Source organism: Nyctibius grandis, chromosome 5 (assembly GCF_013368605.1).
Source record: "Nyctibius grandis isolate bNycGra1 chromosome 5, bNycGra1.pri, whole genome shotgun sequence".
Lineage (NCBI taxonomy): Eukaryota > Metazoa > Chordata > Aves > Nyctibiiformes > Nyctibiidae > Nyctibius > Nyctibius grandis.
The window spans coordinates 45,517,343-45,660,185 of NC_090662.1; the positions used below are offsets into that span (position 1 = coordinate 45,517,343).

The following is a 142,843-nucleotide window of genomic DNA, read 5'->3' on the forward strand; positions in this document are numbered from 1 at the left end:
TAGGTTTAATTGCAATATTTAGTTGCAAAGGTAAACATTGTTTAATTGCACTTTTAGTTGTTTTAAGTGGTAACACCATAATACAAAACTATTCTAAGACATGTATGTTAAATGTTGTTTATTTCACTGTCACATTTCACAGTTCAGTGGAAGATAGGAACTAAAATAGCTGCACAGTCATCCCCGGTACTGAACTGTGTGTATGGATGTGTATTCTAGAAATATGCCTTGTCTCTGACAAAGGTGTTTTTTTCTTCATTAAAAAAGGTAAAATTCATGCTGCAGAATAGAGTATCATAAGACTTCGTGCTACTTACTTCCCAGTTAAGCTGTATTTTGGCTTACTTGAAAATTAAAAGGTGTCTAGGCCTTGTGTCCTTTTTCAGTGATTAATATAAAGTAAAACAAAGGGAAGAAAATCTGTTTGTGGTATTGTATTCCTTGAGTCTGACTAGAATCTAAAATAATTTTCCAGTGCATGCTGCATGTAGCCAGTATTATAGACCTGACCCTGTTGCATGCCTAGCAAGTAGCACTGGATAAAACCTCTTTGGTCAATATGGAAAACACATCACACATCAGGTGTTGACCATCCAATGCAACCACGCAGAAGAGCCTTTTCTGCTGATCAACAATAATTCCTGGCATTTACAAGGCATCTTTAATCTGAAAGCCTTAAATTACTCTGCAACAATAATAAATTCTGAGAGTCCCCTCTGAATTAGGTGACATAGTATTTGATTTACAAATGAGGAAAGTAGAACATAGAGGCGTCAGGTAATTGTTCAAGGTCAGATAGTGAATTTTTTGGCAGAGTCCAGAAAAACATCCAACCTTACAGACTTTTAGATTGTGAAAAATAAATAGGTACAAACTTTGTTACCAAAGCAGATTATTAGGTTTGTATCTGGTATTCACTTTGCACAGATGTTAACTTGTCTGTAATGACAATGTAAGACAGGGAAGAACCATGTTTTCAAGAAATCATGTTACAGGTTAGGAGAGGACAAGGAATGCCTGTGGAAGTGTGGAAAACTTTTCTAACTTCTGAGTCACCGCTAGCTTTTGAATGAAGAGCTCTAGTGCAGAGACACCTTAGCATGTTCCCATGTTCTAGTTCTGCTCTTACTTGGTGGCAAAAGGGACGCTCGGTTCTGAAGGAGGATATAATGGGCTGCACGTGAACTACGTACACGGACGAGGCCTCAAGCTTAATGGCAAAAATTCTCTGTACAGATGTCTCTGAGAACAGAAGTGGTTTCAAAATGTGTAGACCTGTGACAAACATGGTATAAATACCTGGACAGATGTCAGGGTATGCATTTACAATCCAGTTCAGAGCCACGGGATGAAGCATAGCTTCTTTAGACTTGCCAGGAAAAATAACCTGTATAGTAAAAATACTATAAAGATTGTTGGTTATCTTATCACCTTTACTTTTATTATAAACATGAGTGAAGAACTGTCGTGACTGACAGCATTTCTATTTCTGCAGTTTGCAGGGGGTTGAAAACCCTCTTCTTCAGGCAAATCAGATTGCAAATTATATCTAAGCCCTGGTACATTTAATAACAAACAAACACAGCTAAAAAAAGATCCTCTCCTGTATACTCTGTGTCTTGTTCTGCTCTTTTAGCACTTCAGTACCTTATGGTTTCAAGTCTGTGCTTTTAGACCGGTTTCACACCCCCGGTTTCTAAATCCTATGTCATTCTTCTTCTTGAAAATTTTAAATTTAAATATATTTATACAGCAAAAAGATATTTATGGTTTAACATTTTAATAATGCTGTAGTCACGATTTTATTAGTGTTTCTCCGTAACATTTTGTATGAGATAGGAAAGAGAAATGAAGAGAATATCATTGTGGGTTTTTAGGCTTATGAGCTTAATGTATTATGATACAACAAAATGTATTGTCTAAAGGTCCCTTTCTCACAAAGGCAAATGGCAGCATCACAGATATGACCATATAAAGCAGCAGTCAAACCAGCGATAACATTCTGTAATTGGAAAAGCATTTTTTAATAAAAATGTAATTTATAAAAAAACTTGGAAATAAAGAGCTTTAGGATTCCTAATCTTGGCTGTATGCATATTACACAGCTTATAAGAACAGACATGACAAACTAAACAGAACCAAACCTACTTTCCCGCATGATGTGATTTGACCCCCGAATCTGCAGCAGGTAGCTTGGCCATCTGGATAGTGCATGTGACAGGATGTAAGAAACCAGCAGTTCAGTTGGGTACAAGTGGCTGGAAGGAATCCTTTCCAGACGTCCTCAGAACTGTTGGGTTCAAACGTTCTTCTCACACTGTGTGCAAAAACCTTGTAAAAACTCTCGATTTCTTCTCATGCTCTCTTTGCTACCTAGTAGGCGTGAAGATAAATTCCAATGAAAACTGGACAGACGTTGCTTAGTCTGGAACCATGTCAACATTAAATGTACAAGGGAGCTCTCCTTTTGCTCTCATTCCAAATTATAATGAACTTAATTAAACTCAAGTTTATCTCCGAAAACATAAATTATACTAAATATTATTTTCTGAAGCACTGATACAGGTATCTCCAAAAAGTAACATGTTTCTGCAGACAACAAAGTTGCTAGCAAAAAATTTGCTTTCTCTTCGGCTGGCGGCTGCCTGCCTCAGAGCAGCCGTCCTGGGGCCCGAGGGTCCTGCAGGTCCCAGCCTGAGGGGACGGGGCCCCGCACGGCCGGGCTCCCCGGTAGAGCAGGCACCGTCCGGCTGTGGGAAGGCGGGTGGGCAAATGGTCAGGGAATCAGAGAGCTCTGCCCTGGAGACCTGGCAAAACAGCCCTGAGCCGCACGGGCAGAGGAGGGCGGCCGCTCTCCGCCAGCTGCGGCCCTCTGCCTTCAAACCCGCCCGCAGACCCATCCCCAGGCCGCTGCCGGGGCTCGGAGGCCCGTTAGCGCCCGTTGCGCCGCCGCCCGGCGCCCCCAGCGCAGGCGGCTCGCCGGCACCGCCCTTGCCGAAAGCCGTCGGGGAGCGCCCGGGCTCCGGCAGCGGCCGGGGGCGCTGGCGGAGCGGCGGGACCGGGCAGCCCCCAGCTCCCCTCAGCTGAGCCGGAGCCGCCCGGCGGCTGCGCTCCCTGCCCCCGCCCGGGGCGCCAGGGGGCGGTGCGCGCGCGCGAGCGCGGGGCGTGAGGAGGGGAGGGGGCGCGGCGGGCGCGCGCGCGCGCTACCCGGCATGCAGCGGGCGGCGGGCTGGCACCAAGATGGCGGCGCCTCTGGAGGAGTACGAGAAAGAAGCGGGCTGCGTCCCCATCCTGCACCCGGAGGTGAGGGCACCCCGGTGGGCGGCGGCTGCGTGCGGGCTCGGGGCGCGGCCGGGACGGCTCCCCGCCGCGGGAGGGGAAGTGGGGGCGAGGCGAGCGGGCGGGGTGAGCGGAGGGCGGGAGGTGCGCCTCCGCCCCCCGCTGCCGGTCTGGGTGTGCGCGGCGCCGGCGGGCTGGGTCGGGTCGGACCGCGGCAGGGAGGGGGCCGGGCGGGGAGATGCGGTGCCGGTGGTGAGGAGGCAGGCAGGCTCTGTGGAGCCCTTCCCGGCGGCGGCGGTCCCGCCCGGCACCGGGCCGGGGGGTGAGGCAGACGGCGGGGGCCCGCCTGCCCCCAGCCCGCCGTGACCCAGCCGCTCCTCCGCGGGCAGAGTCGCCCCGAGGAGGTACCGCGGCACCGGCGTCCCTGAGCAGCAGCGCTCGCTGCCTGGCCGGGCTCCGCGCCCGCCCCCGCCGCCCCAAGGGGGCTGCGGCCCGGCTGCCCAGGGGGCGGAGGAGGAGGAGGAGGAATAAATGTTCCCTCTTGTGTTTTGGTGGCACTGGTCTGCGACTCGCCCGCAGTGGGGCCTGGTCCCATCTGCCCCGCGCTCCCTGGGTGGCGTGGGGTTTATTTGGAAAGCAAACGGTCTGTCTTTCCCAGTGTGCTGGCCAGGCGGTGGGAGGAATGTTTACAGGTAACATGTAGAGGTCGTTTCGTGCCATAGTTTTACCCTTTTTTTGTGCCGCCCACCTTTGTCAACAGCATGCGTGCATTCTTGAGGACTAGTCAGATTGTTTTGAAATGTATTTTAAACAGTGTAGAAAACCTTTTACGTGTGTACTTGTCAGCTGATGCATAACGGATTGTAAGAATTGATTTTTCAGTCTACAAAAAAGCTTAGTGCATATGCCAGGCTCCAGTTTTTGCTAAACAGATGGTACTCCTTTTCCTTAAGCAACATCTTAATGACACTTTTAGTTTTCTTGATGACTGAAGAGGCTCTATAGGCCTCTATATGTGATTGTGTATCTTATCCACTCTACCTCTCCAAACTGTGCTCACTTACGGTTCTGAAGGTTAAGTAACAAAGTGATGCACCCCAAATAAGTGTCTTGATTTTTTTCTTGTTGTTTTTTTTGTTTTGTTTTGTTTTGTTTTTAAGTGATGTCGAAGATTGATGCTACATGTTTCTTCAGACTAACTGGAGAAGTGTCTGCTGTTTTTTCAGAAGTTACAGAAGTTTTCAGTAACAATCGAGACTGTTGGATGTTGGCGTTCTTTGAAAGAAAATGTTCTTAACTTGTGGAAACTTTAGATGGGAAGTCTAAAGCTATAAAATAGAATAAAAAGCATCTATAGGCTGTTAGAAAATTATTGTGTTTCAAAGATGGAAGATTAGTATTTATTAAACTAACTTTGAGTAATTACTATATAGTGAACAAAAATGTTTCTATTGAAATTGGTGATTTTCACTAGTTAAGCAATCTGGTAGAATTTTATACTGTTCCTTTGGTGTATAAAGTTTGTGTGTACAAAGGAGGGGGAAGGAAGTTAATATATATTGTGTGGTGTAACACCAACCTGAATCTTTTAATATGAAATAAATATAACTTGTCTAACTAGTCTTAAGGGGTTTTATTTTATTTTTCTGGAAATACTGAGTATCTGACTATTTCTTACTCACAGGGTAGTATTTGCATGGATTTCAGTGGGTGTTACCTTAGTCCTTAAAATCCCTTTGTGCAGATAAACTTTAAAAGAGAAGGATGTTTTTAATGTTTGTGGTGAGAGTATCTGTTAAAAGAGCATTTCTGGAGTGTCTGTTAAAAGCTTGAGGATTCTGTACTGTAGCAGAGCTGTATTGTCACAGACCTGCCCCCTGAACAATGTAGTGCATCTGTGTTCAGTCATTTTTGAAGGTCAGGGGCCTTAATACTCAGTGATTTCCACTTTTTAAGAAAATAGCACCATGTCCTTATGTAAGTAGTGACGTTGGAGCATATAATCAGTTCTTACATTTGTATACATATAAAACTGATGCTTTTTATAGAACTGTCAAAATCATTCCCAGTTTCTTATGTTTCATGCTACTGTCATCTGTCGTGTATCTTTTTCAGATTTTTTTTTCTGTGCTTTTTTTTTTAAATGCAACTTACTTCTTACTGTCTTTTTGTTTTGACCAGTTTGGATTACTTTCAAAAGTTTAAGGGGTTTTTTTTGGAAGGGAAATGTTTGTTTTTATATGGCTTCTATGGCTTTGCATTTTGCCATGAGATGATGTTAATGTTGAGGAGTAGTCAACATGGATTCACCAAGGGGAAATCATGCTTGACCAATCTGATGACCTTCTATGATGGCATGGCTGGGTAGATGAGGGGAGAGCAGTGGATGTTGTCTCCTTGACTTCAGCAAGACTTTTGACACTGTCTCCCATAACATCCTCATAGGAAAGCTCAGGAAGTGTGGGTTAGATGAGTGGACAGTGAGGTGGATTGAGAACTGCCTGAAGGCAGAGCTCAGAGGGTTGTGATCAGCAGCGCAGAGTCTAGTTAGAGGCCTGTAGCTAGTGGTGTTCCCCAGGGGTCATTATTGGGTCCAGTCTTATTCAGCTTATTCATCTATGACCTGCATGAAGGGATGGTGTGTACCCTCAGCAAGATTGCTGATGACACAAAACGGGGAGGAGTGGCCGATACACCAGAAGGCTGTGCTGCCATTCAGCAAGACCTGGACAGGCTGGAGAGCTGGGCAGAGAGGAGCCCAATGAAGTTCAACAAAGGCAAGTGCAGGGTCCTGCACCTAGGGAGGAATAACCCCATGCACCAGTACAGGTTGGGGGTTGACCTGCTGGAAAGCAGCTCTGCGGAGAAGGACCTGGGAGTTCTGGTGGACAAGAAGTTCACCATGAGCCAATAATGTGCCCTTGTGGCCAAGAAGGCCAATGGTATCCTGGGGTGCATTAGGAAGAGTGTGGTGAGCAGGTCAAGGGGGCTTATCCTTCCTCTCTATACTGCCCTAGTGAGGCCACACCTGGAGTACTGTGTCGAGTTCTGGGCTCCCCAGTTCAAGAAAGACAAGGAACTCCTGGAGAGAATCCAGTGGAGGGCTATGAAGATGCTTAGGGGACTGGACCATCTCTCCTACGAGGAGAGGCTGAGAGAGCTGGATGTGTTTAGCCTGGAGAAGAGAAGACTGAGAGGGGATCTTATCAATGCTTACAAATACCTTAAGGGTGGGTGTGGAGAGGATGGGGCCAGACTTTTCTCATGGTGCCCAGCGACAGGACAAGGGGCAGAGGGCACAAACTGAAACATGGGAAGTTCCATCTGAAAATGAGGAAAAACTTCTTTACTTTGAGGGTGACAGAGCACTGGAACAGGCTGCCCAGGGAGGTTGTGGAGTCTCCTTCCCTGGAGATACTCAAAACCTGCCTGGACGTGACCCTGTGCAATGTGCTCTAGGGGAACCTGCTTTGGCAGGGGGTTGGACTAGATGATCTCCAGCGGTCCCTTCCAACCCTAACCATTCTGTGACTGTTGTAGGAAAGATGATCTTGGGAATAGTGAAAAATTACTTAAACACTGGAGTGCTGGGAGCTTATTTATTTATTTGTGAAAGGCTCAACTTAAAGCGATTCAAGTGATTTTGGTAAGAAGAGATAGAAACAGTGCTGAAAATATGAATGCTTTAGGAAATGGATGATGAGACTGCTTTTGGAGTGTGTTGTGTGTTATCTTGCTGAGTTTGTGGGCCTCCCTCCCTTCCACATGAACGCAAGCTGAACTTATATAATAGACTCTTGTTTCAAAGGATATTTATTCTTTCTTCTTATTGCAAGTTCCGTTTAGTGTGACAGTGTAGATCCCACTGTTTTCTACTAGCATTGTTGTAAGATTACTAGTGGAACAGCAAAGCATTTAATATCATTTTAGTGGTGAAGTACAACAACTAATATATACTGCTTGTATAATACTCATAGAATGATCTTATAGTGTAAGATAAATGCATGGAGAACTGCTGGCCAACCAATATATCTCAGAAATAGTTGCTAGAGAGAATTATTCCTGAATGTCATTGTTCCTGAAAGTCTTAGAGGAGTTAATCTGCTAGACTCAGACTTTTTTCATGAATGATTTGAAAGTAATAATAAAATTGTCATTAATAAAACTTGCAGATGAACAAGATGGATAGGTACTAAGCAGGGAGAAGAGAGCAACTGTGCAAAACCATCTAGAATTCTTGTGAAATTATGCTAGTAAAACAAAGTGCACATTAGTGCAGCCATATTTGAAGTAATGCATTGAAGATGGGAACATAGGCATGGGATTGTATCCTGAAACTTATTGACTGGTAGGATATAAATATGAACAAGCAGTTCTGCAGAAGCTCCCAGTATAATGCTTTGATTAAAAAATATGTAATATATTCCTTGATTTTTTTTTTAAAGGTGCTTTACTGATCAAGAACAAGAAGATGATTTTTGGCTGAGCATGTGGTAATACTAGTGATGAAGTTTTGTCTTTAAAAGTCACTGTTAAACAATGAAGAGTGTGGAAAAGAATTAAGACTTATTTTAATAATGCCTTATGGTGAAAGGCTTGAAAAAACCCTGTTCACATTATCAGAAGTAGTGAGAAGCACCTTTTTTGTCCCTTGTAGATACTTTCTTACTTGCGATATAGTGCTTTATTCAGTTTATACTTAACAAGATCCAGTGGCTGGAAAGTGAAGCTGAATGGGATCAAATTGAAAGGCACAAGTGGTAAACTGTGAGGGTGGGTAATCCTTGTATTGAAGAAAGGAGGGCAGTGATGGATTATCGAGCTTTTGATGTTTTCAGATTGAATTTGGATGTCTTTCTAGAGACCAAATGCAAGCTTTTGAATTCTGCACATGGATATCTGGGTGGTGTTTCAAATCTGTGAATACAGAGGAGTGTAGACTGTTGGGGTGACTCCGATTCCGAGTGATGTACCACCTCTTTCATACACAGGAATTCTTCATCAGGATTGTGAAGTGCATGGATGGCCAAAGAGAGGGAGCACCGTGGATGTAGATCTCAGGATGGACGTGGCATTGGCTGCTCTACAGTGTGATATTGTAGCTCCATTATAAGAGATGCAGAGCACCTTAGGGTGGCTTGGTAAGGCTGGTCTGAGTAGTCCCTGCTAGTTTGTTTCCTTCTCCCAATGTTCAGGTTTCTGGTGACAGTTACAATGGCAAGCTCTCCTTGCATTTATACATTGTAGCCCTAGTATGGGAATGCTACTCATGCTGTTTGTACTTGTTATCCTTCGACCTTTATACTGGAAAATATTCTTGGTGTGTGGCCTAATAAAACCTGAACTGCCAAAGGCTTTTCAGCTGTTCAGGGCTGCATCTCTTCCTAAATGGTAACAACTATTACTGGAGAGGAAGATCTGTTTTGTTACTGCGATGTAGTGCGTTCACCAGTGTTGTTAGGTTGTGTGGGATATGTTTGAGAGAGATGGAATTTATTGGTTATTACAGATCTCTTTTGGCATTAGAAAAGTCTTGGCTGTGAAAATTGAGGGGGTTTTTTTTTTTTTTTTTTTTTTTTTGCTTACTCTGAAGTCAGAGAAAAATCTTCCTGCAAAGTTGGAAGAAAATCTTAAGAGTTATGGGCTCTGGCAGGAATTATCCCAGCTGGAAGCCTTCATTTTTGTCTTTGTTTCTCTCGCTGTGGTTCAATTTGTAACGACCTGGGAAGTTAGAAGCATGGTACCTCCTTGTATTCCTTGGTGGTGGTGTGAAGAAAATAGGTAAACTTATTGTAGATAGTTTTAGCTCTAATGTCTTCTGTTTAAACTGTTAGTGAAAGGCCTGATTTTACAGTCTGACTGTTGCCTGTGGAATTCTGTTAATATTGCTGGGGCTGTAGTGGGGTGCATATTGTTCTCAATTGTCCTGTAAAGGTACAGAATTTGCCCTGTAGTTTAGTCAGGATCACTGCATTTGTGAGTTCATTCAAATATAGGTTATTGTTCATTGTATTACTTAAAAAGGAGGACAGAACCATGAGGTCTTGGACAAATTAGCATGCTTAATATTGAAAGTTGAGTCTTGCTTCGTGTATCGTGCTTATCTTCATAGTTTGAGGCCGGAGGGGACTGCAGATCTGATCCAACCTTCTAATGCAGGCATTGAGGGGTTTTTAATGAACTAATTCTTTTTATAGACAGCATATTACTTGTAAAGTAAAAAAGAAAATAAGGAAAATCCTACAGTAACAGATAATATTGTATAGCTGGGCAAGTTGCCCCGAAACTTAATTAGTCTATTTAGGACTTAAGCCTGTTTCTAGTCTGAATTTAATTTGTTTCTGTTCATTACATCTTGAGTGATGCCTATCCAAATATAGATCTGTCTGCATATGCGGATGATTATCAGATCCCTACACTGGTGTTATGGTCTGCAGCCCTACAGACCCTTTGGAGTCTCTCATTAAGAGGTGTTCTTTCATTCTCTCAGTGTTTTCATGGCATTGCTCTGAGTGCAGTAGCTGTTGTAGTAGTGAGCTTGAGAACAGAGCACTATTCTAATAGTCACACCAGGGCCAGTTGCAGTAGTAAAGTAACTTTGACATTCTTACTTACCGTTCTCCATTTGTATAGACCACTGTACTGGTCTTGGGAACTACATCACACTGGAAGCTTGTGCCAGATGATTATCCATCTCCAGGTCTCTTCAGTGCTTTCTGGGTAGTTTCCTGGATGGGTCTTTATTTTAGATATGACTTTGCTTTTGTTGGTATGTAAAAAAAACTTTATTCTGGCTTGTCCCAGCCTTCCCCAAGTAATATAAGCTACGTTGTATCAGAAAGAGAGTATTATTTATCCCCCTTTTCCCCCTCGCTAGAAAACTTCCTCTAACTGTTGTTTACTCCTAGGTTGCAGACAACTGTGGAATAGGGTGGGGTCAAAATACAAGCTCTGTAGGATGCTTAGTGTCCTCTCAATAGTATTTTCATATTAATGCTCCCCTGAGGTTTTAAAAATGTGAGCTACTGAAAAAAGCAAGAGCCTTTTTTTGGCCAGCATAGTCCTTAACTAAGACAGTATGTATAATAATCACAAAATCATAAGAATAAAGCGTGTACATCTCTAGTTTTTAATACATGCAAGATAGATCACATTAACTTTCTTTATATTCTAATTTCTTAATCAAAATGTCGGACAATACTAAATCAAATACTTTGGACATTAACTGTGTTTGACCATTAGTTCTTCTTTATCAATGGAAAGTGCTGGATTTATTTTTCTGCGAGGCCATGGTACTCGAGCATTACTAGTCTTTGCTTTTTTGTTAATTCTATATCAAACCTAGAAAAGCCAGCAATAACTTAAAAAAAAAAAAAAGGTTACCATTTATAACCCATGTTATCTTTTATCCAGATTGCTGGAGTTTCTTCAGGCTTAATGAAAAACAGTATTTATATCTTTTGGACTGTATGTTTGACCTAAACAACCTGTACTTTAAAGAAGTTTAATAATATTTGTTGTTACATTAGGAAGCATTTTATCATGGCAACAGGATGTGATTTAAATTTTCTGTCTTTTTCCTTGGCTGTTTTTGTTCTGTACTTCTTGAACATTTTCAAATTTTGTGGTTTTGTGTTTTTATTGACAGTTCTATCATTCTTATGTTGTAATCTTGACAACTTTTGTCCATTTGTTATGTTGTTAGGATGCTACTTGCCCTTCTAGGGATAGGGATGTCTTGTATCCCTTTGCTTGCCTTTCAGTTTTCTGTATTTTTCTAATTTGTCACGCTCATTGTCACTGCTTCTCTTGCCATTTTTACAAGGTATTTTTTTTTTTACGGTTGTTCTCACTTCCCTTGTAAGCTATGCAGTTTTTCACCACTCTGGGCTTTTTCTCAGCGGTAACATTGTGGCTTCTCAGGCATCTAGGAAACACTTAAAAATAATTTCAACTATTTACAGTTTTTCTTCTACATATTTTCTTCTGATTTGGGCAGTAATTGATTTTTAACTTTCTGGAACAGACCTTAAAGCATCAGTGATAAATGTCTGGTTTGACCTAAATTTGTGTTGACTCAGTTTGCCTTTCCTTGTTAAGCACAGACTTTATTTCTCTCAGATTTCACAGAGTTTTAGTCGTTGAACAGCGTTTGTTTCACTATGTTTACCTGTTTGCTCAGGAAAGTAATGAGACATTATAAATGTGGAAGAGGGTTACATTTTAATTTTGCAGAATCCAGTTTGCTGAATTAAAGAGAAAAATGTTTGTTTGCTTTTTGCTTGAAAACTAGATAATGTCATTGATACTGACATGTTTAGATGGGAACAGCCTCAGTAGTTGATATTTCAGCATGCACGCTGTCCTCTGCTGCTTTTCAAAGACAGTATGAGATAAAGATTTGACTTTCATAGCATCTCTGTAGTTGAGAGAAACATTGGGGTCTGTTACAAATGAGACTGTAGAACAAAGTCAAAAGCTTTTTCTGAAGTCGGAGTCTGGCTGAATTGAACCCTCAGGCCTGTCATGCCCAGTACATGGTGTAACATTGGACTACAATTTGTCTTGTGTGATTTTGAAATCTAGTAATTTCTTCCTACGCTTGTAGGATGCCCTGAGGTCTTTAGAAGTGTTTCCTTGATTGTCTCTGTAAGGGGGGAGGTATCAAAAATGGAGGGTAGTGGGAATGCTGTGGTCAGAGCTTGGAAGGCTGCTCACGACCAGGGGAAGATGAAGGTGACTCTAGTAAGGAGGGAATGCAGTAGCAAGAGATGGAGGACATCAGTGTGTGCTTTGAAAACACTTGTGTTGCTGGCTTTGAAGGATGTGGCTTTGCAACTGAGTTTAAGCTCATCTAAAGCCACAGTGAAATGCAGACTTAGTCCCCTACCCTTCCTGGAGTTAGCTCTTGCAATTGTGTGGCCAGTGGGTGAGCTGGGATGCTTCCTGCTTTGTGAGGCTGGGACCTGATCTCACTGAAACCGTTACTGCGCTGTTGTGAGAACTGGTAAGAGGTAACGGAGAATGTGCAGCCAGGGCCATGAGTGTGACCCATCCCTTCTGATGGCAGGGTAGTTTCAGCTTGGCTTAAGCTGATTGTGAACCTACCTTTAAACACTTCCAGCTGCCTGCATCTGCCAGTGATGCTTGTCTGGTCCCAGGATGAGCCAGTTCAGGGGAGTGAATCAGTAGAAAATTCATCCCATGCAAAAAAAAATGTGAATAACTCTGCCAGGTCACTAAACCTACTCATTGTAGGATCAAGTACACTACAGTACTGACAGAAGGTAGAGGGTGAGCTGGTGTGACCAGCTTGGAAGGTTAGGAGTTGGATGGAGTGGGACTGTTCTTAACTGTCAGACCACAGATTTACTAAGCTGTCTCTCGTATGCTGCAGAAAATTGACTATCAGCATGACTTGGAGCACCTTTCTTGTACCTCCTAGTTGTGGCAGATGAACCAGCCTATGTTTATTGTAAGTGGGAATGAGAGTTTGCCTAGTTGGCTATTGATTTGAAGCTCCATTTGCTGGTTCAAGGTTGTGGTGGGAATGGTGAATTGAAGTTTTCCACGAGGACTGAATGCAACTTATACTAACTTTCTTTTTTTCTGTATGTGCCGAGGAGAAAAGAGGATCCATAGCTAGAGTAACTGCTCATTCTGTTATGTGCACTTCCCAGTGCTCTAATTCTTGATTTAATTTTTTCACTGTTACTCAGAGATGAGTTAGCTATAAACTCAGAGAACAGCATAATTTACATTTGAGTGTGGCTTTGGCAAATACTTGCTGCATAAAGCAGAACCTTCAGTATACTTTTTTTTTGAATAGGTGATGTTACCAGGCTTGAAAATTGAATGAAGAATCTTGATCTCTGAAAAATAATTTTCAGAATATCCTTTCCTAGGAATTCTAAAAAGAGGGTTGTTTTTTCTCCAAGTAGTTGAGGATCAAGATAGAGTTAGATACATACTTAAGTGCATTTTTGATCTTCAGCACTTTAAGAATGAAATGCGTAAGTGGTTTTAAGTTACTGTCATGATGACTACTAACTATAGGTCTCTCAGGGGTTTGGTTATTTTTTTCTGTTGAGAGATATGCAAGGTCATATACTCTGAGGCCCAGACCTGTTTAAATCACTGGGAAAAAATACAGTTTTATTTCTGTTGAAATCCTGAGATTTTGGATGAGAACACAATCACAGAATCACAGAATCACAGAATGCCAGGGACTGGAAGGGACCTCGAAAGATCATCTAGTCCAATCCCCCTGCCGGGGCAGGATTGCCTAGACCATATCACACAGGAACGCGTCCAGGCGGGTTTTGAATGTCTCCAGAGAAGGAGACTCCACAACCTCTCTGGGCAGCCTGTTCCAGTGTTCAGTCACCCTCACCGTAAAGAAGTTTTTCCTCATATTTAAGTGGAACCTCCTGTGTTCCAGCTTGCACCCATTGCCCCTTGTCCTGTCAAGGGATGTCACTGAGAAGAGCCTGGCTCCATCCTCTTGACACTTGCCCGTTACATATTTATAAACATTAATGAGGTCACCCCTCAGTCTCCTCTTCTCTAAGCTAAAGAGACCCAGCTCCCTCAGCCTCTCCTCATAAGGGAGATGTTCCACTCCCTTAATCATCTTCGTGGCTCTGCGCTGGACTCTCTCTAGCAGTTCCCTGTCCTTCTTGAACTGAGGGGCCCAGAACTGGACACAATACTCCAGATGCGGCCTCACCAGGGCAGAGTAGAGGGGGAGGAGAACCTCTCTCGACCTGCTGACCACACCCCTTCTAATACACCCCAGGATGCCATTGGCCTTCTTGGCCACAAGGGCACACTGCTGGCTCATGGTCATCCTGTTGTCCACTAGGACCCCCAGGTCCCTTTCCCCTACGCTGCTCTCCAACAGGTCTGCCCCCAACTTGTACTGGTACATGGGGTTGTTCTTGCCCAGATGCAGGACTCTACACTTGCCCTTGTTATATTTCATTAAGTTTCTCCCCGCCCAACTCTCCAGCCTGTCCAGGTCTCTCTGAATGGCTGCGCAGCCTTCCGGTGTGTCAGCCACTCCTCCCAGTTTTGTGTCATCAGCGAACTGGCTGACAGCGCACTCTAATCCCTCATCCAAGTCATTAATGAATATATTGAATAGAACTGGTCCCAGAACCGATCCTTGAGGGACTCCGCTAGACACAGACCTCCAACTGGACTCTGTCCCATTGACCACCACTCTCTGGCTTCTTTCCTTCAGCCAGTTCACAATCCACCTCACTACCCGATCATCCAGACCACACTTCCTCAGTTTAGCTGCGAGGATGCTGTGGGAGACTGTGTCAAACGCTTTACTGAAATCGAGATAGACCACATCCACAGCTTTACCATCATCTATCCACCGGGTAACATCCTCATAAAAGGCTATCAAGTTGGTTGAGCAAGACTTCCCGTTGGTGAAGCCATGCTGAGTGCCCCTAATGATCCCCCTATCCTTGATGTGCCTAGAAACAGCACCAAGAACAAGTTGTTCCATCACCTTTCCGGGGATGAAGGTGAGGCTGACCGGTCTATAGTTACCCGGGTCCTCCTTCTTGCCCTTTTTGAAGACTGGAGTGACATTTGCTTTCCTCCAGTCCTCAGGCACCTCTCCCGTTGCCCACGACTTAGCAAAGATGATGGAGAGTGGCCTAGCAATGACTTCCGCCAGCTCCCTCAGCACCCGCGGGTGCATCCCATCAGGGCCCATGGATTTATGGACGTCCAGGTTGCTTAATTGGTCCCTGACCCAGCCCTCATCAACCAAGACAGATTCCTCCTCTATCCTGACTTCTTCTGGGGCCACAGGGGTCCGGGGCTCCTCAGGACAGCCTCCAACAGTATAGACAGAGGCAAAGAAGGCATTCAGTAACTCCGCCTTCTTTTTATCCTCTGTCTCCAGGGCCCCCACCTCATTCATCAGTGGGCCTACATTGCCTCTAGTGTTGGTTTTACCTGCAATGTATTTGAAGAAGCCCTTTCTGTTGTCCTTGACCTCTCTTGCAAGGTTTAATTCCAAGGAGGCCTTAGCTTTCCTAGTTGCCTCCCTACATCCTCTGACAACAGACTTATATTCCTCCCAAGTGGCCAGCCCCTCCTTCCATGATCTGTACACCCTCTTCTTCCACTTGAGTTTGCCCAGCAGTTCCCTGTTTAACCATGCAGGTCTCCTGGTACCCTTCCTTGACTTCCTACCTGCTGGGATGCTCTGATCTTGAGCTCGGAAGAAGCAGTCCTTGAATGCTAACCAACTATCTTGGGCCCCCTTACCTTCTAGTACCCTGTCCCATGGGATTTCCCCTAGCAATTGCTTGAAAAGGCCAAAGTTGGCCCTCCTGAAGTTCAGGGTTGTGATTCTGCTAGCTGTTCTGTTCCTGCCACATGAGATCCTGAACTCTACCATCTCATGGTCACTACAACCAAGGCTGCCCTCAACCTTCACCCCTTCAACCAGACCCTCCTTGTTAGTGAGGATCAGATCCAGCAGCGCTCCTCTCCTAGTTGGCTCATCCACCATTTGCATCAGAAAGTTATCATCAACGCACTGGAGGAACCTCCTGGACTGGGGATGGCTGACTGAGTAGGCCTCCCAGCAAATATCAGGGTAGTTGAAATCCCCCATGACAACCAGGCCCTGTAATTGTGAGACTGCTCTCAGCTGCCTGTAGAAGGCCTCATCACCGTCCTCATCCTGATCCAGTGGCCTGTAATAGACACCCACAACAGTATCACCCCTGCCAGCCTGCCCCTTAATTCGCACCCACAAACTCTCAACTCGCTCCTGATCCGCCTCTGGACAGAACTCAATACATTCTAGCTGCTCACTCACATAAAGAGCAACTCCACCACCTCTCCTTAGTGGCCTGTCTTTCCTGAACAGGACATAGCCATCCATGACCACATTCCAGTCATGCGAGGCGTCCCACCAAGTCTCTGTAATTGCCACTAGATCATAGCCCCCCGACCGAACACGGATTTCTAACTCCTCCTGCTTATTCCCCATGCTGCGTGCAACACTCCTTGAAAAGAAAGCCAAAAAAGATGTATGTACATGTTAATGTAAGTTGCTGACTAAAACAAAACTTTAAAGTAAACTTTAAACCATAGTATTTTAAGCTTTTAATTTTTTTAACCTTTACAAATGCTAGTACATGCAGCTGTTTTAAATAACACTTGCTGCTGGTGATGCTATGTGTACAAATACAAGGCCTTCTGAAAAAACTGCTTGTGAAGCTGTTGCTTCCTAAAGTGTAACACTGTTCAGTTTAGGAACATCTGTAAGTAAATGACTAGAAAGCAGTCAGTTGGTTATGGATGCTTGCTTTGAAGAAACAAAAGTTACTTGTTACCAGCTGTGCCTTAAATCATGTGATCTCTGACCTCTGCGTAGAGTGGTTGGATTAAGGGCTCCAGTTGAGCATCTCTAACTCATTGTTAGGTAAAAAATTAGATCTATGTTGGAGAGTATGCGGGATTATTCTCTGTGTGATGGCTGACTGTTGCTTGTGGGTGGAACTCTATATCAGCAAAAGGACGACTTTATCGTGTTTGAGATGAGGCTTTTCTTAATCTATTTCGCCACTTTTTAAGGAAAGCATTGTCAACTTAAACTGTAACATGCTTTCAAAAAAAATCAAGAGTATTAGATACAGATTTTTTTTCCATTGTATATGCATTCTGTAATCAGCTTCTCCAGGGATTTTCACAAATGCATCTTTTCTGTTGGTGTTATTAAGAGACCGTGCAAATAGGCCAAAAATTTAGGAGGGAAAACAAACAGATGTCACAGGATGCTGTCAAATGTGAAAAATAATGGAAAATGATGACAGAATTGGCATTGAATGAAAGGGGGTTTTGTATCATGTCGTTCTCATTTTGTGTAATTTAATGCTATAATAGGGGGCAGGGAGAATCCCAGTATAAATTGCAGGAGTCAAAGTAAGGTGAGTCTGGTAGTATATATTTGCAAGCCAAACAATGAACTGTTTTATTGATATATAATATGACCAGTTAAGATTTAAAAAAAAAAAAAAAGTGGTATTGCACACTTTTTTTCATGGAGAATGTAATCTGGTTTAGATGAACGCTTTCTAGCATATGTTAGCTAAACTGGAGGTGTATACGCATCACCCCAGTTCAGACGATCTAACAGCTCATAGCTGCTGAAGGCTCTGGCTCCTTACACTGATGGACCTATATAGCCCTGCAGAATTCTTCTTTTTTTTTTCTGACTAGGACTTCGTGCGAATTTGGGAAGGATCAGGCTGCTCCCACTTGATGACAGTCAACAGTTAGTCAGATCAGCTGTTAGTGGTTTCACCCTAAATTTTACTGCTGTTTCTGGAGAAGAAAAAGCTACTGTTCTTATGCCTGTGAAGAATTAAATGGGATTCTCTCTAATGTTAAAACATGATTGATTTGGCCTCTGTTTCTGTGACTTCCTGTGTTGCAGAATTAGGTGGAAGGGGTAGGGGCAGGAAAGTTATAAACTTTAGAAGAGGAACTTCCATTAAAAGTGTTAAAATAAATACCAGCAGTGTCTTTTTTAGGAATGCAATGAACTGATCTGCTTGTACTTATTTTGTGAGCATTTTTCTATTAATGCTAGTGCATGAGTGGCTAGTATTTACGTGTATATAAACTAATGTGGGTGTTTGTAATATGCAAATTACTATAAATTTGTCTGTATAGATTCTTGCACTTTTTTTAAAGTAGGAGGAAAACTGGGAAAGGGTACTAAAAAGCACTATATTCTAGCAAATGAAGAACAGGGAAATTGAACACACAAATATGGGGGAAGGAATTCTTTAATATTAACCTCCCATAGTCCCTGTTAAATATAACAGACATACATAAGGATTATTTTATTATTTAGCTTCCCTGAAATAGTATGCTTAGTTGCAGTCATTTCCAATTTTACCATGATTCTTTCGACTTCAGCCAGATATGGAAATAGTATAGTCATCAGTAAAAAAGGATATGATTTCTTCTGTTTTTGTTAAGAAACAAAGACAACAGTGTGCAATATTTTATGCTTTTATTTCTACATTTTTGTTTTAGAACTTGTTAGTCTTTTCTCTTTAAGTTTCAATTATCGTGGTCACAATTCAGAATTCGAGTGTCTGACTCTGATCACGGTATTGCTTCCTTGCAGCAATATTGCATAATGTTAAAGGAAAAGCGGTCCTAGCCATCTGTTAATGCCTACCAGAGCCATGTGTAGCAGCTGTAAGCGGCAGTATTTTCCTCCCTTCCTTATGTCCAAGCAGGCATATTGACCTATTCATATCCTCCTGCTATATATAATTACATATTACGCAATTGCTATCTCAGAATAATTCAGTCTTGGTCATCTTATTCTTTCATGTGTAACTTCTTAATTTTTTTTTCTATGAATACTGTTCTCAGAATTCTCATTAAGCTTATTTCATTTTGGCTTTTTTATTGGAAAAGATTAAAAGATTTGAATACTGAGGGGAAATGAGCATAACTTTACTTGTACATTTGGTTGTGAGGAGAACTGATTGGGAATGCTGGGATTGTTAGTGCTCATTCCTGGGAGCTGTGCTTACATTTTTTCCCTCTCCCCTGCACTTCTTCCTTTTTCCTTTGGAGTTATTTTTCATATTTTGCTTTATCTTCTGTTTCCCAATCTTACTGGTCCTGTTTTCCAGAGGAGGTTCCCTTTTCTCCTCTACCATGTTTCTTCTTTTCCAAAACACTTTTTTTATAGCCTTATTCTCACTCTTCTGAGTGTTTTCCTGCCCTGCATTACTTACGCATCTGTGGAAGCAATCTGCACGCTTTGTGACTAATGAGTAATGACAAACTAGTCGCAGATGCGTATGAGTGATTAGGGTACTGTCAAAGGACAGTTACTGAAGTGGGAAGCTCATCTAGAAAGAGTGACCCTTGGCAGTAATTTGGGAACCAAATTTGATTTTTATAAATAAGTAGAATCCGTCTCTCTCGCAACCTTCTAAGTCAACCAACTCTACCAGTTGCTAGAAGTAGCATCATTTTCTTTGTCCAGTCAGCGTGACTTCCTTGAATATTTAAAAGCTGGAGTGTGTTCCATGATTTCATGTCAAATTAACAATTGGCAGCTGCCAAAATGTTCCTGCTGCTATCTCTTTACTTGCTTTCCTTCTACCAGTGGCTCTGGAGCCTGTCTTGTCACGGGAGAAAGAAATTCAACTTGCTGTCCTAGTAAAAGAATTGGGTTTGTCTGTTTCTTGTTTAAATTTTTCCCCTCTAATGAATTGGGTGGGCTCACTGACCACAGCTCTGAGTACCAAAGCTAGCTTCAGTTAGGCAGGAGGAACATGGAGCCAAGAGCAGTGGGGGAGAGTGGGCAGAGAAATGACCTTTCTCTTTTAGCAATGGTAAACTGCTAATTTGGCTCAAGTCACACTTGGAAATGACTCCTTGAAACAGGATGAAGTAAGTAGAGATTTAGTGTTTGCAACCTGCTTATTGTAAATCAGTGAAATCAGGTCTCTGGTCTACTACCTTCTAGTTAGTTTTCCTGACTTTCACCTGGGGGGGAGCCATTGTCAGTAGAGATCAAAATAGCAACAAATAAATGTGTTTGGATTTCAGTTAGTTATTCATCTTTGAATTAGCTGTTAGTGGTTTTTAACAGTGGATCAACATTGTAAAATTAAATTTTCTTGGAATAAATATTTTCATCATAAAAGGAAAAATATTTTAACACTTAATATTGTTGAAGCCATTTGTGAATGTGGTGTATGTTCTAGGTTCAAAATGTTACATTGTTACTTTGATTTTTTTTAAACATATGACAGATGGATAATAAAGTAGTTTCAAAAATTTTGACTGTTTTCCTAAATTTTGTGTGAGGGCATATGAATTTAGAGGAGATTCATTCTTCCTGTTTTAGGTGAGAACATAAATGCCAAATGGTGACAGTGAAACTGACTATATACCAAGTTCTATGAAAGGCATGATGTAAACATGATATAAATCATAATTTTTAACTTTTTAAATGCTTATTCCTGTTCCTTTAATAATGGTGGGCAAGTAATCTAGATCAATATAGGATTTTTAAGCAGAGCTTTCTTTTCTGTCCAACAGGTTGGAGGAAGTAATCTGTATTTTGTGTTTTTTAATCTGCCATTAAACTCCAAAAATAGATGCTATCTGAATGTTGTACTTATGATTTCTTTCTGGCTTAGCTGCTGACGCAGAATGACTTAACGCTGGGCAAACTCACCCTGGATGTAACACCGCTGTAGTCTGTCCTACCAGGGCTGAACAGGAGGTACGATGCCTGGGCAGAGGCAGCTTTGTTCAGGTAGCCGGCCGCTGACTTAGAGCCATGCCTGCCCGTATTACGGCAGCATTTGGTGGTTGTGGCTGCGTTGAAGCTGTTATATTTGGTAGCAATGCTTATAGAGAGATTGTGTTTAATATCCACACAATTTAAATTGCTGTGCTAAATATTTAAAAATATAATACTTGCCAAAGAAGGCGGTGGAAAGGTTAAGTGCTTGCTTGTTCCTAAACTTTGACATGGAGCTAAGGAACATAATCTCTCACTTTTTTGGATTTACATGGTTAATAGTTAAGATTTTGCTGTATTCCCATAAACCTTTTTTTGAAAGCATTAGTATCATAAGGCTGTGGTTTCATGGTCACTTTAGGCTGACATAAATTTATACTGCTTGTAAATGGGCAGCTCTCTTGACTGGCTAATGCAGGCTCAAGGGAACAGAACCCTGGTTTATGTGCTTGAAGTAGTCAGGAAAATGCAGCTTAAGAGAGATAGTGTTGCCTGGTAAATTAACATCTGCCTAAAAAATAACCCAAGTTTCTCAGTTGGCTTTTCATAATTGTTAGATAACAAGAAGAGAGAATTTTTCCCCTTCCAGCAGTTGTGGAAGGCTAAGAAATACATTGCATTACTATCTTCTCATCACGGTGCTCCAGGACAGTGAATTTCTTTTGTTCTGGCCTCTGCCTACTTGACTTATCCTTTAATTTGTCAGGGTCTGAGCATTACAATTTGATATGTAAAATCCTGCTGCAATTGTGTGGTGAACAGACATGGTATAAATCCTGCTTTTTTCTAATATGATGGAAAAGAGAAAATCACGCGGGACAAAGTAATGAATTTAGCCTTCTCTTATATTTTACTTTTTTTAAAAATTGTAATGTCTTCTGGTATCTTTTTCAGCATCTTTACTCCAGATAGCACTCTCGCTTATCCGGTAGCTGGGAAAAAAAAGTTTTGGTTAAGCTGTGGCCTTCAAAGACAAAGTGAAGCTGTGTTTCTGGGTAGTAGGATAATTGGTTGTAACATGTGATTTGGATGGCAGCAGATGCCCTGTTATACTTTTAGGTTGTCTCTTCTGTAGAGATGGCAACAAAGCAACCTTCCCGCTGGGCTGGCAATGCTTGATTGGTTAATCTAGTTGGTTTTTCAGGGATAGAAAGAAACACTGAATGCCACAAAATAACGTTGTGGTCAAGAACAGATGTGCTCTGCTGATCATTTAGGTACTTCATGAAATTGAAAAATTTATTTTTCTGAAGAAAAGTCTATGCATAAGAATAAATCTATTTTGAAAATTACTTTCGCTGCACTGGTTCTCAGTGTTACTATGTTCTGGTTTTAAAGCTCAAAACACTTGAATTTCTTGAAAGATTTTTTTTTAATGTTTAAAATGTCATAGAAGTTCTAACTATATAAATGACTATTTATATGGTGCAATTTAGTACTACAAAATGTACTTCATGCATTAGAATTTATCTTCATTTGATTTTTTTCCCCTGTGTGAAATAGGTATGTTGTATGTCACAAATACAAACATGCTCAGCTGAAGTTACTCAGTTTTGAAATTAATACTGAGTGTTTTGGGATTTGCAACTAGACTACCTTCTTGATAGTTTACTCCAAGTTTATAACTGTTATAAGCTTTTAGACTTCTGCTTAAGTGGCACTTTAGTGTGTTGAAATCTGGAAATAGATATTTAAAATGGAGTTTTCAGACTTAAATCTTCTTTTTTTTACCTCTCTGAAAGAAATAGATAATGCATGTAATGATTTTAGGGTAGAAATACCTTTAAAATAACTTTAATGAGAAAAATTTGTAATAACTGATTTGATTACCAGCATCCAGTTATTGGGAAGGTATTGTGTTTACACAGCTGAGACGAGTAAGCTTCAGACGAAGGTAGTCAGAGGGCAGTTTACTTGTCTGCATGCAAACTCAGTATTTAAACTCCTGTTGCAGTCAACAGAGAGCTGGTTAATGTTGTTGCAGGAAGCTAGAAAACACTTCGTCTTACTGGCCGCAACTGGGCACAGTGAGAAGTTACTAGTGGAGCAATGTATGCTTCTTGTGAGGGAAGGTGGTGGGGATTTGTGACTGCGAATCCTTGTTAAGGTTAGGTGTGTTATGTCATGATTGTCTTGACTTAGGATATCTTTAGTTCAAAAAAATAAAAATCTGTCTAGTATAGTAATGAAAAAGTTGATCACTCATTTTAACTAAGTGGAAGTTAGAATCTTAATTAAACACCTTTCATAAGGTGTTTAAATGTGTTTCCAGGTATACATTAAAGAAACAAAATTTCTGCTCATGGGACTATATGTTGGGGAAAACTGAGTAAAAGTAAATAACACACTGTAATAAAATGAAATGCTTTTTTAGAACTTTCAGAGAGCTTCCTTCTTCCTTTGCTCCACTGTTGCAGTTTTCACACTTTTATGTAGCTATGCTGAATTGCACGGTTGGTACAGAGGCAATCAGCTATGGTATTTGTAACAAATGGAAAATTGTCTAGAAGCTGTATAAAATTCATTGTTCAGTTTCAATTTGCTGAGCTGACTTTTACATGCATGCAGTTTGTAAAGAAAAATGGTATGTTGCTGCCCTAGTGATCTGTCAATACAATGTTTTAATATGAATTCCACCAAGGGGAGCATTAAGGGTTGGAGTGTTGCCCTTCATCAAAAGAATTAATTTTGTAGGCAGCTCTATCTGGTGAAGAACATGTTATGGTCATGCCATTTATTTCTGAAATCCATAGGTTAAACATACATAGATCACCTCTGGAGCTGGGACTGGAGCTGAAGAATCAATAAAGTATCAGGAGGTTCTAGTTGTTGGTATTAATCATTCCCAATTATTCATTTTCTAGAAGGCATTTGACTATGCTATTTGAAGTATAACATTTATTTATAGTAGCAGAGTGAGGACTGTGTCGGTTTATGGCCAATAGCTTTTTCTAGTTATGCTATGTGTGTCTGTAAAACCAAAAAAATAACCACCCCAAAACAAACGAACAAGAACAACTCCACACAAAAAAAACACCAACAAAACAAAATAAAAGCTGTTAACTTTTGTTAACATTCTATAAAAATACCCCAGGGTAGGATTTGGCAGAACTCTGCTATTATGAGTGGTGTTTTCTGGAAGGTGTTTGAAATCTATGCTAGAGAATACAGTGGCCTGCTTTGCAAAATATAGAAATGTGGCCAGTCAGCTTTCCACCATCAGATTTAGGTAGCTTTATAGTATATTGAACTGGATACTGGTTTTAGTTTTGCTTATGAATTGTTTTTCTGAGAAACTTTAATAATGCTGATTTTGGTGTTCTAATAGTAAGTTTGTCTTTTTTAGGAAATAAAGTCTCAAAGCCATTACAACCATGGATATAGTGAATCTCTTGGACGGAAAAGCCACATTGATGATTACAGCACTTGGGACATTGTCAAAGCCACACAGTAAGTTTATTTTTGAGTGTTAGATTTGTCTGTGTCTGTATTAGTTAAAAAAACAGTAAAATGGATCTTTTTATTTCCATAAAGTGGAAGGTGAACTGTATTTGTAGATACAGTAGTAGATGATTTCAGAAGTGAACTCTACAAGATTACTGTTCAGACAAATTTATGAGCATTGTATGAAAATATATAGGAGGAATTATGGTAAATTGTAAATATAGGTGGTTGCTGGACAGATTGTTGGAAGAGAACATATGTTTTCTTCCTGTTGGTACTGATGTTTATTTTTTGTAGGTGATGATTAAGAGGTAAGCGGGCAACACTGATATGCAGACATGAGGATTTCCTTGATTTGTTGACATCATTTATAGATTAGAAGGAATGTGTCTCTGTGTAACTTCCTTCATTGTCTCTGATTCTGCAGCTTCAGTGAGTTTAATTAAATAAACTGAGTTTATTGCTGAGAAAGGATTGTGGGTTTAAACTGTGTGGAAATTTGATAATTGTGTTCTTAATGCAGATGAATTAGACAAATTTGTCGTCTTCACAGTCCTGTAGTACATACTAACTCACAAGACTTTCTGAAGAATTGTCATGACACTACTTTTTAGCTTGCTACTGTTTACCATTCAGAAACTACCACCACTGTCCCTTTTCTTCAGTGAGCTGAGATTATGGGGTTTTGTAAGAGTTTTATTTTTCTTGCATTGTTAATTTCAATGCTTAAACTATTGTATATCTTGCTGAGCTATTTGTGTTTTTCTTCTTAAGAGAAAACGTTTCTTTCCTTTTTTTCCTAAAAGACATTTCCTCCAATTGAAAGCAGCTTCACAGCTCTGCACGTGACACAGGCCGCATTTAGGTTTAGGAAGTATGTACTCTGCTTCACTTTTGTTTTCAGTTGTGAGGAGTTTAACTTCCTTAAATAGATGTTGACTGACTTTGCAATTGTTGCTCTAAATACTTTACTAGTAATACTACAACCTATAATCCTCGTGTTAGGGGAATTTTAGAAATAAAAATATTGGCATAGCGTCAAACTAGCTGCTTCTTAAAAACATGGAAATATGACAGCAGAAGTGGTTTTACAAGTTACCTGCTTCCATTCTTGTATGATCATTGCATGTTTGAAACCCTAAAACACATTTGTCCTCATTAGCCCTTAAATTTAGGCTGATCTGTGCTTTCAGCTGAGTTGTTATAATTCTTTTATGGTCTCCTCAGACAAGAATCAACAGGGCTGTGAGTTATCTGTTATGTTCCTTCCCAGTCATGGTGAGATGTGATTTACAGAGAGGATGACATCTCACAAAAGAGGACTGTGGTTTCATATCGTAGCCCTAAGGGTTAATATCACAGGGAAGGAGGACTGTCAGCATGGGTATGTGATCAAGTTGTCGTATCCAGACAGCACTTCCCTGACTGGAGGGAGAGCTCACCTTTATTTTCATTATTTACTAGGATTTGAAGGCCGTGTTATATAAAACAACTGTCTTAAAGGGAAAGATCTCTGAAATTTAAGGCAGAAAATAAATCCACCCAATATCATAAGACTTGCAATAAAATAAATAATGCTGCTAATATATTAATTCAGTGTTATTAAAAAGATATGCGGTTTCTATTAAAATGATGTAGCTATTCACTAATAGAAATATAACCTTTCTTTTATATATATGAAAAATAGATGATCTTACCCTCAACCACTTGTCCTCAGAAATTAATACTCACTTAGATTAAAATGTCTGCTGACTTTGTTTACTTTTTAGTTCAGTGCTAACGTAAGTAAGATGCCACAAAAAGTTTTGTGAAAAAGGACCACTAATCTGTCTCCCAGAACTCCCCTCCCCAAGCAGTTCAGTAAGGTCAAGCAAAATGTAGCAAAATAGAATAAGAATTATTTCCAGTCTCTTAGTTTGGGTGGGTTTTTTCCCAAGTCCAGACATGTAGCATTCAGCATGGGATTGGCAGCACAGTTTTGTGGTTTTTTTTCAGAACACTTCAAAACTTCCCCAAGAGAATATAACAGGGTTTTTTTTTGTGTGATACAGTCAAATGGTAGCTGGGTGCTTACCATTAGTTAAATGAAATTCTGTTGGTCTCGAAAATGGTCTGATAGCTAATTATAATAGTAGAGTTGTGTGTCTTCCTCTGTTTTAAAAAAAAAAAAAAAAAAAAAAAGACGAACTGATCTGTCATCCACAATGATTTGGCATTTCATGTAAGACTACTTCAATTGCAGGCTTCTTGACAGGTAGAAAGTGCATTTTGCCATAGTATAGAACTGTTTGCTATCAAATTTGTGATGATCCAAGCAGGAAGCAGTTAGTCATGTGATATTGTTGTTCTTCTAGTATTCAATGTGCTACATTAAGTTTCTCCCATGAAAGTAACTAGTTATGTTATTGTTGCAACATATGTGAAAATGGGGAACATAGTTCCTTAAACTTTAAAGATTATAATGAAAAATGGGATGAAAACGTTTAAAACTCATCTATACCTCATATATGCTGTTTGACTGTGGAATTCTGTTTTGAGATGTTGAGTTTATTGGCACTTGATTACAGAGAAATAAAACGGTGGTAGTAAAATAATGGGAAAATAATAGCTTGCAAGCTCCACACGTATTTCCAGAAGTATTTGTTCGTTGTTTCATGTCTTGTTGAATTGTTTGTGTACTTTATCTTCTTAGTCTGTAGATTGGACACTTATTAAATTAACATGCTCATACACTATGAGCTACAAATCTAATAACCTTTTACAATCAAATTAAGACTTTGTATAGAAAAGAGCAGTTCAGCTGATGTTCTCATTGTGAAGAGTTTATCAGTATTTGTATTTTTTTCCGATTGTGTTCCTGACAAATTATCCCGCAGATGTGGGGGCCTAGGCATGCTTTATACCCAAAATAGTGTCTCTCTGTGGTTTTTTTTTTTCAGAAACTTGTACTAGAGTAAAAATCATAGTGTTTGATTTTAATATCTATTGATATAAAGGACACTTTTCACTGGCTTTGTTATAAACATGTCCAAGGGCATCTAGGTAGTGTTAAAAAGTAGTAGTGTCTTAGCCCTTTGTCTTGCAGATGTTACAATATGTGTGTGATCTCTTGGCATCTTGTATTCAGTTACAGCAAAATTGTTTGGTTCATATGAAGCTTCCACTGTGTTTCTGAAAGCAGAAGCAGGCCACTCATGTATTTGAAAACCTGTTTTCAAAGCAGTAGTAAAAAAATAATCTATTCTTGCCTTTGCTATTGAAAAGGCAGAACATTGCATACGAATACTTAAAAAGTACTTCACTTGTCACTGCACAGAAAGTCTTTGAATTTCTTTTGCCTCTAGAAAATCAGAGGGTGGGCTGTTTTTGTTCTGCTGGGATATCATTCAGTGTTCTCACTGGAGCTGCAAGGGAATGGAGTCTTGTAAAAAAAAAAAAAGTCATAAGTGATTTAGAAGTGAAATTTAATGGAGATATGTTGGATATGTTTATTTCTGTCTCTTCTGGCACCAGTAGCCCTGTGTCGTCCAAGGCTGGAGTCCTGACTTTGAATATGATATCTTGGCAAAGGTACTGTGTTAGCATAATAACTTAAAATGCTGCCTTTGTTTTGTTTTAAATCTTTTAAGTCATGAAACTGAGGAGAAGTAGCTAATGTTCACAAGTAGAGAAGTATGTGATGGGTTATGACTAGGAGAACAAAATCTGAGAAACATTAATCCTTGCATTGTGATTTTTAGTTCTGTTAGGAGCGAATAGGCACCTTCTGCTTGTAGTGAACTTGAGCAAATTCCGTCTATGCTGAAAGTATGTTAAATAACCATTATGAACATGGGTATTAAACATTAATGATATTACCAAGTGCTTTTGTGACTTCTGGAAGATTGATTCCTTGTGCTCAAGCATTATGATTTCATTATGCCAAGATTAACTTTTCGTTCAAAATGAAGTTTTGTGCATTGTGAGATAGTGCAGCATAAAATATGAACTATGCTGAATCTTGTTCAGGAAAAAAAATGTTGGATACATTTGAGAACATGCTCTTTTCGTCACTATTTGTCATCATTCGTAAGGTAACTGATAAGAAAAGAATTGGATACATACGGAATAATGCAAATTGGTGAGGGTTGGTCAAAGTGACAATTACTCCTGGCTTTTTTCAGCTATTCTCAGGAGAGGATGGGCAGACGGTGACACCGGGTACACATTGTTTATGCTTGGTCATTTGTGCCCATGGAGTTTGATTATATTGCTGAAAGTGAAATATACCTGAAGTTCACATGGAAGGGTGGGTTTTTTTTTTAACCACACTAGTAATATAGCCACAACTGTCTAGACAATTTGAGGCTTTGGAACATACGCGGGAGCTGAATTTCCCTTGTCTCTCAACATCACTGTTAACAGTTCATTAAGCAGCTCTTGAGTTATCCCTTTGCTGTTGAAAACAAAACTGTCTTACTGTTTAACACAAAACCCATGAGAACGTGTGAAAGGCTTTGTTAGTATTTAACCACCATAATTCGTGGGAATGAGACTTCAAAAGATAAAAGATAATTTTCCTACTAACTGCATTTCCAGTTAAAACAGCTTTGCTTGAACTTGCAATGACAGCAAGGGGGGGGGAGTGAACTCCTGGCTTACCTAGTGTTTGTTGGCATGGTGATGTGCTCACTGAAGAGAGATTCCTTCCTAGTATTGTGGCCAAATTTTATGTTAATCATGCAGCAAAGCTGGCAGTGTCTATTTCCAAGAGTTTTAGGTATTTATTTCATATAGGGAGCAGTATTGCAATCTACAGAATCAGTCAGGTTGGAAGAGACCTCTGGGATCATCAAGTCCAACCATTGCCCTGACACCACCATGTCAACTAGACCATGGCACTAAGTGCCATGTCCAGTCTTTTCTTAAACACTTCCAGAGATGGTGACTCCACCACCTCCCTGGGCAGCCCGTTCCAATGTCTAATGACCCTTCCTGAAAAGAAATTCTTCCTAATGTCCAACCTGAACCTCCCCTGGCGAAGCTTGAGGCTATGTCCTCTTGTCCTATCGCTAGTTGCCTGGGAGAAGAGGCCGACTCCCACTCCACTACAACCACCTTTCAAGTAGTTGTAGACTGCAATAAGTTGATGTGCTTGCAGACAAAAGATTAAAAAATGGATTAGATATTTAAAATGCCAAAGGCTTCTAGGATACTATTTTTGAAAGTATTAAATTCAGAATATCTTTAACCTTTGATGACAAATAAAATGTTACAGGTTAGTTACCAACATGGCTTAGAGACTGACAGTGAAATGAGTTTGCACAATGGTATTTTTTTCCCGGCACGACCTAGTCCCATTTCTTTCAGAACAAGGCAAGCTCAATAGTATGCTTTAATTATACTCCATATTGATGTTTACAGCATCACCCTCTAGAATTTGCCCAGATGCTGAAAATTTGTTAGGTTAATGCATCTGTTTCTTGTGAGGATTTGAATCTTTTCCTCCATTCCTCTTTCTTGAAGGGCATAGAGCCCTTTGTAACAACATTATAAGCACGATTGTGCTGAGTGTCTGAAATAGATGTCTTTCTCATTTTGTAATCTAACAGTGCATCAAGAACCTTTGGAGATGGCAAGGTGAAGTCAGCTGCAGCAAATTGATGGAAGAAGACTGTAGGTAGTATGTGAGAGAAGAATGCTGCATTTCTAGGACAGAGCTCAAGAACCCATGACTGCATCAGATTCAGTGTTTTATTTAATTGCAGACAGCCTGCTCTTTCCAGGAAGAGACGCATTGTTGTAGGTTAAGAATTGTTGTAAATTCTTAACCTTTTTTTGTCAGGCAGATTTTGTCTGTCTAGATCCTTAAGTCCTCTTGTGACAATTCAATAAATTGAAGAGTTATTAAATTATACCTTGTGTGTTACATCTTTTGTAAGCAGTTATGACTGAGTTCAAGATACGAAAATAAATTGCTAGGAACAGACAAACTGATGGTGACTTAAATAAAAAATAGCTGTATACCTCATTCTCAGTGTAACTTCTGGAAAGCATGTAGTTTTCCTGGGAAGGCACTTCTGATGTGTTGCAGAACTTCATGATCTGTTTTGTGGCCAAGCAGTAGGAATTACCTGTGACTTGCAGTTTGCCTTCCAGTGGGGAGGAGGGGAAGTCTATGATGCTAAGCCCACAGAAGGAATCCATTCCTACTACTCCTTGTTGTATCTGAACTCATGCAGTTGTCTTTGCCCAGGGCCTCACAGCAGTGTATGGGTGAGTTACAGAGGATGGTATTTGTAAACATCAGTGGAGCATAATTAGAGTATCCTGTCAGGGCTTCTGCAGGGGCATTGGCGACAGTATTCTGCATCAATAGGCTGTAGAGTTGATTCATATGCTTGCCACAGCTCTCTTTCGTTTTCATGTCCCTTGAGAAAGTTCTTCAGAAAGCAGCGTCAGATTTTCTGTAAGACTAGAGATTTGCTTTAAATAAAAAAAAAACCACAAAACACAAAACCCCAAAGAAGCAGCACCCTCCTGCCCCGAGACTGTGACAGTGCTGCTTGGTTATACCTATCTTGGTAGCATGGTCTAACAAAAACTTTACTATGTACCAGAGGTTACTTTCAGTGAGGTTCATTTTGTCTTGTGTAGTTAACTTGATAGCACACTCATCTAGCTCATTTGTATGGTTTGTTGTAGCTAACTAATAGTAATGTCATGGTTTAACCCCGTTCAGCAGCTGAGCCCCACACAGCCACTCACTCCCCTGCTGTGGGATGGGGAAACGAATCAGAAGGGTAAAAGTGAGAACTCATGGTTTGAGATAAAGACAGTTTAATAGATAAAGCAAAAGCTGCCTGTGCAAGCAAAGCAAAACAAGGAATTCATTCACTACTTCCCATGGGCAGGCAGGTGTTGATCCATCCCCAGGAAAAGACGGCTGCATCACACCTAACAGTTACTTGTGAAGAGAAACACTGTAACTCTAAATGTCCCTTTCATCCTCCTTCCCTCAGCCTTTATTGCTGAGCACAATTTCATGTGAATGGGATAACTCTTTGGTCAGTTGGGGTCAGCTGTCCCAGCTCTGTCCCCTCCCAGCCTTCTCACTGGTGGGGCAGTGTGAGAAACAGACAAGGCCTTGATGTGGTGTAAGCATTTCTCAGCAATAGCTAAAATATTGATGTGTTATCAACGCTATTTTGCTCACAAATCCAAAACATAGCCTTACAGGAGCTACTATGGAGAAAAGGAACTTGATCCCAAGTAAGGAAAATCCTAATCCATTCCATGAAAGGTGTGCATGATTGCCTCTTATACTTTATAGGAGTTAACATTATCACTCCAGTCTTCAAAAAGGGCCAGAAGGAGGACCCAGGAAACTACAGGCCAGTCAGCTTCACCTCCATTGCTGGAAAGGTGGTGGAACAGCTCATTCTGGAAGCCATCTCTAAGCATGTGGAAGAAAAGGTTATCGGGAGTAGTCAACATGGATTCACCAAGGGGAAATCATGCTTGACCAATCTGATGGCTTTCTATGATGGGTAGATGAGGGGAGAGCAGTGGATGTTGTCTCCTTGACTTCAGCAAGACTTTTGACACTGTCTCCCATAACATCCTCATAGGAAAGCTCAGGAAGTGTGGGTTAGATGAGTGGACAGTGAGGTGGATTGAGAACTGCCTGAAGGCAGAGCTCAGAGGGTTGTGATCAGCAGCGCAGAGTCTAGTTAGAGGCCTGTAGCTAGTGGTGTTCCCCAGGGGTCAGTACTGGGTCCAGTCTTATTCAGCTTATTCATCAATGACCTGCATGAAGGGATAGAGTGTACACTCAGCAAGTTTGCTGATGACACAAAACGGGGAGGAGTGGCCGATACACCAGAAGGCTGTGCTGCCATTCAGCGAGACCAGGACAGGCTGGAGAGTTGGGCAGAGAGGAACCTCATGAAATTCAACAAAGGCAAGTGCAGGGTCCTGCACCTAGGGAGGAATAACCCCATGCACCAGTACAGGTTGGGGGTTGACCTGCTGGAAAGCAGCTCTGCGGAGAAGGACCTGGGAGTTCTGGTGGACAAGAAGTTCACCATGAGCCAATAATGTGCCCTTGTGGCCAAGAAGGCCAATGGTATCCTGGGGTGCATTAGGAAGAGTGTGGTGAGCAGGTCAGGGGGGCTTATACTTCCTCTCTACACTGCCCTAGTGAGGCCACACCTGGAGTATTGTGTTGAGTTCTGGGCTCCCCAGTTCAAGAAAGACAAGGAACTCCTGGAGAGAATCCAGTGGAGGGCTGCAAAGATGCTTAGGGGACTGGACCATCTCTCCTACGAGGAGAGGCTGAGGGAGGTGGGTCTGTTTAGCCTGGAGAAGACTGAGAGGGGATCTTATCAATGCTTACAAATACCTTAGGGGCAGGTGTCAAGAGGATGGAGCCAGACTTTTCTCATGGTGCCCAGCGACAGGACAAGGGGCAGAGGGCACAAACTGAAACATGGGAAGTTCCATCTGAAAATGAGGAAAAACTTCTTTACTTTGAGGGTGACAGACCACTGGAACAGGCTGCCCAGGGAGGTTGTGGAGTCTCCTTCCCTGGAGATATTCAAAACCTGCCTGGACGCGACCCTGTGCAACGTGCTCTAGGGGAACCTGCTTTGGCAGGGGGTTGGACTAGATGATCTCCAGCGGTCCCTTCCAACCATTACTGTTCTGTGATTATTGTGTTCTTTTGTTCTTTGTATCTTTCTAATAACTTAGACTATTTTATTGATATAATTCCTGCTTGTTGTATAGTACTGCTTGTTTAAGTAGCATGAGAGTCAGCTAAACTCAGCCTTAGGCAGTACAGTTTTTTTGGATGGTGACTGTTAAACCTAATAGCAGGGCTGTAGGTCAATCATTTCTTACCTTATGGCTTCAGTTGGTTGTTTAAAAGAAGGCAGCAGGCTTGTCTACAGTAGGAAGGGTTCTCATAACAGCTGACTGGAGTAGAACAGCTTGTCAACAAAAGGATGTTTTGCTGTTCTATATGAATCACTTTCCAGGTTACCTTCAGATGTTGTAATATGCTAGTGTGATACTGTACTGCAGTAAGATCAGAATTTGCTGTCTTGCTTTCAGAAGTCCTTCTTTCCTCCATCTCTTCTACTGTCTCTTCTCACTCCTTCTTCTTGGCTGACCTGCCTTTATTAGTTGTAACCTGTTTCAGTGGCCCTTTCAGTTGTGCGGGGGAGAGTCAGGAACGGCGTGTGTTAAGCTACTTGAACAAGCATTCGTCAGGCCACACTGCTGATCTAGACTGGGACTTGGGAGATAGTGTGCCTCAAGACTGGCCAGACTTAGTGCCTTATCAGTTTTCCTGGCAGTTATGTGTGTCTGAGTATGTGTATCTTGTCTAGCTGGTTGCATATTTTTAAGTCTTCGTAAACCAAACCTCTTCACTCCCCTCCCACCCCCAACTCACTAAAAACAAAGCTTTATCATCAAAATTGTGACTGCTGCTTTTTTACTGAGTCTGAGGGACAAAATTTTACAGGCTTGTTGCCAATTGGTATGTACGGCACGCAGTAGTCTTTGTTCTGATCTTTTGTAATGTTTGGAAAGATTATAGGTATGAAAGCAATTTCTAGCATTTTTTATAATTTTTAGTGCAATTTTCCTAAGAAATTGAAAACAACATGATCTAAGTAGGCTGTTACATCTAGTACTTTTTTAAGTGTCTAACTAATATGCTTCAAACCTGTGATAGGCTTGGAAAGCATTCCTGAGGTTTGTTCACTTGAGTCATTTGAGGCTTCATTATAGGAGCGCTGTCCAGATTGAGGATCCATTCAAATACATGAAAGAAAAAGTAAGATAACTACCCTGAAAAAAAGGTCTCTGCGTCAGTTACGCAAGCTGATCAAGTGGAGCAAAAGGGCCTTAAGTTGTCTAAGGCTGTCTCTTCTGCAGAAAGTAGAACATAGAAGCAGCATAAAGAAAACTTACTTAAATTCCAACGTTGAGAGGCTGTTAAAATTCTGCTCTAGCAGAAATCAGATGTCACAAGGCCTTGATCTTGATTTCAAGGTGTGCCCATACATCAGCCTCCTCCTTACTTGAGAAATCCCTATGGCTTGTACAGATGTTGAAATGTAATCTTTACTTGCCTTTCTGCATTGCTTTTATTGCCACGAAAAATAGGTGGTAAAACAGCGTAAGCATCAAGACAAACGTTATTTAATGTTGGAGTTAGTCCTACATTAGATGCCTAAGTGATATTTATGCTTCCTGATTTGTTTCAACTTTCAAAATGTATGCAGAATTTTTTTTCAAATGAAGGTAGCTCACATTTCATAGTCTTCTTTAATGAAAGAATTAATTGCATATTACAGTATAGAATTTTGAAGCGGTATAAAGAAAACGGTATTAACTTACATCAGGAAGTTTGCTATTTGTTACCTGAGAAGAAAAATGGGAAGCATTTGAGCTCTGTTAGTGTTTGTAATTGACTTGATGATCTTGTAATCTCCTGAATTTTAGGAAGATACTGTCAAATCAGTTGGCTAAGCTCTTTTGGTCTTCAAGAGATGGAAAGGAAGGAGAAGAGAGGTGGGAGAAACAAATGTAGTGGAGTTCCTGGGAAGAGAAGAGTTTTATTTATAGTTGGTATACTACTGATCGATAGTTCGCCTTGCTCTGCTGTGTGGTTTCCTGTGGAGATGAGTTTACTGTAAAACCTTGAATTGATTAATATAACTTCTGCCAGTGGAAGCTACTTGTTGCAAGAGATCTGTAATGACAGATAAACAGAAAGTAAAGTTGCTTCTTCATTTCTCTTCTGTCGAAGCTTTTGTGTTGTGACCATAAGTATGTTATTTGCCAAATGCATTTTTATCTAAGGTAACAGCTTTGGGAAATCTTGTTTTCTTCTTCAAGGTATGGAATATACGAACGATGTAGAGAGTTGGTGGAAGCAGGTTATGATGTACGACAACCAGACAAAGAAAATGTAACGCTTCTCCACTGGGCTGCAATCAACAACAGGATAGATCTGGTGAAGTATGTATTACCCTTTAACTTAAACATAAACTAATCATGTCCTTAAAAATGTTGATTTCTTTTTTTAAGATGTTAAATAATTTTAAGTCTCTTAAAATCTCAATTTTTGGTCTTGAAATTGGGGGAGGGCAGGAGACGTTAGAAGACCTAATTTGCATTTTGGCAGCAATATTTTGCTGACAGTTAACAGAAACAAAACCTGTTATGTGTCCAGAAGTCAAGCTCAGACTCTTCTCAGATGAGATACACCTGTGCAACAGCTGTTCAGCTGCATGTGCAGTTTCTTATTACTATGCTATACTGGTTGAAATACCAAATTTCTTTTTTGAGGAGGGCAAGTTTGATGCTACATGATAGTGAATGTTTTTGAATAAGAAAAATTAATATGATGCAAGGGGCAATTCCTACTTCATTCAGCATTTCAAGAAGTTCTAACTTCAATAATTTCTTTGCATTTTGAAAACATAGCTGTTACAAAAGGTAACATTGCAGCACCTCTCCTCAATGAATAACAAAATCTTTAATAGTGGGAGCTGTGGGATTTGGGGTATTTTTTTTGCTTTTCAGTTTATAAAATATGAAACATAATATTTGAGGCTATGTTTTAAAACCTATTATTATCTTTCAGAACATGGAGAGCTTAAATCCTGAAGGGATAATTCTTAGTACTTGCTGGTCTACAAATCATGAGTGTGTATAGAACGTTTTTTTTTTTTTCTTCTACCAATGAATTAAGTACATGCAATTAAATCTAAATACACAAAATACTATTGAATCAGCAGGTTTCTAGAATGTTTGACATAAACTGCACATCTTCAATCATTCCACTTTTCCAAACAGTTCTTATTAATGAATTACTAATGTACTTACACATAAAAACAAATGCACAACATCTTAATTTAAGCATGTTCTCCCCATGTATGTCCATCACCAGCACCTTCGTCAGACCAGATTTTGTGTTTCTAGAAGATCTCAGGTTCATATTTCTCATGTTGTTTTGAAAGGACTTTCTGTGTCTGATGCAGTTCAATTAAAAGAAGGTTAAATAGATAAAGATAGGTAAATAGATAAAGATTTAGATCTGATGAGAAGGACCTTGGGGTCCTGTTGGACAGGAAGCTGACTGTGAACCAGCAATGCAGCCTTGCAGCAGAAAAGGTTCAATGGTATACTGGGCCTCATTAAGAAGAACATTGCCAGCATGTTAAGGATCACAGAATCACAGAATGTTAGGGATTGGAAGGGACCTCGAAAGATCATCTAGTCCAATCCCCCTGCCGGAGCAGGATTGCCTAGACCGTATCACACAGGAACGCGTCCAGGCGGGTTTTGAATGTCTCCAGAGAAGGAGACTCCACAACCTCTCTGGGCAGCCTGTTCCAGTGTTCGGTCACCCTCACCGTAAAGAAGTTTTTCCTCATATTTAAGTGGAACCTCCTGTGTTCCAGCTTGCACCCATTGCCCCTTGTCCTGTCAAGGGATGTCACTGAGAAGAGCCTGGCTCCATCTTCATGACACTTGCCCGTTACATATTTATAAAAATTAATGAGGTCACCCCTCAGTCTCCTCTTCTCCAAGCTAAAGAGACCCAGCTCCCTCAGCCTCTCCTCATAAGGGAGATGTTCCACTCCCTTAATCATCTTCGTGGCTCTGCGCTGGACTCTCTCTAGCAGTTCCCTGTCCTTCTTGAACTGAGGGGCCCAGAACTGGACACAATATTCCAGATGCGGCCTCAGCAGGGCAGAGTAGAGGGGGAGGAGAACCTCTCTTGACCTGCTGACCACACCCCTTCTAATCCACCCCAGGATGCCATTGGCCTTCTTGGCCACAAGGGCACACTGCTGGCTCATGGTCATCCTGCTGTCCACTAGGACCCCCAGGTCCCTTTCCCCTACGCTGCTCTCCAACAGGTCTGCCCCCAACTTGTACTGGTACATGGGGTTGTTCTTGCCCAGATGCAGGACTCTACACTTGCCCTTGTTATAGTTCATTAAATTTCTCCCCGCCCAACTCTCCAGCCTGTCCAGGTCTCTCTGAATGGCTGCGCAGCCTTCCGGTGTGTCAGCCACTCCTCCCAGTTTTGTGTCATCAGCGAACTTGCTGACAGTGCACTCTATTCCCTTATCCAAGTCATTAATGAATATATTGAATAGTATTGGTCCCAGTACCGACCCTTGAGGGACTCCGCTAGACACAGGCCTCCAACTGGACTCTGTCCCATTGACCACCACTCTCTGGCTTCTTTCCTTCAGCCAGTTCACAATCCACCTCACTACCCAATCATCCAGACCACACTTCCTCAGTTTAGCTGCGAGGATGCTGTGGGAGACCGTGTCAAACGCTTTACTGAAATCGAAGGAAGGTGATCCTTAGTCTCTACTCAACTGTTGAAGCTGGACATCTGTGTGAAGTTGTGGGTTCCCCTTTGCAAGAAAGATGTGGACTTACTGGGGTGAGTCCAGTGCAGGGTCACAAAGATGACTGAGGGGCTGAAACATCTGAAGTGAGGAGAGGCTGCAAGAGCTTGGACTTCTTAGCCTAGAGAAGAGAAGGCTTATCTTGTCAATGTATATAAGATCCTCAAGGAGGATTTTATCAATGTATATAAGTACCTGAGATACCTGGTAATATAATACCTGGTAATATATAATACCTGGAATCTTATAAACGTATATAAATACCTGATGGGAGGGAGTAAAGGAGACAGAGACAGACTTTTCTCAGTAGTGCCCAGGGACAAGACAAGAGTCAGAGGGCACAAATTAAAACAAACCTGAAATTCCATCTGAACATCAGGAAACACTTATTTTACTGTGTGTGTGACTGAGCACGAGCACAGATTGCCCAGAGAGGTTGTGAGCTTTCCATCCTTGCAGATATTGAAAAACCAATTGGACGTGGTCCTAGACGACATGAGCTAGATACTTTAATCAGGGATGGTTAGACTAGATGATCTCCAAAGGTCCCTTCCAAACTAAATGATTCCGTGAAATAATTGTTTCTGAAAGATTTTTTTGTATTATACACAATAGATAGCACAACAGGTTTTATGTCTTTATTGTGGGTAGAAGCTTATCATGGAAACCATAATTCTGCATTTGGTGTATTCCTTTCGTTATAAGATAGGTAACCAATGTGCTTTTTGGCATGCTGAAAGTGCAAAAGTGATGCAGGACCCTGGTTTACCTAAATAACCCATTTTGTGAGAGTACATTTTATACCATATTGTTTTCTTCCTTTTCATTCTATTTTCCTTCTAGGTTGTTCTGGGTCTTTAAGGCTAGCATCTTACAACTTGCGGTGGAATAACTGAAATCATAGAATGGTTTGGGTTGGAAGGGACCTTAAAGATCATCTAGTTCCAAACTCCCTGCCACGGGCAGGGACACCTTTCCACTAGACCAGGTTGCTCAAAGCCCCATCCAACCTGGCCTTGAACACTGCCAGGGAGGGGGCAGCCACAACTTCTCTGGGCAATGCATAACGCATAAAATTTTTCAGATAGCTGTTTTTCTTTAAGAAAAGTACAGTATCTAAAAGCAGTTGTTATATTTTGAGCTCACTTTTTTATCCGTCTGGAATACATAATGAATTATGTGCAATGAATTGTTCATCTTATTTGAGCTGTTGGAAAACATATTTGTATTACAGATATTCCATTTCATTTGATATGTCTTTATAAGGTCTGAAAAGTGAATGGCACTGAGACAACTATTGTCATTTAAAAACATCAGTATGTCATGAGGCATTTGAAAAAAACAGGCCTGTATTGTGGATAATGTTTCTGTATTAACTTACGTATGGTTTCTGTATTAGCTTCGCAGTGCAGTGAATCTACCTGTGTGATACTTGATTATGACTTAATGCTTTAGTTCACTGGCATTTTATGCATTCTACAGCTTTTTCTTAAAAAAAAAAACCAAAAAAAAAAAACAAACAACAAAACCAAACCAAAACAAACCTGCCCCAAAAAAATTGTTTGGCGACCTTCTGTCATTCACAGAGTAAAATCGGACCAAATTTTAAATTCCCTGTTAGTCCTCTTTTGAAGCTAAATTTGTGAAAGAAGTACTTTAGCATGAGAGTATTTCGGGGTGTATTTTACCTTTTTTTTTCCCTCCAAGTGTGTTGCTAACAATTTCCTGCTATACCAATTATATCGGACATAGAGGTGGTTCAAAATCAAAATGTCAGATTCAGATAGATGGAAGTCTGTGCTTAAATCCCTATCTGAATTTCCAGTTACATCTTTATTATATGTCAGGGAGAGCTCTCCACCTACATTTTAGTGCTGGAAACTTGTTCTGAGATTTTTAATTCAACATAACTTTAATTGTACCAGCCGTATCTCTTTCAAGTTATTTTAGTATGAGCCCTGATAATTGAATGTTCTTAAATCCAATGTGTCTAATTCTTCCTTTTTCCTCAACAATATGTCAAAGCTCTTGTCCCTTCTTGATGCATCTCTACCACTGTGACATACTGCATTGCATTTTCTTCCTGCTGCTTACTAGAGTGCATGTGACTACTAATGTGTTTAACTGTATCTAAAATTCGTTCCTCCTGATGCCATTCTTACGCTCTAAGTTCCTGTCTTTAGGGGGTCTTGATTTATTTTAGTTTATATTACCCAGCATATTGTGCGCTCTCTCATTCTCTCTTTTGTGAGACACTGGTTTATTTTGTTTCCTTAGAATAAAATTCTGTGTTTTTCTTTTTGTTTGGTCCTATCACATCTGTGCCCAAGTCACAGAATCACAGAATCAATCAGGTTGGAAGAGACCTCGGGGATCATCGAGTCCAACCGTTGCCCTTACACCACCCTGTCAACTAGACCATGGCACTAAGTGCCATGTCCAGTCTTTTCTTAAACACTTCCAGAGATGGTGACTCCACCACCTCCCTGCGCAGCCCATTACAATGTCTAATAACCCTTTCTGAAAAGAAATTCTTCCTGATGTCCAACCTGAACCTCCCCTGGTGAAGCTTGAGGCTCTGTCCTCTTGTCCTATCGCTAGTTGCCCAGGAGAAGAGGCCAACTCCCACTTCACTACAACCTCCCTTCAGGTAGTTGTAGACTGCAATAAGGTCACCTCTGAGCCTCCTCTTCTCCAGGCTAAAGAACCCCAGCTCCCTCAGCCGTTCCTCGTAGGTCAGACCCTCCAGAGCCTTCACCAGCTTGGTCGCCCTCGTCTGGACTCGCTCCAACACCTCAACATCTTTCTTGAAGTGCGGGGCCCAGAACTGAACACAGTACCCAAGGTGCGGCCTCACCAGTGCCGAGTAGAGAGGGACGATCACTTCCCTAGACCGGCTGGCTACACTACTCCTAATAGATGCCAGGATGCCATTGGCCTTCTTGGCCACCTGGGCACACTGTTGGCTCATATTTAGCCGGCTGTCGATCAGCACCCCCAGGTCTCTTTCCACCGGGCCGCTTTCTAACCACTCTTCCCCCAGCCTGTAGAGCTGCATGGGGTTGTTGTGGCCGAAGTGTGAGACCCGGCACTTGTTCTTGTTGAACCTCATGCCGTTGGTCTCGGCCCATCTATCTAACCTGTCCAGATCCCTCTGTAGGGCCTTCCTACCCTCCAGCAGATTGACACTCCCACCCAGCTTGGTGTCATCTGCAAATTTACTGAGGGTGCACTCAATCCCTACGTCTAGATCATCTATAAAGATATTGAACAGCACCGGCCCCAGAACTGAGCCCTGGGGAACACCGCTAGTGACCGGCCGCCAATTGGACTTTGCCCCATTCACCATCACTCTCTGGGCTCAGCCATCCAGCCAGTTTTTAACCCATTGAAGAGTCCACCCATCCAAGCCCCGGGCAGCCAGTTTGTCTAGGAGGATGCTGTGGGAGACAGTGTCGAATGCCTTACTGAAGTCTAGATAGACTACATCCACAGCCCTGCCCTCATCTACTAAGCGGGTCACTTGGTCATAGAAGGAGACCAGGTTGGTCGAGCAGGACCTGCCTTTCATGAATCCCTGTTGGCTGGCCCCAATGCCCCGATTGTCTCCGCTATTTATGCCCATTGTGTGCAATGGATAATTTCATTAAATCAGTTGGCTAGTAAGCTTGGTATCACAGAGAGAGAGTCTTAAGTGTGAGTGGTCTGCTCTCATGATACTAGATCTCAGTGTCTTGCTTTCCGGGTATTGGCTATATAAGGTCTTCCCAATGAAGTAGCTTAGCAGCTCATCTGTGGAGAGTGCAAGATTAGAATTAGACTTCTCTTATTTTTAGTATTTCCTCATTCTATCTATTGTGAGACTTGAAATTCAGCATAGATAACGGTGAAACCCATTGAGACTTTATGAAGAAAAGTACAGAACCTTTTTTTATTTCTGTAGGATCAGGGATAAGTGTCACACATCCACAACGTAATTCGTTTTTCATCGTGACACTGATCTATTGGTCTCTCTTCAACTCAGTTTTGTAAAAATGCAAAAATTGGCCTTATATCTCTACAGTTACGTACTGCCTGCATTTCCCCATTCCCTGTGTCAAACTTTCTCCAAAAAAGGATTTCTCTTCTACTTTTCATCCTTCTAGCAACAGTGACTGCATGCTCTTTGATTCCACAAGCACCGAATGCAAGCTGGGGCAGTTTTCAAATGCCTGGCAAAGACTTAGTGATCCTAATGCAGAGATCAGTGGAAGTATTTTCTTCTTAAGGTGACCTCATATCAGATCTGCTTGCTTTGAATGTAAGTAGATTGCTCAAATAGGACTTGCACACCTGGCATCTTCTAGTGTGGAAGCTTGGATGACTCACTGAGAGTAGAATCGCCCAGTTCCTCCTTTCTCCAGGAGCATTCTCACCAAGCACAAAATTCCTTCTGCAAGATCTACCTACTCAAGGAGATCAAGTTCTCAGTCTGGTTTTGCAGAAAATTCTCACCGTTTATGTGTACTGAAACTGAAATGCAGTGATAAATCTCAACTTAGTCTAAGAACACCCTTAAGGAAACATAAAATGTTATTTCAGTGTGCCATCTGGCAGGAGATCGCCGCCTTGTCTTTTCCCAGTTGTCAAACTGCAAGTTCTTCCTTCTAAATAAATCGTACTAACCAGTAAGCAGTGCTGCTGCTCAGTAGAATCTGAACATATTCTGTGTTTCTGCAGGGACCAGTGTTTGAATGAAGACAATCTGTTTAATGTTCACCTCCCCATGAGTGGCTGTCACATCAGCAAGATGGATCCAAGCTTTGACTGTGAATTTCTCTGTGCTGTCTTTTCTCTAGACAAGAGTTTCTTGGGAACTCCTTCCCAAGGGGGACTAAATAGCTTCTCAGGGCCTTTTTCACATTTGTTCTTTGGTAGCTGGTTCTTCGCCTCACAGTAACAAAATTACGTTGTCCCTTTACCTTATATATGCCTTGTCTTTCCACCTACATGGGACCAAGATTTTCACAAAATCTTTGGTAATTCTCATTGAGAAATCCAAAAGCTTAACTTCAGCAGAGAGATGTTGCAATTTTGTTCCTTTGATGTTGGAGACCAGCGGAGTGGACTGTCCTGCATCGATCAGAGCAGATCTTGTTTGTCATACAAACCAGAGTTTGTATGACTTTGGCAAGTCTGCTGAAGTACTTCATTGTGTCTGATGGCTCTAAAGCAACCGTATAAAAAGACTTTTCCTTTAGATGTTTTTAATGTGGACGTGTATAGCTAATACATTTTTCAGTTTCTGTTCCTAAAAGTAACTTTTGGGCTGGTTTTGCAGCCCTCTGAATCAAAAAGCACTAAAGAAAAAGAAGATAGTTACTTAGAGTAATGTTTTTCAAATTGTTCTGTTTGTTGCCCTTTTTCTTGCCATGTTGTGAAACACTTAGAGGAAATTAAGGTGCCAGAAACTCAGTGCTGAGGATTTGAAGGACAGTTTGTGTGGGTGAGAGAGCAACATTCATATGTACCTGACAGGTACTTTGAAAGCAAAAAGTCTGCAGGCACAGGTACTTGAAATGTGCAGGCACTTAGGAATCTATAGGTAGATTGCACTTTTCAAAGGTCTGTTAGAATAACTTTTTTTTTTTCATTGGCTTATATAGTAGTGAATGAAGAACTAGAAGTCTTCTCGGAAGGCCTATTTTTTAAAAACATCAATTTCTTTGTAAGGTGTGCATTTTCTTTCTCAAAGGAAAAGTAATATTGCCAGTTTAGTGTCCCATATAAAATAGGAAGGAAAACAGTTCACAGAAACAGTACAAATGACTATGAATATGAATTGCTGCAGTTAAATATGGGTAACTTGTTTTGTTTCTACAGGTAGCTCGTCTTTTTATAAATGTTCTTGAGGGAAAAATAATTTCTATCCTATCATTTAGAAGTATTTTTTAAATACTCAGATGTTTTTGTCCTTTGATTAATAACAATTGAAAAGTATGTAAAAATCTTACTACTTGGCTAAACGTGTAACTTAAGAGTGAGCTCTTGGAACAGTTACTTCAGCAGGGCCATTCCAGTGATGATACGTGCTGCAAGTTGAATTGTATATAATTTTGCTGTTTAGCCAAAATTCTCTAAATATGCTGGTCTTCTAGCAGCATATTCTTTTACCATTAATTCAGAATTCTTTTCATGCAGCAATCCCTAAATCTTTTAGAAGAATCCATTTTATTAAATACTTCTATGGTAGCACAGTTTGTACTAATATATATAGCAATTATTCTATTTTACCTTAGAACTAAACTAGGAAATAGCAGCATGTTTAAAACACAGTAGAAAGCATCCCTGCTCTCCCAACCCACATCAAAAAGGCAAAAAAAATGAATGTATATGCATAACCTCTAAAAAGAAAGCTTATATAAAGGCAAGGAAAGGTTCTGGTCTTCTGTCTGTAACTGCCTGTTTTGCATAACATCAAACATGCTTAGTCTGTGTCCTTTATACCAAGATGAGCAATAATATGTACTATTTCTGTTATTCCAGATACTATATATCAAAAGGTGCTATCGTTGATCAGCTTGGAGGAGATTTAAATTCCACCCCACTTCACTGGGCAACAAGGTGGGGAAAAGTCTTCTGCAATTTCTTTTCCTGTGCTTTTGCTTAACTTGTGCTACTGTTGGATTTATGAAATTGATGTATTTTATGGGAATACTTTGTACAAGAATTGGTTCAGTCATTGATAACTGGGCACACTGTGAATGTGGTATGTTTGAGCTACAGGTGCTTTCAGCATATAGTTCAGTTTTTGTCTTATCCCTTTCTGATGTAGAGGAATATGATTGCTGTGATAGCAAAAGGAGTAAAGTAAAATTAGAGTCTGTAGTCACCTTGGTTTACTCTTACTTTGGAGATCTTATTTTTGCCAGTCTTCTGACATTCAGCAACACTAATGCAGATGGGGCTTGGGATGATTTTGTGTGACATTGTCCTTGCAGTGTTCTATTACGTGTGTGGGTTTTTTTTAAGATGCACTTAAAATCAGATTTATGATGTAGAAGATGGTCTGAGAATGATGAATGGCTGGGAAAATTGAAGACAGCATTCGAGTAGTAGCTGCAGCTTCAGACAACCACCTAGAAATAGATGGGAAAGGAACACTGCCCATATCAATATTTTTAACTGTAGACTGCAAAAGCAGACTTAGGAAATTAGCTTTTAGAACATTTAATATATCAAAATAATTTGTTTACTAAAGATGAGGACTTGCTTGTTAGCGTCTGTTAAAGGTTTTAGCTTATATATTTCTTTTTGTTACAGAGCACACTCGAAGTTCTGTGTTAATAGCACAAAAGCTTGATTAAATTTCCTGGTCTTCAAAGCTGTAATCTGTTGTTCTGTGAAGCATTGTCCGAAGCTGCTTCTGAAAGATTTGAAAGTTCTTTTTGCTCATGTCAGAAACTGTGTACTGACAGGCACCGTGTCTACAAGAAGGATATGACTATGCTCATTATGCCAAAAAGATGCTTAAGCTTTTAATGTAGTGTGGAGGAAGTGTAGGCCTTCAGTTTTCCTTTTTTCTTCCTATTTTTTTTCACTACTGTTTTTAATAGTAGAAAGATAAACCATATGCCCCACAAAAAGTGAGTATATCGCCAGTTTGAAATCTCTTAAAATAGCAGGTTTCATATGTGGATTGGAAGAAGCCTCAGTAGACTAGATTTCTAAACTAATAATGTTTTTTTTTTGTTGACTGTCTTTTTGCTATACGACACGCTTAAGCGAGTTGCATGTGATGAATGCATTGGCTGCAAGGAATTTACTCAGATGAATGAGTTTGCTTACTCAGTTGCAGAATCATATCATGACAATTGTTGTTTTCAAAGTGTGAGTCAAAGTCCGGACGCTCCAGTAGTGTGATTAACTGCTAAATGTGTTTGTTGTATTCGGATATTCAAATTCTAATAGTTTTTCTGTATATAGTTATTCATTTGTTTGTTTTTTTTTGTGTTTTGTTACATTTAGACAGGGTCACTTATCCATGGTTGTACAGCTGATGAAATATGGGGCAGATCCGTCGCTAATTGATGGAGAAGGATGTAGCTGTATTCATTTGGCTGCCCAGTTTGGACATACTTCTATTGTTGCTTACCTGATAGCAAAGGGACAGGTAAATTTTAAATCATATCATATTTAAATAGATTCTACTCAAAATTAGAGTAGGAAAAGAATTGAAACCTATACGTATCATTCAGGAAATGCAAAATATTTGCCTGACTAAACATAAAAATAATTCAGTGTTTTACTGTAGACTACAGTATTGATGTGCCACCTGCTAACTTAATTTCTTCTAACAGTGGTCTGAGTACTTTGGATTTAATTCATACCTTTCTAGTGTAGTACATGGAAATTCTAGCACTTATTCTTTTACTATTCTTTATTTCTAATGAATTTAATCTTTAAATGTTAACATTGACAATGTTAGCAAATATGTTAGAATTCTTCACAGAATCATCAGATTATACATGGGTAAAGAATCTAATGTCAAAGAGTTGTCATAGGTCATCTCTTTTTTTACACCTCAGTCCACACTTTTAGTTATTGCTGTTACTAATTGCATGTGTGTGTAAATAAAAAAAAAAAAAATTTAAAAAATAAAAAAAAAACCCACAAAACAACCGAAAACTTTCTTGCTAGCCTCTTATATTACTGCTAGATCTGTAAAGTGTATATATAGCATGTGATTTTGGTATCCTTTCCATGCCATATGTTTGAATTAATTTTAACAGTAATTCTTGGAAGCACTTCAGAAATTTCAACTTTAAAATTATGTATTGATGTTTATGTTTAAAATATAGTATGTTTAAAATATAGTAATATCAATAGCATTGTAATAACAATCCCTAAACTCACAGTTCTCTAGACATACTGCATACAACTACAGAAACTACATGGTTTCCGTAGAAGCTATGGGAAATACATGATTCTACATTTTATTCTCCTTTAATGAGTACATATGAGGTCATTAATCCCTTTTTCTTTTTTTTTTCACCTCCTTTGTGATGCTATGATTTGGGTTTGGAAACTTGTGCTGCTTTTGCTTATGTGGGCTTACCCTATATACTACTTGCAATTTTTTTTTGCCTTTTTGTCTTTACAGAGACCAAGTTCTCTTATATGCAAAGAGTAGGCTTGCACTTGTTCTGAACCTAATTGTAGTACCTGTGTGGTAAATGACAACTAAATAAATGTCAAAATAAAGGTCAGTGTAGGCTACTGTGCTTTGTTAGTTCTGATCCTGATGCCTTTGTGGACCTGCATGATCAGAGGAGAGCCAGCTTTCATAACTGTAGAGAACTGACAGGTCAATGAAGAAGTTGCTCCTAATTGCTTCTTTTCCCTTTTTGAGACAGAGCTGGAACCCAACTTCAGTGTTGCTGCTTCACTCTTTTCCTGAGCTGCAGCAGCCAACAGTAAAATTTCCAATCTGAGGCTTGAGTCCTCTGTCTTCTGGAGTGTAGTGTAGGGGAAGAACTCTTGGTCAGACACCCTCTGGCCTTGGTTGGAAGTGAACCCACTTTCATGCCAGCAAGTACTACTCGGCCAAGAGGCAGCAGTGGCTGATAGCTGTTGCTTTTTATTTAGTCATATCTCTTACTGAATTTTGAGAGACTAATACCTGGCTGTATCATAATTTGCTCATGTTGTTTGTGTCAGTAGGTTGCCTGGGTCAAAATCAAGCCTGGGGCAAGTACATGATATAAATGTAATCAGATAGCAAGTAACAGAATCTGTAGCACAGTCCAAGTTTAGGTAAGGTGATTATTTTAGAAAAATGCATGAAAGAAAAACTGAAAAGAGCTTGAAGGCACTTAAAAATATTCAAAATTGATGCTCGTATTACTTGACTGCTTGACGCTGTGTTTGCACTACTTAAAATGCCAAAGGCATATCGAAGTGTAGCATATGCAAACGTGTCACCCCAGAATAAGTTAGGATATGGTATGTTGAATAATGTGTTCTCATCCTGTGGCATGTGTGAGATAACTTGCCTCAATCACAGATAATGAGTGACTGTAAAGTTGCTAGTAGGATAAAATCATGTTGTAAGAAATATTCTGCAGCTAAAATTGTAGTTTAACTGTTTCATACTTATAGTTTAACTATCACTTTCATAGTTTAACTATCATTTATTCATCAAGTATGTATTTTATTTTATTCTCAGAGTTGCAATTTTAAGTGTTAACTGCTGTCCTGAGCTACATAGGGGCTGCCTTCTGCGCTACAGCCTAGGATTAGTTGGCATCTAGGATGGGAGATGCCAGTGTGGTACCAGCAGCCTTGATTACTTTAGTGCTGCAGTCCGTGAGCAGTGCTCGTAAGCACTGTTACCTCTCTTGGCACTGAGGATTGTTCTCTCTACCAGGCTCAGGCCAGTGCAAGACACTGAACCAAGTGTTTATTTCCTAGACCCAACCTACAGCACATTACTTATAGAATTGTAAGTCCAGTCACGTTTCTTCCTCATGATTGTCAAAACTGACTCTGTGTTTGATGGACTAGAGTATTCAGAAGAGAGCTTTTGTTGTTTGAAAGAGCAAGGTAGGTTCAGCTCTGTGTGTTACCTTGCCTGATGAGCTGCCTGTTGGTCTGCACTTTGTTCATTCCACAAGAAGCCTACAAAATCTCTGCTTCTAGTGAATAACTAGCACATGTCTTTCCTAAATTAGGAAATGTTTTCAGCCTTACATCTCCCTTCCTGATAAATCTTCTTTACTCTGTGCTTTTAAATGTCATCTCTTTGGAAGCCTGTTTCCCTTTCCCTGGGCAACAGTCCATGTGAAAGAGATCTTTTCCTTATGGAGAGTAGGATTCTGAACAAGGGCATGATGGGTCTTTCTATGAAGGTCTGTGGTTTGTGAAATAACCAGTAATGGTTCTAAAGAGGATCAGATTCCTGGTCCCTTTCTGTGCAATTTAATGCACTTTTAAGTGGAATCTCTTGATGCTTTTTGTGCTTTTGAAAAGGCCGTATTGTATCGCAGTGCTGGTATGACCATTGCTAGTTAAATGTCCTGGTAAGCCTAAATGCTGCTCTAATGTCTAGCTGCTATTCAGAATCCTACCTCGTCAGCTATAGTGCCTACAGAGAGTAGCATTAAGCAGCAGAATAGTTGCTTCAGCTCCTTTCCATGCAGGAAGCTCTTTCTCCCCTATAGTTTTGCCTCTCCGAAAGTTTTTTGTGGCATCTTGTATTAGTGTTCTAGGATTAAGTCTGTCTATCTTTGCATATGCAGAGTTGTTCTTGTGCAGAACCAGGGTTGTTCTATTTCAGAAACAAGTAAAAAAATTGCCGATTGTGGTCCACAGAGTTCAAGCTTGAAATACATACAGAGGGCAGCAGTGTGTGCAGTTTTTGATCATTGCATCACTTATTGTTGAAATCTTTGGTTCTTGCAGTGCTCGTGCTGTGTTCTAACAGCATAGGTACACCCCTCCATGAGCATTATCAGATTGACCCGTCACTGTGAGTTAAACAAGAAGTTAATGCTAAAATGTGTGTTGGTACACAACAGAACAGAACAACAGTATCCTAATATGTACCTGCTGCTGAAGGTTTACTTTTTTGCCTCAGCCCTTTGGTAAAAAGCAGCTTCTTTTCTGAAATGTCCCACTTGTTGTGTGGTTGTGGTAATGATCAAGCAAAATAACAAATAATTTTTGATGAGAGGTTTGTTAAAGTGTGCGTCTGCTATCCACAATTACATCATCTTTGTTACGTCTGTACAACAATATGCAAGGCAATCTTAGTTGCTTTGCCTCTTGTTAAAGTTCCTTTGAAAAGGGATCTGCCTCAGCCCACGTTGTAGCTTAATACGAGTAATAGCTGTAGCCTGCCCAGGTAATTTATGTGCAGGGAATAGTCTGGAGGTCATGGCTTTTTTTTTCCTTTTTCTTTTAGCTGAGTGTCACCTAGTGTGCAAAGTGTAGTTTTGATTTGTCAGGTGGAATCACTGAAGGAATCATTTTACTTACGTCCAGGCAATCATGTCCCTGCTGTCAGGAAGAATTGCTTTTCTATATGAAGTGTAAAGATGAAAGAGTGATTGTTCATGTTACAGTAATTTGTACAATCTTCAAAATATGTTGTTCCCACAGTGTGACCTGGGAAATCAAAGTCATGCTTCTCAAGGATGAATGAACTTGAGGTTACGCTGCAGTTCTAATTTCCTTCATGCTCTCAATGACAGGAGGTTAAAGGGAGTGCCAACGGTTGCGCGGTCCTAGTAGGCTCAAAAGGATCTAATCTATACAAGTACTGTGGGCAAACAGAGTTGGATCCCGATCTCAGTGCATGTAACTCTTTTCTGAACAAACAATACAATAAAGTAATGGTTTTCTTTCCTCTCCATCAGCTGTTTTTTAAATTTCTGATTTTTTTTTTAAATTAAGCAACAGAGTAAAAACTCAGAAATGTAAAGTTATCTTCAGGCTAGGGATGTTTTAAAAGCAATTGTTTGCAAGGACTAAACTGGATTTTCTGGAAAACTTCCGCCTGGATCAGGCCAGCAGCACTATGAGCAGGGATCCCAGGGTGCCGGGCATTTGACAGACTACTGGAGAAGAGAAGGTTCTGGGGGTGATAGAAAGCAACATCATCCACTTTCTGAGTTTCTGTCAGTAGTTTCTGTAGCAAAAGACTTTACTGAAACGCTTTCAACCTAATTTTCCTAGTAAGGACTGAAGGGAGTAGCATATGAAATACTGACCTAGCTCTATTGCCTCTAAGGAAAACTGTTCAGGTCTTGCATTAAGTTAGCTTAGAGTAATATTGTTAGCGGTGGTCTGTGGAACTTGCCCAAATGTGCTCGAGAGTCTAATCTGCCTCAATGTGTTTAGGAATTACCAACTTCCATTTTAGTGAGGCAGGGATCTATAACAGGAAAAAATGCTGTAGATATTAGATCCTTTCTGATGGATCCAAGAGAATTGTCTGGATGGTGCTGGTTTGTCCTCCTGTGGCTATGTTCTGTTAAATGTAATAATGTGTGTTTTTTTTATTTTTAGCCATCAGTTTAGTCACCACTTGATTATGGATCGGTTTTATTTCTGAGTAGGTTGGTTTTTTTAATGGCTTTTGTTTAAACTAAGATCTGGCATCCATTAACTTGGTACCCAGATATGTAAATATCTTTGGAACTGAGTGAACTCAGGAAAATTGACTTGCAAGTGGAAAAATAGAGGCAGCTAACATTCAGTAGGATGTAGGATTCAGGCCATGGTATTTATGTTCACTTATCAAGTATGTTATTAAATATTGGTGCATTATTTTAGTTTTCTCCTGCTTTTGAGTGCAATAGTACACCATCTACATGTATCTTTTATGTTGAAGATTAATACTAAGATAGAAATGACTAGTCATATACAGCGTGACTGTTCCTTAGTTTCCAAAATAGATTGGACTGGTTATATTTTTGCAATGGTGGTGTTAATGTCTGTTTTAATTTTTTTAATACTATTTTATTATGTACTAAAAGCTTCCCAATTTTTCTCCAGTTGGTTAGTCTTAAAATACTGCTTCTCATTGTGAACCTTGTATCTACTGGATCTTGAGCATGCTTACTTATCTCACTAACTTTTTTTTTTTCTTTTCCTTTTTTAGGATGTAGATATGATGGATCAAAATGGAATGACACCTTTAATGTGGGCAGCTTACAGAACACATAGGTAATATCTCACTGCAGTTTTGACTTTCTCTTGATGTTAACTAGGTAGCATATAGTCATGACTTTTTTGATTTTTTGGAAAGTTTTTTTTTTGTTTAGCTAGTCAATGTTCTTTCCACCGTTGCCACTTTATCTTTCTTTATTTTCAATTGTTGTGAGTTAACCCCAGCCGTCAGCTCAGCCCCACACAGCCACTTGCTCACTCCCACCCAGGAGGATGGGGAGAAGAATCAGAAGGGTACAAGTGAGAAAACTCACGGGTTGAGATGAAGACAGCTTAATAGATAAAGCAAAAGCTGCGCACCCAAGCAAAGCTAAACAAGGAATTCATTCACTACTTCCCATGGGTAGGCAGGTGTTCAGCCCTCTCCAGGACAGCAGGGCTCTGTCACCTGGAATGGTTACTTGGGAAGGCAGATGCCATAACTCCAAACATCCCCCCTTCCTCCTTCTTTCCCTCAGCTTTTATTTCTGAGCACAACATTATATGGTCTGGAATTTCCTTCTGGTCAGTTGGGGTCAGCTGTCCCAGCTGTGTCCCCTTCCGTCTTCTTGCCCATCCCCAGCCTGCTCGCTGCCGGGCAGTGTGAGAGGCAGAAAAGGTGTTTATGCTGTGTAAGCACTGCTCAGCAATAGCTAGAACATGGGTGTGTTATCAACACCGTTTTGGTCACAAATCCAAAACACAGCACCATAGGAGCTACTATGAAGAAGACTAACTTGATCTCAGCCAAAACCAGTATAATGAACTATTCAGGAGAGAGGGTATTATGCAGAAGTACTCACTAATACGAACTTTTAGTTTACAAAATAAATCTTCATGTGGGGATTATTGGAAAAAGTTGATGTAAAATAACACTTCTCCAAAGAGCAAGTTTGTCTGAACTAGAGTCCTGCTCAGAAGGGCCTATCTCCTTCAGTTGTTGAGAGGAACATAGGCTAACTTTTACGAATACCTACCATTACCAACATTATGATCCTATTTTGTTTTCATCTTTTGGAATGTGAAGTGGAAATATAACATGTTTTGAATTTTGGTTGTTATCTGCCAAGTATATAATCATGTGTATGCTTTTACAAATCTGTTAATACTGTTAGGTTTTGGTAAACTGGAAAACAGAATTGTATAACAAATGCGTTTCATGACATTTCAGAACAGACTGCCTTACTGAGCACTGACTTAAAAGTCAATAGGATTGTTGTTGCCCTTTGGTGGGAAGGGAATTTGAGCCATTCATAATCATCAGCAAAAAATGTTACTTTGCTATTACATAGTGTACCTGATCAATGTTCTTTAGAAATTGAACTCATTAACAATAAGCTGGTATGTATTTGAGTTCATCTTCTGTAGATCTAACAAGAATTTTCTTTTCTAGTGTGGATCCAACCCGATTACTACTTACATTTAATGTTTCTGTTAATCTTGGAGACAAATATCACAAAAACACAGCACTGCACTGGGCTGTGCTAGCAGGAAATACTACAGTTATTAGTCTTCTCTTAGAAGCTGGAGCTAATGTTGATGCTCAAAATATAAAGGTAAACACTTGGTCTGTTTTTATTGTAAGCGGTTGTAATCTTAAGAATAGATTATTATTGTGGATATGGTGGGATCATGAAGGTGGAGCAAAAGCCATGCCACTAATGTTTAATTCAGGAATCGTTTTTTCCTAACAGTGATGCATAACCACTAAATCTGCACCTTCAAAAGTACTCATGTAATGGTTATGTGCAAATATATGGGAGTGGGGTGTGCAATTAGACTATGTGCATGAAGATCCAAGCATTTGGATGCAAAATTGGAAATCTGACTGAGTGTCATCTAGTGAAGTTCTGGGGTGACTGTCTGTCTGTTGGAGTGAGATGTGAGACATCTCTGTCCTCTTCCAGAGAGATGAGAACCGCTCTAGTGTATCTTCCAGTGGCAGTAAGGAAGTTGGAGGCCTAAAAATACCAGTAGGAGTAAAATAAGAGAATGGGCTCTTTTTTGCATCAGAACTTTCAGTTGACTGATTACTCTACCAGAACCTCTTAATGATGAAGCTAGATTCAGCACTGACAGAGCCCATCCCTAGCATATGCTAGACCAGCCAAGCAGCTGTTAGAATTTATGCCATAAACTTGAAAACTATAAGAGATTCTCCAGCAGTGGAAGGTGCACCTGTTGAATGTGGTTTTGTCCATTGCCTCCAGACTATTCTGTATATCATATTAGGTGCACTTCACCACCCAAGCGGTTTCTTCTGTGGTGTCAGAGAAGAATTAACTTTTAAAAAAAGATTCTTTACTCAATTTCTTTTCAAGTATTTGTATTTTCCACTTACTGAGTGTTACAGATGGAGTGGTTACAGGTGGAAAATACAGCTGTAAATCTACATTTATAAAATATTAAATACTTAATTAAATTTATTTGACCTTTCACCATTTTCGTTACTGATTAAGATGACCAGGGTGTATTTTGCTTGGCCGCAAGTGAAAGAAATATGCTAAAAAAATACATATACACATCTGTTTTCTTGAACAGCATGGAACAGCCTTTTTAAGGGTGCAGTCAAATTTTGCTAGTAGCTTTCTAGGTCCTACATTCACTTTAGAATATCAGAAATACTGAGCATCATGAATGAAAACTCATTAGAAAAATCACATGGCTTTTCACGTGTTTAAAACAAATCAACTAGCCTCTCGCATGTACTGATGTGAATATATAAAAATTATTCCTGGTCTGTAAGGTCGGTCATGTGGATGAATTATGCTTCTAGTCTCACTTGTAAACTATTGAAAAACTTATTTTCTGTGCCACCTAACGGTAAAAATTAAGGTACTTTTGTGGAAAAAAATCAGTGTGTCATACCTTGCTTCCATTGGCAGAGTGATTAGTGTGATTAGAGTTTTAAAGTCATCACCTCACCTACATTTCTGGACTCCTGTGAAATCTGTAATAAAAATTCTTGTGTTTGTCCAAATGAGAAAATATCTGCTAGCCTGGAGCAGTTCATGGTCTCTCCTTCTTTATTGACAGACAGCAGCAGTCAGTAGAAAAATAGGTTTTTGAACCTGATGGATCATGATATCTTTCCAGTCATGCCAGAAGACATATGCCCGGTTTCATTAACCACTGCCTGCCTTCTGCGGTGGAGTCTGGGTTTCTTGCATGCCTTCCCAGGTTTCTAGGATCTTCAGAGGATCAAAATCATTCTAGCAGTGGCAGTTTTGCCATCCTGCCAGTGGCTTTATAACAGATGCTGATTTGGGTGATAGTAAACATACAAGAAACATAAGAATTTGGTTGATTTGTATAGGTATATAGAAACTCAGTTTTGTGCTTCTCCTTTGACTGTTCAGCAAAAAAGTTTTCTTTGAGCCAAAAACCAGTTGTTAAGTGTTTGGCTCATTTTTCCCCAAAAAAAAAAAGGAATCGTGAAAAGCTCCTTTCTGATGTGGTCACTTCCAGATTTCTGCAGCACTATCTAGTGAAGTCCTTTTCTCAGGTAGCCCATGGAATTGACCAAGAACGGTGGTAAGACAGCTAAGCTTAAAGAAATACATTGGCTGAAAGCTGTTCCTCTTTCAGATTATGAAGTGGCTGAAATATTAGGTGCAAGCTTTGACCTTGTTATCAGCTCTAGGCAGACTGTGTTAGAAAGGCGCATGCTGCTGGCCGCCTACGTTTGGAACAAATTGGAACCAGTCATCTCAGTAAGGTGCTCTTGTTACTTTGCATGACAGTTTGAGAAGTATGTGAACAATAGCACTCTTATTCTAGAATAAAGCTTGATACAAGCAGTGGGTTTATCCTGTTTGTGTTATTTATCCTCTTTATGTTATGCTCTACAAGAAAATAATACTTTTCTTTTGGTAGTAAGATACTTCCTTTTTCCTTTTTAAGAACTGGATTACAGTTGGAGTTGGAAGCTGATTTTCAGTAGTCAAACTAGAGTGGTGGGGTTTTTTTGGTTGGTTGATTTTTTGTTAAGGAAATTATCTTGCCACACCAGTAGACAGATTAGGACAGGGTTTCACAGGGAGTCAGTTTATCACTGGGGGTCGGGGGGAAACCTGTAAATTTTATTTCAATATAAGAGAAGCTCCTTTTTTTTGCTAGAGAGTGATAGAGACCTAAAAGAGCTTTTATGATTTAAGGAAGATTTTTTTTTTTAAATCTGTTAATGAATCATTGAATGGACTTCAGGTGTAGTTTCTTGACTATGCAGTGTATCTGTAGGCTTGTCTGTGGAAGTCTACATGTAAAGTTCCCTATGGTAATGACTCTTCAGATTATTCTTTCTATCTAAACACTTTAAATATATACTATTGAAGCCTTATTGCTTGCTGGCAAACTAAGTATGTTACTAGATTAAGTTCCTCAATTTTTTTTTTTTTTTTTGCTTTCTAAGCAAGTCAGTCATCCACCACCCCTGTGAATACAAGGAAAATATTAAAATGGCCAGATGACGAGAAGCATAGTCAAAGACTTCTTTAAAGCTCCCTCAATCTTTTTATCTAGGCAGTTCCTAGGTGTCTCATGGCCCTCTAGTGGAAGGGATGCTCAGCTGGACCCCAAGACAACTTCAGGATTTACTTGGGAGATCAACTCCCAGAGGGGATTGCTTGTCCACAGGTAATCTTTACAGTCTGGATATATAAGGTGATATTAAAACAGCAGCATCTCTGGAGTTTTCCAGATATTAGCAATTCTAGGTACTTTTAAATTTGTGCTGAAGCAGGCACCATAGTTTTATTTCAGGCATTTCTGTTGAGGATGGAGTTAATTTAATCTGTTTCTTAAACATCTGGCCAAATAACTTTGAAGGCAAGTTAAGTCAGAAGGTTATTCTTTTTTTAACTGATTGTGCTAGTTAAACTTCTCACACAGAAGGAGTGCAAGATCCTGCTAAACAGCAAAAAGGTTCACCTCATAATCTGTAGTCTGTGCTATTTACCCTCCTTCTAGAGATTTGGAACAAGATTTCAAAGGCAAAAATGACACTTAAGTACTCAGTTCCCATTGTCTTTCTATGGGATATAAGTAGCTAGCTGTACTTTCTAATCCTTGAAATCTCTTCTATCTATAGTAATTATTGCCCTTTCTGGGTAATTTCAGTTTCTGGTACCTGTCTCACTTTTTTTTTAGGAGGGGGCCGAGCGATGGAGGATTCAGCCATTTTTCAAGCCTCCATGAATGGTTTGTTTAGGAGGGGAGTTAACTCCAGTAGAAGAGAGGAGGAGTCAAATGCAAAACTGAAGCTGGAGGTACCTGCAATTGGTTGTCTCTTGCCTCCTCTATAATTTTAGAGCAGTCAATAACTTTCATTTAGCTCTCTTCCTAAATGTTTAAAAAGCAATAAAATCAAATCAGTTTGATAGGCACCTTTGGCCCCTGTATCTCTCTCTGTGTCTCTTTTTTGCTTTGTCTGTCAGTCCTCTCTGAAAGTAGGGAAGGAGAAAGCATGGACCATTTCTGGCTTAGCACTCAAAGTACGTGAAGCACAGGCTAAGCATGAAAGCTTAGAGTTATGGAATAAGTTGGACATGAGCAATCAGTTTATTCTTTCCCGTTTTCTTCCTAGGACTTCAGTAACTGAGATGAATATAAGAACATTAAGCTTGTGGAAAAAATTCCTTATAGAAACATTCCATTATATTAGTAACTTCACTCTGCCAAAAAGGCAGAGAATTAACTGAGAAGTCAGGCTTTAGACTGTGGGAGAGTTTCCATGATCCAGTGGGTCACGAGTTCTTATTCTTTGCTTGATTTCTGCTGCCTGTCAATAGCTGAGAGGGAAGCACAGTCTTTCATTTATAGATTAGTAGACTGTGTGTAGAACAGTGAAACATAGATGTGTTATGCCAAAGGCAACAATTATTACTATGTCAGGACATACATATTGTCAGGATCGCACATCTAATATTCTACTTGTCCACACATATATAGTTATGAGAGAGTGAAAAAGACCAAAAAGAATGAATGATGTTTGGTGTCAAGTAAGCTGCAGAGCAAAAAGTATGCCAGAATGTAGCTTAAACTGACTTAAAATGTATTATTTTTACTTGCCAATCTTCTGTTTCAAAAGTGCTCTGAATGCATTTTATTTTTAAATTGGATGTTTCTCACTTTTATACTCCTGGCAGGGAGAATCACCACTTGACCTAGCAAAACAGAGGAAAAACGTTTGGATGATCAATCACCTACAGGAAGCAAGACAAGCAAAGGGATATGACAGTCCGTCTTTTCTGAGAAAATTAAAAGCTGATAAAGTAAGAAGTAGTATAACACTTACGTAAATCAATATTACTGCTGCTGTTGGTTTGGGGGCTTGTGTGTTTGTTTAAGGTAAGCAGTTCAATGCTGTGGTTTCCCCACATTTCAGTTTTAGGAAGCATCTTTTTGTTATGACAAAAATAGTTGCAAAAGTGAGGGGGGTGGGGGGAAGCTTTATTCAAGGCAGGAGGAAAGAAAACCCTAAGTCTTCACACAGTTACCTTTACTTTTTGTGCTAACCAAACGTTAGGAAAGTACCAAGTGGTCTGGTATTGTTGGGGATAGCCAAGACTTTCACAAAGCTGACTCTCATGTATCTAAGAACAGAAGTGATATCCTGAACTCTGATCTCCTCTGTAATTATGTAGTGTTTTGTGTTGAATGAAAGAAGTAGTCAGTCTTGGCAATAAAATGTAATATATGAATCTCTAATGTGGAGGCCTTTTTCTTTTCGGGTTATTATTTAATACTGCAGATAGGAGGAGGAAAGAAATTAGGGTATAAAGGGTAACATATTGCTCTAGCATGAAGAACTGTCTACCTGCTTATAATTTGATAATTTATATGGAGTTAATATTTTGTTACCAGGCAGAGTGTTGTGCTGGTTGTTAAGTATTGCTATCACTGTTTTGTTACAACTTCTTGATTTAAAGATAGTTTGCATCTTGATGATTAAAGCACTAGCTACAGCCTGTGCTTTAACCCTGTGGTAATGTAATAACGCAGTGATTATTCACTTTAGGTGATTTGTGCATTACATTGTGGGTACCTGTGCTTTGTGACCATGCTTTGAATATATGGAAAGAATTCAGTGCCTTCATCAGGAATTGTACCCACATAGTATAAGAGAAAAAAGGTTCTATCTTACTTCACAGACACTTCAGTGTGGCTTTATCTATTACTTATGTAACTTTAAAATTCACTAAGATTACCATGTGCCGTGTAGTAGTTTATGCACTTTGGCAGATTCTTAAAAAAGAGCTACTGTTGCCTTTATTCTGGATTAACAGCAAAGTCTCTAGAAGACAGTTCTTCTAAAATAAACAAATAAATAATATTACTGATTTGTTACAAAATTTTAGGAAAATTTTTTTCTTGCACGTTCATTGGAGATATTTAAATATAGGAAATGAGAAAAATGTATGAAGATTCCTCCCCCTATGTCAAGCTTCCTGAAAATTTATTGAAGTTTTTGTGACTGTCCTATTTATTATAGAATATTATTATACAATCTGTTCTTGAAAATAGAGTTACTTACTGATACTTGTTTCTGTATAGGAATTCCGTCAGAAGGTGATGCTGGGAACTCCTTTCCTAGTTATTTGGCTGGTTGGGTTTATAGCAGACCTAGACATTGATTCTTGGCTCATTAAAGGGCTGATGTACGGTGGCGTCTGGGCTATGGTGCAGTTTCTTTCAAAGTAAGTGTTTTACCAGGACACTGTCTGTTTGGTATGCACACAAGAAGTGTTTTGCTGGCATCTTTATTGGATAAATAATTTTAAATTTCTATTTTTTGTGTGTTTTTTCAAAATGCAACATTAATTTTTTGTTGGAATTTCTTAAATTACTATTTCTGGGAAAGATCTTGTGTGACACTAGCTCTTGTAATGCTCTGTTGTCTTGCAAATAGCCATGGAATTGCCTTGGGTGAATACCACTGAGCTAACGGAAGCTAACAGCAGAACAGAAATTCAGTCATTATCCAGAGGAGGGTGCTGAATGTCTGTCTACAAAGAGTTATCAGCATGAATTTTGCAGAAAGCAGTCAAGGGGAAAGTTACTAGAAAGGAATAGAAAAAAGATACGTGCAAGTGTGCTATTAAAACTATTTTTTTTATTTAATTTAAATACCCAAGGGCATCTAAGAGATTAATAGAGAGATATGAAGTTGGAGTCAGATTTTGTAGCTTCTGTTGTGGAAAGAGGTGACTAAAGAAGGCAGCTGCTTTCTCATAATGTTTTTAATTTGTTACCTGATCATAAAGAATTTTAGTTGTGTTTGTGATTACTTTAAGTATCTGTAAATGCACCTACGTATACACACACACACAGAGGAATGCTCCAACGGATTTTTAAGATCCATAGACTACTTCATCTGTCCTTTACTTTTCGTTATCATGTGTGGCACATATAGAAGAACTAATTATATCTTCATACTTACAAGCTTTCTGCTTTTCTGCCATTGAATGTCATGTTTATTAGAACCGCTTGCTTCTCCTTACTTTCTGTTTAAAGAGGAAAAGAAAATATATCTGTTCGTTAAACCAAGTTCATAGAAATTTAGTGAACTTAGTACACCAGGAGGGAGGTGGGGGGTCATCAAGCTTTTGCCTCTGCAGGATCTTGGAGATGATCTGTTCAGTCTTTTTGTCATCTCTGAGGCTGTGTGATTTGCTGACCTCCTCCCACAAATAATTTATTTGGCAGTGCAAATCCTTAACCATGCCTCCTGGAGGAAGCAAGGACAAGATTTCTTCAAGTTTCTCAAGATCTGTGTTTTGTCAAGTTTAATATTTTTGACCTACCTGACACATATTCAGATTAACATTCTTACTTTCTCTTATCCTTTGCTTAACGTTTAGTATAAGTAGTTTTTGAAGTGTTTTTCACAAAGCCTAGGTTTGAATGAAACTTTGGCTATTATTCTAGTAGTATTTCCTTTCCCTGTTGAATTTTAGCTGATCTGCTTAGCTGTTTTCCTCCCTACTCCTTTCACACACACAAAAAAGTGCACAGAAATCGCTGAGAGGAAGATTACTGCTGAGTAACTACTGTGTGTCCAAATGTATATACACTTATTACTCACCATCTTAGCTCATCTTCTTTATAGAATTTTCTCAAAAGACCCAAGAAACTTGCATTAGAGAGGAGACAGTTACTGCAAGCGAGTAAAGGAGTGAAATGGAAGCTACTCGGTGCGCACATTTGTCTGTGGCAGCCCTGAGGGCACCACCAGGACAAAAAGCAAAATGCATCAATGTAAGGATGCTTAGGCAGATGGTGGAAGAAGTTTTATTTCAAGTAGTTTCGCACTTCAGAATGTGATCTTTGATATGTTTAGCAATTTTTTCTTGAATATGGAGTAACCTAGCCACTCACCTAGTTTGTCTCAACTATATTCAACTTTATTCAGAGTAGTCTTTAAAATGCAGGAGTATAAGAAGGTGAAAATAATTCTAATGGCTTAATTTTTTTTTTAATTAAAGTAGCAGCATTCTATCTTAGAACTTGGCATATCTAGTGATATGGCAAATGAATTAATCTGAGTTTTTTTCCAGCTTTCTATTGGCAACTGTAACAGAAGTGAAACATTCAAGAATCTGAAATATTTCAAGTATGTAGGCTGATAACACCAAGGTCTCCTAAGCTTTTTTCTTACTGAAGAAATTTTAACGTGTAATTTTCATTGTGTATGGGTTTCCAAAATATCTTTAGCACTGAAATCTCTTAAGTAAATGTAGTTTGCAACCACTATCCATGTAGGCTAGGAATCTCACAGGTCTCTAACTGCTTTCACAGTGTAGTTTGAGCATGAGTATTTACACATTCTACCTTTCTTGTCCAGTTCTTGATGTTCACTTCAAAAGTAAATGTATAAATTTTAATTAAATAACTTTCAGTCATGACCCTTCATCTGGACAGGTTGAAAATGGGAATTTCTCCTGAACTTTGAAGGTAAAAGGGAGGAAAATGTTTTTATGGTGTATTTTGGAATATCCCATATGGTACATATTTTAATGGGAAGTGTTTTTCAGAAGCAGTACTTCAGGATTTACATTTTATAAGTCGAAACTTATGTGACATTGCTTCTACTTTACAGGTCATTCTTTGATCACTCAATGCACAGTGCACTGCCTCTTGGAATATACTTGGCAACGAAATTCTGGATGTACGTGACGTGGTTTTTCTGGTTTTGGAATGATATCCTTTTTTGTGTACAGTAATAAGTAATGTTTTTTCTTGTTAGTAGTATGAGGTAATACCTGGATATATCCCACATATAAGAGTAAGTAAAGTAATTAAAATTTTAGAATGGCTATCTCCATTAAACATTGCTTTCTATATTGATGGTAATTATTTTAGCTCACGCTATTGCTCAAAATTGTCTTACAGTAGTCTGCAAAATTTCCTGTGCTTTACTGGTTTCTTAAATGGTGGAAATGTAAACAACTCTGTAAAATATGCTCTGGTTTTGAGGTGACAAGGTGTAATTGACTGCATTTTTAGATACTGCTTTTCTGAAAAGCAGTAGGTAATTTCATGGTATGTATCAATTCCAGTGGAAGTAGCTTTCTAGTTAGTTCTTCCTAAAGATTTTGCAAATTCCATTTCATACAAACTTTAGATACATTTAACTGTATTTTCAGTCTTTGGAGACTTATATATTAACAACACTAGATTGTAGAGATTCAGCATATGCCCATCTTTTTGTGTTCTTGACTGTCTGCGTAGATACGAACTTTTTGTACTCACAGATGTAGAAATTGATCCAGAGTTCACTGAAGAATGTCAGTTATCCACCTTAAGTAAATAGATTCAAATTTTTAAACAACTTTCTTGGACATTGTAATTACAATAACCAAGAAATCAAAATAGAAATTTAACATTTTATTAAATGTTTAATACAGTTCTTGTAGTTGTAAATAGTTGAAGTGAACTTAATATTTATGATGGATGTTGGCTTGACTTTTCTAGAAACTGGTTTTCTTTTCATCCTCAAAGGAATTACCATGAAATAAGAGAGTAGCAGTGCAACCCTTTTATCATCTTGTTAATATGTTCTCCAACCTTAGCTGAATGAGCCTCACATTTTGGGGTTGAGAACAGAGAGGAGACCCTGCTTCCATGCTACCTTTGGCTTCCGTGCTGACGGTGTTTGCAAAGGTGCTTCTGTGAATAATAGCAGTCCCGTGTGACTGGAGATGACTGCTATCTCACGTTTAAAAAAACCTAAATATGAAAACCTAGTAGCTGTTAAGTAAAAAAGAAAAAGAAAAAAAAAATCTCTGTCAGTATTAGAATGACTATGTCTTGAAGTAGTTATTTAGAAATTCTGGTCCTACTACCGGTCTCTCTGTCTGGCCTGATTTTCTATGTTTTTACTCAATTAAATTTACTAGTAACTGCAGAATCAGGAAAGCAAATACAAAATGAATATGAAAAACATTTAAAAAAGCAGTAGTTAAAAATTGGGGTATACCTTTCCAGGTTTTATGGAATGGAGTAGAACTGTCTAAATATGTCATGCCTCTAGACTGAAGTTGGTTTTCTGTTTGTTTTGTTAAGAAAACCTGAGTTTTGGCAAATAGTAAAATACAAGTTTCTGAGGCAGTTACAATACCTTTACCATCTCACTTCTGAATCTCAACTCTCCCTGCCTTGTGGGTTTTTTACCTTTAGAAACTCATGTTTGCTAATGCTAGTACATGTTTTGGGTTGCAAATGTTGAGCTACTGTGAAATGCTTTCTTGTGCTAATGTAAGATAGCTTGAACCAAATCTAAGAATGTGTGTAACTCTAAATCAAAGTCCTTGACCATATTAAAATGGCAGCACAGCCAACGCAACTTGATGATGGCCTCTATCTTGATGTAGAAAGCTGTCCCTTAAGGCTGGAAAATTGTGAGATTTTTATTCAGAAGCTTGTATTTTCTTCGTATTTGTACCAACTTGCTTAGATTTTTGTTTCTGTTAGCAGTGCTGATTAATGTAACTTGAAGTTTGGGGTTTTTTTGTCGCAGAATAATGTTCATTGTCCACTAGAAGTAGTAACCATAGACAATTATTTACCCTAATAAAGTCTGACTTCAGAATGTCAATAAAATACTGTACTGCTTCTGTAATTTACGGTAGATACGTCAAAACCTTTGCAACAGTCTTTTTGTACACAGAAGTAGTAGTCTAAAAACTTCAGTTACTAATTGCTTTCATTAGAGCTGACACAATTCTCTGACAAGCAGTTTTAGAGACTTAGTGCTTGAGGCCATCTTCCTTTAATTGGTGATTTTTAATTGGAACTCTTTGTAATAAGATTCCAGATTCTTTCTTCTTCTTCTGGAAAATTGCCCTGTAGCTTTATTGGAAAAAAAGAAATTGCATGCCTGCTCTATTTTTATAGCATGAGGCACAGCATTGTGGTTGGAGGAAGGATTCTTGTATTTTTACAGCTTTATATGATTACTTACAGCAGACCAGACTACTACTTTGTAATGTTCAAGTGATTAAAACCTGTCCTGGTAGTTTTTACAAATTCTGACCTTCTTTTGCTCAGGAAAAAGTTTCTGGCCTTAAACAACTATCACAAATTGCCTTACTGGAACTTTATGTTATAAATAATACGAAGGTCTTAATTGTTGCAAGGGTTACTTTAATATTCAGGTGTTTGGTAAGAATTTTCTTTTCTTGTAGGTATGTTGAAGGTGTCTGGAAGATCATTTGGTCTTATGGGTTTAATCCTAATGAGACAGAAAAGGGCAGTCGAAACAATGTGTCATAAAGAACAAACAAAACCAGTGCAAAACCAGTGCATTTTCTTGAATTTCAGGGTGGTCACATGAAAAATAAGTTTATAAATTCTAAGGCTTAATGATGTGTCTTCTGAAAGACCAATCTTGAAAGTAAATTCAAACAGTTTAGATGAATCTAGTGTACTGAATTTTTGTAAATGTTTCCATTCTATTGTATTTTTCTCAGCAGCTTCTGAGTCTGGTGTATTTGTTAAAATAGAAATCCTATTCTTGCTGGGAATGAGGAAGTTATGATCTGTGTATTTATGGATATATGAGTCTATGGTCCTATGCTTCCCTGCCACTGTTGTGCTGCTGTGGTGCTGCTTCACTTTAACTGTATTTTGCCTATAACAAAGAACCAGTTACGTCTTGCTCTGTTAGTGTATTCTAATCTTCTTCTCTTTGCAGAGTAGGGGGAAAATACCCTCAAAAATCCTGCACACTAAATCACTATATTTTAATTTTATTTTATTTTTTAAAGGAAAAAAAAAGAATTTAAAAGTACACCTTTCACATTTCATTCTTTTTCATTAGCATTTATAGATAGAACGTTCTCTTGTGTACTGTAAAAGTTCGCGGCACATGTACCAAGTTCATATCTCAGTTGTTCACACAGTCTTTTCAGTTCCATCTGAACAAATAGTGCCTGTTATGTCAGAAGGTTCTTACACTGCTCTGTTTTTCTAAGATGTCAGGATTTGCTGTAACCCAGAATATTCACAGTATTTTTTTTGGTTCTGCCACTTCCATTTGGTGCAAATCGAAGTGTGCAGTTTTCATTAATTAAGCCTTTTTGGTATAGCATACTACTTGCAATGCTGAGATAATGAGATGATATAAGCCAATTTACAATTTTAAAAATAATATGTCATTGACTAATACTGTATTGATTATCTTATTTCAAGTATACTTCATGTATTGATGGGGTTTAGGTGAAAGAAAACAAATACTGCACACTTTCAATTAGGCATCATTTTAAAAACTGTGTATAAGAGAATTCATGATGATTTTCATGCTTTCACAAAGCTGTTACAATAGTTTAGTGGTTTAAAAACTGTAACAAGCCAATTGGTACAGTTAAACAGTTAAAAACAAAAAAACCCCATTCACATTACCAAAATTAGCTTCAGGAAAACAGCAAAGCGCCTTGCATGCAAAAAGAAAGAAGTCAGCAGCCATGTTTCTAGAGGAACCAAAGACCCAAAAAATCCAAACCCCAGGCCCAGCTATGCAGAACTTCTGTTCCTGTCTCTAAATACTTTCTCTGACTTAACAAAAAAATAAATCTCTGAGGTGGAGGAGATGGCAGTGAATGATTTTTTTTTTCAAGCTAAGGGGTTTTTTTTATGTTAGATCAAAGATGGAGGTAGAGAGATTTTGCAGAGCTTCAGTTAATTAAAAATGGATTTTGTCTAATAAACGCGTAGTCAAATGAGGCTTCTTGTGTAGCTGTCTGGTGTTATCTACCTGGAGTATTGGATCCAGATGTACAGCTGTTATGAATTGGCAAGTTTGTGAGCAATTAGTTATCTCTGACAGCTTACACTGGCTGCAGATTCTTTCTTTATGAGAAAAGGACTTTAATTACTGAATTTGTAATTAATGGAAAGGAGCATCTTGATATAAAATGTGCATTTTGGCTTGTATGACGCATAGCTGTGATAGCAGGAAGCTGCATGTGTTTGGGCCCTTTTAAATAGGTTGCAGTTCAGGAGGAAAAACTAGCTCATCACATGTTTACCTCACTCATGAGTTGTGGGGTGCTTGTTCGGTTTTAATTTTCTTTTTAATGAGATGGTCTTTTTGGTTCCAAGTGGTTTCCTAGAATAATTTTCAGCCTGTTGTACTGTTCTAATAATTAAAGGATATTGATTAGGACTAAAAATAGGAAGTGTTTCGTGGGTGTTTCTGCTTTGTCTCTCACAATGAAAACAGGGGAAACCTCATAAAAGATAGTAAAATGGTGATGGCGCAGAAGGTGAATGCCTACTATATCATACATTTTGCAGCCCTTCATAATATGGTAATGTATTTTTCCTTGCGTAGTTGTAAATGAGGATTTTAGGACAAAATGAGATGCTCTGGAGAACTGATACCCTACTCTGTAGCTAATGCAAGCCTACAAGGGTTTCTTGCATATGGAAAGTTTTGAGAGATGTCTGTGGTACAAGTTGCTAAGATCTCTTTGAAAGTAAACGTCAGAGGGGATTTCACCATAATTTTAGATACCTCTAGTGTGGACATCCATATCTAAGTTAGTTGTTTAAGCTCTCTTCCTTGCCAGTGGAGTAAACTATCCACTTGTAGGGCACTGCTTCTCTGACTTAATTTAAATATCTTGATATTTGATAGATAGATAGATCTTGATAGATAGATTGGACATGACTTTTTCCTTTCTGTTGTGTCTGAAGGCATAATGAGTGATTTAAGGTAGGTGAGACAAATCCCACAGTTGGAGTTGTTTATTATCTACATCAGATGCCAGAAATATCCTGGAGAAGACAATTCTAACTTTCCTTTCTCCTTCAAAGTCTGGTGGGTTTTCATCCCTTCTCTCCAGTTTTGCTTAAAACTCATGAGAAGTGGGTTTTGAAGATGCTAATGAAAAATATTGCTGACTTTGTCTTCCTTCTAACATAGTTACTGCTCATCTATAATCTCCCAACATCTTCCATCCTCAGCACAGAAGTACCTTATCTGCCACCATTTACACTGTCAGCATTGCACTCATCAGACACCACCATGATAAAAGGAAAGGCAAAACTTAGACTCTGTGGGGAGTCTATTGTGCTCGCTGTATTTTATGGAGTAAAATGGGGGAAGGGTAAGTTCAGAAAAATTCTGCATACTGAATTTCTGCTCGTGTGGCTTGGATTCGTGGGCAACTTCTTTATCACACAGGTTGTCCAAATTTTTGTCAGTAAAAAAACAATTCCAAAACTTTAAGGTTATAAAAACCCTTTTAGTGGATAGAAAATAAATTGTCTTTCCCCCTATCTTCTTTAGCAGTCTAGACATGACGTATAGTAATTAGGAATGGGTCATATAATTTTTTTTCAATTGTACCTTTATTGTTTGTAACAGATGTCTGATTAAGGTATTTTTAATGAAAAAAACAGTTTTCGCTGTTGTGGCAAAAACCCCGTGATGCTTTTAGTATTCTAAAGAAAATGTAATCTCTGTCTAGCTGTATAAATAAGTTGAACCAACTTATTCTTGGCAGCAGGTAATTTTAGAAGAAAAATAGGAAGAAATTAGGTTGTGTAAATATTAAATTCAGAGCTTTTCATCTGTAATGTATCAAATAGAACTGTGAGTGTTTAGGTTATAGTATAGCTGGCGGGTTTTCCCCCCTATTATAAATTTGCTGGAAACAGCTTGTTAGAGGAAAGATTAATGAGCCTTTAGTGAGTTAATACTAACATTCTACTATATATACTACATTCTCCTATATATTCTATATATATACACTATATATAACATTCTACTATATATTTTACTATATAAAGTACATGATTGAAGTTTTAACTTAACTTGCCAGTATTTTTTTATTAGAAATTCACAGCCAGTACCTCCCCCCAACAGAAGGAAAACAAAAGTTACTTGGGATACACTTCACATGAACAATGAGATTTTGTTAGCATTCCAGAAGTCAAAAAGAGGCCTTACTTGTATTTATTCATATTTCAAGGTTCTTTCTTATCACAAGAGCAGTGTAGGATTTGAGATACTTACTGTTATTCTATAGAAATTTTGTTTTTTTCATTTAATATTTGCTTGTATCTGTACCACATAGATTTATTTATCAATGGTTTATGTTTTTTTTTTCTTATGTATTAAGAAAAATGCTTAATGCCTTCAATAAACATTTTATTCCAAGAATAGAGTCAAACAGACTAGAATATACTTGTAGAATATATAGTAGAATAATTTGAGCATCTATTCCAACTTCAAAATCCGATTTTTTCAAAGCATGAAAAAAATGTGTTTTTTTCTTGTTACGTTTAAAGTGTTATATACCAATTCAGTACCGATTGCCAAGTAATGCTTGTTTCTAAGTCTTATATGCAGGATTTTGTAATGGAAACACAATATATTAAACTTTAATTACAGTAAAAGTTCTAATGACTGCCAAAGTAGAGAGAAATATTCATCTAAGTTACTCAGCATATAGTGTAATTTGAGTGTGCAGTGATTTGTGCCTGAATAATAAGTGTCCTTTTTGCCTGGATAATGCTGTAGAGGCTTCTGCCACCACGGCTTTGTCAAATATGGCATCTCCTTGCAGTTATGACTGACAGCTGACAAGTATCTTTAGTCAGGTTGGTCAAGTCTTTTGTAGGTTTATCAGAGTAAATAATTTTCCACCTTTTGTGGAAGAAGCATGTCTGAAGTTTTTGGTTTTTCAGCATCATTGCTAAGAAATGTTTTAGTTCTGTGAAGAAAAGTCAAGTGTTGCAAGACTAGGCATGTTATATGGCAAGCCATTCAACACAGGAAATATATTTTAAAACTAATGGTTATTTTCTGCCTTTATATGGTGATTGATTTTATAAACACTTCCAGAGAATACTAAATCCTGTGGGTTTGTAAGTATTAGATGTATTAATATGGTAAAAATAACTTTCATTGATGTAAAATACGGGTATCGCCTTATAATAGGACCAGGTTTCAGACAGTACCTTCCTTGGAGATAAGTGGTGTTGAGACGTGATTGCCATGCAACAGTGGTCGTTGCAGCACAATTCCTTCTATGGCTAGAAGCAGTCCTTTCTGTGATCTAAGGGGAATTTCAAGGGACTGAAGACAGAGGCAGTCAAATGACTACCTTATAAATAGAGCTCTGAAATGTTTATTGTGAAAACAGGAAATACTTCTAAGAAGATAAATTTCATGGAATTTAATTTATTTGAAAGGGAAAATAATTACAAAAACTGAACTATCATTATTCATTCTTTAGAAGGGTAAGTGCTTTAGAAATGCCTCATGGAGAACAGCGTTTTAAAAAGTAAGTTTTCAAGTTTGAGCAATAGCAAATACTGAACACCAAGTTGTTTCTCACAGCAGCGCTGAATTTTATTAATTTGGAAGACAGTGACTCAAAGGCATTCGTAAAAATTAAATTTGTTAAAATTTTATTTCGGATTTATCAGTGGGTATTTTCAAGAGGAATTTTATTTTACACTTTAGATTCCTTGACTTCAAATACATCTCAATTTTTTCTATATACATCTTCCATTCCTCGCTAATAGTGTTGCACTTTTCTACAATTTTGGAAAATCATGGAAATCTGATCCGGGAATCATCAAAGCCACGGAAGAACAAAAGAAAAAGGTAAAGCCATTAGATATGTCAAACTTGATCTTCAGCCTGCCACCAGTTGGTCAGAGTAGTTTGCTGTTCAGTAAATGAAATTTCAATAAATTGTTGTATAACAAAAGATCTAAAATGTTGAAAGTTCTTGTCTCCCAAGTTTCTTTTTTTACATTCGGAATATATGTTCAAGTCCTACTGGTCCAAAGGTGCATTTAGGTCATTCTGAGTAATAAAAAAAAGTTGCAACTTAAATTTTCAAGATAAAAAGTTTAAAAAACAGTTGGGTAAAAATGAAAATGTGAAGTTTCAGAGTTTTGCCTTACTGAAACAAATAACCCATTATGGGAAAAGCATTAGTTAGTTTGGTTCTCTAAAAAGTTTCCAGACTTTTAAGCACCTCTAATTTTCCTTACCTTTGGGTCTAAAAGTATTAGACTGACAAATTTTTTGAGGCTAAAACCCCTGTCAATCTGGGCTGGGTTTTTGTTTTGGTGTAAATATTAGAGAAAATATGGATGATCTAATGATATCTTTCTAAGGCTTTATAACACTACTATTAGCGTTTCTAATTTTTTTAATTAAAGTGCATTGTTCTCAGCAGCCATACTAAGCATCGGATATGCTACAATTATACGAGCAGCAGAATCATCTTGTTTCGTTTTGATTAAGTTTCCTAGAAGCTCACATCCCACCAAAAGTGAGTTTTGAGCTTCTACTTCACAGTCATTTGTGAAAACACCTGTGTGGATTGACATCAGACCACCTGGAATTATGGCCTTATGTAGGGATGAAATTATAATAGCCTTTAAAAAGATGCTTGCGATAGCTTAAATTATTTCTGCTTTCTCCAATAGGTTATTACTGAGCTATGTTAGTCAATGTGCAGATTTACTGTGCAAATTTCCTTTCTGTAATTGCCAAAGTAAATTCCAGACTAAATTCTCGCCCTTCAACTGGACTAAATTAAATAGAAGAGTCAGCAACTGCACTTTGGTTTGGATTTAGCAAATTGCACAAATATGCAATTCATTTGATCTACTTGCTTAAGTAGTTAAGTGTGGTTCCAAAAGCCTTGCTGAACTGGATACAAATTGTAAAATGCAGCTTCTTCAGTCAGATGCATCAGGCTATGAATGCTTTGGATTTCTTACACTGCAGCTAACCAAATTGTGAAATGATCTATTAATCAGGGGCATAAACCACTGCAGGGCATGTGTCTTACCTCTGTGCAGTGTAGTGCTTTCTCATGTTTTCATAGTTTGTCTCCAAATGTTTTATGTTGTTAGCATTTAGCTTTGGAATAAGCAACGAAAAAAATTCCTTTAATTCCAGATGACCAAGTTAAGTGTGTTTAGAAATGTGTAGTAAGCAACAATTTCAGATGTTTATTTTTCTGATATGTCATGTCCTTTCTTCTATGTTACAAAATAATGCAAGTCACTCCTAAAATAAGTAAATAAATAATAAATAAAAAATTCCAAGTTTTCACAGACAAATATGAATAGTTCAAAAACCCAGAAAATAGACCTAAGGTTTACAAAGCACAAAAATGTTTCTCTAACTTGAGTACTCCTGGTTCTCTCTATGCTGTAAGCTCTAAGAAGAGTTGTATTTAAAAGTGGTTTATCTGCTCTTGTTCGGTTCTGTTCTCCTGAGCCTTGAGATCTTGCTGTGGACAATACTGAACTCCACCACTGAGCATCACACCATGTACATTCCTTTGTGCATCCTTTCGTTAGTCTGTAGTGTAGCGTATACTCCCACTGAAGTCAGAGGAACTATTTATGAAATTTTGCAAAACATATCCTATGAAATTGTCCAAGGTATCAAAAGCCACACTAGCAGCATTGAAATTACAGTAGTTATGTCTTGTTGGGTTTTTTGCTTTCTGTTCATCTGGTTTATTTACAAAAGTTACTCTTGTGAGGGAGGCCCTTTAATTTCAAGTCCTGTAGTGGGAAATGTTAGAGCAGTGAGGGATGGCAGAAGAGAGTGAGAAAGGGATGTAGAGCACTGAAGTTGGCAAGCTGCAAGAGGGACATGGAAGGGCTTGTGAATGGCAGTGATTGCTTGGAGAGGGGATCTGAAGGGTTGCAGTGGTAGACACAAGAATACTGAGCCAACAGCAAATGGAAATACAATGAGTGAGGAGAAAAAATAGTCCAACTTTCAGAGCTTAGATAAGAAGTGTTAGAAAAACTGTAAAGATTGTTCCTCATTTACCTGAGATCATCAGGGAAGCATTAAGACACTGATTTACCCCTGGTCCCAGACTGTTGACTGTAGCTCTTACTGGTTAGATTGAGGAAAAATTTCCATAAATTTTTCCTGACCAGTTACTAGGTGTAGTATTTTGAAGGGAAATTTCTGTGGCTTTTGTCAAGATATCCACCTTAGTGGCCATCATCTAATTAAGGAAGTTATGTTTATATTGCTATGATGAGAAAATAGTTGTAAGGACTAGTCTATTGCTTCTGCAGTTAGAAGCCACGTTGATGCATAAGATACACGTGGTTTGAAAGGCAGCAGTAGATTAATCTATTTGCCATTTGGCTATTTATGCTGAGCGAATTCCTCCTGGTTCAAGGAAGGCTATTCTGGCAAAAGATGTTTTCAGGATATTTTCCATGTGTTGCATATGTCATTTAAGTCTCACATGGCACGATTTCAGTTGGTGAATTTTAAAACTTGTTGGAAACCATTTAATGGAATAATAGGTTCCTTCTATTCCAACAATGAAGTGGATACTGAAGGAGTGTACAAAATAAAAAAAGCTATCATTTAGTGTGAAGGTATAGGCATGCTTTAACTGATACTTACTTCTGTGTATCACTTGACCATAAGTATAGCATTATCTGTAGGAGGAGGTTTGGTTTGCATTATTTCTTTTCTTTTTTGAAGCTTCAACATCTGAGGAAAGAAGTGAATATAGATTTAAAGGTTTTGATGGGAAACCTCTGGAAAGAGAGTCTGGTTTTTAGACTGGCTGATCCTGCAAGTTAGTTTTATTTGTGCTCCTGTTTGGAAATTCAGCTGCATTAATTTTAACAGGTTTAACAACAGGTTAGTCAGACTGGTGCTAATCACTGTGTGGATGTATCAAAATTAAGCTTGCCTTTTCTCTAATTAAACCTAGATAGACTAGGAATAAGTATAAGCTAGAATTAATTTAAAAGTAAATGTGTATATTGGTTTAACAAAAACGTTTTAAAATCAGTTTCAGCTGAATTTAAGTTGTTCCTGTGTCTAGAAAGTACCTGAAATGAATAGAGTTCACAACCCTGGATCTGAGAAGCAGCTATATTACAATAGTTGCCAGCATTTGTTTATATGCTAAATTCTAATTTCTTTTTTTTTCTTTTTTCTTTTTTTTCTGCAGACAATAGTAGAACTTGCAGAGACAGGAAGTCTGGACCTCAGTATATTCTGCAGTACCTGCTTGGTAGTGTATTTTTTAATCAGTTGCAGCACTGATTTCTTTTTTTTTTTCCATGCTAGGCCAAAACTAGATGTTCCTATACTGAACACATTTTTGGCCTTAATAATGTAATTTCAAGGGAAGGTTTTATTTGTAATCTTTAATTTAAGCGACGTTTTCCAATAAGAGGAAAAAATTTATCACTATGGAAATAACTTGCTTGTGTCGAAATCCAAGTATCCAATATATCTACCAAGATGGTTGGTTATACACCTAACAAGTTGTGAAAATCACAGGTGACATTCCACCACCTCTGTAACTCACAGTAAAATTATGTAGTGCTTCTAGTAAAATATTTTTTTCAAAAATCAAGTGTATTTCTCGATTTGGCAGTAATAGGGGAAAAAAAAAAAATCTTAATTTTTGTAAAGCTTGCCAAATTGTGAGCAAATACTTTTCTTGGACTAGTTAATACTTAGTTTCACCACAGAAAATTTAAGAGGAAATATTGCTTAAGGGGAAAAAAAAGTAACCATAGTAAATGTAATGTGTTTCTTTTCTATAAAGTTAAGTAGTAAATATAAAATTATCAAGGTTATCAGTGTTACACTATAATGGTCTGACCTATGTAGAACGTAAAGGATGTTAATATTCCCAAAATTGAATCTGGAAAATTATGTACAGATGCAGTACCTTAAAAATTATGTGTGTATATACATACATATCTCAAAATACTTAATACTTTTATTGCCATTTTATATTTATTTCAAAACAAAAATTATTGGGAGTAGTTTAGCATTCTAAGTTCCACCGAGTTCCATTTATTGAGTCATATTCCTGTCTTTAGAAAATAAGCTGGAACACTTTACATTAGAGCTCACTTATGAATGATACTGACAGAATAGTGGAACTCAAACTTGTTCTGTGCTTTCATTGTTAAAAAGCTGAAATGCTACTGGCTGCTATACAAAGCTCGATAGCTGCAGGGGACAGGAGAACTTTGTATGAAAAGAAAAAATATCCTAGAATCAAAATACATAGATGTTTGCATTAAATAGTATACAGATTAAGCTTAATAGCTAAGATTGCTTTAAAAATTAGCATCAAGTTTGAAGTTCTCTAGGAGGTTAACAATAGAAAAATCAAATTGCATTTAAATTGAGGCATTTCTCTATATAAACATGTCAGAGCTTTTTGCTATTCTAAACAGATTTTAATAACCATTACAGATACGGAAGCCAGTGAGGTCCAAACACTGTGGTGTATGCAATCGATGTATAGCCAAGTTTGATCACCACTGCCCGTGGGTGGGTAACTGTGTAGGTGAGTAATTGTTAAAATATGATATTGTCATAATAGATAAGAAGGGAAAAGCTACTGAAAGCTTTGTCTGTTCCTGTTTCATTGCAAAAGTGACTTGGCTTCTGCCAAAATCTGAGAAAAACTGTTGAGGACTTTTGGTAGAAAGAAAAGCATTTTCATACTGAGCTTAATTTTTTTCTGCATTTGATTCTGCATTATTCTCATTTGTGTTGTCTGTTATCCTCAAAATTGATTTATGTCTAATTCTATTTCCATATATTTTTATTAACATAAACTCTAGTAATTAAAAGATGAAAAGCGTAAGTGCATTTTTACTATCCACAGAAAAGGTATGTACTGATTCCACAACCGACTATTATCCATTATGTAAGATAAAAATTTTCATCTTTACTGATAATTTTCTAATTTAATGGGGAAGTATACGTATTCAGAAATGTAATGATCATAGCAGTTATATACAGAATGGCTTCCTATTGATGTATTCTCTTTTTGACCCCCCAGGCAGTCATTTATTGTCCCCAGTGATGATGAAAGGAACAGATATAGAACAGGAATAAAGTCTCTATATGCAACTGTTCCCCATTTTATTTTTTGAGAAACTTATTTGAAAGCCATGATTATGCAGGGAGCACTGAAAACGTCACAGCTAGGAAAGGAGTGCAGCTTGCTTCAGGTTGTTTTTTTTTTTTTTAGGACACAATCAGAGGTAAGTTTAATTATGGGGAGGAATTAGGACCTGGATTCATTGACATCTGACACCAAATAAATGCTTCATTGTAGTCCTTCCAAATATATCTAATAATGGTTAGTCACAGTAGTTTGGTTTTATGATCAAGAGTAGAATAGTCAATGCTGGCATTTTAATTGTAATAGGCATTGAAGTCTCATTGAGGTGGGCTTATATCACCCCCTTCTACATTATATTTCATACTGATGTTTCTACCTGAGTTACTTTTGATTTGTATTTTAGAAGTTTTACAACGAAGAACTAAGAAATTTTAATTAAAAAAAGGCATGAGGCCATAGGCTTAGGTTTTGGAGAGTGTTTAGTGACAGCTTGTTTTGCAGTGATGCTGAGGAGTACTTGTCAATGGGACAGAAAGATCTAGTATTTTAATAAGTAACTGAAAAGGCATAAAAAATAACTGGGGGAGGAAAATCCTTAGTTTGTGTGTGTTAAGAGAGTATGTGAGTAATGGGATTAAGTTAGGTGAAGGAAATGTTTTTTAAAAAACAATAGTGATGGAAAAGCAGAATCCTCCTACTAGTGGTCTTGAACAGATTGGGATAACTGGAGGTAAAAGTAAACATTAGGATACTTGAAAACAAAGAATACTTGAAAGTATGCTGGGAAAAAGCATTAGAAATCACAGATGGGAACAGCCCTGAACTGGAGGGAGTGATGGTCTAAATGACCTTATATGGCTTTTCAGTTTCTCTCAGATTGGTACATGGGGACTCTGAGCATAGGATTACAAAACAGAATCCATTCTTAAAACAGTACTCATGGTATGTTTACCAAAAAGGGAAGCATGAATCACGCCTTTCTGGAAAGGTGGAATTTGGAAATGTTTTATGTAGTCTTACTTTGAATGTGTTAGAAGGTTAAGAATTTTACTAAAGACTGAGAAATACTGTAAGAGTGTGTACAGACACTGTAAAATAAATCCTTTGGGCATAAAACTTGCCACATAAAGAGGCTGAAGGAGAATATTTTTACCACTCTGAAGAAGTTGACAAAAAAGTGCAGACTATTTGAAAAATAAATAAATTGGCAATTGGGGCAAATTATTTTCATCATACCCACAAAATTTTAGTTAAAATTACAGTGAGCAAGTCTCTAAAGGTAATTATACGTATCTTTTTAACGGAGTGTCAAAATGGCATTCTGTTTTTTACAGTTGGTTGTTTGAAAATGAAAACAACAGATTTTATTAAACGTGCAACTACATTTCAAACACAAACTGCAGACTTGCAACAGAAATTTAGTTTTCAAGTAATAGCATGAATGGAGCTAGAACCAAATCCTAAATCGTTCTGTCACATGGGTTATGCTGACATTGTATAGAATTATTTTTCTGATAGCAGTGACTCAGAAGGTAGGTCTTGTGTATATGAGAAATTATTTTATGGTTTAGAATAATGATCACTTTTCCCCCCCAATAAAAATTCTTCTCTAAGGGCCTAAATTAGGAAAAATTAAGAAATTAACAAACCATCTAAATCATGCAATGTAACTCCATCAGTAAAAAATCAGTTATCTTTATTATGTGTTATTACTTATGTATAATATAGGCATAACCATATAAAAGAAATTAGCAACAATTCTTACATCATAGTTTTAACTGGGGGAGGATAACTGACTCTGTTCCTACCAGCCCAGGGTGAAGCTGTAGAGAGTAGTGCTGTGTTTTGCCCAATCTTATTTCAGGTGGAGAAGAAAGGCAGTTTCTCCACTTTCTTTTTCCAAAGTGTTTTTTTTTTTAACTGTGACCAAGATTGTACCTGTCTCATTTATAGTTTTAAATGCTACACGTATGATTTTACCAAATACAGATGGTGTTCCTGTTAAGCAGAATTTGGTTCAGTATCACTGAAGATGCTGCTGAAAGGAGCATCTCATCAGGTGCCTCTCAGATGAACCTCTAGGTCACTGTTTAACTTCAGTTTTTTTAAAAAATGTCTTTTATGAAACTTAACAGTTCTAAAATTTAGTATGCAAATGAAATTGATACCTTAGGGACATTCCCAACACTATTTCTCACATGCTCTTATGTGATTGAAGGCAATGTTAAAACATATTTTATGTCTGAAGGAACTTGTTTGATTTTCAAGGAAGTGTCTTGTGTTTAGTCTAGCTTGTGGTGTTTGTGTATTTTTCCTCATCTCTTATTTATATAGTCTTTCAGTTCGCTTCCTAAAAGCACTTGATTATTTTCTGCCTCCAGAGGATGCTCTTGTTTTAGCAGGCAAAACATTTGGCATAATGAAGAAGTAAATGCTGTGCTGGTAGATGATGACAGCCAAATCTTTTGTAGCCCATTATCATCTCTGTGGGTTTAGTTTACAGCCTAGAGCTCTTGGAAGGTTGCAACAGTGGACATATTTTACAAACAGAAGGAAGGCTGAGTACTTCAGAATTATGATGTACTTGCATAAAAGGCATCTTTATAACTCTATTAATGTTAAAAATAGACCAGTCTTTTAATAACTGAATTTTCTTGCATTTAAATTCTGTCTTAAGCAGAATAGTTTTTATCACATTCATTATTTTAGCCAGGTTGTTAGGCCTCGTCTGTTTAGTTAAATGTATTTGTTTTACAGGTTCTATTAGATACTTTATTTTTAGCTAGCTTCATCAAGCAGGTTTAAACCTAAGTTGTGAGTTAGCTTATTGTAAAGGGAGGTTGTATATTTATTCATATTTCTGTTTCTTTTGAGAGAGTGAACTCTGCGGTCTGACAATTTTTTAATGGAATTTAAAAAATACTTATTCATGTGTAATTCCTGGCTGTTCAGGGCTCTGCAGCAGCTGTCACCAACATTGTTCTAAATATTGTCTATCAATAATTTTATTAACTCATGAAAGAGGTTACAAAGGAAATGCATTTGTGTGAATGGCAGCTGTAATGTGACAGAAATTGAAGAAAATAAAACATTGCTTTGTTGTCTCAGAAGTAAAAAAAAAAATCATAAGTAAACCAGCTAATTTAACTGTCTTGAAGTTATATTGGCTTAATATTGGAGAGTAATGTTTCTGTATAAAATAATAAGCTGTACTTCTAAGCAAGCAATTAAACTTTCTGATGTAGGGTTGTCTTTCTTCTGAAAGTGTAGTAATATGATCCCTGTTGTTCTTGTGCAACTTTAGGAGCAGGGAACCATCGCTATTTTATGGGATACCTGTTCTTCCTGCTGTTCATGATCTGCTGGATGATTTATGGATGTATCTCTTGTGAGTAAATGTGGTTTTTTGGGTTTTTTTTAATTGCTTATAAATACCTCGTTTATCTCCTGGTATGGATTTTTACAGATTTCTGCCTTATCAGAGTTTTGGATATTTTTATGCTGGAATTGAACTGCATATTAATAATTGACTATATTGGATATTTTAAGTTAGAAGATGATGTTTTCTTGTCCTAGATTTTTTTTCTTCATCACAGCCAAGTATGTGCATATGTCATGTATTCAAGGAGTTGGAAAAGGAAGAGAAAGCAAGTAAAACTATTTTGGCACATTGTGATTTCCTTATTTAATTTAATACATTCTAATGTGGGCATTATGCTGATGTACAATAAACATAACTTAAATCTTCCGTATGGTTTTTGACACACTTTTTTTCTCTAGACTGGGGTTTCCACTGTGAGACAAGTTATGCAAAGGATGGATTTTGGACGTATATTACACAGATTGCTACCTGTTCTCCGTGGATGTTTTGGATGTTTCTAAACAGTGTTTTTCACTTCATGTGGGTGGCTGTGTTACTCATGTGTCAGATGTATCAGGTATGGAAGAGCACTTCATTGGTAATGCTGAGTCTTGGGAGTAACATAAGAATATCAAATAGTTCTGTCATTTAAATTTTAATGTTCATTATGCAAGACCAAGTGTTCAGTCTCTCAGCCACACTGGAGGAGGCAGGCATCTGTTGTCTCTGGATATTAGGCATCATTCACTTCTCATTCACTTGTGCTTTTTTTTTGCAAGATGTTAAAATTCCTGCCTCCCACTTTCCGTTCTCAGAATGACAAAAAGACAAAACAGACCAAAGAAAGGCAATAAAGACTAACAGAGGATAAGATCTGTGGGTTGAACTTGGAATAATGCAGTATGTCATTAGCAGAAAGAGGGTGGTAACTTCAAAGGGGATGCAATAATTTCTTACACTGCTTCAGTGTGATTTGTGATCACATTACTGTACTGTAATCTGACCAAACCCAAGTTTTTCTTTATCCTTTTTAGGGAAAGACAACTCATACTGAAAGCCTTTCAGTATGACTTGAAAATCTTTCAGTATGACTTGTCATTAACGAACCGTGAGACTTACCATTTTAATCTTTCCAGAGATCCTGGAAATAAAAATCATCTTCTAAGGCACAGGTAAAACTTTTCAGGAAATTCAAGTTTTGTCCTCCTTTCTCTACAATATTCATCATTTACAACATATATCAATTTCAAAATCTTGTATGTGTGAGTGAGAGCCATTCAGTCTTTTAGAGGTCTTTCCTGTCCAAGACAAATAAGCAGAGGAACTATGTGTATTTCAAGGTGGCTTTCAAAGCAGTCTAACCCACCAGACTTGTGTAGCAGAATAAGCATGTGACTTTCTGGAGAGCCTTCTGTCATAGTTATATCATGATCCATTAAGTTGCCCATTGAGGATTCCTGTTAATATGATCTCTGTACAAATGAATTTTTGAATTATGCCACTTGGAAAAATACATTTCATAGTATTTTGTATCATTAGTGTAATTAAGCAAAATAATTCTAGCCTTTGACTTCTTCACTAATCCTGGAAAAATGAAAACCAAACACACAGTCATATTACTAAATTTCTTAAGAGTTTTACTCATAGAAGACTTAGGATTGTTCTTGACAAATCTCTTTGGTGTTTGCCATAATGATGGAATTGATAAAGATATTCTCTAATTTACTTATTTTGGTTTGCAACTGCACAGCCGCTACTCTTGCTGCCTTTTTTTTTTCTCCCCTCTCTCTCCACCATAAAGTTTGGACTTGTCCTTGTTATTGAACTGGCCAGGGTTATTGTAAAAACACTACCTACTATCTTAGGAAAATAATTTAAAACCTTTACTTCCTACTTCAAAAGTTGGCTATTGAGAGCCCATTTATGTATGTAGACATAAAACTTCACTGGGTTTCACAGAGGCGAAGAAAATGCTTGAGATCAAGTACATCTAAATGAGACAAGCCAGCCCAACCTTAACTTTCTCAATGTGCATGTTTTGTAACATGCAGCAGATTCACTAGGAACTACAAGATTTTATCTTCCTGTTGTAGAAGGCTCCTAAGGGTGTTCTCACATTTTTGTTTCCAGTTACATTGCATTACAGTAAACTCCAGTTTTATGTAAGATACCCTTTTGGGCTGACATCATTGGAAAGCCATTACAGAAATGACAGCCCTAGTCCAAATGATTCTGTAAAAAGGAAAAAACACAAGCAACAACAACAAAAACCTCACTTTTTTTTCTGTCTTATGGAAAGAAAAGTTATGTTACTGCAACAAATTTATGATGGGGAAAAATATATTACTGGAGCTATAACCAGAATGTCAAGAGGCAAAGAAAGTGGTTCAAATGCTGTGTAAAGTAACTCCTGAATCTATTTTTTACAGTACACTTCAGCTGACAATATCGTAAAGGCATCTTTTTATTATGAACTAAGAAGTCACAGTTTATTCAGTGATCATGATTTGTTTCTGATCACTTTCAAAATTAAACCTTTTGCACAACCTGGTACAGCTGCTGTATGGTGTTTTATGTTGGGACCTCATAATTTCCCCAGACAAAAATTCCTTCTTCAAAAGAAGGAATATAAACCAGTAAATTTGGTCCTCCTTTTTCAGTCTAGCTCATGCAGGGCTTGTTTGCATGTTTTTACATGAGCTAAATTGCTCACTCTTTTTCCTGTCTTCAGATATCTTGCTTAGGTATCACTACAAATGAAAGAATGAATGCAAGAAGATACAAGCACTTTAAAGTTACAACCACATCTATTGAAAGCCCATTCAAGTAAGTTTTAAAGTGTAAACATATTTCTTATTTGTGTAGCCTTGCATACATTTGAATTGTGCAGCTTGTTGAAACAGAACATAGCTAAATACTTTTAAAGCATTTTCACTACTTGGAATGCTGAATCTGTCAACTTTTTTTACAGTAACACATTCTATCCAGTTAAAGGAAGTAATAAACGTTTTGTAGTGACTCTAGGCAGGGATGCATAAACACAGAAAATAATGCTTTCCAGCAGTGGCCATATTTTGCTGTAGAGTTTATAGGGAAATAAATATCCCCTTTATAAATCAGATACCCAAACCAGAGGTAGTTGCTTATTGCATGGTGTCGGTGTTGACCTGGATCTTCATTTCCACACCAGGCGCTTTCTCCTGATTGATATTTAATGTGCTGTTGAATTTGCTCTGTGCGCTAGCTCCGCTTGCTCTCTTTACTGTGAGGAAAGAGGCAGCACTTCCTTCCTGCTCAGGAGGAAGAGCATGAGCAAAGCTGTTTGTGGGGAAGGGAGCAGGATGTCCCAGGAACTGAAGTGGGTGTTGCATGGGTGAGACATGGGCTTTGGGATATCGGTATGTAAAGGGAAGGTTGGGATTCTGGTTTCTGTAGTGATGAGGGTGCAAGCTGAGAGAGAGGCTTGGGGATGATACAGGACTGAGATGGGAATATGGTGCCATGGAGCAGTTTACAGAGCCAAAGCAGGAAATAAATGAAGGCATGAGGCTGGAGTATTGGTGGGTTGAGGGCACATTACAAAAGGAGCAGCAAAAGGACAGAAGCAGGTCTCATCCTGCTTCATAAGCTGTGTCTCCTGTGGGAGCTGCTGCTCTTTCAGGAGCAGAGGTTCTTGTTGCAGTTTGATGTTGTGCTACAAGAGAAGTTTTCGTGATCTTGTTTTAATATCCTTCCATACAAAACTTCTAGTGGAAAGTAGACAAGCATCTCTGCATGGTTGCAGTTTTCCTACGGAGTAGAGTTGTAACAAAAACAATTATTTTGCCTGAAGTGCATAGGGCGGTGCATAGAATAGGAAAAAAATACTGGTTTTGTCCCCAAATTAATGTCACATTCACAAACCATTTCCACTGAAATAGCTGCTATTATAAAAATGACTCCTGAAAATAGCAACAGATGTCTAAAATAACTGACTTGGCATCACCTGTCAGATGAAGCATTGACATCAAGTAGTTGTCATCTCCTTGTTGCTTAGGCCTGTTCTTGCATATATCATAACACGAGCTTCTCTTCCAGAAAACTGTGATCTATTCAGCCCATGTGTAATTAAGTTAAAAAAACCCAACATGTTGGAATTTTGGTGTAGGTATCTTAAATATTTGACAATTAATTGATTCAGCAGCAGAAAGCACTTGAATAGTTCATTTAATTCAGAAAATGCTTTCTTAATTTTGTATTGCCTAGGAACTTTATTGATCTTAGACCTGCAGCTGGTGAACCAGTATGTACGACAGAAATATATATTAATAAAAATGGAAATTACTCTAGGAAGACATTCACTTCATACTGTTTTGTCTTGCATCCATCTGTACCATCCAACTTTCCTCTTAGAAAGGGATCCGTGCTACGCTACATGATGGTGCACTGCAAATAATGTTACATTTGGTAGATAGTGGAAGAAAGTAAGTATCTTGGGTGTGTCCAAGGATCAAACATTCACGGGTCTGGAGACTACTTATTTCAGAACGCACTCGTCAGCAAGCACTAAGATAATTCTTAACTGAATTGGTTTTCTACAGTTAGGAATTTAAAGGGTGAAGAATCGAATTCGTAGGTAGACAAAAAATGTACTTTGTTAGATGAGCTATGATATTGCTTACTAACGTGTTTTTGTTTTGGTTTTAGCCATGGATGTATAAGGAACATTATAGACTTCTTTGAATTCAGATGCTGTGGTCTTTTTCGGCCTGTTATTGTGGACTGGACAAGGCAGTACACAATAGAATATGACCAAACTTCAGGATCAGGCTACCAGCTAGTGTAGCACCACCTTCATCCTGTGAGCATATCTTATCTGAGTGGTGCCTGAAAAATTTTCTCTCTCTCTCGAATCCGCATCCCTTGAAGAGTAGCATGCTATGTGTAGGGCTGATGATGAATCTTAAGGTACCTTCTCTTCATCAGAATTTTATTAACAAAAGTAAAAATGGACAGAATAAACTGCCAAACCTGATAAGGAAGAGGAGGAAGATCAAAAAGGGATTTTAACAGTTCTTAACATGAGAATTATTCACGACAGCATATTCACAGTATTTGTTGTTGGGTTTTTTATTTAAGGTCTTTCACAATGGAGCATGAGATTATGGAAGTATTGACATAAGTAGTTACGTTGTGCTGAGCAGAAAAATTTATTTCCCAATATGAATAATTCCACTGAAACAAGAACCTAGAATATAGAACTAAATTTCATGATGCAGAGTTCACTGATCGCTATGTTGTAGTTCCTGTAATGTGATTTTTAATACAGATTTTCTGTAATATTACGTGCATTGAAAAATGTGCTTTTCAATACTGTTACAAACATCATGTGGTGGGAATCCCCTGTAACGTGTTAAGTTATAGCAGTAGGGCACATCAGATAATGTTGAGAAAAAATACGTTGCCCACATTTTTTGGTGATTGTTTTTGCCACCAGCTAGTGGTACAACTAAATACTTGTAATAACCCTGTTCAGAGATTATATAGCCTGAAATAAACAATTGCGCAAATAAGGAAAGCTCTTCTGTCAAAGTTACAGCCCTGCTTAAATGCATGATACACCTGTAAAACTAGATTACAGAGCATATAATGTTCAGGAAAAAAGTAGAAAAATATCATCATTTTTGAAACAATTGTATAAGCAACTTACAAAGTAGCAATGTTTCAATATTAGGTTTGGTCCTTGTACAGTACAGTGTAGCGTAATTGGAGACGTGTTGGAAGAGAAGTTGCATGGGGGAAACCACAGATGTGAAAGCAAAAATCTCAATTATAAAAAGACAAGATAGTTTTAAATTGAATCCAACTGCAGAAGAAGAACCCAAAGTTGTCTGACATGCTTATTTTGTTCGGATGTAAAATAATGGAAACCAAACTTAAAAAAAAAATCATCCCCATAAATAGCACACGCACACAGAAAATGTAACGCAATGTTCTGAAGAAGATGGTGTATTGGCACCTGGAAATCACCCTTAATTTCTTTTTTTAAGTTCTCATGCTACAGATATGTTTGGAAGGTAAGGAATGATCTGAAATAGCATTCCAAAGGGGCTTTTCTTGAATGTGATGCACTGATTTTTGTTATGGTGTTTTCATATACTCATAGTGAATTGTTCACTGCTTCCTTAACTATTGTTTACAGAGAGACTGAGAATCAGGTTAGTTCTCTTCGAAGTGCTGTAGCAACCCAGTGGTTCGAGAAACCTGTGAGGGGAGTTTGGGGAGGGACCTGAAAGCAGGCGTCTGAGACCAGTGTAAAGAATGTGTATCTGTATATAAATAATTTATCAAGCAGTTTTCTCTCTGTGAGTGTGTGTTTAGTGTATTTAAAGCTGCTCATTTTCATTTTATTCAACCAAAAAAAGTGTAGGAAGATGCCTAATGAGCTTTTAGTGATGTTCAATATTGCTGTTAATAGGCATTATGCCCTGCAAATTCACTGCATGTTTGATGCTTGGCAAAATTAGCATTTTCTGTAATATGCAGATTACAGGTAATAAAGCAATCTAGTGGTATTCCCGGCCCTTGCCTTAGTAAGAGGAGCAGTGAAACTGTAAATAGTTGATGTTCAGTATTTGCAAGTAAACATTTTTTTCTGTAGTTGTTCATTGATCTCAAGACACACACTTCGTTTGCAAGTACCAGATATCAGGATTTACAGAAGTGCAGCATTACAGTACTTGAATGTTTAATACTGGAAAAATCAATGTCGTCTTGGACAGTTTTAATGGGAGAGGTTTGGGCGTAGGGGTGGCAAGAAGCTTTTGCAATTTTTGTCGGACAAAATTTGTAATCCTAACGAAGACACGTTCTATTTCAGTGAAAACAGTTGATATCAGTTATTCATATTTTTTTCTGATCAGAAAAAAGCATGAAGACTTTACAATGTTTATTTTAATCACCAGTAATGTTCTGCATATTTGTTCATATTTCTTTTTTCACATTTCTGTTGGGGGTCAGTTGACTTGAAGAACTTCAATCCACTTTATTAAATATCGCCTAGCACCAGAAGAGCAGTTCAGTACGTGATAGAAGTTTTGGTTTTAGTTGCCCAGGAGCATTAATTGCCATGAATTGTGTCATGCAGTCCATGTCAAAAGTGTTTGCAAAAGAAGAGGTGATCTTTGGTAGTACGTAGTGAGTTCTGCACTATTTACTTGTTAATAGCTCTCTGGTGACAGTTTTGTTGAGACCTGCAGAATTTGAGCAATAGTAGGTAGTTGTGAAAATTAACTTGCATATATGGATTTGGGATGTATGAAGTTTCCAGTGCAAAATGTAACTTGTCTTGAGTCACACTGATCGTTTGATGTGAAATCATAAAATCAAGCAGGGGGGAGCCAACTATGCAGCATTTTTCTGTCAAGTTCACTTGTTGAACCAAAACTGCGTTGCTTCTGAAAGTTAACAAAGCTGATCCAGACCAACAGCAGATCAGACCAACTTAATCTGACATAGGTAGAATAAATGGGAATTTTGTCTTGGCCCTAAACATGTGCTGTTTCTTTGCAGGTTTCTGTATTCTTTGATGTCCACCAGACTTTTTTTTTCAATTAATGTGTAAAACAGCATCACTACATTTTAAGCTATGGATTTTTTTGTATATTCTTTATTTATAACTGTGCCAAGTATTATTTTAATACTGTCGAAATCTTGATGTATTACATTGTGAACAAAAAATTCTGTAAAATGTTTAATAACTTAGCTCTCCTTACATAAATTAAATCTGTTAAATTTTGTAAGTTATTAATCAAATAAATATTGACTCTTAGATGCAGTGTTTGTCTTGACTGGGGATGTGATTTCACACAGTGTTGTTTCTGTCCAATTTCAGAAGCTGTACCACGAGAAAATAGATGTTGTCTTGCATCTTATTTTAGTAAAGTCTTCCCAGAAAGATTTACAGGTGTCCTAAAGATAGCGTGCACCCAGTTCTGTGCTGATGTGAAATCCTGTGAAGTACTACACTGGGTTTTGGTAAAGTACACCTTTGTGCTGCCAATTATAATTACCATTCATTAATTAGATACTCCTTTCTTTTGAGCACATCATGCTGGCAAGGTAACATTTCTTAAGGGAGAATTCCTTCTAGGGAATGTTTCGGCTGTTCAAATGTACATACTTAATGACATTTGAGGTATTCCAAGGGTAAACAAGAGATCCACATAGGGCTACTAGGTATGACCGACATGTGTGCTTCTAGGTGGCACTTGCAGGAGACAGAATACCTTGCCTCTTCTGGTCCATGCTAAGGGTTAGATTTTGAGTAGAAACAAGGTAACCATCCAAGCTGGAATTAAATGAGGATATTTATAGCCATCAATATGTGTTAAAGTATAAGGCTAGGACTTCAGAGCTCACCTAAGGGGGAGAAAAAAGGTCTCTCTGTTTTCTGCTGGGTGTGGCTTCAATATTGACATTGATTGAGAATTGTTGCTGCTGTTCTCTCCTTCCCCAAGCAATGGTTCTGGTGAGTCTGGGCCCAAGCTCGCCTCTACTGACCACCCTTTGCCTTGTCTGGTAAAGATCAAGGAAAGTACTTTCTTTTGTAAAAGAGACATTCCATGCAGAAGATCTCCATCAGAGATTTGCTGGGCTCCATCAGAACAGTTGCTGCTCTTGGGAGGTATGGGTGGGCTCCTGATGATTTGAAAGGTGGTTACTGGGTTTGTTTTATTTGGGAAGAAGCCTGCCCTCTGCACTCTCATTATGGCTTGATTACAGTTCGCTCCCTCGCACTGCCCATGAGCTGCCTTTAAGTAAAATCAGATGTTTTGCTATGAAAGCAATGTTTGCTTGCAAACAGTTGCATTTGGATTTTATCCACCTTAGGCTACTGAATGAAGATCAGTAAAAATTGTACTTACTAATTCCAGGTTGAATTTATTTACGGTATCTTATAAACTTTGTGCTGTATCTTATAAACTTAGTGCCATATTCACATTGCCTCCAATCCTACATATTACTTAAGATCTCCAGATCATGAAGTCAAAGTACTTTTGAGAACCAATCTCTCCTAAAATTAGGGCTCCAAACTGAGACTAACTCAAAGCATTACTCCAGCCTGGGCTGAGCGTTTATTCATCAGTGCTTTGCTGCAGCTGAAAAGTTGACAGTGACCAAGTGAAAGCACTTCAGTGTAGGGTACTCATTTCTCTTGACAGGTATATTGTCTTTATGGCTACAACTTTTCTTTTTTTTCCTTCATGTCTTTGTGTTTCTGCCATTAAGTAAGTTGGGTTGTAGAGCAGTATGGAGCTGTGAGTTACCACTATGACTCCCTCCAGGAAATGAAAGGAAAGCCCTTGATTTTTATCTGTTTCAATCACTTCCGATCACTTCTACAGTTCATTTTTCTAAGAATCGAAAGCTCTAATAGGTAAATGAACAATGTGTTAGATGCCCGTTTTTGTCAGCATAGATCGCACCTACCAACTCTGCTAATGTGACACGTCTAGATCCGCTACAGTAGCTACATCAACTAACGGGGAGCGGTTTCATCTGCTCAGTAGCATGTCAAGAGCATTATTTTGGTTTCTGTCTATCAAACAGTGCCACTCAGCATGTTATAATGCTGTTCCTGAGATGAGAAAGCACTTCCATCAGGTAACAAGGCTATGGAAAGGGGATATTGTCACTGCTTTCCTGGCCTCGGATGCTGGGGCCTGGATACCGCTTCTAAGTTTGAGCTGTCCTTGCTCAGGTTGGAAGAGTTGGAGAGGATCAACCCTTCCTGCACAAGTGTCAAGATGGCAAAGGAGAAAAGTACTTTATTTTTTTTTTTTTAGAAAAGTATTAGGATCATCAGTATGAGTAGCAGGACCAAAGGTTTCTGCCCAGGTTTCTGGGCTGCGCTGTTGCTTGCTGCCTTACTCCCACCTCAAATACTTGCTGCTTCTACCTTACTCTTGTCTTTTTCAGTTGTAATCCTTCCCTCTCTGTGAACTGTACAAGCTCTTGGCTCACATTTTGAGCCGGCTCTCTGTTCTTCCTCATATCCACATTGTTGCTTTGTAACCCGGACAAAATGCTCTTTGTGTATTATTTTGACTAGGACGTATTTTTCTAATAAGTTTTTGGCTTGCACTGCTTCACTACCTCAGACCGTAGTTGTAGATGGTGCTTGAAACTCTGTGCTGACGCACTTGCTTACTATTTTGTTGTAGCATTCCCAGTCTTGAATGTGTCTCCATGAATTCACTCCATGAAGGATTTTTTTTCCCCCAGAGGTATCAGCCTGCTTCCCAAATCAGAATTTCAAGTATCATCTTTTCTTTAACTAACTTCTGTTGGGCACGATGAGAGTCAAAACTGAACTTCCTTCCTCCACCCCAGAACACCACGTGGGTTTGTAGCCACTGGGACGGAGCTCGTGCCTGCCCACAGCCATGGTCGGCCTCTAGTGAAGCCCTTGCTGTGCAATAGCATGCCCTTCACTGGAAAGGATGGACAGACACTCCTACAACCATCTGGTACCTGCTGGAGCTCAGGCGTACCCTGAGGTACAGTTCGTGCTTTTAGGAGGTGTCAATGCCCAGATCTCATGTGTCTGAAGGCAAGAACAAGCCATAAGCTTGGCAAGAGGAGCTTGGCAGAGGAGCCTAAGCACACCAGTGAAGGTCTGCTTCAGGTGCTCAAAAAAACCTAGAACTGATTTAAAAAAAAAAAAACAAATAATAAAAATTGCAAAGCTGCTCATACTAAATGCTGCTTACTTGCATAAAAATAGGGCAGCTTGCTGCAAACTGGGTGATTTTTGCATCACAGTTTTAGGCTTAAAAGTACCTCATTCTCACACAAGGCCTTTGTGGTGGGCTGGTCCTGCGTCTTCTGTTGAGGAGATGACTCCCATGTGCTTTACAAGAAGTGCAATTTCAGGTGCTATCAATCAGCTCAGGCCTCGCAGGCTCCTGGTGGGAGCCAAGCTCTTCTGTGAGCTTTCCATTCATGATCTATCTAAGGCAAAAGTAATTGTCTCCTCATCATAGACCTTTAGGAACTGCTGCTAATAAAAAGAGCTACGTTAGCAGAGTCAAGGCCCCCAACTATTATGGCTTTCACCCAACTGGTGTGTTTGCATGGAGTAGATCTACACTGCATTTGATGAGTTTAATTGCTCTTACTCCTTGCCCATCAACTTGAGTTCAAGTCATGTTTTCTACTACAGCATTTAAAGGCACAATTTTATTCTGCTCTGTTTTTGCTTGGCAGCTACCTTTGTCAGATGCTGTCCTCAAGAGGCTGAAACCCTCCACCATCTTTGGGAACTAAGGGTCCTAGCACTACCACAAAAACATCAAAAGCTGTTCTTAATCCTGAGTTTGATGTGATAGTCCAGAGCTTGGTCAACTGCTGAGTAGGGATGATATTAATCTGCAGCTGGCTTGATGGAGTACTCCTTCTGCACAGGAAGGCCTCTGTGTAATAACAAACACCTCAATACCAAAGCAGGTGCAATCCCACAAAATGTTATGGTGAAAAAGGTTTGTTTTCCATTCACTAGAGACTCTATGGCAGAGACAGCCAGTCATTTAGGCACACACTTATAATCTATGATTTTCAGAGCTGTGTCACTGCACAGAGCGGTAGATTAAGATTTACTACTTCTGTGCAGCAAAATGCTAGTTGCCTTGCACGTGCATATAGTGGTGTGATACTGGAGGACAGTCACTCACCTCTGAAGGCCATGACCAGTGCCATGTATGTCCACCTTTCAGTCATGTAGGTCTTTCAGTGAAGGTCTGCACCAAGTCTACCATCATATCTCCACCCCTGCACACCTGAAGTACCCAAACAACACTCCCCTTACTTATCTTTTTATTGCTGACAAAGCATGTAACACTTGGGTTTAGGATATATAAACAAGCAAAGCTTTATTGAATCGATAGTATTGAAAGTGTTACAGTGTGATACACAAAGCAAGGAAAAAAGCAGTGCTTTTTTTAAAAAAAAAAAATTTCATCTGCTGAATGTATGGCCCAAGCACTACAGTAAATAGTATTTGTTTCACAGTAGTTAGTAACATTTAAGGAACCCTCTTCTTTCTTGTAGCAGGATCTCAGCAGAGCCGTAAGGGGTTTTGAGCCATGCCCCCTCACTGGGCATGAACGAGGGCGCCCGCTCCCTGCCCGTACCCAAATCCCTTGGGGCCAAAGTTCTTCGCGTAACAACCTGCAAGAAAGATGAACACATAGTAGCTGAGGCTTCTGGCTTGTCAATGAAGAACAGCACTGTCTCGGCTAAGCTCCTCAGCCGCTCCCCGTTAGTCACCAGAACATCTCAATCAGAAGCAACGCTTAAAAACATTTTGTTAAGCTGTGTAACTGCTGTGACTGAACTCAACAGCCGTGGCTGTTCGGTCAGTGTAGCTCCCAGCCTGCTCTGTGAAAGCAATTCATGCATCGGTTCTGCAGCTAGATATCTGTTAAGACATGCACTGTCATCAAACCACTGTGTGGATCAAGTTTATATCCATGATACCACGGAAGAAGGCATGGCAGGATGCTGGCCTGCTTGTTTTCTTACCCTGATCTGCTCTCTGACCTAGGAAGAGCACACAGGCTTCTGCTACAGTACTCAGTATGTAATGTTTTGCTTGATGCAGATGTAAGCTACATCAGCAGCTTCAGTAATATCTATTTCATTTCTCAGCTCTATTCCTATGGCTTATAGAGCACTTCCATCTTGACAGAAGCCTGGAAGTTTTTTATACCAGGAATAAATTCAGCATCTGTCCTTGTAACACATTAGCTTGAACCATAAACAAATGATCTTTGTCTCTCTCCTCACCTTTACAATAGATTTCTCCCTCTTTTTCAGTTAGGGTTGTAGATTCTAGGCTTTTTCCACACTTGGCGCATCGGAAGCAGTTTTTGTGCCACGGCTAGGGAAAAAAAAAAAAAACAGCAAGATAGTTTAAATACACAGAATGCCTGAGTTGTGAAAAATGCATTTACTGAAGAAGCCTGCATCAGTATTGTTTATAGATGACTGGTGCAATAAAAACCAGTTCAAGTGCACCAGTAGCAGACAAGACCGTCTGCATTTCTGTGAGTGGCCCAAAGCCCTGGATTCCACATAGCATCCTGCTCAGGGCAGCATTTTGAAAGGTTTGGGCTTGCTCTAATCAGTTCAGAGCAGATCTTGCCTCTCCGTAGTGAGTCGGACAGCTGGCAGGCTGACACAGTTTTACATGGTATTTTTGGAGAACATCCCCTTTTCTACCAAAACATTCAGCCTGCGTTACAAGCTGCACACCACAACACTGTTCCCTCTGCTAGGGGCAGAGCACTCCTGTAGTCTGCTTCAAGCCTCTGGCCCGAGACGGTATTGAAGCTTCACCTCCGAAATCCAAGGTGAGCACTCATCACCCTGCATTTCAAGTGCTTTTTGTTTAACAAAATTGATTTGACTATTTCCAATGCTAAGAAATGTATTTTTAAGGTAACTCTGCCCTGCAGTTGGTTCCCTACTGGAACCCACACAACATACCCGTCTCACTTTAAAGGCCACGTAGCAGGTACAAAACGGCACACGCGGTTCCTTACCTTCCCAGCTCCTATTACTTTCTCTGCTGCATAAACAGAATCGCCACACCTAGAGCATTTCTCTGCCCCGCTGAACTTCTGAGCAAACTTTGAAGTGTTTGGACTTGTTGTGGGTCGGTGGGGAGAGGGCATGCTGAAAGAAACAGGACATGTGTTATCTTTACTCTTTTACTGAATGATCTCTTGCTCCTCTTAACAACACTAAGAGAGCAGCATCCAACACACAGTACAGAACACAGTACTTTTGCAAAACTGGAGAAGTAAGTTACCAGCCAGGCTGATTACACTCAGTAGGGAAAAAAAAAAAAAACAAAACAACAAGAAGAGAAAGGCTGTGCTTCAAAGGATAGAAGAAGCTACTGTAAAAGCTAGTTTTCTGAGGAGCTTTCACCTTTTCACTTCTCTAGAAGTGCCGAGTTCTGTATCAGGACATGGATTTATGAGATAGTAAACTACAAATAATCCTGTTCAATTCCTGTCCACTGATCATAATCTGGAACCTGAACTGATCACTGAACCTGGCTGGAGGGCATACATCATAAAAACGTCAAGCAATAATTTGGGAACTTGCATGAAGCAAGTTGTGAGGCATATCTCAGCTTCTTTCCACAAGCTTTGCTTTACAGCAAGAACTTAATCAGACTAGGAATGTTTACTATTTAATAAGCCTTTTGGTTTTGGCTATAATTAAGCACAAATGGTTCTTCATTTGCCGGTTAAAGATTCATTCTTCTTGTAGCCCCAGATTCTCAGCTCTCTGAATCCATCCCTGATGGAACCTGTTGAACATTTGCATTTGCAGCTTATTTAGGAGAGCGACTCAAGACCCACAGTCACCTCTGCGGGCTTGTGCAGAGCCATCAGCAGCTCCGTAATCCAGTCCCCTATGGCTCGTGCATAGGGTTAGTGCATCTTCACCAGCACTAACTTCTGCCCGCATGGTGCCTAGTCAAGTAGTCACCAGTGGAAGCTTTGGGCCCTGCAGAGTAAATGCCCTGCACTTGGTTATACTGGGGTATTTTGCAGCATTTCTGTTCCAGACACCATGAACTAAACAAAATCCAGCCTGAGGGACTCCTCTGAAGACAGTGCTGGAGGACAAGGGTCGCACACCCCCCCAACTCAGCCCACTCACCTCTCAGGCTTGATGCCTAGTCTCTCCCCCCTGTCCATGTTCAGCGTGCCTGCCCCTTGGCCATACCCATAACCTTTCGGGCCATACTTTTTTCCATAGCAAGATTTGCAGTACACTTCAGCGTCATGAATCGCTACAGTTGTGCTGTCCAAGTTTTTCCGGCAGACCACTGTAGGGAAAAAAAGTTAAATTGCCTTAAGGGACCACTTCCATCAGCACATTTAGTAAGCCAAAAATCAAGTGAGAAGTGATGTTATGGGTTTCCTTGTCCACAATTCTTCCTATTATGCCGTTGGACCACCAGAGATTAGAGGGGGCAGGTCATCGTTTCAATTAGTGAATTATGCTTAACCCTACAAAGGGCTCTATTCCCTCCCACTTCTTCATGACTGTGACATTTAAAGCCTGGAAACTTGCTGTGGTTTGATGAATGAGGCTGCTCAGAAACCCAGACAGTGCAGTCAGCAGTTTCCCTTGACAGATGCCATACAGCATGAAGCAAAAGCCTATGAGTGCAGAAGAGCCCCTGCCCCTGCCCTTTTGGCCAGGGTGGGGCTGGTTAAAAAAACCTGCCAGGTTTTTTCTCTGTCTCAGTACTGTTTCGGGGCAGAGCTGGGACTGTTTCGCAGCTGTCACCGGAGGGGCCGTGCTGTTCTGGCATTCCTACATTGTCCTGCAGCACAATGCAAGCACTCTGCTCAAGGTTACAGTAGAAGGCAGAACTACTTCCTTCTTAAACCTTCTTTTGTATCCCACCCGGCACGATCTTTCCGTCTGCAACAGCATTATGCCCGTAATAAAGAATTTGGGGAGGAAAAAAAAAGCCTTATGAATTTTTTGTTTAAAAATAATGTTAAGGTCTTCAAAATACAGGGTGACCTTTGCTTATGGCATTCATTAGCTCCGAGGTTCTTTTTATAGGACATAAATATCCAATAACTAAAGCAACTAATGCATGTTTGTTAAGTCTGCAGACTTTAACCCCAACAGAACTATGCACTAAGGAAAAGCAAATACTCAGACACACTAGAGCCATTGTTTGACTGTAAGTTCCAGGTTTCTTTTAATAGAAACTCCCATAAAAGGCTGAAAATGAGGCAGCCGAGACATCTAATCTTTTCTTGTGACTGATGTAGAGCTAAGGGAAAGGAGCGTAGGTGCGCCGAGCCTCACATGCCAGCACGACGTGCTGACGTTAAACTAGTTTGCTGTTAGTCTGCAGCATGAGAGGGCCAGTGGTAACTGCAGCTCAGATGGAGAGGGCTAAAGCCCAGCTCTGCCCGTAGGTATTAAACACCAGCGAGCAGGACAAACCAATACCTCAGGTTTGTAATATGGTAAAATTCTCCGATTTAGACAGACAGGCTGTTTGTTTGCAAAGTAGGAGCCTCCGATTCACAGCGACCCTTTGTTCCCTTCATCTAAGCAGAGGTCTTTTTAGCAGAGAAAGCGATTTTCAATGCCTCGCTGGGCTTGCTGGTTGGACTGGAAAATAATGCTTTGGACTCCTTTCATCTGAAATAAACCACAGGCTCCCGTGCCAAGAAAGTTTAGGCTTTTGGCTGTGCTAAAGCATCGGCAACTCGGCTGTGCTCAGGCACGCTGGTGTCCCGGTCTGCGTGGGACTTCAGGGCAGGACTTTGCTGCCAGCCCTAGGACCACTGGGAGAAGTCCAGCTGAGCTCAGATCAGTGCAAACGGGGCTCTGCCACCGGGCTTTCTCCTCTGCATAAGCAACACTTAAGCCAGGTTTCCATCCTACAGACCCCTTAGACTCCTGAGGAGAAGGCTAGGAGGGGGGCAAACAGGAGAAAAGCCTGACGTGCCCTGCTTTCGGAGGTCCATCCCATCCATCCCACGCTGGACAGGTAGGACATCTCTTCAGGAGACAAGCTCTCCCTTTGGCACCACCAGGCCCAGGAAGCACACAGGGACTCAGGAGTCAAGCCCAACATGTGGTGGACAAAGCCATCTCTGGCCGCTGCCATCCCCTGTGCATCATGGGTGCCAGCTGAGCCCAAGACATCTCCTGTGGACCAGTACCTTGCTGTTGTGACCCCCCAGCTATACCAGGAGAGGTTTTGCCGGGGAGTGGGAGGGGAATACTTACTGCAGAGGAAGCAGCACCGGTGGAAGCTCCTCCCATCGCACTGCACCTCCTCAGCGTGGTAGACGGTGCGGCCACAGGCGCCGCATTTGTTGCCACCTCCCCAGTTCGGCATGGTGACTCTGCACGCCCAGCCAGGCCGGAGGGGAGAAGGGGAGAGGTTTGTTAACCATGGAGCCCTCCACCGCCCCGGCTCGAGGACAGTTGGGGTTACAGGCTCCTTTAAACCAGGTCTGTGAAGTTCGTATGTCAGAGCACAATCCTGTGATTTCGCCAGCTCTTTAAAAACATGACCTTCCACGACGTCAGAAGTTTTTGGGATCACATCAACTTCTTGGCCGTTCAGATCCAACACCAGACTTGACTTAAAGGCTTAGACGGGCTCTCTACGGCTATTTGTAAAAGCAGATGGACTGGCAAGGGGAACAGAGGCTGCTGCTGAACAGCAAGAAAAACAGAGAGACAGTCTTCACGAGACGTGTCCTCCCGACCCTGCCCAGGGTTTTGACAGTTACATAAATTGGATATGCACAAATTACAGTTTCACGCACAAAGGCTTTACTGTATCTTGAGCAAACGCACCCCCAGATGGATATAATTTCGGTTTCTACGCTTCATTAACGCTGGGCCTCTCGTCTGGTGGAAGCAAACCAATTGTGCCAACAACAGGGTTTTGTTCTACTGCAGGGCCTATCATTTGGGACACAGTACAAGCCAAAGTTCACCCCACCAGAGAACCGCTTATTAGGGCTGTGGGGACATTCTGAACTCCTTTGAGATCATGCCTGCACATCAAAGAAGTTTAATAGGGATTATTTCCCAGAGGCTCCAATGCTACTACAAGAACTGCGCCTTTACCAGACAGGTATATGAACCAAACCAAACTGCTCAAGGGGCCGCAGCTGCTTTAAAATAAAAGTAAAACTCCCTCTCATGCATTACTTGCAATGGACACTCAGAAGGCCAGCGGGGAGGGACAGGCACCATCAGCCACCATGTCAAACTACAGCCTTGGGAACAGCCTCCTACATTAAGCCAGAAGCAGCAACTGTCCCATCTCAAGCTGAGCTGCCCCCTCCCAAGCTCCCCTGCTCTCATGCCATCACCACCACCAGCTCCCACCCAGCTCGACAGGGAGCTCCTCCTGCTCCTCCCATTAACCATCCTGGGTTAAAGCACCAAAGCAGAGCACTGCCTGCCACTTTTGGCTTTTCTGGGGCTTTCCTCCTTCTGCCTCCACCAAGAGCTAACGTAGGGGTGTGTGTTGAAGGCTCATCTCCCAGTCATCGCTGAACTGCCCTTGACTCGCAACCGTTTGTTAATGCTGTTTTGCTCCCCTGCAGCTCACCACCAGAGGACCATCTCTCATAAGCACAGAGGCCAACAGCAGCCAGAGAGAGGGTTATCCATTCAGTGAGTCCAACCCAGAGGAGCTGCTCAGGCCTCGTCACCCCCTCTGCTCCTTACTGACCCTTGTTTCAGACAGGGTTTCTGCGCAAGGACCATGGGTTTGCCCACCTGGAAGCCCAGAGGGTGCCTCCTGCCACCCTACCCCACCATTCCCTCCCAGAAGGCTCCCCACAGCAGCACTGCAGTACAGGTCAGCTCTCAGGGAGGGAAGGAAGGAATTTGTCAGGAGCTTCTGACTTCTCTCAGCACAACTCACCTGCAGTGACCCTTAGAAGCTCTCCTATGTTGGCCAGACAGGGAGAAGAGCCACACGACAGCATCCCCACACGCCTGTGGCCTGCTGCCTTCAGTCAGCTTTGCCACTCATCCCTCTGAGCCAGAAGCAGAGGACTACCAATCTCCAGTTGTCCCCCTGGCCAACAGAGAAGAACTGGAAGCACCACCATGACACAGGGAGCTGGAGAGGAGCACTTTGCTTCAAGGTCCCCTTGCTTTAAGGGGTTCTCACCCCTCACTTGGTGCAGTGAGGGGTCTCACGAGTGCCCCGCTGCTGCCGCATGCTCCCCAGCCAAGCTAGAGCGGACTCACAAAATCCCATCTCAGAGCAGCAGTTTTGGCTAAGCCTGAATTAAGTGACCCATCTTGCTAGTACTGCTAGAACAAGACTACTGCCCAAGCTGCCAGAGCGGCAGTTTTAGGGATGCAGGGAAGGTTGCACGGTTCCCAAGTAAGACACGCTGCCAAGTAGCTGCTAGAAGACCTTTGTCCGAGACAAGCTGACAGCCATTCATGGCATGTGGGAAAATAAGATTAGTTTATTAGCCTAAATTGGGGCATCTTAGGTACATTCCTAAGCAAAGGCTTAGGAAACTTCCTCGGAGTGGCTGAGCAGTGCCATTTACACACTGACACTAATTACTGAGATATCCCTTTGTTTAATACTTCCACAGGATTAGGACCATTACTGCTCCATGGTTTAGCACTAATACCCTGACCGAGCTCATAAAATTAGTTTTATGACATTTCCCACTTTGCCTTTGTCATTCTTGGCACAACTGTATAGTCTAAAAATTAAGATTCCATTTCTTTTATTCAAGTGCTTGGCTGTGCTACCGCACAGCAGCTGACATCAATCATGGCAAAGAGCGTCCTTCGTTAAAGGGAATATAGGCTGCACAAAGCTTTGGAAAAGGAATGCATGGACTGGAAAAAAAAAAAAAAAAAAGAAAAAAAAAAAGGAGAAGAGATTCCTTTCCACTTTGTATGCTTTCCAAAACGTAAACGGTATTTGGTACAAGAACTGCTTCTGTCTTTTCCTCACACCATCCCCACGTACATGTTCTTTTGTGCATTTACATGAGTCTAAATTATTTTAATCATTTTGTTAGCAAACAATTATTTAGTTTCCACGCACACTAGAGCTGAGGACCTGGATCAGGTTTCCAGCTTCGCCCCAGATTTCCCATGTAATATTGGGCAACATGGGGTGCAGCTCCACCCCTTCTCCCCAAGGGAGACAAAGTATTAGACTATCTATCTGGCAACCATTAGCTGACTCAAATCTTCTGATAAGGGCTCTGGGAATTCATTAAACGAAAAGCAAAAAGGAATTGAAGTCAGTACTTCAAGGTGACCTTGGTCTCTTCCACAGAAGGTATTTCCATTTATCCTCCCCATAATGTTCCCATGACGGTTTGTGTGGGAAGAACAGCAATATTTCTTCAATTACCCACCAGCAAGGGCTACCCTGGGGCAGCGGTGCCCAGAAGGCACCTAAAGGGAGAAGTGCTGATGACTTGAAGAAGCTCTGCACGTAGGACGGCGTGCCAGCCTGTACTCCTGCCCACGAGCCGCTCTCTCAGCACCACCCTGGCGCTTTGTGCTGCCCGGGTCTCCTTTGAGAGCTCCACAGGTAGCAGATTCAGACTTACAATCCTGCATTAAGCCTTCCCCGCTCCCTCAAGACTTTTGGCTAGTTCAAGCAGGGCTTCAGGGAGCTCAAGAGCAGTAATTAAACATCCAGATGATCTCACTACCAGTGCCAACAGCTTGACTTTCGATTGCAGGTTTGTTGGCAGCTACTTTCCTCTAATAAGTAAATCCTGACTTCTGCTAAGCTGGTACCCGTTCAAGAGGAGAGCACGTTATCCGGAGAGCGTTCCCCGAAACGCCCGTGACAAGCCACGCCAACCGCAAAGTCCTTTCCCACCCATTTGTTAACAGCAGGTTTAAACGCAAGAAACCTAAAACCAGCCCCAAGACAGACACGGAGGGACTTCAGGCTGCCCAGTCGTCCCGGATCGCTTTTCCAGCGGCCCGCTGGGGACGCCCGGTGGGCTGCAGCTCCGCTCAGCGCAGCGAGCCAAGGTAGCGCCAGGGAAACCGCAGCCCCGCGCACCGCCCCCCGCCTGCACCTTCGCCTCCCCCCGGCACCGGGACGCGGTGCCGCCGCGCCCGCGCAGCCCCGCTCTCCGCTCCGGCCGAGAGGCCGGGCACCAGCCCCCGCACAAGCGGCCGGAGGCGGAGGTGGCGGGGCAGGACGAGAGCCCGCCCCAGCCCCCCTGCCCTCCCCTCTCCCGCCCCACCGCCGGGGCCGCTGCCACGGAAGCTCCCTGCAACCCCGCAGCCCTCACGGGTGGGGCGGGACAGGCCCCACGGGCGCAGCTTCGCCGGCGGCAGCGACCACCGCGCCTCGCACCGCGGGGCTGCCACCGGCTGCGGGGGCTCTGCCGGCGCCCCTTGAGCCGAGCCGAGCCGAGCCGAGCCGTCCCGCACCTGCGCGCCCTCCCGGCCGCCCGCCCGCTGCGTTGCGTTGCGTTGCGCTGGGCTGGGCTGGGCTGCGCTGCGCTGCGCTGCCCTGCCCTGCCCTGCCCTGCCCTGCCCGTCCCTCACCGCACGGCTCCCCTCGTCTCGTCGCCTCTCAGCCCAGCGCGGCCCCGCAGCGCCTTAAAGAGCCGGGGCGGAGCCATGGTGGGCCCGGCCCAGCCCAGCCCCGCCGGCCCCGCTCGCGCCGCGCAGCGCCGGGCCTGCCGGGCAGCCGTGCCCTCAGCCCCAGGTGTGGGGCCTGACCCCGTCCTTGCCGGAGTCAGACCTGGACCCCGCGGCGGGGCCGGGGGTGCCGTGTGCCCGTGAGGCGCAGTGAAGGTCGCCGGGGCATCTCGGTGCGAGGGGTGTGACCCTGCTATGGCCGCCCCAAGAGGCGGGGAGGCAGCTGGAGGTGTCCCCACTGCAGCCTCAGATAGGACCCCGACCTCTGGTTTTGCTTATTTTTAGGTCTGTTCTTTAAATTCTAAACTTCTTCACTGCCCACATGCAGTCCCCGCAGGCCCCATGACCATGTTTCACCAGGAACATGGGGGAAGGTGTGCTGGGCTCAGAGGTACATCTCTGGGCGTGAGAAAGCGGGCTGGGGTGAGAGCTGGTGCCCAGGCATGTGGGAGTCCGCAGGCACCCCGGGGAGGAATCGGCACCAGAGCTCCCTGATGAACCATTGCTTCAGCATGGATTAATTAGGAAGGACTTTAATAGTTTTCCCAGCAATTAGGCCTGTCCGCAGCAGCCAGTTCATGCTGTAGAAAACGGCTCAGTGCTTGAGCTGCTTTTTAAAAGCAGCCCCTTCTCCCAGGTCCACAGGGCTGTCAGGCACTGGCTGGTTCAGTGCATGTTTGTGCACAGAGCTCCCTGTGTTTAGAGGGAGATGCAGGTTTATCTCCTCCTTTTTATTAATCAAATACCAAATCAGCTACTCATTACCAGGTTGCTCCGTTTCACTTGCGCACTAGAAACGAAGCGCAGCTGGCTGAGTTGAGGCAGCTGCTTACAAAACCTCCGGTGCAAGCCCTGTGCAGTGAAATGGCTGGCTGCAGGTCAGCTGTAAAATAGGTCCCACGGGTCTCAGCACAAGCGGCTGGGTGGCGTGCAACCCGCATTGTCCAGTGGCCGGTGTATGGGGCTAAACTGCCTGTGCTGTGAGAATAAAAATGACAGAATCACAGAATGGTTGGGGTTGTAAGGGACCTCTGGAAATCATCTAGTCCAACCCCCTGCCAAAGCAGGTTCACCTAGAGCAGGTTGCACAGGGTCGCATCTAGGCGGGTTTTGAATATCTCCAGAGAAGGAGATTCCACAACCTCCCTGGGCAGCCTGTTCCAGTGCTCTGTCACCCTCAAAATGACCACTGTGTCAGGCGTGCTAATGAGAAAGATTAGCTGTCCTCTCCCCTTAAAATGTGCTTCCAGCGTGCTGCAGTCTGCTTGCTGGCAGCCACAACTTGCTGAGATTTTTTCCTTCCCCTTTAAGATTTTCTTTTTTCAATTGCAATGAATTGTGAGTGATCAGATTGTGCACGCTTTATGCACATCTCAGAGTCCTGCTCCATCAGCAAAGCCAGTAACAGTTACTGTGGAACAAGGTGGTGTTCACTGTGAGCAAGACCAAGAGTCTGATCCCAAGCATCATAGCAAAACTTCTAGTCTAGGTTTTGAGGGAAGGGAGCATAACGAGAAGCAGAAGTATTAGCAACTGTTGTTTCAGGACTCGGAGGTTCCATGAAAGGAGAGGACCTCTCCAAGTCAGACAAGCAAGAGGCGAATGAGTCAGAGCAGGCTGACTCCATTTATTGTGTGAAATACCTATGCTCTCTTGTCCAACCTGTCCCGCTCCCAGCCCTGCTGGAACTGTATGTAATGATGCTAAGTTATTTACCATGTCTCCTCAGGTAGCCTCCGAAGCTATTAGATTTTCCCTTTTGATAACATTTCCTACAGTCTATAAAAAATAAACAGCAGAGATCCCAAAAGGAAGAGAGTAGCATTGCAGTTCTGGTGAGCTCTGACCATACTCAAAGAAAGGAAATTCTCACTGTGAATAAGGGGCCATGCTGGTGCGAAATAAAACTCTCTTCAGTGGTGAGGCACTGCTAAGTGAGCTAAAAGAGAGTCTGGCATCCAAGAATTAATTTTCTCATGTCTAATATTTAGTCTGTCAGAAGCAGCGTAACTGTGATGGACAGACATAAATATGGCGATAAGTCCATTACTATACGAACAATATTAAGGAATACATTGCTGTGACACTTGGGAATAATACCTTGTAGTGAAGGAAAACAAAAGCAAGAATGAAAACTTTCACCATGTACTTTATTTCTATTGACAAGGGCTACTTCTATCAATACATTTTATAAATACACTTTTAAGTATGCACATATATATTTATTGTCTTTAAATACATACTTATTTTATATCTAAAGATACATATTCTGACTCCTCAGCAGATCCCTTCTTTTCTCTGTCTCTCCTGAGGGCGTAGTTCAGGACTTTTTAAAGATAAAGCCTGCATCCGACACTGCTGCATTCCTCCTCACTCTCCTGCACCCCTTCACCCTGATAGCCTGAGCGTCCCTCCCATTGCCTGAGCAGCCTCACTGCCCCTTCACCCTCCTCGCCGCCCTCTGGACATGGTCCCGTGCTTCCCCATGTTCCTGCTTAACACCTGCCATAAATTCCTCTTTCCAGCTCACTTGCCCAAAAATCTCAGATGTTGCCTCTTCTCCCTGGCCTGGGGAGGAGCTCCCACCTAACCACCATGCCAGGTCCTTGCGGGCGGTCGGGCTCCTGCAGCCTGCCAGCTTTTTGTCTGGCTTCTGCCATTTTGAGCTCAGCAGTTTACAATTAGGACAGTTTATTTCCGAGAAAGAGCATTCAAGTGTATTAAGAGCTCCCGTTCTTTTCCCCTGCTGATTCGACAGCTCTGTGAGCGGGGAGGTGTCCCTCTGTTTTCTTCTGCTTCCTTGGCCATGGCAAAGCCCACGGACTGTACACAAAACCAGTTCTCCCTTCGCTTGTGAAATTGACTCAAAGGATGTTTATCACCTCAGAACAAAATTCTCGAGGTTTTAAGCTATGCCATAATTTTATGTAAAAGTTGTTTTCCATGTTTCAGGGAGTTGAGTAAATCATCATCTTGTCTGACCTAGTTACTTCTCAAAAGACTTGTCACACCTCAGCGTCCTCAGGCCTTTTACATCCACTAAGTGCCTTCCACTCACCTGGGATTATCTTATCCTTGTTTGATCTTGTAAGCATGGTCCCACATGTCTCCTTACGGCAGAGTCAATCTGCTTGCTCTGCTGGTAATCCTTGCTGTTATTTTATGAAAGTTTATTCTAGGTAGTCCAGATTTTACTTTGCAGGGGGGTTACTCATATTGTGACATCGTTTTTGTCAGACCTAGTTTTATCCAAATACTGCTACTACTGATAGACCTCCCTTAATTATGTTCTCGACAGAGCATAATTTAGCTAATTTTCCTATTACGAAAGGCTGTTTTAAAGCTAGCATTGGAGCGTATCAGACCAGCCTTCGAGGTCGGCCACCTCACACCAGTTCCCGTGGTGCCTTGCTTAATTTCTCACCGGCCAGCCCCCAAACTTGCCCCTAGTAAAGGAAATTTTCAAGTGTGCTCTATGCAACATCAGCTAGTGAAAAATTAATTAATGCACAGAGTTACCCAGATTTCCCATATCCTAGAAGAGCTTATGTGTTTAGCTAATTTCCTTATCTAAATATTCATGCCTCTCAACAGTGCTATGCATTTGTTACACCATAAATATAACAGTGATAAATCAATGAAGTTTGCACAAATTAATGAAAATACAGCAGACCATTCTAGAGTTTACCAGAGCTGAGGGTTTTTTGGAATCAACTCTTTAAATCCAAAGCACAGATCTCAGAGACATTCAGTATGAGAAGACTCTGCTTTCCAGGCTCATTGATTTCTGTAGTATTGGTCATATGTATAACTTACTTTACTTCTAGGAAATTTCAATTCTAGGATAAAATTAATTACAAAATCCTCATTCGCCTAGTGATTATAAGAAATAGCTATTTGGGTGTCTAATTAACAACATGATCTAAGCTAGCATAATTTTATGAAACCTGTATTTTCATCTTTGTTAACCTATGTCTTTCTATCATCAGTGATGCTTCTCAATATAGAAAACAAGTCAGATTTGTGACCCTATTTGAAATCTATTCAGATCTTCCTTTTTATAGAGCATTCATTTTTTAATACTACACCACATGATATTTGATTTCAACGATATAGGAACTGATACTGTAGAGTTCTCTACTATCAAGATTTTAAAACTAAGAAATGAAGAAAACGAAAACTTTTATTTTAAAGAATTTCCTTTTTTTCCAAGTCATGGCAAAGGGAGATGTGTGTGCTTCAACACAGGTCCTCAAAGGTATGAGGCTTTTGCAGCATCTCAGATGTTTCCCACACTGAGGAATTCTTGGTCCTGCCTTAAGCACTAAGGCATCTAACGTTGTTCACAAAAAGGGTTGCAAAGGGAAACTGAGCATCACCTGGATACATCACTGCTTGGGTTAGCTCTACCACATAGCCCAGGAAGTTTTGTGGTGACACGAGGTCAGTAAATCACCCAGATTACTTCTGAACAGGGCAGCATGGCTGTGCAGGTGTGCAAGGAGAGTGCCATGCTTTGCCATTCTTCATCCTTCATCCCTAGGGATGTCTGTGACCCAGTGTTCGGGGTCTGGGCGGACGGAGGAGGTGGGCACCGCTCGCTATTTGGGATGCTGAGCGATCGCTCCTCACTGCTGACATAGTTCACCTTCTCTGGAGGTTAGGGCTGGAAGGATCCTGCCTGGGAACATCAGCAGAACCAATTTCCCACCCTCGCTGCTCTGGAGGAGGGTTGCAGAGGACACAGGGTGCTGGGCATTGACCACACACCTGCTGTGATGCCCACAAGCATTTGGTCCCCTCTGCTTGCTGTGACTCCAGATTGTTTCTCCCACTATAACAGTGCCATGGGGAGAGGCTGAGAGGGAGCCATCCACATATCCAACAGCCTCCTGACAGCTGGAGCCATCTTCCACCACGTGGTAGGTTGTGGCTCAGACCTCTGCTGCAGCCTGAAGATTTGAACCTGGTTTTCATGTGGCTGAGGCCAATGCTGCAAATAAGTTGTGAGATCGATACATGCAAGCCCTTCTCATGCCTGACATGCCCTCAACGTGCCTCAGTGGGGCCGAGGGGCAGACCAATATCTGCCTTCCAAGATCCCACTTCCCTGTGGGCTTTGCTTTAAGGGCTCTGCGCAGAAATGGAGGCTTCTGTGGGGCTGCCCACTGTTGAAAGTATGGGTGCTGGTGGGATTTTGAGGAGACTGAGCAATGGGTTTTGACTCAGAGGCTCTCAGACCCCTCTTCAGCTCAGCAAAACTTTCTGGACCCAGTGTGTTCCTGGTCCCCCAGGGAGATGGATCTGGACGCCTGCAGCTCTCCTGCAGAGAGCTCCCATTCATTCCCAAAGTCTTGCATGCAATGCTTCAGCCTGATGTGAGGTTTATCTAAACCCCATAAAGATGAAAGCAGCACACAGTTTGTATATAATCCTAAATACATTTAGCGAGGTAAAGCACAGTGTAGGCTGCTGGTGCTGATGTTATCAGGCAATGGCACTGTAAAAACCCAGCAAAACATTGAAGTTATTATATTCAAGTTCTGAGGTTTTGAAGGGAGGTTTCTGAAAAGCCTAGCAAAACACAAGCTCTATTTCAGATGCCAGCTCAGCAGAATACTAATACCTGCACTAGTAATGATGTCACCTCCCTGGCAGGAGGTATAATTTTGGCTGAAAGTATTGATTTCTTTAATAAAGCTCCATTTATTCACCCTACACTCACAAGGCCAGATTATCCCTTGTGATATGCTGTGGAAAAACCTGCAGGCAAGAGCCATGAGCAAGCTCGGTTTGCTGACTGACAGGATTTCATTAGCGCAGGACAAAATTTGAGGACCCACACAGCTTGTTCCAATAATATCTTTGCTGATTTTTGAGGAGGGCAGGAGAACGTGTTTAATATTACATAGCAGGTGCAGAGGGGATAGCAAGGTGAAATGCTCTGATTCTGCTGATTTCGGAAAGCTTCCCAGCTCCATCAGTCTGCTAAGGGAGTTGCTGGGAAGACATTACCCAGATAGTGGATGGCAGCCTCGCTAAATCCATAATGTGAAAAAGCAGTTGTTGGGCTGAAAAAAGAGCCCATGTGATTATTTTTCTCCCCATTGTCCCCTTTCCCAGCAATGGCTACGTCCCTAAACCCTACTTCACCACTGTGGCTCCGCTGCGTGTAGCTTCTTGCCCTGATAAGAAGAGGAAGCTCAAAGGCGAGCCATGCCAGGGTGGGATGGTGATCATGCTGTTCCCTGCCTGCCTGCCAAGGAGCACTGCTTCAGGCTCCGTTACATCACCTGCGAGCAACCTTCATCAGAACCACTGGCAGTCCCGGGCCAGGGCTCCCTGCTAGCTGTTGTGAGAAAGAGGAGGGTGGATGGTTTCCAAGCTGCATCGTGTTGCCGCTGCGTGAAGTTTCCTGCATCCTTACATCAAAGGAAAAGTATTTTGCACTCCACAGAAACAGCTTAAGGGTGGTCAGCAGTAAACCCAACAACGTGCTGATGCCTGCTGAAAACCAGTGCTACAAAACATGTCTTTGGTGTCCATCCCCCTGGCAGCACAACATGCTAAGATGCAATGCTGCCTCACCTTTCCCAGGCTAGGAACATCAGATCTGGGGAGAGGGAGTGGAAGTTTTGGCAGGAAACATACCCAGCCTGAAGGGTAATAAGCTATTGAGTGTGGTTGGCTGTAGCTTCTAGCATGTCTCCTCACAACTAGTAGTGTTTAATTACCCTAACTGCCTGCGGAGGGGCTCAGTGGGATTGCGTATAGTTTCTGTTCTCATCTGAACAAAAAGTGAGCATCGGACTCCTACTTTGCAGCTGACTGTAATGCCAATGACAAACACATGTCACTGTGGAGTGTATGAGCATGCTATGAAGTGTCTTTTTTTCCAGCAGTAGAAAAGGAAAGGACAGGTATACTTCATCCAATGAGGAGTCTTCTGGTGGGAAAAAGACAACACTCTCCATAAACGTGATTGTACATCATTAACAGCTCATTGACAGGGAATAGGTGGCACTAGGCACTACTTTAGTGGTGCTTCTAAGACTGGAGCAGCAACGAGAGCCAGCCATAACCTATAGCCCTCCTCTGTTTCCTTTGGAATCTAAGCATCCACAGCAGGCTCTGCCCACCAAAGCAAGGGGGGCCGTTTCCATCAGCTCTGGATGGACCTGTTCCTGTCTCTGACACATCACTGGTATGCAGGATTCATGGCAGCAGCTGTGTGATACAACAGTAACACCACACACCTGCATTTTCCTGTGTTTTAGGAAGAGCTGAAGCTGAGCTGCTCACCTCAGTGCCATCTGAGGAGGAAAGAATACCTCATGAATTAAATCAGCTGATGCTGATTATTAATTAATACAGTTATAATCATTGGTTGGAGTATTTGAATTACCTCTATCACTAAATAACAGTAGCATGGAAATGCTGATTATAAGCAGGGGTTTCAGCAAGGAGGAGATGTCAAGACTGAGTGCTTGGAGAAGTCGCTGTGATTGTATTAACATAAAGGCCATCCTAATGCCCGGTGAACACCTGATGTGAGATGCCAAGCAGAAACTGCTCATCTGGGATGCTGCCTTCCACCGTCAGCAGAGATGGACATCAGCCAGCACTGGCACTGGCACTGGTGCTCCCCTGATCCCTTGGCCCACCACGCTTTCCTGCTCCTATTCCCATCCATGCTCCGTGCCTCTTGTTGGCTATACCATTAATCAGGGTGCACAACGGTTCCCAGTTAAAAGTAACTGTGCAAAAATAATTTCTTGTGGCAATGCTGGCTTTGGCTGATCATATAACTACGTACTCAGCAACAAATCATTGTAAGGCCCTCTGCTTTTCTGTGGTTTCTTTGGATAACAATTTATGACCTCCTTCCGCACACCGTGAGTGAAAACAAGCTGTGCTTAAGAAGATCATGTTGGCTAGCTATTGCACATCACGCAGTCTTGGCACTGATCCCTTTTTCTTGGCACAGATACAGAAGCACTAGGAAGCTATGGGGTATGAGTCTCTTCTGTATGGTGCTGGTGGTCAGCTTTCAGTGCTTGGCTTATTAATTATCTTTAATGCTGCATTCAAATTATGATGGCCATGGTCATGTAATGCACGCTCTGTAACAGTGCACACACCGTCCTGCTAAGGTAGAGGAGCGCCTGTAAAATACAGATCTCTTTTGTGGAGAAATATAGATGTAAAAAAAACAATTCAAGAGCTGAAAGGATTCCTACAGGTATTTTATCACTTGGAAAGGAAGATCCAGCTTCAATAAAAGTGAAATTCCATGGTCAGGAAAAAGCCCCAACAAGTTATAATCTTTTCCTTAATTGGATTACAAATGTCACCTTTGGAATACATTTAAAAATCGATTATTCTTTTCTCTTTCTTGTGATGTCAGTCTGTTTTTTACACTTCATTGAACAAGGCAATGAAACGAGGCTGCTGTGCTTCTTACTGATTCTGCTTTGTGTTCAAAGACAGTTTATCTTTCTCAATGTTGGGCAACAGTAAACTCTGTTTGCCTTTCTAGAACAGATGAGAGAGCTATCTGCACCAACTTTTAAACTGAGCAAATTACCATTGTCTACCAGAGGGTCGTTTCTGGCCTTCCTTGGGTTCTTCCATAATTAAAAGATACCTTGCACCATAAAAAGAGATAGCATGTATGGAGATCAGAAAGACAGCCTGCTTATCCCAAAAGTTAGAATAGGAGAAGACATATGAACAGGGGTTGAACGGGAGGTGGTTGAGATTTACTGTCTATAAGGCAGGGATTAAGCAAGAATTTTTTAGAAAAGGTTCTGGAGGTTGTTTTGTAGACATAAATGGGGAGATGTGACAGGCAGAAGAGAAAGCGTTGAAGTCCAGAGTGAGGAAAGGAAGCAAAGAGAACACAGAATCACAGAATCACAGAATCAACCAGGTTGGAAGAGACCTCAGGGATCATCGAGTCCAACCATTGCCCTGACACCACCATATCAACTAGACCATGGCACTATGTGCCATATCCAGTCTTTTCTTAAACACATCCAGAGATGGTGACTCCACCACCTCCCTGGGCAGCCCATTCCAATGTCTAATAACCCCTTCTGAAAAGAAATTCTTCCTAATGTCCAACTTGAACCTCCCCTGGCGAAGCTTGAGGCTGTGTCCTCTTGTCCTATCGCTAGCTGCCCAGGAGAAGAGGCCAACTCCCACTTCACTACAACCTCCCTTCAGGTAGTTGTAGGCGGCAATAAGGTCACCTCTGAGCCTCCTCTTCTCCAGGCTAAAGAACCCCAGCTCCCTCAGCCGTTCCTCGTAGTTCAGACCCTCCAGAGCCTTCACCAGCTTGGTCGCCCTCGTCTGGACTCGCTCCAACACCTCAACATCTTTCTTGAAGTGCAGGGCCCAGAACTGGACACAGTACTCAAGGTGCAGTAAACAAAAAGGGTAAATGTAGAAATGTGTAAATGAGGAAAAAATAGATGAGTGATAATAAGGGAAACTGGAACAGAGATAAGTAGGAAGATAATATGCAAGGTCCGAGCGGAAAAGGTCTCTGGATGAGGACAAAGAACCAACGTTTAATGCTGTTTGAGACATGAAGACTGAACAAGGGAGACAGACAGTCATCACCGTGAGAGAGGTTTTATTGTTAGGTTGGAAAAAAATTATTTTAAAATTCAGAAGTTTATTAACTCCAATTGGCTGCTGGATGCAGAAATATGTGTATTTTCTGTATTCCTTGCTAAGTCATGGTACTGCTTGTACAGTAAGATTTATCTTTGATTTTTTTGGTCCTATTTTTTCCTGTAGCAGTCCAGATATTCAGAACCTTTAATAAGCAATACATTAATTGAAATTTTAGGAGTTAATGGTGATTTTTCCTTACCACCAAAAGTCTTGCTCCCCTAACTCAAAATAATTTGTACTTTTTTTTCAGAGACTGAATTTCAAGTCAGAAATTTATATAGCCATAAATATCTGTATGTATATATGTATATGTGAGTATATGCATTGCCATAGTGATGTCTTGGTTATTTTCGATCCTTAGTTACACACTTTATTATTTGCTCTCTATTATTTGTTCTGCACATTTGAGCATCAATTAGCGTGTTGTACCCTACAGTTTAACACTGTGCTTTGTGTGCACATAACAGCCTCAGTGATGTGGTTTGGAGTAGGAGGAACAGCAGAAGGCTCTTTTGTAACTTCTCTCTCCTGGGGGTTGGCGTACTTTGTGCTACAGCAGCTGTGGCCACCAGCCGTTGCACTGGTGGGGCTCTGATGGTGTTGCTGGGCTGCAAAACCCTTATAAGAGTAGGTGAGCACCTAGTCATAGAATCATAGAATGGTTTGGGTTAGAAGGGACCTTAAAGACTGTCTAGTTCCAACCCCCCTGCCATGGGCAGGGACACCTTTCCACTAGACCAGGTTGCTCAAAGCCCCATCCAGCCTGGCCTTGAACACTGCCAGGGAGGGGTCATCCACAGCTTCTCTGGGCAACATGTTCCACTGTCTCACCACCCTCACAGGAAAGAATCTCTTCCTAATATCTAATCTAAATCTACCCTCTCTCAGTTTAAAACCGTCCCCCCTCGTCCTATCACTACTTGCCCTTGTAAAAAGTCCCTCTCCAGCTTTCCTGTAGGCCCCCTTCAGGTACTGGAAGGCTGCTCTAAGGTCTCCCCTGAGCCTTCTCTTCTCCAGGCTGAACAACCCCAACTCTCTCAGCCTGTCTTCACAGGAGAGGTGCTCCAGCCCTCTCATCATCTTCGTGGCCCCCCTCTGGACTCGTTCCAACAGCTCCATGTCCTTCTTATGTTGGGGGCCGCAGAGCTGGACGCAGTACTCTAGCCAAGGCTGAGGCCAAATCCAGAACCCACTAATGATAGCTAAAAGATGCCCATGTATTTCAGTAAGGCCTGGATGGTCTTTCACTCCTTTGGCTGTCTTCTCACACCTGTAAAGTGAGGATAACAGCAGCCAACGTTGGGACAGCCAAGCTGGGGCAGTGATTTTTAACTGCTTAGTGCCGTATCACCATCACAGCTGGTTACAACTACAATCCTCTCACTAATTAAAGGTCAACATAGTCTGAAGATGAAATGCTAGGCATCACTGTTATGATGCTGGTCATTTAGCAAGCAGCCTTCTCTCTGCCTCCATACGTGGTTTCAGCCTTGTTCCTTCAGCGAGCTGCAACATCAGTATTTCCAGCAGTGAATTCTCAGCATGGCTGGGGCCAAACCCCACAGAAACAGTGATGAAGCAAAAGTGCAACAAGCACTGAAAAATTTCAGCAGGTATTGCGGCATTAAAAAGCCTTCATATTAATTTTACATTCCAAAATCTAACCTTTGTGTTTGCTTGACATCAGAAATAAAAGAGTTCTGTTTCCAGCTTGTGGCTATTTGGTGCGAGTTAGGCCTTTTAAAGGCTCCTTGGCATTGTATGCATTCTTCTAAAACCAGCATTTAATGTCCTAAGAATAATTACATGGGCCTGAAATTCACAACTAAAATTTGTTTTGATTTTGATTTGTTTTGATTTTTTGATTTGTTTTGATTTTTTTTGATTTTGATTGAATGGGTGCAAGCTGGAACACAGGAGGTTCCACTTAAATTTGAGGAAAAACTTCTTTACGGTGAGGGTGACTGAACACTGGAACAGGCTGCCCAGAGAGGTTGTGGAGTCTCCTTCTCTGGAGACATTCAAAACCCGCCTGGACGCGTTCCTGTGTGATATGGTCTAGGTAATCCTGCCCCGGCAGGGGGATTGGACTAGATGATCTTTCGAGGTCCCTTCCAATCCCTAACATTCTGTGATTCTGTGATTCTGTGATTCTGTGATTTATTTACATGTAATTGTTGTCATGCAACCAGATACTGTTTTCAATTCAGCATTATGTTCTCAGCAAAAAGGTTAACAGAAATCAAAAGTAATTAGCTCTTCTAAAAAGCAGTCATTTAAGGCAAAACAGAAGAGGATTTTTTTTTAATTGCAAAAGATATAAGGTAAAATAAAACTGCTTTGCAGGTTAGCACAATTTTTACTGTTTGATGATACTTTCGATGGTCTCCTCTAAAAATTAGAGAAGGGAATGGGGCGATTCCATTGCCTGCGGTGCATTTGGAGCCTGGTGCCAAAACCAGTAGGGAAATCAGCTGAGAGATGAAGATTTAACCATTGGGTGAGACAGTTGCTGATAATTACACTCTCAGGATAAAGAATGCTGGTAGTTTCCGTCAGCTGGTGGCTGTTTTGCACTCAGGGAGGATTTCCCAAATTCAGGGCACACAGCAGAAGAGCTCTCATGCACAAATTGCCTCCTCTCTCACCACGCTCAGGTTGCTTTTACCCATTTGGTATTTCAGGACAGTGTTCTCAAAGTGCTGGTGTGCTTCAGGAGTACAGCTCTCGTTCGGAGATACGACAGGCAGGCCGGTTAGACACCAAATCAGGTTTCAGTCGTGCAGATTAGATACCAAATCCCATTAACTGTAGGGCACCTGGACACCTTGGAGGCTTAGAGGTGTCAGAGATTTCTACCAGTTTCTTTCCATGCTTCCAGCCCACTGGTTCACAGCTGGGCAAGAAGTGCAAGGCTGGCGGGGCACTCGGCCAGACATTTTCTAGCCTGTTCGCCTACGTTTCGGTCACTGTGCTGATAGCTCAGGAGTGGGATTGTATGTGCTCAAGCAAACTCTGTGCTGGCTCAGTGAGGCTTTCACCGTGGAGGATGGGGGGGCTTGGCCCACTGTTAGGCCTTGTTGTTTGAAATGAGCTTTTATAATCGGAGAAACAATGGATTGCCTGGTCCAGTGAGTGGAGGCTGTTGGCAGCTTGGCTGCAATCAGGGCACTGGTCTTGTTGCTCCGGACTTGTACAACCAAAGTCCTTCTCGAATGAGGAAAGTCAGTGGTGTTTGGAGTTGTTTATTTTAGCCACTGTAACTTCATATGATATTCAAATCTGTGTAAATATGATCCTTTCCTGGTGTTTTCTGTGCTTATTACCTCAGGAATGTGTATGGAAGCAGTTTCTAGGGGTTACTTCCTTGCTTATACAAACACTTCCTGATACTCATTTTGTTTTCATTACCTCTCTGCTCCTCCTGCTCCCGCCATATGGAAAATGCAGGACGTACCATGTTGCCTAATCCTTTATTTTCCCCTTTGCCTGGCAGTCTTTTCTCTACCTCCACCCCAAAGCCTTCATCTGGCTTATTTTGCTCCTCTGTGCCTGAGAGCAGCTCACAAGTTGGTACAAAATGCACACACGTGTGCAGACACATGCACATGCATGTATACACGTATGTACACGAACATATTGTTTTCACGTGGACTGGGAGGGTGACATGGTTTACATCATCTCACACCTATTGCCCTGACCTTTTCAAATAACTCATGTCAAGTTTCGGTATTGTTTCAGTTTGTTTTAGCAGCCCATTTGCAGTTGAATTTATGTAGTATTTTATAGTTTGATTCTTTTTTCCCTAGTTCAACTATACTTCAGGGGAGAAATGTTGGAAGAATAAATAAATATGAAAGAAAATTATGATACAATATACCACTCTAATGTTAGAATTTCACTGTGTTGTAAATAATTTCATGTATAGATGAGGAACAGGCTTTTGATTTACTACTGTCTGTCTGAATTAGTCATATATGGTAAATTTCTGCAAAAGGGTCATATTTGACCGAAGGTGTCTGTTATTGTTGGCCTTAAGTGTTAGGCTTTCCAGAACTTCTGGACTACTTGTGGCACTGGACCAGTTTGTTATTTTGGGAGTAGATAAAGTCTTTGTTTAGCCTTCTGGCACTCAGCGTAGCTCTTAAAAATGGTTTTCTTTGTTTTGCTTTAGGTTTTCTGTTGCTCTTAAATCTGCTCCATTCTGTGGGGTTTTGTCATAGGAGACAAGGGGCCTGAGTATTAGGTGTACTCTTTCTTGGATGTCTTCCCAGAAGGCTTAATTTCATGTGGGTGGGACGGGGACACGTGCAGATAATGTACAATGTTGTACTTGTACGCTGCAGTGTCAGCACTCCTGCTTTCATCTGAGACCAGCAGCTGTCACTGTTGCTGATGTTCACTGGTTGTCAGATATGATTTTTATATTATACCATAGCACCTGGAGAAGTTCAATCATATTTTTTTAAGTGTTACTCATTGTGTACAGTCTATAGGTAAACAGCTTGGAGTCAACTCCAGTAGAGGACTTGGACAGTTAAAGGAGAAACATGTTTATACCTGACTGCAAAGCTTCCTCGGCTCCTAACTTTAGGGTTGCTGGACCTGTATGTTTATGAAGAACCAAAGCTGCCCCAGCTATGGCACGGATGTCACCTCGGAGCGTGGAGGATGCCTGAGGCCAGCCGGGATCCTAAGGAAAGTGTTCCTGCCCCACAGCCATGCCGTCCTTAGTACAGAGGCAGGATTGTTCTTGCAGAAATGCCATTACCAGCTTCCCTGAAGGCAACTTGTGGAGCTATTGTGTGCGATAACCTTGCAATTAGAGCCTGGGAAACCCGGGTTTGGTTCTCTTTCCAGGCAGAGAGGATGACAGTGGTCCCAAAGGACTGTCCCCCTCGCCTGGCTCCAAGCTGCCGTGTGAGAGTGGGGCTGGCAACTGCGGGTGCAGAGGAGGGGGAGAGCCCAGACTGTGGGGGTGAGGGTTTATCCACCCACCTCCTCCTTATACCCAGGGGTGTTTCAGTTCATTTCTCAGGGACTGCTCCCTGTAAGAGCACCCCAGCAGTAACCCAGGCAAGCAGGGAACCCAGGGCTTCCCTGTCAAGGTGTCTGGCCCCGGGGCAGTATGAGCACACAGCTCCCTGCTCCTCCATCCGCTCTCCTCCATGAACTTGCTTTGCAGCACCAGGAGTGCCCCAGCCTGGGCTGGCCCATTTCCTCACGTACCAACCAGAAAAATGGGAATTTGTGCCTTAGGAATCCTGAGCAAGGGCTCTGACCAGTTCCTCTCTCAGCTGTTACCCATCCATCTCTTCCAGCTGTGGTCTGAAAGAAAAGCAAGCACCCTGCTCCATTTTCAAAAGCCACACATTGGGTGCGAAGTAAGTCAAGTCCCTGGTGCCAGCCCACAGCCAGGGTCCCAAGGGGCTAGGCTGAAGCTGCCTTTTGCCTCCTGGTTTCTACCTCTCTGTAGTAACCCACTGAGTATGTGAGCTGAGCAGGGGTCTGCCTGCTCTGTGTTTACTGAGGCACCTGTGTGCATTACAGAGGCAGCCTAACTGTGGAGCTGTAGGGTCCGAGCATCCTCGCCAGTCCCGGGTTTGAGGGCTTGAGCCAGGCTGAGGCTTTCATCCCGCTAGGCAGCATCTGGGACAGACTCTTGTGCAGCTCAGGAGGTCAGCGGGCTCCACTGCTTTACAGTCTGGAGCAGTTTGCTGGATTGGGGCTCTGTACTTACAGTATTTTTATTGAAGAGGTGCCCAAGAACATTTTTCATTCAGTCAGGGCTGAAGCAGGCTCCCTGGTGAAATGCACACTTAAGGACATACCTTAAGTCCTATCAGCTTGAATGAATCTTGAGTAGGTTCCCTTTAGTAGCTTTACAGAACAGGGCCGTGGCCTCAGGACCTGATTTCGCTGTCCCTGATCAGACATCGGAGTTGGTGGGGTAGACAGGCTGGTGTAGCCACACTGTAGCTCAGGTCTTGGAGCTGAGTGAGGATTTCAGGCTTCGATTCTCCGTGGAAGACATTGTCACCCATTTGGATGTATAGCACAGAAATGACACTGTGCTGCCTTTCTGTACTTTCCTGCCACAGCATGTTTTCTAGGCGGTTCAGCAGAGATAGTAGACTTATGCATTTGAAGCTCATAAAATATCTTGCAATCCTCAGCCTTTTGAACTGAAGCACTTACATATTTTCTCAAAGTACTTTTTAAAACAGCAGTCAATGAAAATGTCTCCAGGAATCCAGTTTTCCAGGAGACGGCTCCTCATTCATCTTGAGTACCAAGTTACGCTGCAAAAGGCCCAGCTCAGCAAACACAAACCCACAAAATTTACCTAAAGTCCCAAGGGAGCCTCGCTGAGTACAATTCTGGCTCGCGTTAGCATGTGTTTGAAGAGTCTGAACACAGAGACCTGATGCTGGAAATATTTATGACAGTTTGACAGCATTTGTTTGGAAACGTCTCTCCAGCAGCACATGGATCCCACTCCAGCCCCGAGGCGAGCAGCAAATGGGTGTTGCTGGTGCCCAGTGCTGCAGGTGCTCTGATAACAAAAATTTAAATGATTTTTAGAGGCACGAGAAAGAGAGAGAGCTCCAAATTTCTGCTGTGGATGAAATTATGTTTCAGCAAAAGGTAAATTTTTATCCAACATGTGTCCAGTCTGTACAATTTGGGTGGCTAAATATCAGCCTGCAGTATTGCTTAAAATGTAGGGCTGTACTATGTAGTCCTTCATCAGTGGCTGCTTGAGGCTTGGCCATCTGGGTCTCCTGACAAGGAGACTGATGTGGATAGTGCTGTGGCACAGGTACCTGCAGTACCCCCATGTCCCTGTTCTCCTGATGCACGGGCTCCTGACCACCCACTGGACCTTTTGTGGGGCCTGAGAGGGAGGACATACTCCACCATCCTTGTATATAACTCCTTGATCCTGGAGTCAAGGCTTTGAAATCTCACAGATGTTATTTGGTTTGTTTATAATTCGAGTGAAGTGACGGGACAGGGAGTGTTGGATGGGAAGAGGGAGGTCATGCAAAGAGTGCAGCAGTTAGCTCATGGGGGCAGGCTGGTGAGCAGCATGCCGATGAGCATCTGAAAAGTACATAAGTCATAAGTATGCTATTTCTGGCCAGGTCCTGAAGTTCTCACGCTACTATTCACTCAAACAGGCTGTTAACATCAGAGTGTTTGTCTGTACGAGGTGAGGTATATACAGAATGAGAGCATTGGTATTTGATGTCTCGTAGTGAGGGAGGGACCTGTAAAGCTTTACAAAAGAATAAGTTCTAAAAAACAATTTGAAGGGCAAAAGGGAAGTGAGGAATTGGACAGGAAGGCAGATCTCTCGCTCTATATCTAGAATGGGTTTTAACACAGAAGAGCATTGTGGGTGCAAGAAGGCTCCGCTTCTTTTTGATTCAGTGTTTTTGCCAACTCATTGCTTTGCTTGTTTTTGGCTGAGTGGCTGTAGTGGCTTGTTTCCATGGTCATCATTGGCTCATCAGTTTTAGTCAATTCTTTGGTGTTTTCAAAGGGCCCAATTAAGGCCATTTCCTTGAACTTCATCATTAGGGACAGTGCTTGGTTTCTGCACTCCAGTTACATGCCAAACCTGGCACAGCCGTCCCACGTCTGGGGACTTGTGCGTAGCTTCTATTTGTGGAACTGGGATTTTTCCTCTCTGTAGAAGAAGAGTTTTCTGTCATCTGACTTGAATTTCCCCAGGCCTGGAGAGATACCCAAGAGGAAACTGGAACCCATGTTTCTTTTCACAGAATCACAGAATCACAGAATGTTAGGGATTGGAAGGGACCTCGAAAGATCATCTAGTCCAATCCCCCTGCCGGAGCAGGATTACCTAGACCATATCACACAGGAACGCGTCCAGGCGGGTTTTGAATGTCTCCAGAGAAGGAGACTCCACAACCTCTCTGGGCAGCCTGTTCCAGTGTTCGGTCACCCTCACCGTAAAGAAGTTTTTCCTCATATTTATGTGGAACCTCCTGTGTTCCAGCTTGCACCCATTGCCCCTTGTCCTTTCAAGGGATGTCACTGAGAAGAGCCTGGCTCCATCCTCATGACACTTGCCCTTTACATATTTATAAACATTAATGAGGTCACCCCTCAGTCTCCTCTTCTCTAAGCTAAAGAGACCCAGCTCCCCCAGCCTCTCCTCATAAGGGAGATGTTCCACTCCCTTAATCATCTTTGTGGCTCTGCGCTGGACTCTCTCTAGCAGTTCCCTGTCCTTCTTGAACTGAGGGGCCCAGAACTGGACACAATATTCCAGATGCGGCCTCAGCAGGGCAGAGTAGAGGGGGAGGAGAACCTCTCTTGACCTGCTATCCACACCCCTTCTAATACACCCCAGGATGCCATTGGCCTTCTTGGCCACAAGGGCACACTGCTGGCTCATGGTCATCCTGTTGTCCACTAGGACCCCCAGGTCCCTTTTCCCTATGCTGCTCTCCAACAGGTCTGTCCCCAACTTGTACTCATACATGGGGTTGTTCTTGCCCAGATGCAGGACTCTACACTTGCCCTTGTTATATTTCATTAAGTTTCTCCCCGACCAACTCTCCAGCCTGTCCAGGTCTCTCTGAATGGCTGCGCAGCCTTCCGGTGTGTCAGACACTCCTCCCAGTTTTGTGTCATCAGCGAACTTGCTGACAGTGCACTCTATTCCCTCATCCAAGTCATTAATGAATATATTGAATAGAACTGGTCCCAGTACCGACCCTTGAGGGACTCCGCTAGACACAGGCCTCCAACTGGACTCTGTCCCATTGACCACCACTCTCTGGCTTCTTTCCTTCAGCCAGTTCACAATCCACCTCACTACCCAATCATCCAGACCACTCTTCCTCAGTTTAGCTGCGAGGATGCTGTGGGAGACCGTGTCAAACGCTTTACCGAAATCGAGATAGACCACATCCACAGCTTTACCATCATCTATCCACCGGGTTACGTCCTCATAAAAGGCTATCAAGTTGGTTAAGCATGACTTCCCCTTGGTGAAGCCATGTTGAGTGCCCCTAATGATCCCCGTATCCTTGATGTGCCTAGAGACAGCACCAAGAACAAGTTGTTCCATCACCTTTCTGGGGATGGAGGTGAGGCTGACCGGTCTATAGTTACCCGGGTCCTCCTTCTTGCCCTTTTTGAAGACTGGAGTGACATTCGCTTTCCTCCAGTCCTCAGGCACCTCTCCCGTTGCCCACAACTTAGCAAAGATGATGGAGAGTGGCCTAGCAATGACTTCCGCCAGCTCCCTCAGCACCCGCGGGTGCATCCCATCAGGGCCCATGGATTTATGGACGTCCAGATTGCTTAATTGGTCCCTGACCCAGCCCTCATCTACCAAGACAGATTCCTCCTCTATCCTGACTTCTTCTGGGGCCTCAGGGGTCCGGGGCTCCTCAGGACAGCCTCCAGCAGGATTCTGCTAGCTATTCTGTTCCTACCACATGAGATCCTGAACTCTACCATCTCATGGTCACTACAACCAAGGCTGCCCTCAACCTTCACCGCTTCAACCAGACCCTCCTTGTTAGTAAGGATAAGATCCAGCAGCGCTCCTCTCCTAGTTGGCTCATCCACCATTTGCATCAGAAAGTTATCATCAATGCACTGGAGGAACCTCGTGGACTGAGGATGGCTGGCTGAGTAGGCCTCCCAGCAAATATCAGGGTAGTTGAAATCCCCCATGACAACCAGGCCCTGTAATTGCGAGACTGCTCTCAGCTGCCTGTAGAAGGCCTCATCACCCTCCTCATCCTGATCCGGTGGCCTGTAATAGACACCCACAACAGTATCACCCCTGCCAGCCTGCCCCTTAATTCGCACCCACAAACTCTCAACTCGCTCCTGATCCGCCCCTGGACAGAACTCAATACATTCTAGCTGCTCACTCACATAAAGAGCAACTCCACCACCTCTCCTTAGTGGCCTGTCTTTCCTGAACAGGACATAGCCATCCATGACCACATTCCAGTCATGCCAGGTGTCCCACCAAGTCTCTGTAATTGCCACTAGATCATAGCCCCCCCGACTGAACATGGATTTCCAACTCCTCCTGTTTATTCCCCATGCTGCATGCATTGGGGTACACCATCTATTTATCTTAAATAGATCTTCATAAACTTCTGCCATAAAGGGGGCTTTGAATTACTGGGAGCTGGGGCAAACTGCATCCCACTGGGAGCACTCCATAGTGCATGGGAACATTCAGTAATAGGATTTGGGTCTTAATTTGAGGCTTAGCTGAAAGAAAGGTGTCAAAATATTGACCTTTCCAAATTATAGGCAGCATGTGTTAGAGCTGGCTGCTGAGATTTTACTTCAGTCTGCATCAGGATTGCTGATACAAGTCACTAATATAAATATTACTAAAAGGTTCATTTTTCTCCTTCAGTGTGGCTGCTGGTGCTCTGGAGTTTTCAGTTTCGTATTTTTTTCCTGAATATTGCTTACAAAAAATACACATTAAATGGGTTGCCTTTTTGGCTAATGTTACATATATATATATTTTATGGTTCAGTCAGTGGTGTTTGTTGAACAAAGATACAGCCTGGGTCAAAGTCATGCCAAATTGCAAGTGTGCGTTCTTTACACCTTTTAACAGGAAAGTAATGTTGAAGGAATATAGCTACTGTCTTACAGTACCTGGGAATGGATGCATTCACCTACTTGAAGATTTCCTGGCATCTTGCTTTTGTGGGGAAATGAAACATATTACATTTTTCAGATTGGATGAGAGGCATATGGACATTTTCATCTTTGGTCTGGCTATAAACATGACTCCTCAGGAAGTCAGGATCAAAGAGCAGAAATGATCCTTCATCTTTGCTTTGTTTCTTAATGAATTAAACAAGTTATTTTCTTGTGTCCTGGGGTCTGGCAGACCTGAAATGCAGGAACGATGAATGTGGCAATGGCTGTTTTTCAATAACAGATTCCTTCTCCCTTTTTTCCTTTTTCTAGCTCACCTGTTTGTTTCAAATATATCTATCCATTTCTCTAAGCACTTGTAACTAGGTTTAATTGCAAATACTGAAAAATTCTCTGTTTCCAGGTAGTAGCATAACTATGTCCTGGTTTGGCCTAAACCAGGCCAATTTTTCTTTCAGTGATTTTTACTAAGTCTCTTCTAAGTAACTGCACTTTCTGAAACTAACTGCGTGTTTTGCAGACAGTGTCTGCTTCTAGGGCTGATAACGCTCGAAGTTTGTAGTTATCACTGAGGCACCGGTAGGGATGTTGTGCAGAAAGGCTCTTGCTGTACTTTTTCTTAGAGAAACCAAGGTCACTGCTAAATTCCTCACTGCTTACGAGTGAAGAGCCAAAGGGGGGTCTCACCTGCAGGGAGGAGCGGACAGGGCAAGTGACCCAAAACTGACCAACGAAGGTATTCCATCCCATACACGTTATTCTCAATATAAAGCAGGAGGATCACGAGGGTCTCGCTCTCTTTCTGGTATGGCCGGTGTCCGAAGAGGACTCCGTCTGTTTTCCTGCTGCCCCCGATCCTGATCTGTGCATTCCTGAATCCAGCTCTTGACTGTCGCTGGGCCCAGCCTGGGCCTTCCTGGAGCCTGCCCTGCAGTGCCGGGAGTGACGTGGCCGACATCGGGGGAGCTCGATTTTGGTTTTGTATATATTTGTATATATTTATATATATATTTGATTATTCCGATATTATTATTATACTCTTTTTCATTATTATAGTTTATTAAAACTGTTTTAACTTTCCAACCTGTAAGCCTCTCTCCCTTTTCCCTTTCCCTTCGGGTGGGGGGGGGGAGGGTTAACAGAGAGCATCTGCCACAGGTTTAATAGCCGGCCCAGCTTTAAACCGTGACAAACTAGCAATGAAAATTCAGATCGGGCCAAGTTAGGCTATACAAGCAATAAACATACTTCTGCTACAGTGAATCACTTCATTTGCAATATTGTAAACAAATAAGCAACCAAAGTGATAAATACCATCCTTTTACAATTTTTCTCAGAGAAGACTATCTAAAAAAGACTTGATACATTTATTTTCAATTCAGTACTCATCTGGGTTCAGTTCTGAGTTACGGAGAAGCTGGATCCTACTTATATCTCTGCTCCCCATTTCAGCAAGTCACCTCAGCCTGAAGCACTGCGGGTTATCTCATTGTAGGACATTGATATATGCCCAGGACCACACATACCTTTCTCACGTGCTGGGTACGAACACCCTGTGGTGAATAAACGCTGGTCCAAGCATTCCCGTCAGATGCAATCATTGACAGAACTGGTTTTGGATGAGGCAATGACCTTGGGCTTCCCTTTGCATCTGTGAAACAAGCTTTTGGCTTTGGAAACTTGAATAAGAAGCTCATTTGCCAGTAGATTTCTGCGTTGAATAAATGAATGCAGGAGGGAAGGGAAAGTGAGCACAACAGCAGCTGTAGGTAAGGGGTTTACAGCCCAGAAGGAGCAATGAAAGTTTTAGGATGTGGACATTTTTCCCCACTGCAGTGTTATGACCCTCATATATTGTGAAAGGGAAGATGATTACACCGCAACTGTGTTATTATAATATTATAAAATGGATGGGATGGTATCTTTCAGGGAGACTATCAAATGATTCAGTAGCATGGATAACCAACCATGGATTTCTCTGCATGACAAGACCAAGTCGTAATAACAGCTTGGGAATAACAATGCTATATTTTTCCATTAGAGAAAGTTTTATTTCTGGAACCTTGACAGATTTTTAAAGTAATATAGGCTTTTCTTACCACTGAAGCCCACATCTTTATTACAAAGCCAAACTGTTCTCTCCAAAACCACATTATGCATGTTGTAACAGTACTCTCCCACAGACGATGAACACTCAGAACATATTTTTCCATGTGAATCATCCATTCATTTAAAAATAAATTCTCTTATTAAACAAAATACAACCATGTGACAAGTTTTGTAGGTTTGTATTCCATCTCTCCTTTTCATTAGACTATTAACATTTTATTGGTGTTTCGAATAATTTTCTGATGATTGCATCATTTTTCCTCTTTACCCTCCCCATTTTTTTTCAACATAATATAAAGCAGTTTCCATCTTCACATTGTTACGAGCACACAGGAGTAAAATAAAAGACGAAGAACTGATCTGCAGTGGGATGAATCCAAATAGATCTGTAGTGCCCCTTGAAACCAGCAGTCACACAGCTGCACATAAAGTTACTTGTCTGCATTTCTCTGCTGTATAAAGCCCTTAAAGAGAAACAAAGCCATCATTACAACCCCTGACACTGATCACTGAAGAAAACAGAGTCTCCGCAATTTTTTATACTTTCCTTCAAGACTAGAAGGCTATGAGGGAGCATGAAAAGCATATGTTGTTGTAAGGCTGGCACTCTGGGTGAGCATCCATCACCAGATGCTAAGTGTTGCCACTGGTGATACGGCTTTTCATGGGTATTATCTGTCCATTTCACAGCCCCAGATAAAAGGTAAAAAAGATGCCAAGTTCCAGGAATGATTAGTTTTGATAATTGTTCTGCTGCTTGCTCTGTGCAATTTACTGCTATAAATACACACTAGGGGAATCATTTGTCTAGTGTACCATGGCACAGTAATTTCCTATATAATTTCATCCAATTGCTGCAGGAACTCATTTGAGCAATTGTTAATTAATCATTAACAATCATTAACTTTGAGTAGCAATGACTGCTAATCAAGATTTCCATGCTGCATTTTTAATTTCTGAAGGTTCATCATTAATCAAATTAGTAACATTTTTTGTTATTTAGGAAAAGAAACAGTATGCATCCCATCCATTCAAAGGAACTGTTAGTAATATCTTTGCCTTTAAAATTGTTATATGCCTTCACTCTGGCTGTTGTAAAAGTCAGAGGCTTTTTTGCTGCATAAATTACTTGAAAATATTTTGCAGTTTTAATTAGCAATGCTTTCCTATTGTTAATGCTACTGACAATTACACCGTTAGGAACAACCATGAAAGTAGTGACACCACTCCAGCTATTTCCCCCATGGTTAATCTTCTTTGCCTTATACCTCATGGCTTTGAAAAAAACCCCAGTTATTTGTAGTAGTTTTAATGCCACTTTTTTCCTAATGATGTAGCTAATAATAATCTATTTTTCTATTAGTGTATCCTTATGGCCCATCAGCACCATGCTTGTAGATGAGGTAGATGTTGCTACACCAAGACTTTGTGCAGCTCTGCAACAGAGGAACTTTTAATTCTAACTTTCTCTCACACTGCAGTGACTTTGTAGTTTCCCCTTGGAAAGAAGAGAGTGACACAGCCCATGAATGACACGCAGATGGAAACCTTCCCTTAGGAAGAAAGGAAAAAAGATTTGCTCTCCTTCCTCCACACCTTTACCTGCCATCCTTGATAACAATGGTGGTGGGAAGGAAGGAGCAAGGGTGGAGCAGAGCTGCAGCTGGGCTCCACCACGTCTCCAGCAAGGACCTTCTTCCTCTGTAGCTTGACCAGGCTGCACCAGCCAGCCCACAAACTTCCAGTCCCATGTGGGACTTCGTGTGACCATGTGGGAGAAATTAGACTTGAGAAGTCAAAGATTTCCCCTTTCTGAGGCATAATGGAGAAGCAGCCCAGAAGCTGCTGTGTTTAGAACGGGATATTTGCAAGCATTGGGAGGATGAAGCTGACAGGATCCCTAAACTCCTGGCTCCCAGCTCAGCTCCAGCACCTTGGCCTCAGGCAAGCAACTCCCGTATGTGTGCCTTCACTCCGACCGGAAAAAAAAGGAATAATAATTAACTGACAGGGCTATGAAGTGCCTGAACAAGAAAAGAGCAGCATATTTGAACAGCACCTTCATCCAGCTGAGCCTACCTCTGTGATGCTGGAGCGAGCTGTGGGATGCCGCCACGCCAGTGCTGTGCTTATCGGGGTGTGACCCACCAACCTCCAGCCTCGGGAGGGAGAGATTAGCCACTCTTATCCCTGCATTTACTGAGATAAACTGCTCACAAGCTCACCTCACAGGGACCTGTAAAGATTAAGGTTGGCAAAGTCCCTTAACAGTGAAAATGCTATTGAACGGCGCTAACTTTTTATCGCTGCTGCTTGCCACACAAATACTTGCTGTTACATTTATTATTAAAAGACATTTCCCATAAAGCTGCAGATTGTGAGGCCATGAATAGTATCGGGCTGAAATCAGGGTGATCTTATTTGAAGGAATTCCAGAGGAATGAACAATAATTTGCCACTAATTGCAAAGAAGATTTGATAAAAACCCTGAACAAATTCCCAACAGCGCATATTTTCCAGAGCCCACCTGGTAATTTTCAATAAAACCCAAGAACAATATGACCATTAACTGTTATGTTAAATGTCATCCAGATTTGTTCATATCATTCTTCACTGCACTGCATCTTTTCTATGCGTGTTTTCATAATTTATGGTGTGTGGTCACATTTGGGCTCACTCAGTTATACATCCATGGAAAAAAGTTAGATGAAGGTCAAATGAAGCCCACAAGGGAAGGGTGATTACCTTTCCCGTTTAAGTTTTCTTTAGAAAGTACAAAAGCTATCTTCTAGCTTGTGTCTTCTTTTGCAGACAGATTGCGTCCGCACAAACCCCTTCCCACATAAAGGTTTAAATACGTGCAGTAGATACTTTCTTGAAATGGACAAGATCATCAGCAATGATAGCATGTGGATTGCCCGGTGAACCGCATGGTGATGGCTTGTGGCAGTGTCTGCAGCGCTGTGCATGTGCACCGCTTCCTCAGTGAGTCTGATGGAGAAGGAGAAAGCGATGTCTGACCCTGACTGTGTGGCTTGGAATTGGGCAGGACATCTGCCCGTGCTGCGTCAGGAGGTTATCGGTGGAGGCCTGATTCAAGACTCGCTATGGTCTGTGGAGACTTCCACTGACCTACTGAGATTTTTGAATTTGACTCCCTTTGTGCTAGAGCATGTCAAATAACGTGGTATGCTTGCTGAAAAAAACTACTGCTTCATGCTTGGCTAGCGCTGCTCGTGTTGTTTGATGGTTGTAAATGTTCAGAAAGTTACCAGATATTTGTGAGGCTATTGATGGCTTCCCAATTGTAACAATACTATTTCATTATTGTGAGAACTTATACAAGGTACAGGTTGGTTTTGCTTAAATTTGTTGCCATTTAAAGTAATCAGTACTAGATGACTTAAGTTACCAGCCAAACGAGAAGACCGTCGGATGGTCAAAACAATTTGTAATACCTCATGGGAAAGTTAATTGTTCAAATTATTCAGCAAATGTTGCAAATTCATAGACAGTTAGAAAATCTTTTGAATATTCTCTCATCTTGAAAGATCTATGTGTATATAGAATATTATTTTAAATTAATATTTCAACTGGCTCATATTTAATTTATTTTGTGTGGCTGGCCTGGTTTGTCCTATTGGCAGAGGAAGTAACAAATGTATGAACGTGCTCTGATTCCCCAATTCCCGGTTTAATAAAATATGTTAAAAAATTAAGAACAAGCTTTAAGGCACATCCTGCTGCATGGTTAGTTCTCTTAAGAAGATTAGCAGACGTGATGGCATCCCAGTCCTAGCTGTGCTGGGATCTCGGCTGCCAGTTGCTGAAAGGGTGGCATCTCCCCTCATGTACGCACAAGTCATTAAAAAATATAATTGTTGGTATTTTAAGTTGCCTATTTAGGAGATGTCTTGAGATTGCCTAAACTGGGAGATGTGCATGATATTCATTAGGCCAAATCCGTTGCTGACATAAAGTCAAGAAAGAAATAGTTTAAATGCAGCTAACTCTGATGATCTAGAAAGGCCTTTGGTACAAGACTTCTTACTTCAAAATAAAAAAATCAGCTATTATCTTTTTTTTGTTTAAATGCTGAAAGATAGTGCAAATGAGATTCTTTGCATCATACGTTGTACTTGCTAACCATGTAGGTAAGGTTTCTTTTCTGTGCTCTGCTTTATGGTGTCGTCTCCACCTCATGACTCCAGTGTGGCCACCACTCTGTCCAGTAATATGTCAGACTGAAGGTACGAAAGAGAAATTTTGAATGTTTGTCTTTCTAATAACTTAAATGCACTCTGATTTGAAATGCTGAACATTGGCAGATACTGATGTGTTTTGCTCAAATACATGCTGCAGCTTGTTATGCGGTGAAGCCTCCTTAAGAACTTTCATATGGAAGAAAATGGCTTGCACACAAGCAAAGCACTGACACTTTGCTGGGACGTGTTGGGCCAGTTTTAATATGGACAAGAACATGACCAGGTATAGTAGCAAATCATACCAGGAGATGACAGTGTGCTCTTCTTGGGGACAGCAGTTTTCCCTCTACATTAAGTTACAGAGGCTGGTTTGCAGGCTAGAGCTGAAGAGCTAGGGTGTCACTCTGGTTTCTGAAAGCTTCTGCCCAGACAGCACTGTGCACTTCCACATTCAATTAAATGATAACTCAAGTTTCCTAAAATACCTGAAGATCTGGTGTGGGTGCTCTCCACATAGGTGATCACAGATGTCTACCTTACCTGTGGGACCAGCCAAGCTAAAGTCCGAATGTTTGAAAACTGGCGCAAATGTTAGTGACTGGTCTTTTTTTAACAGAAAATCCGTTATAGGTGCAATTCCAGGGTCAGGCACAAAGTAAAGACAGCACAGGTAGGACTGTCAGACAAGCTGTGGCAAATCTGTCAGGCTGAGAGGGGCAGAGCGGGGCAGATCATGTGCATCACCTTCCCCCATTCGCATTGCAGCCTGTTAGTAGACTCTGCCACTGAGGACAAGCACTCAGTGAGATAGTGAACGGGAGTGGTCAAAGTGCCATTACATATTGGTATTGGTCAACTTTAATCTAATAATAGGAAAAAAGTAACCAGAAATCAATAATAAAAACCACTATTAAACAAAAGCCTGGCATTCATCCAGACAATTCCAAATCTACATCTGAATTCTCCTATAATCAGAAAGCAAGCAACCCAGAAAATGCTTATCCTTTCAAATATGTATGCTAAAAAACATGGATAGCTATAGTACGTGCATTTTTGCTAATTTATGTCCTTTTGTGTAATAACATATTTTTAAATGACTCCCTTATGACAACTTTATAGAAGAGGTATAATTTCTTTTCTCCCTCCCTTGCTGTGCTTTGCAAGGTCACATTACACTGCAACATTTAAAGCGTGGATAGAATTTGACAGTACTTCATACAAAATCTACTTTTCAAGAACAGAAATAATAAATGCCCAGGAAATTGCTATTTTTTCTGCTGTTGTCTATTAAATCCATAGAAAGGGAAAAAGTACAGTGCAATGTTGCTAAAAGATCCACCAGCCCAATCTGTTTTTTAAACACAGACGAAACTTCAGTGACATGATTTCTGCAAGCAGGAAATTTTGAAACTAAGAAAATTTAATTTGGAAACCACTATTATAATTTGCAACTTTATTTATACTTTGCCTTCTATTCTGCAGATACGTTTGCCATATTTGTGTCCTAGTATTAGGTGTTCCATTTCAGGCCAGGCAGATGTTGTAGGTCCAAAACCTCCATTGTCATTAGATTTATGAATCAGTTTTGCTACAACAAGGAGCTCTAAAAGAAGTGAAGCAATCTGATATTTCTGCTATAGGAAACAAATATTCTTCCATATACTCAAAAGCATATTGTTTTGGTTGTTTAATGATAATATTCTGTTCTTTTCCTGGTTTACAGATTTTGGCCCTTCTGAATACCCTTCATCTTTCAATTAGTTTCGCCGTTTCATGTATAATTAAAGACAAATCAGATTATGGTGATTAGCATATATTATAAACCATTTTACTAATTTCTGAGGGCATATTCCTACAAGGGATAACATAGAAATTATAAGACTAATTAGGCCAAAATTACCTTTGCTAATGAATCTAAGCAGTAGTTAAATCCTCTAACAAAAGAGACATTTTTGTGCTTTGGAGGTTGGAGGTGTGATTCTCAGGAACCAACATTAGGAATAAAACCATGGAGTTTCAAGAAGGTTTATGAAGGCTCAGCTCCAAAACACCTGAGCTAATTCTCTGATAATCTGCTGCCATTAGGTCTAACTGTGGTCGCTTAAGACATTCATAATATTGTAGAAGTCTGGGGCGAGAAGAAATACCTCTCTGTGCAGCACATCTCTTCCCATTTTTCTTAGGGCTTGCAGGGAGAAAGAAGGAGGTTTGAGGAGTGAATGCCAAATTTTGCATGTGGTGAGAGGGTGTAGTCAGGCAAGGACGATGGCACCCCGCCAGCGGGTTTGGTGAGGGCAAGGTGCGTGGCCATGTCCTTGCCCCTAGCCTATTGCCCAGACAAAAAGACTTAGTGTTGTGGTAGATGAGGAGTTGATGGCGGGTCATGGCCAAAGCATCAAAGGCAGAAACCTGCAGTGGAGGGATGCCCTGCGCCTGTCTGTACACGTTTTAAGTGCAGTGGTCCCAGTCCCTTATTCAGCAAGAAAGCATACTGAATTCAGGAGCAGTTATTGTAACAGAAGAAAGTATCTCTAGGTGTTGAAGCACAAGCCCAGGGCTCAGGAGACCCAATGTGATTTGCAGCCACAGAATGGGTAGCAGCCTTTGAAGGCTGGTTAGTCCCAAACCTTCACGTGACTTTGAGCTCTTGACTCTCCTTTGAGTTAGGAACCAAAATACCTCTGAGGGCTCCGATCTCAGTATCCCTGTCCAGCAGTCCCCAATCTGTAAAGGGGAAAAAATAGTCCTTTCTACTCCAGATATGCTAAGTATGCTGAAAAAGGAGGAGTGGTTCAATGATAGAAATGAAAAGGCATAAAAGTACCTAAAATCCACCAAATAAAGACTGCCAGAGCTATTCCAGGTGCACTTCTTGCCCGGACTCGTAATGAAGTGGCATCATTCATTAGAGGCTCCCTTCCCCCCGAGTTCTCCACTGGGATAGGTATCTGTGCTTGGCCTGGAACAGAGTGCTTCTTCCCCTCTTTCTTCATTGGGATGTATATTTGGAATATCACAGTCAAACTGTTCCTGTTTAACGTCTCTATTTTCAGATGCTAATTACCTGCTGAAATTTTCGGCCTCTGAGCTGAAGCTTTCCAGACCAGGTCTCTGCCCCAGATTAATTTCATTTAAATGTGTAAGTAAAAAAGTGCAGTTATTCTTGTAGACAGGGAAAATATTCTCCCTTCATCTGAAGGAAAAAAGAAGAAAGTGATGGATTGTTTTGAACAGCTTCGGTGTTGAAATGGGTGGGAGCAAGAAAAGACTGAAACACTATAGGAAAATAGTCCTTGGAGAGGCGACGAGCTTTTGGTGTTCCAGTGAAGCTAGCCAAGGTTTGGGGATGATAGTTTCCATATGCACAACTGGTTTGCACAACTGTTTCCCCATATTCTACATAAAATGAGGCAGTGCTGTGCATGGTGATCCTGCTCTTTGTACACACTAAAATACCTCCTTAGCCAGTGAGGTGGGCTGTATCTCCATTGCTCTGCAACAAGTGAAGGTATGGGAAGCGTGAACATGTAGAAGGGAACAAGCTATCATGTGCAAAGAAGTCCATTGGAGGTGATGGTTTTTGACCTGTCCAACAGCTGGGTAGCTTTTTTCTTAAAAAAAAAGAGTAGGAAAAGACCTACTAGTGCAGTCACTGAGCATGTGTGTATGTGCTTAGGCTGCTCTTAAATGAAACCTGTCTTAGCTGACTCCAGCCTATGTGCATCAAGCTGTCGAGACTGAGGCTGAATACAGTATCAGAGAAAATGAACTATACATTTCAAGAGGAGTGTTTATGGACTTAGAAACTGAAAGGTCTGCAAAGAACAGAATGAGGCAAAAGGGGTAAAGGCATTTTTGGAGGAACTGAGGCATATAAGGGGCTTGTAGCTGTTTTTCAGGTCTATCTCTACTACAAGGGCAGTGTTGTTTGCAGACCATGGTCTCTCATTGAAGGGCTTGGGAATCCCAAATAGACCAATGGGACTAGTTGTAAACTACTGTTTAATAAAAGAAGCGTTTTTCAATGAGTGTCACTGGCAAAACAGTTTTGACTTGGGGAATTTTACTTCTACTTTAATTTTTGGCAAATTAACAAAAAATTTTAATTACTGATTTGGATATTGAGGAAAAGAAGACAATTAAACAAACATTTAGGGAAACATCTTTCCTCCCCATTCCCCAGACTCAATTTAAACCAGACACCTCCTGAGCCTCAGCTTCCCTTGTGTTCACCAGCCCTCACGCTCAGTCCCTTCCGGTGAGGCAATGGGCAGTGTTGGATGGTGCGTCTGTGCATAAGGGTTTCTTTCAACTGCTCGTCCCTTCTTACTTGTTTTCCTCTGTCCACCAACTGCAGGGATGTCCCTGCCCAGGTGTGGGTCACACATGGCTACAGTCCCTCTAAGGTACCTCCTCTGGTGCAGAGCATCTCCTCCTAAGAAACTGTCTCCAGCCTTGTCCCCAGAAATGTCCTCCCACATGTCTCCTCTGCCTCCTCTTAGGTTTCTCCCACCCCTGTGTCTCCTGTCCCTTTCCTCATCCATGCTGGAGGCAGGCGCCAGGGATGCCCGGGTGGCTGGTGCTCTGCCTCATGCCCAATACAGTGAAAGAAATCATGAAACCTGTTGAGACAATGGTGAGTAAGAACCAATTTTCCTGGAGGGCAGGTGGCCCAATGTCCTCGTGGTATCTGAGCAAGCCACAGGCACCTCTGCGTTAGGGAGACCTTGGGGCACTGGCAGCTGATGGGTGCTGCCAAGGAGGGAAGAATAAGGTACCAGATGTGAGTGGTAGGTACAGAAGAAATGGAAGGGAGGTCAGAGCTGAGCACATGAGTTACTTGGCCATGATTTGGAAAGAGAAGGGAATGTCCCTGGTGCACAGCAAGCAGTGTGTCTGAGAGAGGGGTGAGCACCCCTGCCCAGACAGTGAGACGTAGCAGGGCTCAGGCTGGCAGTCCAGCTCCAAGAGCCTACAGGAAGACATCCAAGCCCAGGAGGAGTGGGGGGGGTTAGGTTATATTACGCCCTTCCTTTAAGCATTTCCTTTTGGCTAGCTTGGGTTTCTGCCTCTTACCCTTCAATGCTGGCGTAGTGAAGGACCGTAAATCCCTCTCTGGGAGGCAGCCAGCTGAAAGCTGGTCATCACTGCAGCAGCTCTCTTTGTGGCTTTAGGTCTGTTTGTCTGTTCAAAAGATGCTACTGGCAGCTCTGCTCCATGTATGGTGGCCCATGTGTCCAGTTTTTGTGAAAAAAAGCTAAATCCCAGCCAGAATTAGGTGAACGTTGTTATGCACATTATCACTGGGCATAAGGGGCTTTCAAAAAAGAAAAAGCTGGGAGACTCCTGGAGACGTAAAGCAAAATTGCCTTGAGTAGGTTGTTGTCTTATATCCTGAGTGTTAAATGGATGGGTTCCCTTCCATTTTCCCTGGCTGTTGTTGCCATTCAGCACCTGTGCTTCCTCTTCAAAACAAAGTCTTCCTATGGGCTTTTACAACAGTTTGCCTGCTGGTTCCTATGAGCTTGGTGGTAGCCCTTTAGCAATGTCATGAAACAGTCATAAATTGCAGCTCAGGTTGAATCCCCAGAGCAGCTCCCACTGCTCTCCTGCACTGGGTGTAAAGTCTTGCCAGCAAAATTACCCTCTGCACTTGGAGAAGACCTACACTGGGGCCTGGTCTGGCCAGCACAAGTCGAGCAGCTAGAGACCTTCCAATACATGTAGTCCCCAACATTTCCTACCCCTGCCTGACTGTGCTGGGGATTGCTGTTTGATCGATCTGTTTCATTGTCCTTGTCCTCTGAGGTGGACACCCCTCAGAGGTGTGTCCTTGAATGTGAGATAACTGGACTTGTTCGCACTGACTGTCCATAACCATCACTGCACCACATATTTCACCTTGTTACAACATTTGATTAACCTCAGGAAGGTTTTTTTGCTAAGGCAAGCCCTAGGAGACAGCCTGATTAAGCTCAAGTGAGTGCCATTTTTACTGCCTTGGAAAGAAAGGTTTCCTGCAACATAACATGCAACAATTTATAACACTGTTCTTCCCTGTGGCACTTATAGAATATGTAAGCAGAAAGAATTGCAGTCAAATATAGAATTCAAGACACAACTAACTTTAATTAATTTTCTGGAAGAATTTATTGTGGGGGAATGGGTGGGAGATGAGAAGCAGAGCTTTTTCCCTGTATTTCATTTTCCTTAGCTGTATGTGACAGTAGCTGTCTCTCAGCGTGACTCTCTCTCATAAGCATGCTCAGATGCAGCTGGAAGCTGGCTAGACTGTGACAGATGGTGCCAAACCTCTATTGTTTGGCTGAAGATGGGTATTTTGGAGTGGTCTTTCTTTAAAAACAACTATCCTCCAAACTTTCCGTTCTCTCTGAGGTCCAGGAAATGTTCCTGATGAGGCAGGAATCATGGGAAAGGTAGTGATGTAATGAGAGTAAATCTACCATTGCTCTGAGATATTTCCTTTAGGCTGAAAGATGAAAAACTCAGAAGCATTTCCATGCCTGTGTAAGGATTACTGATGAGCCATTGCTAGAACATCATGCTCCAGGACAGACCTTTCACCAAAGAGCAGACAGACGCTGCCGGTTGTGTATGATCACAGCCGGCTGAGAGCTCCAGCTACGGTTACACTAGAAATGTTGGCTGCAACAGGAATGTTGGCTGGGGTAGAGGCATGTGTTTTAACACAGAAGATCCGTGCCAGCAGCAGCCGTAGTGTAGATGCAGTCATGCTAACAAAAAGTCCTCTTGCCAGCACAGCGTATGCAAAGTATAACAGCAACAGAGGCTCCCTTTCCAGCTCTTGGCATCTACTTGAGACATTGAACTAGAAGCATCTGCTATTCCTGTGCGAGCCGAAGAGCTGAGGCCTTGGAGGCAGCATTATTCCCTCTGGACTGGGCATAACACGCCTGCCAGGGGATGGTGGCTACTGCTGCTGTTCTGAGCACAGCCCCAGAAATCAGCGGTTCCCACTAGTGGAGCAGGTTGCACCTTCAAACAGGGACAGGCTTTGGGTGCAGAAGGAACTGGTTCCTCCTATGCACTGGGGATGCCATTGATGTGCCTGTACCGGTGTCTGGTCTCTGAGAGCTCAAATCAGGGCTAATCCCCATTATTGATAAATCCTTATAAAAATCCTGCTAAGAGAGGTAAGTCTTGCTAAACAACCACTTGGCAAAAATCATGACCAGCTGGCTCAAGCAAGCTAAGCTAACTGGTACCAACAATTTCTTCAAACTGAGCACCCTCAAGGCCCTGCAAAATGCACCCACATTGATATGTTCCCTGAGCCAGCATAGTGCAAAAGCCAAAGGGGTCTTAGGTAGATGAGATTTTGGCTTTGCTTGGGAGCTAGACACCCCGTAACAACGGCTTACCTTGTCAGAGGCTAGCAGGTGCCAGTGGGAGGGTATTTACATTCACTAGACAAATGCAAATTCCAGTGAGGAGGTTAAACTTGTAAGAATCTTACAGAAAATAAACATCCTTGTTAGGGAGAGAGACTGGAGAACTGGCGCTAAGTATAACCACTGGGTACTTAGACCTCAGCAAAGAGAGTTAATGGATAACTTGATACCCAACATGCTGAAGAAAACCTCAAAAGTCCATTTGAAAGGAGTTACAGAAACTCTCTGTGTGTGTAAGATAAGGAAGGAGGCCAACAAACACAGCTGTGTTGAAGGCACTGGGAGTGATTTAAGAGACAGGAAGATGATCTGAAAAGCTGTTAAGGCTGCGGTAGACCCTGCTTCCAAGGGTAGCAGGATTCTGATTTTCCCAACCTGAGGTGCAGGATACAAGTAAGACAAAAGGAGTTTGCTCTTAATGAAAAAGTAACAGTTTGAGTAGAAAGAAGCAGAGACAGAGCCCTTATTTCTATTATACTCAGTCATTTTTCTGGCTAAAGCATATGCTTTTGGGAAGGAAGAGGACGACAGGGCAGAGAGTAAGTCCTGCCAGACCTTTATTTGAGAAGCTCTCACACACACACACAAAAAACCCATTTTGTATCTTTACAGATTATGGGGAAATGAAAGACTGAACTATCTAGACAGGAGGACATCGACACTGCCAGGACACTGATACTTTCAGATACTGGTAAAAGTCAGTTCCATGACATAACAACCTCCCTGAGGTTGTATCTATCTGGTCTATGTTCACATCAAGTCTTTGCACACTAGGCCTAGGTGATTATGGCCTTCCCCTCCCAAGAGAGGATAAGTTCTTGCTCCTTTTTACACCAGAGATCTTTTTTCTTGTATGCATTGCAAGTAAATGCATACATTCTTATACTTATCATTTTAAGAATGTGATTCAATATAGTATAGGAGGCCTGATTCTGCACCGCCTCAGTGCTTGAAATCAGAGGGAAACAAAAATGAATAAACGACTACAATGACTTCTTGGGTTTGCTAGCTTTTTAAGTTATTTATTCTGTTAACTTTGCACAAGTGGAAATAACTACAGAAAGTGCAAGGCCCCAAAAGCTGCAGTGCAAGATGTCAATGTTACACATTCATAGGTCTCTGTATTTTAGAGCTTTGCTCTAAAAATAAATAAACACTTCATCATGTAAGCCTCTGACTGTCCTATGGCTCATCTTTGTCATTCTTCTTCACTGCACAAAAATGAGCTTTGCAGATGAAGCAGGTAATCAAATTTCTTCAGACAGTATCAGAAGATAGAAACAAACAGATATAAAGCTGAATTCATTCTACCCATGAAGGTACGATGGGTTTGTTTAGATAACTAACAGATTATGTTAATAAAAAATGGTATATTTTAAAAGTTCTTCCATGTCTTAGCATCCAGGATGAAAGATGAGAAACCTTTCTAGTTCCTGAACTTCTGAAGAGCATCTAGGTGAGCTCACAGAAGGGATTTCAATGATCCAGGCATCTGCCAGAAGGGCAACTTGGTATTGTTCAGGCAATTCAGGCAGATCCTAGACTGCTAGTGACACGTTTGTAATGTAAATTGTGAAACTCTCTTGATGTGTTGTTCACAGGAAGGTAAGAATTGGGGTCAAGTGGGGCTGCAGTTTGAGCTGCAGTGACCACAAGAGGATTGAGTTCAGGATCCAGAGGAGAGATGGGCATGTGAGTGGTAGAGTTAGGACTGGAGTTTACGAGAGTGCACTTCAGCTCAGTGAAGAATTTGCTAGGTAGAATCCCTTGGAAAGTGTCACGAATGAGAAGGCGGCTGATTTTAAAAGAAAAAGTAGAGAGAGCTCAGGAACAAACCATCATGTTGTGCGGGAAGACTGGGTGTTGCAGCAAAAGGCCAGCATGGTGAAGTGGGGAGTTTCTTGAAGAACCACAATACAAAAAAGGAGCATACCAGGTGCTAACAGAAGGACAGGCAGCAAAAGAGTTGTATGAAACTATTACTTCTCTATGCACATACAAAATCAGGAAGATCTAAGCCCTGGAGCTGATATTAGTGAGGGATCTTAAGGACATCAAGAATTGTACAGGTACGCTAGCTGCAAAAGTGCATGCAGGTCTGTTGGAGGAGACAAGTTAGTGTTGGACGACATCAAAAAGGCTAAGAAAATCAAATAACTTTTTTTGCTTTGGCTTTCACAAGCAAAACCTGCTCCCAGACCACTGTGTATATCAGCACAAAGACTGCAGGGGCAGGCAACAGTAGGGGAACAACACAGCAGGTACTGCCTGGAGAACCTGGATGTATCTATGGGGCTGCATGAGATTTTCCCAAGAGTGCTGAAAGAATTGGCTTATGTGATTTCATTATGTGTTGCCTTTTCTCTCTGAGAAATCACAGTGACTGAGAGAGGTCTGTGACAACAGAAAAAAGACTAGCAGTAAGTCCTTAAGTGCCAAAGGGACAACCTAGGGAACTTCACCGGATAGGCCACCGGATCAGGATGAGGAGGGTGATGAGGCCTTCTACAGGCAGCTGAGAGCAGTCTCGCAATTACAGGGCCTGGTTGTCATGGGGGATTTCAACTACCCTGATATTTGCTGGGAGGCCTACTCAGCCAGCCATCCTCAGTCCAGGAGGTTCCTCCAGTGCATTGATGATAACTTTCTGATGCAAATGGTGGATGAGCCAACTAGGAGAGGAGCGCTGCTGGATCTTATCCTTACTAACAAGGAGGGTCTGGTTGAAGCGGTGAAGGTTGAGGGCAGCCTTGGTTGTAGTGACCATGAGATGGTAGAGTTCAGGATCTCATGTGGCAGGAACAGAATAGCTAGCAGAATCACAACCCTGGACTTCAGGAGGGCCAACTTTGGCCTTTTCAAGCAATTGCTAGGGGAAATCCCATGGGACAGGGTACTAGAAGGTAAGGGGGCTCAAGATAGTTGGTTAGCATTCAAGGACTGCTTCTTCTGAGCTCAAGATCAGAGCATCCCAGCAGGTAAGAAGTCAAGGAAGGGTACCAGGAGACCTGCATGGTTAAACAGGGAACTGCTGGGCAAACTCAAGTGGAAGAAGAGGGTGTACAGATCGTGGAAGGAGGGGCTGGCCACTTGGGAGGAATATCAGTCTGTTGTCAGAGGATGGACGGAGGCAACTAGGAAAGCTAAGGCCTCCTTGGAATTAAACCTTGCAAGAGAGGTCAAGGACAACAGAAAGGGCTTCTTCAAATACATTGCAGGTAAAGCCAACACTAGAGGCAATGTAGGCCCACTGATGAATGAGGTGGGGGCCCTGGAGACAGAGGATAAAAAGAAGGCGGAGTTACTGAATGCCTTCTTTGCCTCTGTCTATACTGCTGGAGGCTGTCCTGAGGAGCCCCGGACCCCTGAGGCCCCAGAAGAAGTCAGGATAGAGGAGGAATCTGTCTTGGTAGATGAGGGCTGGGTCAGGGACCAATTAAGCAATCTGGACGTCCATAAATCCATGGGCCCTGATGGGATGCACCCGCGGGTGCTGAGGGAGCTGGCGGAAGTCATTGCTAGGCCACTCTCCATCATCTTTGCTAAGTCGTGGGCAACGGGAGAGGTGCCTGAGGACTGGAGGAAAGCAAATGTCACTCCAGTCTTCAAAAAGGGCAAGAAGGAGGACCCGGGTAACTATAGACCGGTCAGCCTCACCTCCATCCCCGGAAAGGTGATGGAACAACTTGTTCTTGGTGCTGTCTCTAGGCACATCAAGGATACGGGGATCATTAGGGGCACTCAACATGGCTTCACCAAGGGGAAGTCATGCTTAACCAACTTGATAGCCTTTTATGAGGACGTAACCCGGTGGATAGATGATGGTAAAGCTGTGGATGTGGTCTATCTCGATTTCGGTAAAGCGTTTGACACGGTCTCCCACAGCATCCTCGCAGCTAAACTGAGGAAGAGTGGTCTGGATGATTGGGTAGTGAGGTGGATTGTGAACTGGCTGAAGGAAAGAAGCCAGAGAGTGGTGGTCAATGGGACAGAGTCCAGTTGGAGGCCTGTGTCTAGCGGAGTCCCTCAAGGGTCGGTACTGGGACCAGTTCTATTCAATATATTCATTAATGACTTGGATGAGGGAATAGAGTGCACTGTCAGCAAGTTCGCTGATGACACAAAACTGGGAGGAATGGCTGACACACCGGAAGGCTGCGCAGCCATTCAGAGAGACCTGGACAGGCTGGAGAGTTGGTCGGGGAGAAATTTAATGAAATATAACAAGGGCAAGTGTAGAGTCCTGCATCTGGGCAAGAACAACCCCATGTATGAGTACAAGTTGGGGACAAACCTGTTGGAGAGCAGCGTAGGGGAAAGGGACCTGGGGGTCCTAGTGGACAACAGGATGACCATGAGCCAGCAGTGTGCCCTTGTGGCCAAGAAGGCCAATGGCATCCTGGGGTGTATTAGAAGGGGTGTGGTTAGCAGGTCAAGAGAGGTTCTCCTCCCCCTCTACTCTGCCCTGCTGAGGCCGCATCTGGAATATTGTGTCCAGTTCTGGGCCCCTCAGTTCAAGAAGGACAGGGAACTGCTAGAGAGAGTCCAGCGCAGAGCCACGAAGATGATTAAGGGAGTGGAACATCTCCCTTATGAGGAGAGGCTGAGGGAGCTGGGTCTCTTTAGCTTAGAGAAGAGGAGACTGAGGGGTGACCTTATTAATGTTTATAAATATGTGAAGGGCAAGTGTCATGAGGATGGAGCCAGGCTCTTCTCAGTGACATCCCTTGATGATGATTTTGATGCCATCACCCACAGTATTCTCATTTGGAAGCTGAAGAAATATGGGCTGGAGTAACAAAATGCTAGGTGGACTGAAGGGCAACTGAACCTCTGGGCTCAAAGCGTGGCTCACATGTGGTTGGTGGTCATTTATGAGAGGACTGCTGCAGGGGTTGCTTAACATCTTCATCAACGACCTGACTGATAACACAGAATGAAACATCAGCAAATTTATAAAGACATTTAATTAGAGTAAGTGGATGACAAGATGAGCGGCAGAGCTTCAGTCCAAAAGAACTTTGCTAAACATGAGGACTAGGTCAACCTAAATATCTTGAACGGTTTAACAAGGAGAAATGCAAAGTTTTGCACCTGTGGCAGAATAACCCCATGCATCCACACAGGCTGAGAAGTGAAGGGCTAGTGGTAGCCCTGCTAAAAAAGCCCTGGATATTTATGGTGGAAGGATGCTGACAGGGCACTTTCACTGCAAATAAGGCAACCCATACATTGGGCTGCATTAGAAAGACCTAGTGTAGCTCTCTATTAGGAAGACCCTTGGGATGGCAACCGTCCTGCTTTGAGAAGGAGATTGGAGTAGATGACTTCTCAAGGTGTATGCAACCTACTTTTCCGTGATCCTATAGCTTCAATCTCAACAGCAGCTTCATCTCTGAAAAACTTAATGTTTTTTTCCCAGAAAATATGTATGAAAGACTCCACTGATCTATGTATATATCAGTGTGAACTTGAGACAGTACTTTGATTTTCCATACAGAGTCATCTGCCTCCCCAGGCAAGAACACTTGAAACCATAAGGTAGGCTGAAGGTTATGAATGTGGTGTGTGAAAGCTGGGGGTTTGGTCAAGTACGCTCCTACCCTGGATATTTCTGGCTGGCTTAAAATTATTTGCTTTAGTGATGTTGATTGTTATGAATCTTGATAGCTGAGAGGGACTGGATAATAGTCCTTTCTTGTTTTCATTACTGGCCTGTATAATTGCAGTTAATAAAAGCAATGATTTCTTAAAATGCACTTTGTGTATTGCAGTTGTCCTCAGGCAAGAGGACAGCGTGTCTGGTTAAACACTCGGCCTTTAGAGCAGTAGCAGAAAGTCTGATACTCTCCTCTGAATCAGGTAAGAGGAGAAAGAAGCACAACCCTTGCTGAGGATGGGGTTTTGAAATTACTTCTTCATCTTGCTCTGGTTTCCACAAACCCTTTTGGTACACTCATCTATACACCCACTCTCTTTCCAAATTGAAAAGGGAGTGCTTTGTGCTTTTGGGGATTAGTGACTTGAGCAGAGCCACTGGGATGAGATCAAAGGCTCATGGGAAAGTGATGAGCTAGCCTTTCTCCAAGTAAAAGCACAGGAGCAACCCTCCCAGGATTCTGTTGTTGCAGTGACATGAACATTTTCGCCCAAATTCATCCCATCGCATCATATGCATTTAACGAGGCACCTGAATTGAGAGTCGCATTGTCTTAAGTTCTCTTATTCCTGTAGACAAGGAACTCTGGAATGCAATTTAGTCCTCCTATGACCTGAATTACTCTTTCAGAGTGCCTGTCTCTCTCTGTATGCTAAGGAAGCCTTGGGTGACTAATGTAGGCAATCCCAAACTTTATTTTTGTTTATCATCAGCTTGAAAGTCGGGATCTAGATATTTTGTCTATGTAAAGCTTACAAGTTGTGGTTAATTCTGTTGGCTGAATGATTTGGTGTGATGAGTCAGGCGGGTGCTGACACATTGCTGATATACACTACCCCGACAGTCTAGAGGGTAATACAGAGGAAACAAAAGAGTCATTACCCTCAGTGACTCTGCTGTGGACAGACAGACAAGAGATAAGCTAAGGGTAAGGTCTGAAATTGAAAAATAGTTCCACAAATGAGCCAACAGAACAGCTAAATACTGTCCACGTGCTGCAGCAGTCCTCCCTCCATTTTCTTCCTTCTCTTTCGTTCTTGGAGGCATCAGACCTGCTGTGAGAGCAGTGTGGTTTGTTGCATTGGTCTGCATGTATTGAGGGGACAGACTTCCAAGGTTTCCACGAGCTTCTTTGTACAGCCATGTACAACAACTCTGACTCTGTTGCTAGCTGTTTGAAACCCTGAAACATAAATCTAGGTGAAAGAAGACCTGCCATAGAGATCTGATAACACTTAATTGGTCTTCTTGTCTCCCCACCTCTCTTTTACTTATGCCTTCCTCCAGTCCCCCTGGACAATCCAATCCTACTGGAGAGGCAGGCAAGCATGAGCTGATGGGCTGTTCCCTGAGCCTGTGCCTCCTGTCAACTGAGCTCTTCCAGAAGGGGTGTGAGATGATGAGGGTAACATTCTTCAGTGCATCATTTTGCATGCAGGTGCTGCTGCACGTTAACTGTGTTGAGGATAGCATTTAGACTTTCCTTAGCCCTGTTGGATTGCCTCCTGCTAAATATTTCTTTACCAGGAGCTCATCTGGACTCCTCTTGGACCTCAGCTGCTGTGTTTGAGAAGGTCTCGTTCAATCATGTTATTTCTCAGCACCACGTAAGACATCTCCAAACCCTTCTTCTGAAAGATGGCACTGCCTTTTCTTCTACCTTCTCCCATTTCAAGGCATGCAGTGATGTCTCGCCTTCCATTTACCATACTCACAGGGCTTTTTTTCTGGACTCACTAGTTCTGCCATACTTTAAGAACAGTATCTATTGCCAGTGTATGGGTGGAAATAGAAAGGGGCACTGCAGGGACAAGCTTTAGCTCTGACATCAGGAAAGGTTTTGCAAAACTGTGGCCTGCATTCCTGCCTCTTGACTTCAGGCACTTTAAAAGAGATGCTAAAGAGTCCAGTCAATAGAGAGAGCCCAGTCAACAGAGCTGATTCCAGATGGCAGCTGGGTTTTTTTAGCTTGCCTAAGGTACTGTCAGAAAGTGCCCATCTTTCTCTATTGTCCATCTTCCCTAGGCCAGGGCTGGCCCATGCTGTGACTCCTGAATTGTTAAAGAAGGTTGTCTGTATCCTGGAAATCCTCTTTCTTGCTGTGAGCCTGGAAAACACATCCCAAACCTCAAGAGTTGTTCCTACGAAATAAAGATGTTGGTACCCATAAAAGATGCTGGCTTTCCTGTTCAGATGTCAAAATACACATTTAGCTTTTCTTTCGTAGAGCTACCCACTTGTTTGAAGTTGAGCACACATGCTGAGTGTTAGTTTCCTTCTTTCCTTGTTTCAAAGCGTGCACTGCGTGTCTGTATAAAAGTATCTCTAGGCGTAGGAAATCCTCCTTCCTTTCATTGTGCATCTATTGGCCATGTCATCCATTTGTGTAAACAAAAGTGAACTTTGAAAAAGTGGAAAAATCCCAAGCACTCACTTGATATACTATTTTTTTGCCTTTCAGTAGATTGCATTTACCTCATTTTGCGAAGTATAACACTTCTGAAACTTCCACATGTCCCTGAGGGATCCAAACGCCCTGGGGCTCAAGGCATCCAATTAATCAGTGTTGACTCGATTGCTGTGTAAGCCTGGCTGTAGAGAGAGTGGGCTCCACCTCACTGGAAATCATCTGGAGGATGTAAATTACATAAAAAAATAGAAATTATTAATTCATCTAGACAGAACTAAGTTGTATAGAGACAGTTAACTGCTGCAGTACTCAGAAGAGCTCTTCTGCAGGGCACATGCTCTCAAGCCATGTGGATGGAGGAGGCTGTAACTGCCCAGGTGGTCCTGCCTGCTGCAGCATCTGACCTTTCAGCCCTACAACACTAGAAACCCAAAGCAGCTGCACAGCCTCCAGCAGCCAGAGCAGGGTTGATCCAGCCTGGGCTAGCATAGAGGACCTTGCTTGGTAGGGTTAGAGCAACAACAGCGACTGTGTAGTCAAGTGTTTCCGTATGACTTTGAAGTGTATTTTTTCTTTTTCATAAATAGATAGCTATCTTGCTTCCCCAAAGAAGAACAGAGCATGGTTTCACTTCCTAAGGACACCCGTGTGCCTGTGTGCAGGAAGGAAACATCTGTGGAGGTGAGCAGGGGTGGTGAGGAGTTTTTGTTTGGTGCTGGTTTTATATAAAGTGAGTAGTGTCCTAACGTCCTGGCATTCAGGAATATTTCAGGGCTGGGGTTTTCCATTTGTTTTACTTTTTGCTTGTTGTGCATGATGCCAAAGAAAATTAATTGGAAGGGCCATAGCTGCACTGGTACTGAGTCTGAGTGATAGTCAGCAGCCTGCCTGGAGAATGGGTCTGTGTCTGCTCAGACTGGAAAGTGTGTCCAGCCTAACCAGGTGCAGGCCATTTCTAGGGGATCTGGCAGGACCTGGAAGGTATCAGCATGGCACCCACACTCTGTGTGATGCCCACACTGCATGCAGCACCACCACTCCATGTAGCAGGAATGGTGAGGTCCAGGAACTCTGTACATCCCTGGCTGCTACATTCCAAAGATGTTGGCACAGCCAGGCTGTCTGTGGGACAGCGGGGAGCAAGTGCCTTGCAGCCTCTCACCCTTACTGTTACCTAACAACAGGATTAGTGGGTCACATTTTATGACAGAAGGTACACGGGTAGTTTATAGCTATTGGAAGGGTGAAACAGGTGAATAGCTCAGGGGCTATCAACTTCAAAAAGAGAAAGAAACCAGAGAGATGTAACACAGAGCTACTGTTTGGATGCTGGCTGCTCATGCTTGTTCTGGAAAATGGTTTGGAAACTTATGGGACCTTAAGCTGCAGTAAATCAAAATTTAAAAAGAAATAGGTTCTCCTACCCTCCTTATCCATTAAACAATGATGTTGGTCCAAAATGTTTACAGTGCTGAAGGGTCTA

At 41.4% G+C, this 142,843-nt stretch overlaps 2 protein-coding genes across 5 annotated transcripts; one reads left to right on the top strand and one right to left on the bottom strand.

The window, feature by feature from the left end:
* The first annotated feature begins 3,222 nt into the window (after nt 1-3,222).
* Nucleotides 3,223-85,694, top strand: ZDHHC17 (zinc finger DHHC-type palmitoyltransferase 17). Of its 4 annotated transcripts, XR_011048181.1 has the most exons (18): nt 3,223-3,303; nt 23,955-24,058; nt 34,946-35,068; nt 44,011-44,088; nt 45,493-45,637; nt 51,131-51,195; nt 52,571-52,733; nt 57,324-57,449; nt 58,732-58,874; nt 61,277-61,377; nt 69,174-69,298; nt 72,660-72,722; nt 73,928-74,021; nt 77,893-77,976; nt 78,369-78,526; nt 80,681-80,775; nt 82,636-84,005; nt 85,501-85,566. XR_011048181.1 is itself a non-coding variant. In XM_068400583.1 (17 exons), the coding sequence occupies exons 1-17, from the start codon at nt 3,241-3,243 to the stop codon at nt 82,772-82,774; spliced, it is 1,869 nt and encodes a 622-aa protein (XP_068256684.1). In that variant the 5' UTR covers nt 3,223-3,240; the 3' UTR covers nt 82,775-85,694. The 4 variants fall into 4 exon arrangements, 3 of the variants coding, with proteins under 3 accessions (XP_068256684.1, XP_068256686.1, XP_068256687.1); XM_068400583.1 differs by having other exon boundaries at nt 82,636-85,694; XM_068400585.1 differs by lacking the exon at nt 82,636-84,005 and having other exon boundaries at nt 85,501-85,694.
* Nucleotides 85,695-89,877: 4,183 nt separating this feature from the next.
* Nucleotides 89,878-94,994, bottom strand: CSRP2 (cysteine and glycine rich protein 2). The gene is made up of 5 exons (XM_068400587.1): nt 94,780-94,994; nt 92,671-92,839; nt 91,536-91,668; nt 90,778-90,871; nt 89,878-90,159 (listed from the first exon to the last, which is right to left on the bottom strand). Exons 1-5 carry the CDS (start codon nt 94,889-94,891, stop codon nt 90,083-90,085), a joined length of 585 nt encoding a protein of 194 aa, XP_068256688.1. The 5' UTR covers nt 94,892-94,994; the 3' UTR covers nt 89,878-90,082.
* Nucleotides 94,995-142,843: the final 47,849 nt, after the last annotated feature.

Excerpts from the sequence above, each read along its gene's own strand:
- ZDHHC17 (XM_068400583.1), top strand. The coding sequence starts at position 3,241 with ATGGCGGCGCCTCTGGAGGAGTACGAGAAAGAAGCGGGCTGCGTCCCC. Across the intron at positions 24,059-34,945 it reads GACATTGTCAAAGCCACACA|GTATGGAATATACGAACGAT; the intron begins GTAAGTTTATTT and ends TTCTTCTTCAAG. Across the intron at positions 69,299-72,659 it reads CGGAAGAACAAAAGAAAAAG|ACAATAGTAGAACTTGCAGA; the intron begins GTAAAGCCATTA and ends TTTTTTCTGCAG.
- CSRP2 (XM_068400587.1), bottom strand. The coding sequence starts at position 94,891 with ATGCCGAACTGGGGAGGTGGCAACAAATGCGGCGCCTGTGGCCGCACC. Across the intron at positions 91,669-92,670 it reads CTAGGCATCAAGCCTGAGAG|CATGCCCTCTCCCCACCGAC; the intron begins GTGAGTGGGCTG and ends TGTTTCTTTCAG. Across the intron at positions 90,872-91,535 it reads AAGTAATAGGAGCTGGGAAG|CCGTGGCACAAAAACTGCTT; the intron begins GTAAGGAACCGC and ends TTTTTTCCCTAG.